This window comes from Petaurus breviceps, unplaced genomic scaffold (genome assembly GCF_028583685.1).
Source record: "Petaurus breviceps papuanus isolate PSGF00001 unplaced genomic scaffold, PetGlider_PUasm1.0 90903, whole genome shotgun sequence".
Taxonomy (NCBI): Eukaryota; Metazoa; Chordata; class Mammalia; order Diprotodontia; family Petauridae; genus Petaurus; species Petaurus breviceps.
Window position 1 is genome coordinate 11,889,502 of NW_027187376.1, and position 144,179 is coordinate 12,033,680.

General features: G+C 37.0%; 2 protein-coding genes and 1 pseudogene across 2 annotated transcripts in view; all 3 read right to left on the reverse strand.

Annotated features, from left to right (window-relative positions):
• Positions 1-16,175: 16,175 nt before the first annotated feature.
• LOC138151583 (heterogeneous nuclear ribonucleoprotein D-like pseudogene) lies at positions 16,176-17,193 on the reverse strand (annotated as a pseudogene).
• An 11,681-nt stretch (positions 17,194-28,874) lies between these two features.
• On the reverse strand, positions 28,875-93,541 carry LOC138151686 (1-phosphatidylinositol 3-phosphate 5-kinase). Its single transcript, XM_069075257.1, has 23 exons — positions 92,746-93,541; positions 68,485-68,585; positions 65,663-65,734; positions 64,143-64,314; positions 57,927-58,105; positions 55,142-55,255; positions 54,067-54,175; positions 53,800-53,954; positions 53,124-53,214; positions 51,612-51,672; positions 50,589-50,726; positions 50,261-50,381; positions 47,835-47,930; positions 46,319-46,402; positions 44,820-44,914; positions 41,738-41,902; positions 40,664-40,723; positions 39,071-39,247; positions 36,287-36,390; positions 35,093-35,221; positions 34,209-34,470; positions 33,925-33,999; positions 28,875-32,937 (listed from the first exon to the last, which is right to left on the reverse strand). The coding sequence occupies exons 3-23, from the start codon at positions 65,722-65,724 to the stop codon at positions 32,822-32,824; spliced, it is 2,565 nt and encodes an 854-aa protein (XP_068931358.1). The 5' UTR covers positions 65,725-65,734; positions 68,485-68,585; positions 92,746-93,541; the 3' UTR covers positions 28,875-32,821.
• Positions 93,542-109,404: 15,863 nt separating this feature from the next.
• LOC138151687 (1-phosphatidylinositol 3-phosphate 5-kinase-like) overlaps positions 109,405-144,179 on the reverse strand; it is a 38,842-nt gene continuing 4,067 nt past the window's right edge. Inside the window, exons 2-12 of the mRNA XM_069075258.1 lie at positions 143,776-143,956; positions 142,420-142,572; positions 139,153-139,271; positions 133,798-133,969; positions 130,213-130,420; positions 126,716-126,805; positions 116,627-116,765; positions 113,705-113,862; positions 111,971-112,082; positions 110,099-110,246; positions 109,405-109,583 (exon numbers count right to left, since the gene is read on the reverse strand). Coding sequence (XP_068931359.1) covers positions 109,405-109,583; positions 110,099-110,246; positions 111,971-112,082; positions 113,705-113,862; positions 116,627-116,765; positions 126,716-126,805; positions 130,213-130,420; positions 133,798-133,969; positions 139,153-139,271; positions 142,420-142,572; positions 143,776-143,947 — 1,650 coding nt within the window. The 5' untranslated portion in view covers positions 143,948-143,956. The remainder of the gene's footprint in view (positions 109,584-110,098; positions 110,247-111,970; positions 112,083-113,704; positions 113,863-116,626; positions 116,766-126,715; positions 126,806-130,212; positions 130,421-133,797; positions 133,970-139,152; positions 139,272-142,419; positions 142,573-143,775; positions 143,957-144,179) is intronic.

The window sequence follows — 144,179 nt, forward strand, 5'->3', positions numbered from 1 at the left end:
TCACAACCAACACCTGGGGCAAGCCCTCATCATATCCTGCCTGAACATGGAGCCTTCTGATTGGTCTTCCTGCCTCAAGTCTCTCCCCACACCAATCCACACTCCACTCAGTTGCCAAAGTGATTGTGCTGAAGTATAAGTTTAATCATGTTACCCATCTATTTAATAAATCCCAGTGGTTCCCTTTCACCTCCCAAATCAAATATAAAATCCTGTTTGGTTTTAAAACCCTCAAATCTAGCACCTTCTTATCTTTCCAGCCAGGGTTTTTATTCTATACTCAGCTCATGTACTCTGCAATTCAGTGACACTGACCTTCTTGCTATCCCTCCCATGCTACTCTAGTTAATGAAGTGCTTTTTTAAAAGAGGGAATAAGTATTTTTATCACAATGCAATAAAATAAAATTGGTGTTTGGATTGGATTTCTTCAGCTAGAGCTGATATTCTTTTGCTGCCTCTCTCCTTTCTCCCATAGGGTTCAGCATGGGGAGCTGCATGCAATCTATTAGCAACACATGCCAAGGAAGAAGAACAGAGCAAGATGTTCATCTGAAAAACAAATTAAATGGTGACCAGACAACACAATGGTCACAATTAAATCAGAAAAATCAATGTTGCTGAAATCATATGGATGGTGTTTCCTTAAAATTTAAATATATAAATGAAAAAGCCCTTGACATAAAGCTTAAATGTTTATTCACATACTTGACACTAAGCAAATGGGAAAAGGTTTCTCTGCCCCTCCACCCCCAGTAGATTTCATTAGACTTGAATGCTGCAGGAAGTATTCTATCCATTTGCTGTGTTTCAAAAGGAAAAGTGTTTAAACCAAATAAAAGAAATTGAAACCCAAACAATATAGAAGGGAGTGGATCTGTGGTTTTATTGATATAAAGAACTCCAGGTGAGGGGTGACTAGGTGGCAAAGTGAATAGAGCACCAGCCCTGGAGTCAGGAGAACCTGAATTCAAATCTGGCCTCAGACACTTAACACAAAAACTAGCCCTGTGACCTTGGGCGAGTCACTTAACCCCAATTGCCCTACCTTCCCCGGCCCCCTCCAAAAAGCAAAAATATCTCCAGGTGAAAAAACTCTCTCTTCCAATGCAGATTAGCACCTTCTTTGCTATATATAATCTTAGAAAATAGCCTAAAACCCAAAAAGGATTAGTGACCTGCCCAGGTAGGCATCAGAAGCAGGACTTGAACTGAGATCTTGATAGCTTCAAGGCCAGCTTTCTATCTACTGTACGATGCTGCCTCTTGGAGTTAAATTACCTCACCAAACAATAACTACTAGGAACTCTCAGGACTTTCTTTAGGGGGTACCTCCTAAAAAGAAGCCCATTTCTTCATCTGGCTCCTCTAGAAGCATTTCCTGTCATGGTGCTGCCATGCCCAATCTTACTTAACTTAATAGTTTGACTTTTGAATACAAACTGATGATGACCTAATGTGCCATCCCTTGCCTCCTATTCTCATGACCTTGGGGAGAAGTAAAGAAAAGAGGAAACTGTATTTAACATGGACTCTCCAAACCATCCAGTTCCAGCTAATACAGATTTTCTAGTCTCAAAGGGAAGAAATGCATTTTAAAATTTCACTTTGTCTAAGGAATGACTATGACTGCAATGACCATATCATTAACTCTCAATATACAGATTTGCTTACAATATCAATCCCTCAAGCTGCCATACTCTCTCTCTCTCCTCCTTTTCTTAGCCAAACCCCTAGGAAAAGCTGTGTTGTTGTAAAGAGTTAGAAGTTAGCTAGCATTTGCATAGCCCTTTAAGGTTAGTAATTCATTTTACATGTTTCGTTTGATCACAACAACCCTGTGAAACTGGCACTATTATTATTCCCATTTGAGGAAACCAAAGCTGGACCAGGTTAAGTGACTTGCTCATTGTGTCAACATTTATTTCCAGAGGTGGATCTAGACACTATTGACCAACTTCTCCTGGCTACTCTCTTCTCTGGGTTTTCAGAACATTACTTTCTCCTGGTTCTCTTGCTACTTGTCTGACCTCTCAATTTCTTTTTCTGGTTCTCTTCACTATGACTTCTGCAAACCTCTATTCTGGCCTTGGAAACCTCAGACCTTGGGACACAAAGTCTTTGTCTTTCACTAACCTTTTAATGACCTCATCATCTGAGTTTAATTATCATATGGATGGTGATGACTCACCCTGCAGAATGGGGGAATGAGAACAATGTGTTTCAATGGCCATGAAAGAGGCTGGAGAGGTTCTGTGAAGCACTTAGAGCTAGGTCAGGTCCTGAAGACACTAAGATCATCTGCTGCATCCAAGGCCATCTTCAGTCATCTTGACTTTTGTCTTGCCACTGGACTTTGATGAATCTGGAAGAGAAAGAGTGAAGCTGACGACTGTCCACCTCACTTAAATCTGGTTCGCACTGGAGTCAAGATGTCACCGGTGCTCTTCAAAATGAAGGATGAGTAACAACAATAATATGCAAGCCAAGTCTCTCCCTTGAGCATCAGTCGCATATCACCAATTGCCTATTGGACATTTCAAAGTTGATATCTCAAAGTCATCCCCAAACTCAAAACGTCCAAAAGATAAATCATTACCTTTCCCCAAAACTCAACCCTATGGTACACTTCTTTAGTTCTGTCAGAGGTACTACCTTTCAGTCTCCCAGGTTCATAATCTTGGCTTCATCGACTCCGCTGTTCACTCCCTCTCACCCAACATGTCCAATGAGTGGCCAACTCTTACCATTTCTACCTCATCATTTCTCTCATCTTACCTCTTCTCTCTCCTCACACAACTAGTTCAAGTGCTCATCACTTCTCACCTAGACTATTACAACAGCCTCCTAATTGGTCTCCCTGCTTCAAGCCTCTACCTGCTTCAGTTCATCCTCCATCCCACTGCCAATGTGCTTTTTCTTAAAAGCTGATCTGACCATGTCACCTCCTACTCAATCAATTCTAGCAACTCCTCTAGGTTATTTTTAAATTTCAATATAAACTCTGTTTAGCTTCCAAAATCCTGCACAACTTGACTCAAAACTACTTTGCCATGTTTATTGTACATTAATCCTTCTCTGGAATTCTTCAACCCAGCCAAAATGATCATTCCTCCGTTTCTCACATTCTATCTCCTAGACTTTTATTGGCTTTCCTCCATGTCTGGACTATATTCCTTCCTCACCTACACCTCACAGAATCTCTCTCTCTTCCTTTTAAGACGTAGTTCAAGCACCACCTTCTATATGAAGTTTTTCCTGATCTCCCAACTGCTAGTGCCCTCCCTTCCAGGCTACTTGTATTTGTTCTGTACAGTCAATGTAAATATAAATGTGTCTGTGTTCTTGTTGCCTCCCCAATTAGAATGTAGTAGAATGTAAGCTCCCTACAAGTAAAGATGGTTTCACTTATATCCATATCCACAGACCTTAGCACAAAATCTGGTAAATATTGAGAAATATTTTAATAAATAAATACTTATGGATTTATTGTGTCTAAAGTCGTCAGATTTACATGGTGTTGACTCCATATGGCCTATTTCAGCAGGTGGAAACAACTGAGCTTAGCATCTAATTAGGAAGAATTGTTAGTTAAAAATAGGAAGATACCAAATGATATTTTCACTTCCCCTGATGGCTATTCCCAGTTGAATTTCCCCACCCTGATGCTACTCTGCTACTTCCCCAAGTGGGAGATTTCCCCAGCCCTAGCAGCCTTGGGCTATCCCAGGGGTTCCATCTATGAAAGCTGGAGCCTTTGTGTCTCAAGGTCTGAGGTCTCCAAGGATGCATTTTGTCAAGCTTTATGCAGGCACTAGAATTTCTGTTCTTGTAAAAAGATAAGGAAAGCCCGTCCCAATGCCTAACATGTGACTTTAGGTCTCCTTTTAAGTGTCCACAGGCCTGGAGCCTTTCTCCTCCTAAATTTGAAATTGTTTTCCTTAAAATGGGATAATGTAGCTAAACTGCCCTGTAAGTTGCAAAGCTCAACTATAAAGATGAGTCTTTTTTATTATAATAAGTCAGGTTTCTACCTTCCATCCTCTCACCTGTCCTTCAATTTGCATAAACTCACTCCTCTGCTGTACTAGATTAAGGGACTCCTCCAGAGGTCCACACAAATGTAGAGAGCAAAGAAATCAGCCACCCTCCTGTCATACTTCAGACATATTTTCATATGCCAGGTTTTTCTCTAGGGTTCACATTTATTTAAACAGGGGGAAAGCAACTATAGAATACCTCTTTTTATATTCAGTCAGAGATAACTTCTTTCCTGTAGCAGATGTTCTACTAAGGCAGCTGTGGCTAGACTTACTACAATTATTCTGCAGAGATTGGGGGTGGGATGGGGCAGGAATGCTAAAGGCTCCAGGGAGCAGATTACTCCAAGAATTCTTGGCTGTCCACTTGTTTTATGATGGTGCCAGCTGCTACTCAACCTAATCCAAACCATAGATTTTGCCCACATTTTTACACATAAATACATATGTGTATTTATATAATTTATATACATATGTGTATTTATATATATTCAACATATTATGTGTGTTTATATACATGAGTGTGTGCATGTATGTGTGGATGTGTGTGTGTGTAATTCAGACAATTTAACACAAGATGTACCATTACAGAGAGAAAACTGTAAAAGTGACATGTAAAGGAGAAAAAGTCACTCAATAAACACCTACCCCGGCAACCTCTGAGGAAAGGAGCAAGCCAGAACTTTTATACCAGCTTTCTAATATAACATGTTACTCTTTCTGTCTTATATTTAATGCGCTTTCTTCAAAGTTTTAGCTGTTTCTCTTGATTAGCAAAGTCCATAATTTTAAAATTATTCACAATGAATAGGCATCCATGACTTCAAGAAATCGTCTCACTATTGTGCTCTGAAGTCAACTTTTCTGCAAATTGATCTGATACAGTTTGGAGAAAAGGGAGCAAGAATCTATTATTATCTACCTACTTAATTGGGAGAGTTCTTCAAAAGTCATACTAAGTGAGCTTTCTGGATTGTTTGCAGCTCAATTAAGGAATGATCTTCTATTTAGTCAAAATTTCATAGGAAAGAGGCCAAGGGAGAGGATAGTTAAAGAAATAGGGGAGAAAAGCAAAGGCAATTGTCTGTTTAGTTGTGGTTTGGGTTTGGGTTTTATTTTTCCCTTTCAGCTTACCAACTGTTCAATCTATTTGGTCATAGTATTCAGTTTAACAGCACCACCTGCTGGAATTAATCTTAACGTCCATTAGTTCCCTTTGTCCTCACTGTATCCCCCATAAAATATGTAGATTGTGTTTGAACTGACAATGACTATTTATTGCAAGATTAATTCATGTCCCCTCAAGAGAAATATCCAACTGTATGTACACAAGCCAGGCTGAAATTAGTTTTCCCATCATTCCCAGGAGAGGAGGTACAGCGGAAAGAACATTGGCTTTCCGGAGGCAGAAGACCTAGTTAGAGACCCAGATTTTGTCACTGCACCTGACTTGTGGTCAGTTTTCTTATCCGTAAAATGAGGGTGATGACCTCTGACATCCCTCACACTCCGAATCCATGGTCCTTTAATCATGTGTTCCATAGGTTATCAGTTTCCATAAATTCTAGCTCGGAAAATACAGTCAGTTTTCTGTTACCTTGTTATAGTCATGGAAGGAATATTTTGGTCACCCAAATATTTTTAGTAATAGAACATTATAATGTGTGTGTGTTGTACCTCATTAAGGCACAATAGTGGTACTATTTCTTGAAGTAACTAATGCCTATTCATTATTATTGTTTTTAAATCAAGGCTTTTGTTAATCAAATGAAACAAGTAAAACTTTGAATAAAATGCATTAAATATAAGACAAAGTATATGTCTATACATGTGCACATACATATACACATGTGTATGTATGTATGTGTGCAATCTATACATGTGTGTATATGTATACAGATATATACACCACATACAGATTACCAATGTTCAAAGAACTACCATGCAATTAAATAGATCTAACACTAGAATTGTTCTCAACATAATGTGTGTGTGCGTATATGTGTGTATTGTGAATGGAAGAATATTTGCATACATATATAATAACATGTATCACATGTATATAATATATGTATGCTACATATATTCTGTATACATTATATGTATTTTGATTTTATGACCCTCAGGTTCTTAAATGCCTCCTGATTCACAGACATCTTCCAATCAGCAAGCATTTATTAACTACCTACTATATACCAGGCACTATGCTATATAATAGGTAGGCACTGGGGATCCAAAGACAAAAATAAAACAATTTCTGCTCTGAAGGCTCTTACAGGATATAGGGGGAAATAGCATGTACCTACACAAATATTACAGAGTGAATGAAAAATCAATATAAGATAATGGTAAGAAGGGGAACCAGTGTAGTTGTAAGGATCAGGAAAGGGCTTGAGCTGAGTCTCAGTGAAGTAAAGGATTCTATCAGAAGTGTAAGGGAGAAGGGAGTGCATTTCAGGCCCTGGGACAGATAATGCATAGATAAGTAGAAGGTATATGCCATGTTATGGGGAGGAACAACAAGAATTCCAATCCTACTGCACTACAGATTGAAGTAAGGGCACAAATGCAAAATGATTCTGAAAAGATAGGGCGGATCCAGGTTGTTAGGAATATCAGAACCAGAAGGCATCCTTGACATCACCTCATCTGACTCTATCATTTTACAGAACAATCTCATGAAAAACACCAAATATCGATGATGGGGGCCAACACAGAGGCCCAGAAGATGACGGGGGCCAGTGCAGAGGCTCGAACACCAGGGTGCACAGAGGACCTGATGAGGCATGATCAACATGGCAGCAAGTTGACCCACCAACTGCAAGGAGCATTGCCAGGCCTATTACTGCAGGGCTGGGACTGGAGGGAAGCTGGCTACAGAACCCACAAAATGACAAAGAGAAGCTAACCTCCCACTGAAGACAGCCTGGCAGGCCAGCAAGAAGTGGCAAGCGCAGCACTCTGGGAGCCAAGCCCAGCCCTGTGAGCCCAAGGTTTTAGCCTCAGGGTGGCCTGACCAGCCTCTGGTGGGAGAGACTTCAGATCCCCACCAGCTGTGGCAGAATTATAAACCCATAGATGCTAAGGACAAAGTGAGAGGTCAGTGCAAAGTGGACTTTGGGACCTGTGAATTCAGGAGTGTGGGCCAGCCTTTGCACCCAAGGAAAGAAGAGGCTGAGGTTCAGAGGCTGTGCAGCCAGCCCCATGTGGCAGCTTCAGCTCCTGGCCTGCAGAGTGCAGGGGGACCAAATTACCAGTCTGAGGGGTAATCACTTTTGCCTTAACCTGCTTGGATCTGGATTGTGATCTAGGGTGGAGGTCCTGGGGTGCGTGACCAGTTTGCCAGAGCATGGGGAGGCTTCAGAGAAGGCACCCAACTAATAGCTTCAGCAGCTGAGAAAACCCCAGAGACTGGGACAAAGCTCCTGTTTATGGTAGCAGAGTTCTACTGTGGCAAAAAGCTCAGAAGTCAAGTAATTGAGTGGCAACGTGAGCAAAGGAGGGAAGCAAGGCAAGTACAGTAATCCAACTTTGAACTCCTTTTTTGGGGACAAAAAGGATCAAAGCATGGAACAGGAGGAAGACAGCAAAGGCACAACTCCTGCACCAGAAGCTTCCAAGAAAAGAATAAGCTGCTTACAGCCCATAGAGGAGCTTAAGAAGGATTTTGAAAATCAAATAAGAGAAGTGGAGGAAAAATTGGAAATAAAAATGAGAATGATGCAAGAAAATTATAAAATGAGAGTCAACAACCTGACTGAAGAAAATAACACCTTAAAAAATAGACTAACTCAAATGGCAAAAGAGGCTCAAAACGTCAATGAGGAGAAGAATGCCTTAAAAAAACGAATTTGCCAGATGGAAAAAGAATCTCAAAAGCTCACTGAAGAGAATCATTCCTTCAGAATTAGACTGCTGCAAATGAAAACTACTGACTTGATGAGAAATCAAGATACTATTAAACAGATCCAAACAGATGAAAAAATAGAAGGTAATGTGAAATATCTTATTGGAAACACCACTGACTTGGAAAATAGATCCATGAGATATAATTTAAAAATTATTAGACTTCCTGTAAGCCATGATCAAAAAACGAACCTAGAAATCATCCTTCAAGAAATTCTCAAGGAAAATTGCCCTGATGTTTTAGAATCAGAGGGCAAAATAGAGGTTGAAAGAATCCACCAATCACCTCCTGAAAAAGATCCCAAAAAGAAAACTCCTAGGAATATTATAGCCAGTCTCCAGAATTCCCAGATCAAGGAGAAAATATTACAAGCAGCCAGGAAGAAACAATTTGAATATTGTGGAAACAAAATCAGGATAACCCAGGATCTGGCAGCTTCTACACTGAGGGATCGAAGGGCTTGGAATATGAATTATTCCAGAGGTCAAAGGAGCTGGGATTGAAACCAAGAATCACCTACCCAGCAAAACTGAGTATCATGTTTCAGGGGGAAAATATGTTCATTCAATGGAAAAGAGGACTTTCAAACATTCTTGATGAAAAAGCCAGAATTGAATAGAAAATTTGACATTCAATTACAAGAAGCAAGAAAAGCATGAGAAGGTAAACATGGAAAAGAAATCATGAGGAACTTATCAAAGCTGAACTACTTATATTCCTACATGAAAAAATGATAATTGTAATTTATGAAACTTTTCTCAGTATGAGAATAGTTGAAGGGAATAGAAATGTGTGTGTGTATGTCTATATAGGAGGGTATATGAGCATATGAATGCATATGTGAGAATGTGTACATATGGGTACAGGTATACATAGACAGAGGGCACAGGACCAATTGAATAGGAAGGGATGATACTTAAAAAGTGAAATTAAGAGATGAGAGAGGAATATAATGAGAGGAGATGGGGAGAGACAGAATGGGGTAAATTATCTCAGATAGAAGAGGCAAGAGAAAATGGTTACAATGGAGGGCAAGATCAGGATGGCAAAAGGGAATGAGTCAACCCTATTCTCAATGAATTTGGCTTAGGGAGGGAATCACATACACAATAAATAGGGTATCTCACCCTACAAGACAGTAGGGGGGAAGGGGATGAGAGGGGGGATGATGGAAGGGAGGGCAGGCTGTGGGGGAGGGAAGTTGGAAGCACCCACTTTTGAAAAGAGACAGGATCAAAGTAGAGAATAGAACAAGTGGGGGGTGGGATGGGATGGACAGTCTTTCACAATATATCCACTATAGAAATGTTTTGCATGGCTATACATGTACACAGCCTATGTTGAATTGCTAGTCTTCCCAGTAAGGATGGGTGACAAGGGAGGTAGGGAAGGAATCTGGAATTCAAAGGTTTAAAATCAAATGTTTAAAATATATATTATTATTATTATTTTACATGTAACTGGGAAATAAGATATACAGGCACTGGGGCATAGAGATCTACCATATCTTACTGGAAAGTTGGAGGAGGCATGGGGAAGACATAGGAGAGAGAAGATTGGGGGAGGTTATATTCTGTGGGATCTCTGTTTTGGGGTGGTGGGGGTAGAGGGAAAATGGGGAGAAATTTGTAACTCAAAATCTTGTGGAAATGAATGATGTAAACTTAAAAAAATTAATTTAATTAAATTTAAAAATAAATAAACTAAATTAACCAGCTAAAAATAAATAAATAAAGGATCCTTGAGTAACTTGAAAAAAAAAACACCAAATATCACTTCGTGCTAGATGTACAAAAGTATCTATTTCACAGTATAACAAAGGTTAAGTTCTCATCAGTCTGGCTTTTTCCTCTCATCACTGATTCTCAAGGCAAAGCAATGTGCTCGAATGACAGCAGCCATTAACTATATTCAGTAGGTTCAAAGGGATCTGTCCCAGTTCCAATCTCCACTTTTCTCTGGTCTAGTCCCATATTTTTGACAGCCTACAGGACATCCCCATTTGCATGTGTCACTATCATCTGAAATAAAACCTGTCAAAAAAAAAGAAGAGTCTATCTTCCCACACAAATCCTCTCCTTTTCTCTATCATGATGCCACTATCTCCCCTCAGAGCCCAGGACCATGACTTTGTGCTCAAATCTGATGCTTCTCTCTCTTTCACTCTTCACTTCCAGTTTGTCAGTAAGTCACGGCTCTTTCTCCTGAATATTTCCTGAATCCACTCTTCATCTCACAGTCCCAATCCAGCCTCTTCACCCCTGTACCAACACATCTTTGCTCTCTCCTTGTCTCCCCCTCCACCCAGTATGACATCTAGCAGCAAGAACTATTATCTTTAAATATCATTTTGAAGTCATACCACCTCAGTGACTCTTAAAATACTTGTGAAATAAAGTTAAAATTTCTACCATTATTTTTTTACCACTTAAAATTTTTACCAGTTATAATCTCTCTTTATAATTGTGCTTATTTTGAGCAAGTCCCTGGCTAGTACTCTGATTTATCCCCCTAAGAAACAAATCAACTCTTCTTTCCCAGTAAAAAAAAAAAAAGTGCTGAGCCTGGCATCAGAAATGTCTTCATTTTAAACCCTGCCTCTAACATCTAGCTGTATGGTCATGGTCAAGTCACTTGGCTTCTCTTTTCTTCTTCAATTTTCTCATCTGTAACCTGTGAATAAAAATACCTGAAGTGTCTGTTTACCTCTCCAGGTTGTTAAGAGGATCAGATGAGCTAAAGTATACAGAACACATGGTAACCTTAAAGAGCTCTATGAACCTCAGGTGTGATTATTTGAAGGGATTTGCCCTTTTGTGTTTCCACATCTTCATAAGTACCTCCTCCCATAGACCTCATCAAGTTTCAGAAGTGACTTCCCGCCCTGAATCCTTGTGGATTAACTCTTCACAGCCATGGGGGCTGGATGTATTTCCGTTTCCTCTCTTATATCAATCAACTTTACTTATAGTCTCTCTCCCACTACACTGTGAGGTCACTGGGCGTGAGGTTGCCATTTTCTCTATAGTGGCTACATTGAATAAATGTCATTAAGTGACTTTAGGATTTCAGTCATTGGCAGGCTCAAGTCTTTTTGCTCAGATGTTGAATAAAATATTAAAAACCCAGTCAGTTCTTTGGTACTAGGCAGTTTATAAGGGCTGAATGTAAGAATGGCTGTGCTGAGACAGGTAATTCAGTTCATTTACCTCTGTTATCCACAGAAAAGACAAAACATGAAAAAAAGACACGTTCATGAAATGTCCCTCCTCTAAGTACATAAAAGCACTTCAGGCACATTTGTAGCTAGTGTTTTATGCAGCATCAAATAGGAAATGATAAAACATGAGGTAGGAAGTTTGTGGGGCTTTTTTTAATTCTCAAAAATAAAACATTCTATTTTCCTGTGATACAATATTCATAACTTGCTAAAAGTGTGACCTTGCCTAAAGCATATTGTTACTGTTGTTCAGTCATTTTCCATTCATGTCTGACTCTTTGTGACGCCATTTGGAGTTTTCTTGGCAAAGATGCTGGAGAGGTTTGCTATTTCCTTCTCCAGCTCATGTTACAGATGAGGAAACATAGATGAACAGGATTAAGAGACTTGCCAACAGGGTCACACAGTTAGTAAGTCTCTGAAGCTGGATTTGAACTCAGGTCTTCCTAACTCATCTCTAAAATGAGCTGGAGAAATAAACAGCAAACCACTCCACTATCTTTGCCTAGAAAACCCCAAATAGGATCACAAAGAGTCAGATACAAGAATAGACAAAAAAAGCACATTAGCTGTCTTGAATGTAAAATGAGAAGTTGGTACTAACTGGTGTTCAAAAGTCCCTTCCCATTTGCACAGTCTTTGATTCTAACCACCCATCACAAATCCAAAGTCTCTATATGTGTCTAGGATGATAGATTTAGAACCAGAACTGAATCCCAGAGAGGGAAGAAACTTGCCCAGGATGACATAAGTAGCAATTGGTAGAGCCAGGATTCTAGATGAGGTTGTCTAAATCCAAATCCAATTCTTTCTACTTTATGTTTATAGTATTTAATATTTCAGGATTTTTTTTTAAAAATCAAAAGAGAAATACTGAAAGTAAGTACTCCATGACAAACTACGTGTACCAGCAGTCAAAGGGATTTCATACTAATTTACCACAATACCATATATATGATCTTCCATTGATATGCCCCTTTCCTTCTGTGCTTTGTGTAATTCTCCCAGCAAATGAACAAACTATTACAATAGCTTGCTGCAAAACTGAGGTTAATCACAATAATAACTCACATTTATATAGTGCTTATACTGGCTTGTTAAATGATTTCATGTATATCTTTTCATTTAATCCTCACAAGTGCTTTTACTATATCCCCAATACTTTGTCAGAACCATAGAATTGGGATGTCTGAAAGAATTGGGAGGACCTTAAGAGATCACCTATATTCTCCCCTCCTCCTTTTATAGATATTAATGGCAAAGTAAAGGATATAACCAGAGAAGTCTAGGGATCTTCCTGTATATAAGAATGAAAAGAATATTTTAAAAAGTAAAGATGAGATTCCCTGCCTTCAGAAAATTTGCATCCCATTTGAAAAGACAAAACCGACCCAGATGAAACTGTTCAAATCCATCATCATCAGTAGACATTTCTCAGACACTGCAAAAGCTCAATGAGCTGGACTCAGAACTGAACAGGGTTGCTTTCAGGACATTGCAAAACACCTTTAATGACCTTGCCAAGCTTATCGCTAAAACAAAAGCCCATCTTTTAACACCAATGTTCTTCCAGAGATGCCAGGTGACTGACTGGAAGTCATAGAACACCGCGGCCTCAGAATTAAAGCTGGAAGCCATAGAACACCGCGGCCTCAGAATTAAGCTGGAAGTCATACCGTGTTTCCCCGATAATAAGACCTATCCCAAAAATAAGCCCTCCCCTTACTGTGTAAGATTCCTCTAAAATAAGCCCTCCCCCGAAAATAAGCCCTATTGAGATTGCTACTGTAGTGGAGGTGATCCCCTGCACTACACGCTACATTACGGTACCCTCTGTATGCACCGTCCCCCCCCCCCCGTGAAACGCACGCTGCGCTCCGGGCTGCATCCAATCAGAGCTGCAGCAGTGAGCGCGTCATCCTGTTCTTCCCCAGTGATTTGCTTGCTGGTGCCATTGAGGGCAGTGCCGCGGAGGAGAGCTGAGGCAGGACAACATAAAAACCCGGTATGTAAGCGGGAGTGAGGGGGCATGACGGAGGATAAAAAGGGCATGATGGAGGAAAAAAGAAGAACTCAGGGGGCATGATGGAGTGAAAAGAAGGACTGATGGTCATAATTTTATTATTCTGTCTGTTTTGACCCCCAGACATGAGTACAAAAAGGAAGAGCTATACTGTTGAGTATAAGAAAGCAATTGTAGAGGAGTCACATGTCATTGCTGTCAATGTTCATTAAAATAAGCCCTCCCCTGAAAATAAGCCCTCTGGTGTTTTTCTGTCCAAAAAATTAATAAGACAGTGTCTTATTATCGGGGAAACACAGTAGAACACCGCAGCCTCAGAATTAAAGCTGAGGGTTAATTAAAGGGTGAGAGAGAAGCTCATGGCAACTCTGAGGATGCTGAGATGCATCACAAAGAAGCACCAAAAGGATGCAAAGAAAAAGCATAAAGGACATCATCAAAGACATGTAGGGTCAAAACACCTCAGTCAATTGTATGGCAAGAGCAAGGGATAACCGTAAAAAGTCTGCATGAGGGGTGGCGAGGTGGCACAGTGAATAGAGCACTGGGACTGGGGTCAGGACGACCTGAGTTCAAATCCAGCCTCAGACACTTAACACTTACTAACCATGTGACCTTGGGCAAGTCACTTAACCCCAATTGCCCTGCGCTCCCCCCCTCCAAAAACAAAAAAACAAAAAAAACACATCTGCATGATAGATTCCTAGTCTCACCATGTCTTGAGATTGCAAGGAAGACCTCTAGTGTGTCAGGCTGTCCCCTGGAGGAGAATGTGGACAGAAATCCCATATGGCCCACACAGACATATGTGAGTTTCAGACTGCATCATTGGATGGGATGACGAAAACGTTTTTAATAGTATTTTATTTTTTCCAAATACATGTAAAGATATTTTTCAACATTTGCTTTTATAATATTTTGTGTTCCAATTTTTTTCTCCCTCCTTTCTCCCCTCCCCAAGATAGCAAGCAATATGATAGAGGCTATGCATGTACAATCATTTTAAACATATTTCCACATTAGTCATGCTGTGAAAGAAAAATCAGGACAAAAGGGAAAAACCACAGGAAAGAAAAAACAAAAAAGTGAGAATAGTATGCTTCGATGTGCGTTGAGTCTCCATAGCTCTTTCTCTGGATGTGGATAGCATTTTCCATCATGAGTCTTTTGGAATTGTCTTAGATCATTGTATTGCTGAGAAGACCTGAATCTATCAAACCTGGGCATCCACACCATGTTGCTGTTACTGTGTACAATGTTCTCCTAGTTCTGCTCACTTCACTCAGCATCAATTCATGTAAGTCTTTCCAGGTGTTTCTGAAATCTGCCTGCTTATCATTTCTTATAGAACAATAGTATTACACTACATTTATATACCACAACTTGTATGGCCATTACCCAATTGATGGGCATCCTCTCAATTTCTGACTTTTTGCCACCACAAAAAGAACTGCTATAAATATTTTTGTACATGTACACCCTTTTCCCTCTTTTATGATCTCTTTGTGATACAGACCTACTAGTGATATTGCTACATCAAAGTGTATGAGCAGTTTTATAGCCCTTTGAGCATTGTTCCAAGTTGCTCTCCAGAATGGTTGGATCAGTCCACAACTCCACTAACAATGAATGCATTAGTGTTCCACTTTTCCCATATCTTCTCCAACAGTTATCATTTTCCTTTTTTGGATGATGAAATTGTTGAAACCAAGATCCACTGAAACATAAACAATAGACCCACTGGAATATAATTGGAAAATTGTGTGGTACTGACAACAAGTACAGTAGAATTAAAAGAAGAAAGATACCAGTGTGGGCTGAGTCAGAGAAAGTTTCATGGAAGCATGAACCAGTAGCAATAGCTCAGGATTTGGAGTCACCTGGGACTTGGATTTGAATCCTCCCTCTTACACTTACTGTGTAACCTTGGGTAAATCAGTTTACATCTTTGGGCCTCAGTTTTCTCATCTCTAAAAAAAAAAAAATGGACCTGGGCCAAGTGACCTGGATGGTTACTTCTGATTATAAATCTATGATCCTATAAAGGGTGAAAATTGATTTAGGCCTTGGGAAAATATGTAGGATTTGTGTAGGCATTCCAACTAGGGATAACAAATAGAAGCTAAGACAGAGGTATGTGGAGAACAGCTAAGTCAGATGGGTGTTAAAGAGATTATAGTAGAAAATGATCTTTGGATAGGTAGGGTAGGCCCATCCGGACTGAAAACCTATGAAAGCCAGGTAGGAGAATCTCTGATGAATTCACTAGGCAATAGGATGCTTCTGAGCAAGATGACTGAGTGACATGACAAAAACAGTGTTTTAGGAACATTAGTCTAGCAGCTTTATGCCATGGGATTTGGAATCAGTCATTAAGCCAACAAGCATATATTAAAAGCCCACTATCTGTCAGGAACAATGCTAGGTGATGGTTATACAAAGACAAAAGGGGTTAAAGTCTCTGCCCTTAAGAAAGCTCCATTATATGAGAAGGAAGAAGTTTAAGGAGCTGTTACACTATACTTCAGTAAGCCCAAAGAGGCATCATTAGTGGCAAGGCTGAAGAAGGGGAAAATGTGATAGACAATGACAAAAAGCAAATGAGAGAACTTCTTTACAAATTGGATAGAGAGAAAGGTAAAAAAAAATTGATTAAACAAACATTTGAGTGCTTCCTAAGCACAAGGCCCTATGCTAGTTAGGTACTGGCAAAGACAGGAGGAATAACGGAATCCCTGATAGAAATGAGAAATTAAGAAGGGGAGTTCAGTGAGAGGTGGGTAGGAAGAGATGATGAGTTTGAGATAGCCAGGTTATCTAGAAACTGTCATCTTGTAGCCTTCTATAGATTTGGAGGCTGGAATATAAAAAAAGTTAGGACTGAAGATGTAGATATGACAACCCTCTGAAAGGGCCCTCAAAGTCTGCCTTACTCCATTCACTAGGTAAATCAATACTTAGCCTATTAACAAAGCCCCCTCAGGTATTTCTTTTCTTTTTTTTTTTTTTTGTTAACAATCACAAGTAATTTATTTTTGAGAATCAATTCACATGAAATTATACAAATAAAATTTGTATAAACACAAATCCACATTTTGTCATAACACAGATGGCAAAGGACAAAAGCAAAAACAAGAAAACTAAATCGGCCGCTATATACAATTGGACACAGTTGTGTCATGTACACTAAAAGTCTTTTACAAAATAGTCATCTCAGATCAATAGAAGACCACTCTCCATTCAATGTCGTCATCCTGCAAGATAGACTGCTGTAGCATCCACACCTGTTTTCTCCATGTCCTCCTTTAATATGGCTGGTAATTGTTTGGGTGATTACCACCCCCTCGGGATGCTTTGTTGACCTCGGCCACGACCCCTAGTCCCACCTCGGCCGCCGGCCGCAGCGCCCCTCCCTCCTTTCTGTTGCTGCTGCTGCTGCCTGTGTACCTCTTTGGGCTGGGCAACTTTGATTTCACACTTCCCAGAACCGATCTGGTGATATCTGTTCTCTAACAATTTCTTTACTGGCTCCTCGTCTGTGTACGTGATAAAACAGAATCCTCTTCTCTCGTTAGTCTTCGTGTCCGTGGGAAGCTCGATGTTCTCGATCTCTCCGAACGCCCCGAAGTACTCCTGGATCTGCTCCTCCGACGTGTCAGGGTCTCAGGCCGCCCACGAACACCTTCTTGGGCGGCTCCTTGCCCTTCAGCGCCTTGGCCCGCTTCGGGTCTATCCACTTGCCGTCCAGCTCGTGCTCCTTGAGCTCCAGCACCTTGTCCACGCTGGCCGCGTCTTTAAAGAGCGCGAAGCCGAAGCCCCTCGATCGGCCCGTGACCGGGGCCGTCTTGATCGTGCAGTCCACCACCTCTCCGACGCGGGACAGGTACTCGGTCCGGTCTTTCTTGCTCGTGTCCCAGCTCAGCCCTCCGATAAACACCTTACCGTCGTCCTGCTGCTTCTTGCTGGCGTTGATCTTGGAGCCCTCGGCGAACTCCTCCATGTTGCTGTACTCACGTCCTCCGTGGCCGCGGGGCTGTCGGCCGGGAGCAGGCGGCGCGTCGGATGGAGCCCGATTTAAAATGGCCGCCCCCTCAGGTATTTCAAGGCAAAACTAGTAAGTTCATTCTTGGTTTTTAAACTGGGCGTGAGTATGGCCGAGCCTTTCTCCAGAAGAAATTTTTCACCCAGAGGAAAGGGAACTCAGCACTACTACAGTGGTGATTCTTTTTTTTTTAAGGTTATATAGGGTGTTCCTAAAGTCTGGACACATAGGAAATCTCCTTAACTTTGCATATTTTTTAAAAATGAAATGAATGAAATTTCCAACATTTTCGTTCATTAGCATAAATTTTAACCATGACAATTTCATATGGAATAAAAGCTTTTGTTAGATATTGGGACTATTTTCCATATTAATGAGATTAATTTAATCTAATTAGTTTAATTAATGATATTTCCTATGTCTCTCCTATGTCTTGCTATGAAATCTCATTTATGCTAATTAAATAAAATGTTGTTGGAAATTTCATTCATTTCATTTCTTGAAAATATGCTTAGTTAATGAGATTTCCTATGTGTCCAGATGTCAGGAACACCCTGTGCATGTACAATCATGTTAAACATATTAACACATTAGTCATGTTGTGAAAGAAGAATCAGAACAAAAGGGGAAAAGAAAGAAAAAACAAAACAAACAAAAAAAAATGAGAATAGTATGCTTCGATCTCCACTCAGACTCTATAGTTCTTTCTCTGGATGTGGTTAGCTTCCATCACTAGTCTTTTGGAGTTGTCTTGGACCATGGCATTGATGAGAAGAGCTAAGTCTATCACAGTTAATTATTGTACAATGTTGCTGTTGCTGTATACAGTGTTCTCCTGATTCTGCTCTACAGTGGTAATTCTTGATGTAAGATTACAAGTTTGGATGGCTTCAGTTTCCTGGGTAGTTCTATTTCCTGGTCTCTCCATGAAATAATTCCATCTTCCCTTTCTCCTTTTTCTTTTTTTCCCTCTACTCTGTCTCATTCAAATAAAAAAATTTGGTTTAACATATAGGCAGATCCTGATTGATGCAAATAATGAATCCTGTGAAGTGGTTTTTATATATGTATATGTACATACACATGTGTGTTGCATATGTGTGTCTCTGTGTGCACACACGTATGTGAATTTCTTGTGAAGTACACAGCAAAATCCAGAATGGTTAAATTCAATAGAAAATTTCTCTATTCCTTTAGTTCATTCATTTCAAGGTAAACATGTTCTTTCCTTTCATTCAGTGACTGAAGAGAAAAAGTCAGTACTCAAGAGTTAGAGCACAGAGCACAGAGCATCTCTAGTCATCCTTTTTTTTTTCAAATGCTTTATTAACTTCTGATTTACATCATTCATTTCTGCCAGATTTTGAGCTACAAATTTTATCCCCGTTTTTCCCCTACCCACCACCACAAAATAGCAGTCCCACAGGATATCCCCTGCTCCAATCTGCTCTCTCCCATATTTTCTCCCATACCCCTTTTGACTTTTCCAGTGGATCTCTATGCCCCAGTGCCTGTATATCTTATTTCCCAATTACATGTAAAATAGTATTAATAATAATAATAATAATATATGTGTGTATGTATATATATATATATTTAAATATTTGATTTTAAAACTTTAAAGATTCATTCCCTTCCTCCCTTGTCACCCACCTTTACTGGGAAGATAAGAAGTTCAGTATAGGTTGTACACATGCAGCTAATGCAAAACATTACCATAGTAGATATATTGTAAAAGACTGACTATGTTTCCCTCCCTCCTATCCCACCTCCTACTTCTTCTGTTCTCTACTTTATCCATCACTTTTCAAAAGTGGATGCTTCCAATTTCCATTCCCCCCAGCCTGCCCTCCCTTCCATCATACCCCCTTTCATCCCCTTTCCCCCTACTCTCCTGGAGGGTGAGATGCCCTATTTAGTGTGTATTTCATTCCATCCCCAAGCCAAATTCAAGGAGAATAAGGTTGACCCATTCCCTTTTGCCTTCCTATTCTTCCCCTCCATTGTAACCATTTACCCTTGCCTCTTCTTTATGAGATAGTTTGCCCCATTCTGTCTCTCCCCATCTCCTCTCATTATATTCTTCTCTCACCTCTTAATTTCACCTTTTAAGTATGATCCCTTCCTATTAAGTTGGTCCTGTGCCCTCTATCTATGTATACCTGTAAACATATGTTTATACATATAACATATATGTTTATACATATGTTTATGTATTTATATGTTTATATATTATATATGTTATAAATATATAAATTTAATATATAAATATATTTATATGTTTATACATATAACATATATATCTATGTATACCTGTAAAAAATACACACATTCACATATGTATTCATATGCCCATATACCCTCCTATATAGACACATATATATATATATTCCCTTCAACTATTTTCATACTGACAAAAGTTTCATCAGTTACAATTATTGTTTTTCCATGTAGGAATGTTAATAGTTCAACTTTGATAAGTTCCTTATGATTTCTTTTCCCTGTTTACCTTCTCATGCTTCTCTTGCTTCTTGTATCTGAATGTCAAATTTTCTATTCAACTCTGGTTTTTTCAGCAAGAACGCTTGAAAGTCCTCTATTCTACTGAATGACCATATTTTCCCCTGAAACATGATACTCAGTTTTGCTGGGTAGGTGAGTCTTGGTTTTGATCCCAGCTCCTTTGACCTCCGGAATATCACATTCTAAGCCCTTTGATCCCTTAGTGTAGAAGCTGCCAGATCCTGGGTTATCCTGATTGTGTTTCCACAATATTCAAATGGTTTCTTCCTGTCTGCTTGTAATATTCTCTCCTTAATCTGGGAATTCCGGAACCTGGTTATAATATTCCTAGAAGTTTTCTTTTGGGGAGCTTTTTCAGGAGGTGAACGGTGGATTCTTTCAAACTCTATTTTGCCCTCTGGTTCTAAAACATCAGGGCAGTCTTCTTTGAGAACTTCCTGGAGGGTGATTTCTAGGTTCTTACTTTGATCATGGCTTTCAGGTAGTCCAATAATTTTTAAATTATCTCTCCTGGATCTATTTTCCAGGTCAGTGGTTTTTCCCATATTTCACATTGCCTTCTATTCTTTCATTTGTTTGGATCTGTTTAACAACATCTTGATTTCTCATAGTCATTAGCTTTCATTTGCTCCAATCTAATTCTAAAGCAATGATTCTCCTCATTGAGCTTTTGAGATTCTTTTTCCATCTGACAAATTTGGCTTTTTAAGGCATTCTTCTCATTGCCTTTTTGAGCCTCTTTTGCCATTTGAGTTAGTCTATTTTTTAAGGTGTTATTTTCCTCAGTCAGGCTGTTGACTCTCATGTTGTAATTTTCTTGCATCATTCTCATTTCTCTTCCCAATTTTTCCTCCACTTCTCTTATCTGCTTCTTGGCCTTCTATGGCCTGTAACCAGCTTGTATTTTCCTTTGAAGCTTTTAGGAAAGGAGTTCTGACTTCACTGTCTTCCTCCTATTCCATGCTTTGCTCCTTTTTGTCCCCAAAATAGGAGTCTAATGTTGGAATCTTCTGTCTGCTTTGTTTCCTTTGCCTGGTCATGTCGCCCCTCAGTCACTTGATCCCTGGGCTTTTTGACACAGTAGGACTCTACCACCAGACGGGAGCTTTCATCCCAAATGCTGCGGTTTTCTCAGCTGCTGGAGGTATTAGATGGGTGCCCTCGCTGAGGCCTCCACACATTCTGGCAAGCTGGACACACACCCCAGGACCTCCACTTGATCCTGGATGGATCAAGCAGGTTAAAGCAAGAGCAATTACCCCTCAGACTGGTCACTTGGTCCCCCTACACTCTGCAGGCCAGGAGCTGAAGCTGCCACTTGGCACTGGCTGGCTGTGCCAAGGTCTCAGTGGCTTCTTGCCCCAGGTGCAAAGGCCATGCACTCCCACTTACTGGGTCCCAAAGTCCAGACTGCACTGATCTCTCACTTTGTCCTTCGCATCTATGTGTTGATAAATCTGAAAATGGCCACAGCTGATGCTGATCTAGAGTTCCTCTGGCTGGGGCTGGTCAGGCTTGCCCTGGGGCTAAAACCTCAGGATTGCAGGCCTGGGCTCAGCTTCCAGAGCACTGTGCTGGCCTATTCCTGCCAGCCTGCCGGGCTGTCCTCAGTGGGAGGTTAGCTTCTCTGCATCATTTTGTGGGTTGTGCTGCTCCAGTTTGTTCAGAATCCCCTTTTTACATTGATTGGGGAAAGTGGAAGCCAGAGCCGCTGGGAGGTTGTGCTTCTACTCCACCATCTTGACTCCGCCCCCCATCTCTAGTCATCCTTAACTTCTCTCCTGTAACTAAACATGCTCCACCCAAGATTTTGGAAATATTTTACTTGTATTCTTACAGAAACTGTAGCTACACTCAATAGGAAAGGACACTTAGTCAATTAAAGCTGTCTGGATGGCTTCTATCACAAACATCCAAATGCTAATTTCTCTGGAGGTAGCAGTAGTCACGAGCACACCACAAAGTCACAATTAAGATTTGGTATCAGAGTCTTGTCTGGAAAAGTTTAAATTAATAGCTGAAATTATGAAGAAATGCACAGTAAACTATTTTAACATTTTTGGTGTCCGTCGACAAGTATTCATGTAAGTGTTCACTATATTCCAGGCATTGTGTTGCGCGCTGGGATACAAAGAAAGGTAAAAATAGGGTCTCTGCCTCCAGAGAGCCCATGTTCTAATGGGTGAGAGAATATGAAAATATCTAGGCACAAATATGTGTCCTGGGAGGCAATCTGGGGGGGGGGGGGGGGTTGGTAAAGGGAGGATGGAACACTGAAGACAGCTTCTTGCAAAAGGGAGGCTTTGAACTGAATCTTGAAGGAAGCCAGGATTGCTAAAAGGCAGAGATGAGGAGAGAGGGATATTACTGCAGGCATAAGTGATAATCAGTGCGAAGGTGAAAAATAAGGATGTGGAAAAGATTTGAAGAATTCCACAGAGATTTCTCTGTTTACACAAGTCAGAATCAACTAGTCATTCGCTTGGGATTCCAAAAATACTTGGCTTTAAACTAATCCCACATTTTTGCTTCATATTGGGTCTATTTCTAAGAGTCCTTGTGTTCTCATTGTGTGAATTTATGACTATCTCTGAAGTTTTCAATTGTTTGGGAAATCTACATATAAAAAAGAAATTAAACAACTCTTAATATATCAGTATTTCTTAAGTAATCAACTAGTTACTGTCCTTAGAATAAGTACTTGATATTCAAGTATCAGGCCCATATATGCTGTCCATATATATATATATATATATATATATATATATATATATATATATATATATATATACATACATATATATATACACATATATATACATATATATATACATATACATATATATATACTGACTCTTCCTTCTACCCACCATATGCAACCAGTCACCAAGTCTTATTCATCTACACAAAACTTTTGGTTCCTCTGTGTCTTTATGAACAAGGCCACCACACCAGTTCAGACTTTAGGTGCCTGTCACTTGAGACTACTTTAATAGTATTCTAATTGGTCTCACTGCTCCTAGTCATTGCCCTCTCTGACTCATCTTCCAAATGGCTGAGTCACAATAAGAACTCAGATCTCTCTGGCTTCAACTCTAGCACTCTATTCTACTACCTAGGAGTTGTCAGTGATATTAAATACAGGCTGGACTAGATGTTCTCAGGTCTCTTCTAACGTTTAGACTCTGTGATTGTGTACATAAAGAAATTATAAAATATTTGCATATATTTCCAAATGTCTGGGTCTCTGAAATAATGGTCACTGTTCTTCCAGAAACCTTGTTTACACTTAATTTACTTAAGAAACTATTTGTGTGATGGGTAAGCTTTCACCAAGGTATCAGTAATTCTGAATTAGTGACATATGAACCATGCACCAAAATGAATCATAGTCAATATTGTTTTCTTTTTTTTCTTTTCTTTTTTTTTAATAAGCAATCGGGGTAAAGTAACTTGCTCAAGGTTATATGGCCAGTTATTTCTGGGTGTGGTGCTAAGTATCTGAGCCTGGATTTGATCCCCAGGTCATCGCGACATTGGAGTCGGTGCTCTTACTCGCTGAGCCACCTGGCCGCCCCTATCAATATTGTTTTCATAGGCTGGTAATAATACACTAAAAGCTTTTCCTTTGAATTATTCACTTCCTTTGTACATTAACCATCTATGTGTTTATATTTAATAGCAAAGATTCAAGTAGTTTATAGGCATATTTGGCCAATAAAAATAGGAAAGGCAATGTCATTGTTGTATATACTGAGGAGATGTTTCCAGACATAAATGGAATTATTGAGTTATAGTCCATGAATAGGTTTTTTAATTGCCTTTGTTTTGCATACTTTTAAATATTTTTTCCATTGCACAGTTGAAAGCAAAGTATAAGCAATTTTGAGAAAGTTAAGCATTGGATTCATGGAGTTATGATATGCATGGTATATGAGTCATAGTAAATCTTAGTTGGTATGTAAGGTAAAGCTGAGGGAGCTGAGGCTTTATCCAGTATTGGAGCATCATAGCATCTGAGAATGAGAAGGGAACATTCAACGTCCTCTAATTCAACACCTCCCACTAATGGGCTTAATGCAGAAATGAAATGGGAACAGCAGGAATCTCGGGAGGCAATAATAGTGCCATGTTAATAAAGGTTCACATTTGCATAGTGCTTTAAATCTTACAAAGTGTTTTCCCTACAGCAAGCCAGTGGGGTAAGTAGTTCAAATTTTAATATCCTACATTTAAAGATGAGGAAAGCAAAAATCTGGCCTCAGACATATACTAGGTGTGTGACACTGGGGAAGTTACTCAATCCCTTCATAGCCTTAGTTTTCTCATCTGTAAAATATGCATAATAATAGCACCTACCTCACAGGGTTGTGAAGATTATGAAATAATACATGCAAAACACTTTGCATGAAGGTTTGACAACCTTCAAGTTCGGTATAAATACTAGTGATGGATGATGATGATGATGATGATGATGATGATGATGATGATGATGATGATGATGATGATGATGATGATGAAATGGTTATTCAATCTCTGAGAAATGCCACTGAAGGCAAACCTACTCCCTCCCACGTGGCCCATTCTATGTTTTAAAATTTCTTACTCTTACTATGAGAAGTTTTGTTTTTGCTCCTGCATCAACCTGAAATCTCACTTTCTGCTTCTTCTGCTGTTTAGTTCTTCTCCATCTTGTTCTCCTCACCATGACCTAGCATGATCTCCATACACACATGCACACATATCAGGTCTTTCTCTCTCTGGGCTTAAAACGTATGGTTCCTTGCACAGTCACTCATGACATGGTCCCCAGTTCAGGCACCACCCCACTTTCCCTAATCAGGACACATGGCTGAACAAAGCATTCCAGTTGGGATTTGAACAGGAGGAAGGGAAGAAGGTAAGGGAATAAGCAATTATACAGCACCTACTATATTCCAAGAGCTTTGCAAATATCTCATTTGATTCTCACAACAATCCAGTTATCACCATTTTACAATGTAGAACTTTGCATCTCTCCCTATTAAATGACATCCTATTTGTCTTCAGCTTGTTGAGACCCTTGAGTCTTGGATCTGTCATCCATTGTTTGGCTTATGCCCTTCAGTTTTATTCACCTATAAATTTGGAAAGCATGCCATGGATAAATCATATAAATAATAGATAACTGTTAAACAGAATAGGGTCAAGGAAAGATTCTAGGGTCAAGGTACTATGTGCTTCCATACACCTAAAACCATAGCTAGCTCATTAATAATGATGATGATGATGATGATGATGATGGTGACAATGACGATGATGATGGCTAATATTTATATAGCCCCTATTGTGTGCTATGCACTTTACAAATATTATCTCATTTGATCCTTATAACAACCCCGGGAGGTAGATGCTGTTATTAGCCTCTTTTTACAGATGAGGAAACTGTTGCAGAGTCAAAGTGACTTGTCAAGGGTCACACAGGTAGTAAATATCTAAAGTCAGTTCTTCATCTATTAAATTAAGGGTTTGAACGAGATGATCTCTAAGGTCCTTTCAACTTGAAAGATATGACCCTCTAAGAGCATTCATAAATGAAACTGGAAAAACATAAGATGTGGAGCCCAAACGTGGGTTAGCCACTGCCAATCATGAAAATAGACCAATATTGGCAAATCTGCTTTACTTCACAATCCTGTTTCCAGATGACATCATGCTGACTGCAAACCTAAAAACACTACAAAGCTGCCTGAATGGAATCCATAGCCACCCACTAGAAATCAGTCACAACCCACACAGAAAAATACAAGGATGAAGAATCAGTATGGACCAAATTACTACTTGCAGTTGGTGGGTCCATTGAGTTAATCCAGCAGCATTGTGTCTTAGACAAGCACTACAAATGTATAATGATCTGGGCACCGAATGAAATAGGAGGAGAAATATTTTGGAGATCATATTTTGGAAGTCATACAAAACTTTCCATGATAACAAACTGTTCCCTCACACCAAAGTCTACCATTTTAATATTCTCTTAACAATATTATATGGTTTTGGGTCATAAATTTATATAACCTTTGAAATATTAATATTGAGGATGACTAGAAAGATTTTTATCAATTTAAGTAGGATGTAAATTTCTATTCCAGAAATAACTTAAAAGATTATTAAAGGTATGCATGATTATAAAAAATGGCATAGTTATGGATTAACAGATGGAAAGCTAGACTACTGCATTAGTATGCACAAAATAGCAAAAGGCCTGGACAAAGACCTCCAATATATAGAGCAGATTATCTATGGAGAGTTTATGACATGATCTGTGCCACTTGAGGATTACCCACATCAGCAAGGCCAGAGATCCACCAAAATACAAAAGTGAGCAGTAGATTTAACAATCATTCTTCAACCTGCCTAACTATAATCTCCACTCAATGATCCTAGTTCTGCCTGGGGCCAAGAAGTATAGCTTCTCTTCCATGTGACAACTTTGGAATCTCGGAAGATCATAATCATTAAGTTGGAAGTGACCTCAAAATTCATTTAGAACAAACTTTCTTGCTCCTAGTTCCTAAGGATGAATCTTTCCCTGACAAGAGTTTATATACAGCCTTTCCTTGAAGATCTTTGGTGTTAGAGAGCACACTACCTCTTCTCAAAGCAGCTTGTCCCATTTTTTTTTTGACAGCTCCAATTTGTAAGACAATCTGTCCTTACAAGGATCAAAGATTTGCCTCCCTGTGACTTGAACCTATTGGCACCAGTTCTAACCTCTAAACGTCAGACAAGACCCTCATCTTGGCATCTTTCTATGGACACACTCCACGTTAACATCCTTCTAAAATATAGTGCCCCAAACTTGACATATAATACTCCATACAAGGGATGACAAAGTACAGTGCAACTATCAATTCTCAGTTGGAAAACCATAGATCTGTTGCGTTTTTAGGCTGCCCTATTATACAACTGACAAATGTTGAACTAGAAGTCTACTAAAATACCTAATTTCTTTTTCGTATGAAATGGTTTCTAGTGATTCTGTATTTGCACAGTTGATATTTTTTTATCCCAAGCGCAACCCTTTTTATTATACTTGAATGGAATTGTAAACTCACTGATGCATTCTTTCCATTGATGCAGATCTGAGTCCCTTTTAACCCTGTTTGATTCCTATTTTCCAAAGAGCATTGATAGAGGGCCATTAAGATAGGTTAGATTATCTTCTAGCTCTAATTCGTTTTACTTTAGATAGGGGTACCACTGCAACACTTAAAGTGTGTATCTCACTCACCTTTTTATGCCCCCTTTTGAATTTTGTTTAATCTGCTCAACTTTGGTTTTATCTAAAGAAATGCTTGGGAGTCACTAATTCTTTTAAAAGTCCATTTTCCCCACCCTATAAGTTTTTGGTCAGCTCAGCAAGATAAGTTATCTTCAGGTGCACAATATTTTCTTTTACATTCTGGCCTCTCTTTATTATGAGTAATCATCCTAGATAAGTCACAAAGAAGTACTTTGCTTCATTATTTCTACTGTTTGCAAGATTTTGTTTCTTTAACCTGGAACATCTGGAACTCATCTACATTTCTGGAAGAAACATAGGTTCTTTCTCTACTGGCATCCAGTAGAGCACCTACTTTGTGTGGTTGTTAGATCAAATGAGGTATCTGTAAATTTGTGTACAATGCATGGCCTATAGGAGGAGACAGATAAAAGTTAGTTATTATTACTTATTGAGCTGCCTTTTGCCATCAATTTCCAATACTTCTTGGTGATTCTCTTTCATGCTTTTCTGAAAAAAACTTAAGAGTTTTTGTCCCGTGTTCTCAAGGAGTCAACTGATGATTCTTTAGACTTCTTCACTGTCTTTGAGCTAGGTTGCACTGGGTTGCTTTGTCTTTGAGTTAGGTTACACTAGGTTGCAGAAATAGCACGTTCTCTTACTTTGCTTACTTACTTACTCTTTTGACTTTGCATTGAGATACTTCCCATTCCATATCTCCCTAGGAAGGGAGATGTTTGTGAGCAATTATCTTCCACCAAGATTACTTATTGTAGAATTCAACTGACTTTTTTGGTTTTCACTTAAATCAATGTAGTGATTTCATTTATTTTCTCCTGGTTCTCTTTATTTAACAATGCATCAATCATATCAAGTAACCCCATGTTTCTTTCTCATGTCTGATCTTTTATTTAATCTAGTGATTACACTAATCACTAATCTGGGTGGTAATTTCTATTTTATTTACTTAGCCTAACCTTGAACAACAAACCTCTCACCAATCAGCTTTCTACATTTCTGTAGTTTTCATATCTTGTATTTGTATGCCATACGTGGTTCTAATTTAATGCTTTTAGAGGCATGGCAGTATCATAACCCATTGGTGCCTTTATAGTGTGAAGGTCTGGGGCACTCTCAGAGGCCTCTTACTTTCCCTGCCACTATTTGCCTCCCTATAACTTGAGCCTATTGGCACCAGTTCTAATCTTTAGTCAGACAAGACCCTAATCTCAGCCTCTTTCTATGGACACAATCCATGTTAACATCCTTCTGAAAATATAGTGTCCCAAACTTGACATATAATACTCCATACATGGGATGACTTGAGCAAAGTACAGTGCAACTATCGATTCTCTGCCCTATAACTTTGGTGGTGCTGGAGGGTGGCAGGCCACTAGTCCCTCTGGACCATGAGCCACATGAGCAGCAGGGTTTGGGCAACATTCCACCCACAAGGTTCCATCTGCTGGCAGCTGAAAATAGGGGGACCTAGAGGTCATGCTGAGGTCACACCAGTACCAACCCTTCCCTGTCCCATTCAGGACAGCTGGTCCTAGTATAGAGCCTGCTAGGCAGAGTAGGCCTTCCCTGGGGCACCCCACCCCTCCAGGGTGTTACAACCAATCTGGGTCAATGGGAAAGTGAGGCTACAGCTGTGCTTGGGGTGAAGGTCAAAGTCTGCAAAAAAAATAACCGGTTCATTTTAAACTCACGGCTGCACCAAAGTGGGGAGTTTCATCTACTGAATCTTAAATCCCTGCATCCTGAAGTAGCAAATATTTGGGGGCTGGGTTATGGAGATGGAACATACAACAACCCAGTCAGGGACCTTTAGGAAATGGCTCAAGAAGCAAACCAAATGAAATAAAATCTTAATTTATTGGAACTCTTATTTATATACAGTACAATTTTCCAAAGTCATGGGAAATATCACTTAAATAGTTAGCATGTCAATCATATAAAACAGCTAGAACCAAGGTAGAATAGAAATATATACAATATAATACATCAAGCGCTTTCAACAGTTAGCTGGATCTCCTTTAATTAAAAGTTGTGATATACAACACAAGTAATTTTCCTAGTTAAAATGAACAATGTCAAAAATTCACCTTACATTTATACAAAACTGATAAAAGCAGTGTTCTGTAAAACATTGCCCATGATTGTAACTGATTTTCCTATAATACAATGCACCCTTCTTAAAAAGAAAAAAAGACACTGCACTAGACAATAATGCCTGATCCACATTAGCTCTGTCAACAACACCTATGGGTATTGTTATAATCCAAACCTGTTTCCCCAGTCAGGATAACTATTTTTTTTTCAGCTCTCTTTTTGGTTCCTTCATCAGGATGTAAAAGCATGCTTCCTTAAGGGTAGACATCCTTTCTTACTAATCAGTTTTGAACAAGTCAAGTTACAAATGGGAGCACAGGGCCAAAAGAGAAGCTTCTGACTGAAAAAACAAAAGCTAGTATAGCTCTGTTACCCATGGTATTAAAAATAAGAAAAAAAAATCCATTCCTGTATCAAGGACATGATTAATAAGCTCTTTTCTGAAATGGTAATAGGTTCGATACATTTATAAGTTGAAAGTACTCAAATGTTCAAAAGTGCCTGAGAAAGCTCTTTTTCTCTTAAATGATAGTACCATTTATTATCTTTACCCTTGGATATTACTTGGCAAACTACTTTTATCAGTCTTTGAGGCCAGTAAAAACTATGCAGTTTGATAAAGTTGTTTAAAAGACTACTGTAAAGTAACATACACAGAGTTTACTTTCATTCATCAATTACACATTCATTTTTTTCATAAAGTTTTTATTCTAAGAATAAAAACATAAAAATTTCTTCCTGGTCCCTAACTTTTAAGTATTAATATTTTCAAGTCAATGGCAGGGAATGAGAGAAAAGAGGTCAGTCACTTTTAGATATTCAATTTCCAGTTACTATATTCGAAAAACCTGTTACAAGTGACAAAAATAACAACAAAAACCCAAAACAACTATGGTTTATTTATTTAAAGCAAAAGGCTTAAAATTTAATTCTGAGGCAAATTTGTTCTGTGACTTAAAGTTACCTTACATTTCCTACTCCCAGCTGTGAAGCTGTTTTAAAGGTAAAGGTCATTCCTTAAAGGCAATTGTGTCTGTTGTTTCAAGATACATCTTGAAAAACAAAACAAAACATGGTCATGTAAGCTTCTACCTAGTTCAACTAGACAGCGGTGCTTTAAAAATGGCACTCAGGGACTTTTCTGTTATGCACAAAAAAGGGAAGGCATTATGTATTCAACCATATTCATATAGTATTACAGCTTCTGCATATGGTATTGAAAAAAGGCCCTTTTTTATTTTGCGGGGGGGGGGAGGGGGAACAAGTTAAAGGATTCTAGTAAAGTCTTCTTTATCAAAGGCAGTCAGAGCATATAACCCTCAGTCTTCTAACAGGAGAAATAAGTAGCAAGTCAAAGGTTTGTTTTGCATTCAAAACCTGTCTTTCCTGAGCATATTAACAGGTTTAAATGTTTGTCAAACTGAAATGTAGAAGTTGAGATGTACATCAACATTCTAAATAAATACTGGTTATCGGAATGTCTTGATTTAGACATTTTTTTCAAAGAAAGTGAGTAAAGAGGAAAATGACTAGACGTGATTATTTGACTGAAGCCTATAAAAAGCCATCTTCTACTCAACATCCTCCAAATTCCTTCATTACCGTTCTCCACATTCTAGAATATGGCTATGTATTTATTTACTAAGGCATTGAAAAAGCAATTCATTCTCAAACTATGTTTAAGAATCAAGAAACCAGGCCCAATTTACTGAACTTACTGTGGGAATCTTGACCTGAACTTACCCTCTCTATCCATTATAAAAAATAAAGAGCACTATTTCTACTGGAATCATACTATATAAATGACAAAAGTAAAGATATTATATTATGATCTTCATGGATTCTGTTACCCACCTTCTAAGAACAGTTTTAGTGTTTCTTTTGTTATATATTTAAGATGAGAATAACAATGCCCACACTTCTCCACCTAGCCGCCCCAACTTCTCATCTCTATACAAATACTTTATTTTTAGTAAAATATGAAAACAAACTCTACTAAACTTTTTTACATCTACAAAAGAGCGATTTTTAAAAAAAAAAGTAGAAACAAAAAACTGTTTATCTTCATGTTACAGCAATTCATAAATCCCTGGAAAGCTTATTTATTGTAGCAAACAAGTTTCTAGGAAGTACTAATAGATTAGTGTTTTAATTTTCCAAAACAAACTTTCAAAATAATTGTAACTTTAGGTGTCCAGATATCTGAACTATATATAACTTGGATATATCCAATTTTTTAATTTTTACTACAGGAAGAATGTATACTGAATAAATACTGAGGAATGTGCTACTTGAAATAATTATAGCTCAACCACTCATAATGTAGGAAAAAATCCAGGGGTAATAATCTGATTTCAAAGGATTATTTTTAAGATATTCCTTAAGACACTCAAATACTTATTTCCTAAGAGAAAATCTAATATCCTTTTAAGTATATTAATCATTAAACAATTAGCAAAAAGGGACCATGAAATGGAATTATATAGACCTGAGAGGTAACACTTTATTCAATACCTCAGAGTTCTAAGAACTAGCCTAACAAGGAAGAAGGTAGAAAATTGGCTTAGGTAAAGGATGCAGATTCACTTTAGGCCACTAAAAATTCTAAAATCCCATAAATTTAACTTGGATTGCTTTATACTGGACGAAATTTGAGTTGATTCACCTTCATAAAGCAAATGCTGGAATGCCTTCTTCACTTGGTGAATCAGATAGTTTTGGGGGTTGGGGGAGAGGGGTTAAGTAAGAACACTCCATTCAAGATTTAGTAAGTTATGAGACTTGCTTAGCTTTGCTAGACTTGACTGACTTTTTTGAACAAGTTGAAGGAAAAGGGGAGATTAAATAGTTAGGACATAGAAACATGGTATAGTTAAAATATATTAAACTGCAAAAAATCTTTATAAAAAGAAAAAAAAAGTGCTGCAAAATGATTTATGGTGATTGCTCTTGTCATCGGTCAGATAAAATGATCATAACATCAGCACTTAGAGAAGCCTGAGGACTGATTCTGTAAACCATCATAAATACTTAAGGAGGGAAAAGTTATAGGGATATACAAGTAACACAGTTCTTCAGGAGAGATAAAAACCACCTTCTGTCAAATCTTTATGCTGTGGTAATACATCATACTGGCCTATTTGACTGGCCATTAATGGAATACTTCATAAAACAAAAACGAGCCCCCACACAACCACTAGGCAAATCTACACCTATTTTAAAATTCTGAGGATAGGTGATATTAGGTTGTATACCAAAAATGCAAAATAAGAACTCACCAAAAATGTTTTCAAAAGATGGGGACAGCATTGTGTTGGTCACCATTCACCTCTTATGGTTCATCATCCCCATCCTCTTATTTACGGGCCCTTAACTGTACATTTCACCTTTAGCCCTTTGATATTTGTTATTCAATTTGATATTTGATATTCAATTCAAATGAGGAAGAGGGGTTGCATCATCCAATGCTTCCTGACAATATGCAGCTAACTCACTTTTATCAGAAAAAAAAAAGTGCAGATTAAGATGCAGATTTTACATTTCAGGTACATTTGGCCTCTACAAGTATTGAAATAAGAGGCCTTTGCATATAGTGGTGAATGTGAAGGACAGGAAATGCCTGGAGCTTCTTTTGGGCCCTTTTCTTCTGTTCCCACTTCTCTCTAGATCGCTTCAAAACATGGGCTTCATCTCAGCAATTGAGACCCAGTCCTGTCCAGTGGTCAGGCACCATTAGGAAATACTTGTCCATTGCTTCACAAAATCTAGTCCTATACAATTCTGGAGAGACTACCGTTGGCATCTTACCTAATTAAAAAGAGAAAGGGGAGAGGAGGGGAAGTTATAAAATTAAACAATTAATTGATAAGCAGGCTATTAGAACATATAATGTTCATTCTTATACATAAGCTGTCCCAATAAACCAGAAAAGCTCAGTTCTCTAAATGGCATTTAGGTATTTCTAATGTGTTAGTACATATTCTGTCATCATGACGTTATTATTTGAGAGAATAATAGTATGGTTTACTTTATCTTGACCTAAAGTAACAAATAAGCTAAGTTGTATTTTATTAGATGGCATAGTAGATAAATCTGAATTTAATTCAGGAAGACCTAAGTTCAAATTCAGGAAGACACTTATAAGCTATATGACTATGGGCCAAGATACACAACTTTTCTTAGCCCAAGTTTCCTCATCTGTAAAATCAGGAAAATAAAAGCACCTGCCTCAAGAATTTGTTATGAGAAACAAACGAAAACATGTATAAGCATTTTTCAAACCTTAAAGGCACTATACAAAAATGCTGTCTATTATTACCATCCCTGCCAGATCATATATAAAATCACTTTAGATTCCTGATATAACTTTACATTTTTTGAAAGACATGCATAGCTAATCCTAAAGCTAAACAGGTATTAGCAGTGCTGTCTGACTTAAACAAGGAATATTCAATGGAATCTTGTCTACAATTAAGAAGTGCTCCCTTGAAGTTTCAAAAAGATGCAATAACAAAAAATGGGCATATATTTAAAAATCCTAGGACTGGGAGAAATGAGGGCTAAACCATTTACTTTTATGAATTTTTAAAGACAGGCATAAGGCCTTAGCATTAAGGAAAAGGAAGGAAAATGAAGAAGTAGATCAGTCAGTCACCAAGGCATTTGCTAAATGCTTAACTATAACTATGTACAGGCACTTTGCTAAGGGTTGGGGAATACAAAGAAAGGCAAACACAGTCCCTGCCCTCAGGAAGTATAGAAAAAGTGATGAAATGAGTACAAAGAAATATTCACCTTGGCCTCCTAAAATTCCTGATGATTTCACTACCATTTCAAGCTTTTTGTCCCATGTAAATGTTCTGATGTAATCTGTCAAAAGAAAAAGATAACAATAAAGTGGAATTTAGAAATGTATTAAATTAAAATTGTGGTTTTTCAGAGTCAACAGTTTTGATGAAAAAATGGAAGACAGAAGAGAAAAAACTTTTGGAGGAAAACTCAACAAGATATCATCAGGGTTCAGAAATAATTTCAATTTGTATTGTCTTAATAAAAGCAAATTTCACGTATTTACTTACCAATGATTCCAACCACCAGCTCATTACTGGTATCATCTCGTCCCACAAGTAAAGAATAGTCTATAATGAGGTGACTGGAAAGAAAATGGGAGTCACTATGGATAGAGGCTCTCAGCACAGCTTTACAATGAGAGCGGATGTACAGAGGATTATCTCGAACCATTTTTAAGAGATTTTCATCAAGTAGAACAACATCACAGCTCTCTTTCCCTGTGTCTGTTTTCACATTTCGGTTCCTAAGAGAGCCCTTCAGATCAAAAACCTGATTAAAAAAAAAAAGAAGAATTCTAGTTCACTAAAACACTCTGATGTTAACATTTAATCATATCTTGTAGCAACTGTCAAGTAATGAATGTCATGAAAAATGTAGGGAGCAGTGCATAGAGAGCCAGACCTGGGTTCAAGTTCTGCCTCTGACTCATATTGGCTGTGTGACCCTGGGCAAGTCAAAGCAGTTGTATATCTATGACAGAAGAGGGGAATTTCCACATCAAGAGTTCTTGTAAGAATGAAATCATAGGTCTAGTCCCACCCATTTCCTAAAAGAGGCCATTTAATAAGCCAGTGAAATATATCTATATATTTAGCACTAAGTAACTATATAGACACCTAAAATATGTGATCAATTTACTGACATGAATTATATTATTAAATTGTAGGAATCTGGCTATAGTAATTGCAGGAATTACTGTAATTTTCTTAGGGGTTCAGCAAGTAAAAAGTTTCTCTATTAAACTGTCATAAAGAGCTATTTAGAGTGAAACTGACCAGCAGTCTTGTTACTAGACCACTTCACATAAAAAGTTTATTATAATTTACAACACTTAGGTATATCTACAGAAAGGTACAAAATAGGCTGTTTTATACAATCCAGAATGCCTTACCTGAGCCATCTTTCTCCCATAGAAGAGATTTTCCATGACCAAGAGATCCAGCTTCTTCTCAGTGTTATTCTGAGAGTTCTTATAACCAATTCGGTAGACCCCAAGAATTTTGGCCAATGCTGTGGGTCTCTAATCAAGACAGAATCATTAAAAGAGAACATTTGAAAACTGTTAAGGCATAAGAGTATACGTACAGTGTTTTAACAGCACCCAAAATATGCTCTACTGTTACTGACAAGTTAGATAGCCCCAAAACTCAAAAACTGCATTATGTGAATTACAGTAATAACAAGAAAACAGAAAACAAGAAAATCTTTCTATACAGCAATTTTACCCAATCTGAATGATTTGATAGATTTTTCAAGGCATGAATGAATGAATGAATGATGGTTTCCAAAAGAAGAAAGATAACAGATAGACAGTCCAAGTGCTTCATTAGTACCTGTATGATGATTAAAATAGTCCTATATAACAAGGCCTCCAGGACATTAAGGATATAAGGGAGAATGTGGAATTACAAAGGATGAGAAAGCATGGCTCAATTTTAATTTGCACTAATAGAGGGAATACCCACATCAATGAGATCTAAGATTCAAATACTTCATAAGAAAGAGCCACTGATGTTTTATATAATTTTTGAGAGTTTAACACATTTTCTTTTCTAAAACACAATGAATAAGTGAAAAGTATTTATTAAGTACTTGTTATATACCAAGCACTCAGGGGATACAAATACAAAAAGCAAAATCATGCCTGTTCTCAAAGGGACATACATTCCAGGAGGTGGATCTAGGCCTAGGAGAGTAGATTGTCGCATCCCATGAGAGCAGGGCAGACGACAAGATAGTGGCCAGGGTGGCCTGAAAGCTGGACTGCCTCATTTGATCCTCATAACCACCCTCTGAAGCCAAGAGCAGAAAAATTATTATCCCCATTTTACAGGTGAGAACTTGAAGCCCAGAGGTAAAGGCACTTTATCTGCTGTCTATTAAGGTTGGAGCCAGGATCTGAACAAAACATTACCAAGGACAAAACTTAAATCTTTCCATTCCAAGTACATGCTATCCAGAGCTATCTCTTCTAGAAATCTGTCCCTTTTAATTCAAGGTTTAAGATGTTGGAGGGTGGGGGAGGTGGTGCCAAGAAAGTATAGAGAAATCTGGTATATATAAAAGAAATCCGTTTTGTTCCTACCTTCTGTTGTACAGCATTAGTAATATAAGTGAAGTAGTGTGGCGCAAAGTCAAGGAAAGACTGGACCTCCAGGCGGGGCATCTGCTTCAAAATGAATCTGTCATCTGAAAAGTTTCAATTTCATATGTTCACAAAATCTCTCCCTCTCACTGGTGTGTGTGTGTGTTTGTGTGTGTGTGTGTGTGTGTGTGTGTGTGTATCAAAAGTCACATATAAGATGATGGCTCTTTGAACCCAGCAATCTACAACCATCTATTTAAGCATGAAGAAGATTGTAACCCCAGAAGTAGGTAGGAGTCCCCACATCGATGAAATCATGGATCCTATGTAACTATATAAGACTGTGTGTAAACGCATATACAATACCTACATTTATTTATAACTTCTCTACATTTCAGAAAATAAACATGTGGTAATCTAATGATTCAGGGTCTTATCTAAAATGGTTTGCTATGATACCTCTGTATAGACAGTGCTTAAATCTTAAAGGTACTCATAGTAAACCATTTAAAAAATGCTGTCTACTTTAATTACTTTAGCTCTTTAATCCTAACAATGTATACATGTTTACATGAATATCCATGTAAAATATTATATTGTTGCAAAAAGATGAAGCAGATATATGTAATTATTCCCTTTCATGTTTTATAACTGTAAGAAATAAAAACAGATACATTTATGTATGTTCTCCCCTAAAACCTTCAAAAGTTTTCCTATTAAGCTTGAAGGCACTATCTTCCCATCACCCAGATGTTATCTGTTTCTCCCCATCCCTTAGCTCCTATAGTCAATCAGATGCAGGTCTCTTCTGTTCTACCTATCCAACATCTCTCATTTCTCTCTCTGGTCCACTCATAAAACCATTACCTTAGTTCAGTTCCTGATCACCATTTCCCTTTCTATTTACAACAGAAACAGCCTAAGTGGTATTACTAGCACCTGTATATTCTCTCTACAAGTAATCCTTCACACATTTGCCAAAATAATCTAAGACCCAGTAGAAAATCCTACTCAAAAACCTTCAGTGACTCCCTCCCACCTTTGGATAAAATACACTTCTCCTTCTAGCATTCAGGGACACAAACTTGCTTCCAACTACCTTTGCTGATTTATTTCATATTGCTCCCCTTCTTGCAGTCTACATTCTAGACAAACTGAACTGCCTAGATGTTCCCCAAACTCAACATTCCATTGATCATCTCCATACATTTACACAAGCTATTCTCCATGCCTGAAATGCATTTCCTCCTCATGTCCACTTCTCAGACTCAGTATCTTCCTTCCAGGCTCAGCTCTGATGCTCCTCCCTTCTCTGCAGATACCCTGGTCCTTCTCCATCTGTTAGTGTTCTCTCTTCCCTCAAACCACCTTATCCTTGCTTATCTTTCTAGATGTCGTATCCCCCAGTAAAATTTAAGTTCCATGAAGGAAGTTTGCTTCCTTTTTGTCTTTGTATCCCCAGGGCTGGTAGATGCTTAATTGCCATAGAATTGAATATAAACAAACAAAAAATATACACACACAAAAGGAGAGTCCTATGTATAGACAGCTATATGTTTATACAGAGAGATACATCTAAACCTAGCTATACCCTATAGCTATGACAGATATTTCATGGCTACACATAGAACACAACTTTTAACAAAATACTAAATGATTCATTTGCTTTTACTCAATGGTTATTATCACAAACAATTATATGCCTAGAAAAAATATTAAAATGATATATTAAAACCTGCATTTAGCTAAGAGGTTATGTCTTAATGGATAAAAGGCTGATCTTGGAGTTGGGCAGACCTGATTTGGAGGCCTTCCCCTTGCCAGGTACAGGCTACGTAACCCTAAGCAAATCATTTAACTTCTCAGTGCCGTGGGCAACTCTCCAAACTAAAGTTACAGAGAAAGTGATAGAGAAAGTTCTTCACATGTACTGATAAAATCACATGTGGGGGAATTTTTTGGACCTAAAACCACACCTATATTCCCTTTAGATAGATGATAATTTATCCTTTTTCTTTTCTTTAAAGAAATATAGCCTGCTCTGGCAACCAATTATAGAAACTAATGACCTACAACATCATCACAATAGTAATTCTTACAAATATAAATTAGTCTTCCCAGAGTCCTTTTCAAGTCCTTTTCAAATCACCTAGCTTTCAGGTAAAGATAAAGAAAATTTAGTATGCCATCTGCCTAACTTTCATAAAATTAAAAATTTAGCTGTTTTCTCATCTCCAAGTTAAATATGCTTAATTTCTTTTAGCTTTTCTTCATTAATCTACTCCACAGTTCTCTTCTGAAATTTTCTCTGAGTTATTCATTTAATTTTAATTTGTGGAACCCAGAATCAAACATTTGTATTTAACTAGTGTTTATTCAAACCATTACATCCAAAAAAATGCATACTCCTTGTTATATCATATATATCTTCAAGCACAAAAAGAAAAACAAAAAGTTTCTTTCTAAAAAGTAAAACTATCATATCATATACCTCAAAACTAGTGTGATACCTAAGTCACAAGATCAAAGGATTTAGAGAGAGAAACAACTCTGACAATACTATAATCTAACATCCTTATTTTATAGATGAGAAAACTGAGGCCTCGTAGGAATAAGTGAATTGTCCAAGATCACACAGGCAGGGTAGAAATTAGCAGTCAGGATTCAAACTCAGATCCTACAACTCCAAAACCTAATTTCCACTAAATCAAAGAATTCTCCTAGTCATACACCTTTAAAAAAAAAAAAAGATAAATGATATCTCTTAGTAAATGGCTAACTTACCTTCAGTCACATAAAATGCAGCTCCCGATTTTCCACCCCTGGCTTGCCAGGGTAAAGAGTGAGAAAGGGAACGGATAAAATCCTCTTCACTGCTCCCTAAGATTACTTCACGCATCTTATGAAATTCTCCAGCATAATAGAGCCGGCAATAGAATTTGGCATTAGCATCAGAAAACTCTATGAACAAACACAAAGGAGGAAAGAAAACTTTATACTAAGAAATAAGATACTTGCCTTCAAAAACCACGACCAATTCATTCCTTCCATAGCCCTATGCAAAATAACATTTTCCGTATAAGATCATTCTTCTAGAGCATTATCATACTTCTGTCAAGGAAATGTTCAGAAAAGATAAACACTTTATGAACTGCAAGTCACATACCTTCAGATAAATTAAAAACAAAGTACAGTCAAGAACCAATTCCCCTTTTTTATAGTGGTTTTTGGTTCTTGCTTTAAACTCATACATGTTTTATAATTTAAAATTATAAATTCTTATCACTCTATATGAAATTATCCAGACTCCTGTAATGGAAATGGGAATTTGAAGATCTTCCCTGCCCCTTAATAGACCTGGGGGGGGCTGGGGGAATTTGAAGACCTCCCCTGCTTTGAAAGTAAACTCTGCCTCCTAATAGGCTGAATGTAGTCACATGGAGCCTGTGATGGGAGGAGTTTGCTAAAGGAAAGCAGAGCCCACAGGAAGCTGGGAATCAGAGACAGAAAGACAGTGGGAGAGAGAGGTGCTCAGGCAAAGAGACAGAGAGGTTTGTGAGTAAATACTGATCTTGCATTGGTTTGTGTGAAGGGTAAAGGATGCTATGGCTCTCAGTATTATGGCTTCTGAATATCTCTGGTACTATGATGGAATGGGCTTACTGGTTTTGGGATTCGGTTTTCTGGTGTCTACATAAATGTTTCAGTTCTGTCCTCTAGATGGAGTTTGGTATATTTTACAATCAAATGTCATGTGATATTTATAGTCATGGTCTTTATCATGATCATGAACGCTGTAAATTTTGAACTGATTTTTTTTTTTTTGGAGGGCAATTGGGGTTAAGTAACTTGCCCAAGGTCACACGGCTAGTTTTTTTTTAATGTGTGTGTGTTTAAGTGTCTGAGGTTGGACTCCAGGGCCGGCTCTCTACTCACTGCACCACCTAGCCACCCCCCAAATGAATTTTAGCAGTGTGTATTTTTTTCTTTTTTTTTTTAGAGGGCAATTGGGGTTAAGTTTTTGTGTGTGTGTGTTAAGTGTCTGAGTCCAGATTTGAACTCAGGTCCTCCTGACTCCAAGGCCAGTGCTCTATTCACTGCACCACGCAGACACCCCAGCACTGATTTAAGGCAAAAAAGACTCTAGATTTCATTTACTGATATGAAATCTAGATACAAATCACACTATATAGATGATGTTCATACTTAAATATAAGTTTCATGACAGCTTACACAGACTTAGATACCTATTTTTATCACCATAGGGTAAAACAACCAATCGATATTATTTGTTTTGAAGCCAGAAGTCTTAGAAGAGACAATTTGTACAACTACAATCCCTTCCCTCAAAACTACCCTAAATGATTCTATACTTACGAAGTTCCACATGAGGATTTGCGAGTTGTTTTTTTTGGGTCTCTCCTCCATCTATTTCATCTAAAAAAATTATTTCAGGAACAGATAAAGTAATTTCCATACTAGATGCCAATTATTTTTCAAAATTAATCAATACCACAACATAATATGGTTCTCATCCTTAGAACTTACTCTCCTTAGCTTGTTTAAATTATCTAAGTTCAATTTAATTTTTAGTTAAAATGCAAATTCTACTCAACTTGAAGTAAACTGGAGGTCAATCTTTCCCTTAAGAATGCCCTGCAAAATATATCTTAGGAAAATGAAATAATTTTTAAAATTCTTTTCTCCTCCCATATATGAAATGCTCTCATGACTCACCTCCCCACATTTTGGAATCTGTAACTCCCTCCAGGGCTTAGCTTATGACACCTCGAACAGCAAATCTTTCCTGATACCATGCTATAACTCTTCTCCCCAGCCTCCAATGAAATAATTATATCTGTAACTGTGCATCTTTTCATGCAGTCCTTCCCCACAGTAAAACATTGAATCCTTGGGGTAGGGACTGTCCTATTTCTGTCTTTACATCTCCCACCCCTACTACAATGCCTGGCACACAGTAGGCACTTAATTAATAAATGCTTACTGATTCTTCTAAAAAAATAAATGCTTACTGAATTAAATTGATTACAAACATGGTTAATCATTTATAAACAGCTACTTAATAAAAAATGTTATTTTTTTATTTTCTACATTTCAAAATTTACTTTTCAAAACACAGACCAATGCTCAAAGGATAACATTTATGACTTTATATGCCATAAGCAACCCATAACAAAAAAAATCAAAATAATAAAAATATCCTAAAATCCTAAAGCAAAAGAAGTATGAGAGGGAAAGTATGAATCTCACTGCATAAACAACATTACTTCAAAGATTCTTGCAAAGCTCAGCTTTCTAGGTATATTATAAATTCAAAGTCTTACCATAAGAGTAAGCACATACTGCCCCCATCCTACAAGTAACATAAAATAACTAAACTGAAAAACATTTAAGTTTAGAATAAATTACACTTTACTACTGTGAACACACCTTGAGGTTCTATTCCTTGGTTCTCTGTCCCTTCTTTGCCCATCTGCCCAACCTGGTAGTAAGCACTATCTGCACCACGTAAAGTCTCCTTCTTTTGGGAAGACAAATCAGGGCTCTTCCCTCCTGTGCCACGGAAGAAAGACAACACTCCAGAAGCCTTTTTGGCTAAAAAAAAAAAAAATAAGTGAATATTATTTTCCAAATAGTTTTATCAACTGTACTTCAATTTCAAATGTTTGAATTAATTTCCTGGATGACAAGAAGCATTATACAAAAGAAGAAAGCCAAAGAAGGAGAGTTTTTTTGAAACTCTCCACTTCATGTTTTATGGTTTCTCGTGATACACCCCACTGCCTTGCTCAGTCAGTTGTCTCCCAGGTAAGCTCTTCTCATTGGTTAGAACAGACTTGCATGCCAAAGGATTTCAGGCAGCCCACAAAAAATGTAAAGGAAAACATACCCTACATTTTTTGCAAGCTACCCAAAATCCTTTGGTGGGCTGCCTTTAAGTTTTATAGGCCTGGGTTAGCTGCATGGAAGAAGAAAAGCTACTCTAGGCCACAAGATTCATAATTTGTACTCAACAGCAATTCCTGAGGAACAAGACAGGGACTGTCAGTGAAAACAACACTTACTTTACATCAGCCAGTCAGCATATTAAACTTAAAGCCAGAATTGTAATAATACAGTAGACAAAACAAGTATGTTTGCTTTTAAAAAATGCTAAGGGAATTTACAGTTAATTAATCTTAGTAATATCTGTGGTCTTTTACATAACCTTTTCTTTCTGAAGGGTGATAAAAATCAAGTTTTGCTTCTGCTATATGTGTTTAGGGCTAGAAATGGGGCATGAATACATATGGGTCACATTTTTCCTCTAGTATTGACTATTGCTGGTTTTGAGCTTCATGATGTGCTTGCTATTAATAATGTATGTTGTCATTTCATTTGTTCTTTATAAAATCCACAGGAATTGCATACTTTATGAAGAGCTTATGGTTGTACAAGAATAAAGGCAATTATCTGCTAAAAGTATGACAACAAAATAGTTCACACAAGTGAAAAGAGGTAGTTTAAGGAGATTAAGGCAGTACTGTATTACTAAGCTTCGAAACCACTTTTCAAAAAAGTAAGTAGGCATAAAACTAACAAATCTGAGAAATCAGTACAGTTCATATAAATCAATAAAAGCCTTTACTTAGCACCTGCTATGAGCTAGACACTGTACTGGAAATACAAAAACAACAAAATTAAGTAGTCCCTGTTCTCAGGAACGTCCATGCCCCAGGGATGCAATGTATGCACATGGAAGTTTATGTGGAATAAATATATAATAAATACAACCATTGGAGAGAAAGAGCACTAGCAGTTGGGGAAGATAAGGAAGGACTTCATGTAGTAGGCAGTACTTGAACTGAGTCTTGAAGGAATGCTAGGCACAGACAGAAGACAGAACCATATGGGAGAAAAACCAAGAAGGTCAGTTTGGCAAGACCAAGGAAAAATCCAAGGATGAGAACAAGTAGACAGAAGAATGATGGTGCAGTTATACTATCAGGAAGGGAAGTTTGGAAAAGGAAGGTATGGGGATGTGCAGAGTTCTGTTTTGGACAGAATGAACTTAAGATATTCATGGGGCACCCAAAGTGAGGTGTCCAACAGGTAGCTGGTGACAAGTGACTAGAGCTTAGGAGGCCAAGGAAGATACATAGATCTGCCAGTCATCTGCATAAATAATGTACCCATGGGAGCTGACATGGTCAATAAATAAGTGTAAAGGGAAAAGAGGGACCAGGGCACAGAGATGGGGTACAATAAAAATTTAATAGGCATGACACAGATGAGAAGCCAGACAAAGGAGACTGAGAAGGCATAATTAGATGAGTAGAAGGAGAAATAGGAAAGAGTAGTGTCACAGAAACATAGAGAAGTGAGAATAGCCAGGATAGGTTGCCATGAAATGCAGCAGAAAGGTAAATAATTAAGAATGAGCAAAAAAGTCTCAGATTTGGAGGTCATCAATAACTGTGGATAAAATAGTTCCCAGTTAAGTGATGAGACTGAAGAAGTCAGATTGCAAAGGCTTGAGAAGGGAATGAAAGGTAAGGAGGTGGAAGCAAAAAATGTATAGTTAGCTTTTTTCTAGGTTAAGAAAAGGTTAAGCCACCTGGCCGTGTAACCTTGAGCAAGTTACTTAACCCCGATTGCTTAAAAAAAAAAAAAAGGTTAAGCAACTTGGACAACTGCTTGAGGGGATGGTAGGGCTACTGAAGGCTATGAAAGCTGAGGAAACTTGCACATTTGGAGGTAGCAGGAATGATGGGGAGGGGGGTCTGAAGTGACACTCTGCTGGAGAACATGTAAAGGGATAGGATACAGGACATATGAAGAAATGCTGGCTTTGGCTAGGAGGACGGCCTCATTATCAGAAACTGGAGTAAAGGAAAGAGCAGATGACTGATATCAAGGGGTTTTATGATAGTTAGGGAGAAGAGGAAGCTCACAGAAAATGGCCTCTATTTTCTCAGGTTCATGATAGTCTAGTTCCTTTAGTAGAGACTATAAATTGAAATCTCCATATTAGTAAAGGAGTATCCTTCTGAATAGCATCTGGCCAAGCATAGGTCCTTGGAGTTGTTACTCAATTGACTACTTGCATTAATAGGACCAAAGATTTAGAGCTGGAAGAGATATGTGTCTAATTCAACTCCTTCATGTTACAAAAAACACCTTAGGTGCAAAGAGAGGTTAAGTGTTTGTCCAAGGTCACAAGGAAGCAAGCAGGAGGGCCAGAGTTCAAATCCAGGTATTCTGACATTAATCTAGTATCTTTCTGCTTTCCTAGACTACAATGTATAACAGTCATACAATGTAAAACAAGACAATGGCAAAGCATGCAAAAAAGAGGCTATGTAAAAATTTCAAAGCTAAAAACCCAAAGAAGTAAATGCTTCTGAGGGTCATTTCTTAATTGACTGGTTTTCCTTTTTCATCAGTACTTATATACATATCTTACTGCAGTTGGACTAACAAAGTAAGCCAACTATTAGTGCTAACAAACACTGCAGCTGTACAGTCTTACGTGGCTGGGGTTCAGCTTCTGCTGCTCGACTTGGTCCCCCTGCAATCTCGGGTAATCTGACAGGGCTGCTACTCTTGGGTCTGCTGTCCAAAGTGCTGAAATGTCAGGTAGAAATAAATTTTACAAATTGATTTATACATTTAATTCATACGTTATAGAAACATTAAAAATATTTTAAAAAAAAAGACCTTTTTATTGACAAAAAGTGAAAATAAGATGAAATTAAATAGTAAGCAGTTTGCTACTGGGGAAGCTCTTTTGATTTTTATCTCTGAATCAGGAACTTTTTTCTTGGTTAAGGTTTTAGTTTTAACCATGAAAACCCTACTTAGACACTTCATTCTGGCATGACAGTGGTCCAGGATTGCTAAAAGAATGCCACTATATCAAAAGTTCTGGCATGTTCTACCAAGCTAGCAACAGCATGAAAACTGACTGCATTTGATGTCCAAGGACCAGTCAAGGTAAATTTGGACAATGATATCTCCATAAGGTAGGCCACCAAGTGATAAATTACTGTGGACACACAACCACCATTTTGTAAGGCAGGCAGGTCTTGGACAAACTTGAGGACGAGGTGAAATGTTGAAGAGAACATGTTCTGGCCTCTAATGAAGTAGGGATTTTTCAGGGTTGAGAAGGAAACAAGCAATCATTAAATTTTTTTTTAATTACACTACTGAAGATGCAAAACCTAGAATTCAGTTAAAATTTTTACCTCAAACAGTTTCAGTGACTGGTTTATTTTCCTCATATTCTTCCTAAATGAACTGAGCTCATTCAGTGACTCCTGAGTTAATAAAAAACAAAACCTTTCACCTCAGCTAGCTAAACCGTGTAAGTAAGCCTAATTAGCAAAATCAATGATTAGGTAGGTTTAACCTCAGATGACTTAAAGAAGAAATTCTAAGCTTATAGGGAAAGAAATTAGGCTTGCCTTTTAGTAACACTATCATAGAAATCATTGATTTCCTACTTTAAAATATAATGCTAATATTAAGTAAAATGAAATATTTCATTTCTCAAGTTGTCAAATCAATTTCAATGACATTGACAATATCAAGTCTCTGAGTGTTTCAGAAGATAAAAACAGGACCAAAGAATCAAGTTCCGAAAAGGTTCCTCAAACTTTCAGAAAATATATTTTCTTTTTTTTGTTTAATTTTGCAAAATAAGGCTATAGCATAATAACTGATTTAACAAGTGCCTTACTTTTGAATGAAAAAAAAAAGAAGAGCACCAAAATGCTACAGAATTTGAATAACTGTATAGTTACTGATCAAATCCCACTACACCACACTCCAAAAAACTGCTCAGGATCATTTGTTAGACTAGAATTGTCTCATCAAATAATGCTCAAAATAAGTGAGCCATCTTCTATAACTTAGAAATTTTTGTCATATAACTGTTTTGCTATAAAAACAAAAAATATTTATTTTTAGAAAAAAATTTTACAAGAGAATTCCAATTTATAAAATACTCTATGGAATTTCACAAACCTGCTTGCTTGTAGCACTTCTTCAGTAGTATTCCGCAGAGACACTTTGGATAATTCATCTAAGGCATTTTTGTACTCCTTACAACTAAAAGTAGAAAGAAGTTGAAAAATATTTAGAATCACAGAACAGAGAATGTTAGAGCTAGAAAGTCCCTAGGAGATCATCTAATGCAATCTCTTCATTAATTTCACAGCTTGGCTCTCCACTTTAAGCAAACTTTCAAGTTTTCAGGAAACCATAATAATAAAGAAAACCCACTATTGTTAAAGAAATGCTGGTAATTAATCAAAAATTCATCTATGTTGCCTAAGGAAATCTAAACTTGAGGAAAAGGTAAGCCTTCGTATAACTGTCCATAACTCCCTCTACTTGATGATTACAAATGTTCAGTCATTAACTTTCAAGTAAAGCAGATATTTTTATATTCATACAGAAAGCAACATATTTAAGGTGTAATTAATTAATTAAAAAGTTGTTTTAAAGTAATATCTAAACTACAAAATCTGTTCCTTTGCAAGTCCAATGAACATATTATTTGCTCAGCTATTTTTTTTTTTAGATTTCTCATCTATTAATGTTTTATGGCTCATCAGTGCTTGTGAGAAGCAACATCAACTTCCTAAGAAGCAAAAAGGCAGATGTCTGCCCATTGAAACAGAATTTAAATAAAAAAGACAATTTTAGATTTAGTCATAGCAATAAATATTAACAATTGGAAAATAAACATTCAGATCTCATTTTAGACATAACATACAAATGAAAAACAAAAGAAGTATCAAATGCACTGAAAATACTAATCTTTTTTAAAAAGCAGAAAAATAGCATAGGCTACTTACAGCCCATGGGACATATCATGGAACAAAATATATTCTCTAGGCCAGAACACTCAACTTGCTAAGTGAAACTGCTAGGTAAGCACAGAGTGGGAAAAACTGATAAATAGTTCATTGTACAGCATATTTTATCTCTAAGACAAATTGAAATGTCTCATTATCAGAGGGCATCTATGGAATAAGGTAATAAGAAAATGGGAAAATACAAAGTACAAGAGGGAGGGGACTCTTTAATTAGCTTAGTCATTATATTAGGCTTGCCTTTTAGCAACACTATCCTAGAAATCATTGATTTCCTACTTTAAAATATAATGCTAATATTAAGTAAAATGAAAATTATTTTGAACTCCATATCTAAAAGATAAATAGCAATGGTCATATTACCTTTAAAAAGATATTTCGATTACGTGAATACATCCTAAAAAAGATTAACTTTACTTATAATTAATGATTTTGCTTCTAGACTTACAAAAGTAGAGGTTCCTAACTTTTTTGGTACATGGACCCCTTCTAAAAATATTTTTAAATGAATAAAATAGAATACATAGAACTATAAATAGATCCAATTATATTGAAATATATAGTCATCAAAATATTTTTAAAAATAAGTTTGCAGATTTCAAAAACTACTACTTTAAACATAAGTAGATGATCTCAAAGATAATATCCAAAAACTCAAATACCTGAGAGCAAAAGCAATAATGGAGCTGGGTTCCTTCTCACAGACTGCAATGGGTACACGTTCATGTTCATACATTAAATAGTGTTTATCTGGGTCACTAAGAAAAAAATGTGGCAAAAATCATGGAGGAACAATAATAAAGACAGTTTTGCATGAACAACAAAGAAATATTCAGCCACATAACCAGGACAATCGTAATTTTATTTTAAAACAACAAAAATACGACTTGTTAAGAGAAACTTTTAAGTAACCATAACGTATAATTAACTATAATACTGCTAACTACAAATGCAAACTTTCCAGATACAGCAAATTTGAGCCATTGTAATAATTCTAACTTTTCTAAATGACAAGACAGACATGGGTCTCCAATCAAAAGGTCCTAAAACAAGGGGCGGCTGGGTGGCTCAGCGAGTAAGAGCACCAGCTCCAGTGTAGGGATGACCTGGGGATCGAATCCGGGCTCAGATACTTAGCACCACACCCAGAAATAACTGGCTGTGTTACCTTGAGCAAGTTACTTAACCCCAATTGCTTATTTAAAAAAAAAAGGTTCTAAAACAGTCATCTCACCAACAAAACTATAATCTTTGCCACATGCCTTCAGCTGTGTTTTTATCAATGAGGATGGGCAAAAAATATATTCCCAAAACAATTTGTTTTGAGGTCAACTTGAAAGAAGGCTTACATCAAAAAGTTAAGATATAATATGCCCAAGACAATGCAACATATTTACTATGAAAAAAAGCTAGAAAGCGCAGTACACAGAAAGTACCCAGAAACTGAAGGATGAGATGATTCAATTTAAGTCAAAAGTTGTGTTACCCAACAAAGAAAAAGGAAATAGAAAACTGCAAAACATCCTGCAAAAATGTCACTGAATTCTCTAGAAGGAAAAAAAATTCTTTTAATATATAATGTAGAAAAACAACATTAATAGTATCTCTTTTTAGTCATATAACTATATATATATATCTATATCTATATAGATATATATATAGATATATCTATATATATATGGTACTGAGACCAATGTTGGATTCCCATACAGGTCAACTGGTTTCACACAGACAAAACTTTGTTAGACTATCAATATTCAACTCCTAATTTAGGTCCAAAATTGTACAAAGAGGGAGATTAGGTACATGGAAAACAAGCACCCCTATAAAGAACACTAAATCTTTCAAGTAATGGTATCAGTAGCCTCATATTCATATATGAAATACAAAACTTAAGTACATATGAAAACACCTAGGTAGTCAACATGTTAAGCATGTATCTTCAATGAAGGCCTTAGAGTCAGGAGACTTGGGTTCAAGTTCAGTCTTTGATACCTACTGACTGTGTGACCCAGACAATCACTTAACCTCTTACTGCCCAAGGTAACTCTCTGAGACTCTTGGCTGCTGAACAGTTGCAGGGAGTTTTTTCACCAGGAAGAATTCCTATACCAATGAAATCATAAGTCAGGACCAACCCTGTGTTGCCCCCAACTTCAAAAACTGTACTAAGATATAAAAATATAGATACCTCATAATTTGCCACTATTTTTTGCAGTTCTTTAAAGACAATTACTCAAAGTGAAACTACATATCTTAGTTCCTTAAGGGAATAAGAATTATATTTTCTTCTTTGGTATCACTAGGACCTAGGACAATACCTGGCACCTAGCAGATACTTAGTGCTTGTTGATGACTGATTGGTTAGTTATGTGGAAGGAGTTAAATACTCCTACTTTCTGCAACTAGGTGATAATTCACCACCAAAGTTTAAATTTCAGTTATGTACAAATATTTCATCATAAAATTCTATACCTGTAAAAACACATACATTCAATTCTCAAACACACTAAATCTTAGAGAAATTATACATGTATTCACATAGTAATATGGTATTTTGGGTAAAAAAGGTAGCAAATATCAAAACCTCTTATCTTTTTTCAGTTCTTTTTTTCAGGTCCTGAAAAGAGTTTTCAAGTTTTTCAGGACCAATAATTCAAAATAATAAGTAGTCTATAAAATGCACCAACCCAATTAGCCAATTCCTATGTAATATATAAATAATGAAACTATCTCATGGAAGCAAGTGCTCTTATCATGAACTAATAAAATCAATCAGATCGGGGCAGCTAGGTGGCGCAGTGAATAGAGTACCAGCCCTGGAGTCAGGAAGACCTGAGTTCAAATGCGGCCTCAGACACTTAATACAAAAACTAGCCACATAACCTTGGGCAAGTCACTTAACCCCAACTGCCCTCCAAAAAGCAAAAAAAAAAAAAACCCTCAGATCTATGTCAATTTATATTAAAGGCAGGACATAAGAGTACTACTACTGATAAAAGAAATAGGGATATTTTAAATTAAAACAAATAATACAATAATCAAACAAACCCTTAATACAATGAACTTGCATTAGACTAATACTCACAAAGGAAAAGGGATAGGATTATAGCTATTTCCTGGAAGCAAATTTGCAAATATAGCCTTCATTGTTGATTTTTCTTTCACTTGGCTGTCTGTAGATCCCAATAAATGTCCATCAAATACATCTAGAACAAAGAAGAGTACTCCATGTATGTCTAATATTCTATAAGTACAGTACAAAATGTATAGTCTCAATCTTGGATTTCTTCCTATAGTATTTATCTTCTGTTGTACATATCAATAACATTGAATGGTATAGTTTTAAATAATTATTCCATTATTTGGGAAAGCAAAAGGTATATGGTATACCATGCAGAATTATTTAACTCTACCTTCTGAGCTACTAGTTGTATCTGCTTCAGAAGGCCCTCCTATCAGCTGGTCAGACAGGACTTCAGGAGGAGTAGGCAACTGGAGATGCGTGGAGTTGGTGGAACTCTGACTTGATAAGGTTGTTAAGAATCGATCCTCTGAAGAAAAGTGAAAACAAAAAAAAAGAAATAAAAAACCTGAAAACAAATTTTGACAAACTTCTTAAACATCTGAATTTTCGTTATAGTGTTAGGGTTCCAGATCTGTGACAAATCTACTTTTATCTGATGTTTTTAAATGGAAAACAAGTTTATTTGTATCTGAAGTGCTTTTTAAAAGAAAAATGAAAAAGCATCACTTAGATAACCTGATTTTACAGATAATCTGTGCTTCAGTTTTTAATTGACTCACCTAAGATCTCAAAGTTCATTTGTTACAGAGCTTCAAACATAACCTTAATTCCTAATCTTTCTTAAATGTTATGCTACTCTGCTTTCCACAATGAAACTTCTTAGTATAGTAATGTATAAAACAAGAATATTCTTTTAAAAATGTATCATAAATGATTATTTTCTACCAAAAATAACCTCAAGGAAACTTTTATGAAAATCTTACTTAATTTATAACTAAGATGTGCTGTTCTAAATCCAGACATTTTTTTTGGAAAAAGATTTCTAAATAATTTTTTTCCTACAAATTTGACTAGAAGGTCACCAAGTTACTGAATGAAACAGCTTCAGAGACTTAAGTAAAGATTTGGGGGAGAAAAAACATTTATAGGGAAAAAAACCAAACATGAGGGGTTTACTGTGAAATATGAGAATTTGCTCTCTAACTAGAAGTCAAATTTCAGTTTATTGCCCTTATTCCTTGCTGATATAGCTTTAATTTATCTGCAGCTAATTTATGATTCTTTATAGCTAATAGTATAATGAATGCTCAGAAATAAAGCACAACACTTGTTCCAAGAGAAAGAAAAGAATTACAATGACCATTTTAAAAGCCCTCAAGGTAACATAAGACCTTTCAGCTTTTAGACAAACCTTTTTCTCCATTCTGAAGTCCAGGAGAAACATTGCGTGGAGATGCATCCATTGCACTTATCTGTAGAGAAGCAGAATAATTGTTCTTAAGAGAAGCATCCGATATCCACCACACATGGGTTTGTTTGCTCCAATTACCATTCTACTATCTAGCAGTAATTTGTAATATATTCATCTCATCCCACATTAACTCCAAAATCTACAAACAACCGCAATGGCTACAGAGATTTTCCATTCCATAAGGACCACATCCAGGGATGTTATCAACACTGTTAATTTTTACAAATCATTTGTTGAGATTATGTATTAAGACTATATGAACAATTCTCAATGAACTTTCAAATTAAATTCTTATGGTTGTGCTAAAGGTTATGTTTCTGTCTCAATTATATATTAAATTGACCCAAAAGCATTAACTCTAAAAACAGTAAACTTATCCAGTATCATTCTGCTAAGTCATTAATGACTTTCAGGCATTCTAAATAACACTGTATGAACCACAGTCATTTCTACTTAGTCCTTTACTATTCTACTGTCATCTACACAATAATACAGTAAGCACTATAGTCTAAAGCTTAAAGAAATAAAAATGAAGAACCAGCCTAAATGAAACCCAAGAGCACTCTGATCCAACTCTCTATGAAAATATTCCCACCAAATATCCTCCACTTGGTACTATAGTAAGTACTCCACAAAAAAACTTATGACATATCTAAAGGCTGCACCTTTTTATATACATGTCAAAAAAAGATTCCTGTCAATCAGAATAGTAGAAATCCATGCAGAGTAATAGAATAAAACAGGAAGAACTGGGTGTGCATTTTGTCTGCAGTACTTCCTTTGTAACGACAATCAAGTCACTGAACTTGACTAAGCTTAGTCAGCTTCCTCATCTCTGAAACAAAGAATGAGAATACCCGACAACAAGGTGGCTGTGAGGATAAAAATTAAATGCTGTATGCACAACTCTTTGCAGACCTTTTACCATCTCATATTCTCCTCAGAACAACCTGTAAGGTAGTTACAATTATTATCTCTAATTTTCAGATAAGGAAACTGGGTCTGAGAAAGGTTCAGTGGCTTGCCCCAGGCTCCACAGCAGTGTCTGAGGTGGGATACTATGAATGTTATTAACAAGTTAATGTGCATTCACTGGCACACTCAGGGCCCTTTGAGAACAACTGCTCATTCAACAATGCTCATAGAACAAATCATAAAACATCAATCTTTGCAAAATAAAATAAAATCCTATTATAGCAGGTCTTATTAAAGAACAGATTTGTTATTAATGTGGTCTGGCTCATATTTCTTGAAATGGACTGACTCCATATACTTCAAAATAGGTCTAACTTACTATGGGGCAAGTTATCTTTCAATATCAATATTTTTAAAATATTCCTTAATACTTAGGAAATACTTAAGTATATTTATCTTAAGTACATATATTATTATTGTAATATATACTTAACATATATGTGTCAAAGACCAAATATGCAAAGCCAAATTCATTACCTTACTATCTTCTCCTTGTCTCATTCTTCCAGGGCTTGGAGGAACTGAGGGGCGTTTTCTCCCTTTTTCCTGTTGGAAAAGATCCTGTAATCTACAACAAAAGATAAAAAGCAAGGTAGTCCTATTTGTTGACAGTACACTTAATCTACAACTATTTGTTGACATCTTTGAAATGCATATTAAATATGATTAGCTGAGGCATAATAAAGCCTAAAAGTTTTATCTATATGAATTTCTCTCACTTCTGAATACCCTGGCAGTTCAGAGCCTTGTCTATTAAAAACTCCAATTGGATAATGAAACAAACATTCCGAGGGAAATTCCTATTTTTAAAAATGTAAATATCATATTGCTGAAATTTTAATACATAAAATGAAGTTTAAATAATATCTTAAAACTTAATGCCATAAAAATAAAATATATACTAATACATATAAAATAGTTATTTTCAGTTTTTAAAAATTTATTTGGCATTTTGCAACATCAATGATGACATACAACAAAAAATTTTGAAGCTTTAGAGCTAAGTACAACATATTACAATGAATGAAGACAGTTAACCAATATTTTTTTTTTAATTAAGCAATGTCATAGTACAAGAAAATTTGAGAATAAAGCAAAAATAACACAGCAAGTAAATACTAGGTAAAAATGTTGTTGTTGTTGCTATTGTTACCTGTTATTCCAGGCTTGTAGCATTTCACAAAGGCTTTGTTTCTTGGCAATTAGAGACTCAAAAACTGACTGCAATTGCTGAGGGGTTTCTATTGAGGAGCTCATCAGCCTTGCTTGCATTTTCTCAATCCAGTTCTTGAACTCACCTTCCTCCATCTACAAAAAGGGTAAATATTTTGAATATCTTAAGAGTCTTTCCAAACAAAAACATCAAAATTATTATTATAAGTTAATAGTTGGTTTACTTGGTCTTCTTAAAACCAGTTACCTCTTTTTGTGCAAAGATGTCTTCCATCTTTTCCTCTCTTGTTTTGCTAAATGTGTCAGTTTTCAAAGAGGCAAGCCGTTCATCAACAGCAAGATATACCTGTGACACTCTAACAAAGAGGAAAAAAGTATTTCACCATGACTTAAATTTAACTTTATATCCCCACAGAAACAGCAAAAAATAATTTTTAATGAATTAAATCTAGTATTTAAATTTAACTTAAAAGAAAGTAATGTTTGGATTAAAATTTTATAGTTCAGCTATAAAAGAAAAATGACATTTTACTTATTTTACTGGTATTTTATTATTTTATGATGATGTATACATCATTTGATAGTTTCAAAAACTAAAAGAAAAATTTATAAATGCCATCAAGTTCTACCTAACTATGAAAAAAATTCAAAATAATTTCAGAACCTTTCTCTAATCAGCCTCTTTCCCTAATTATAAAGATACTTACTTGCAATAAAAGTCAAAGAAGTTAAAATAAATAACCATATTTAGCTTTCTGAAGCAGCTAAATCACTATCAGGACAGAATGATGCAAATTCTTTGCCTTCTTTATCTACTGACTTCGAACAGCTTTGAGAAGCAGCAAAGTGTAGTGGAGCTGAGAGCTGCCCCAAGAGACCGGGAGAGGGGGATTGTAGTCCCACCTCCTCACAGACTGAATCTGTGACCTCTGGAAAGTCAAGTAACATCACCATGTCCTAAGACTATAATTTGCAAACAAGGTGATGACCTCAATTGGTAGAGCAAGTTTTCTCATCTAGGAGTTCCAGAAATTACAAGTCCAGTCTTATATCCTAATTCCTACTTTTGTGATTACAATAATTTAAAAGCTCCAAATGCTCCCACTTTCTGTACAAAAAGATAGAAAATCTGAAGAAACATTTTTTCCACTAAAAAAAAGAACTACACTTGATCCATTTTTTGACTGCTGTGAACAACAAACTTTAACCTCATTCTCTAATATCCACATCAAGAACAGCAATATTCTCTCTAATCTAGGTTTCCAGAGCAAATGGTAAGAAAACAGAAAACACTAACAAAAAGGGCCTGGTAAAAAACTTACTTTTGAAAGAAGTCCTTAAGATCCTGAAGAATGGACAGTTTAAGTGGGGCCTGGCGTTTGATGTATATTTTCGGAAATGGAACACACACTTCAAGAAGCCGAATGGGAGAATAACTGAAAGAAAAAATGACTAACAAATCATATATTAAATTAACTTCCCACACTTGTTACCACTGTTCTGGATGCTGTGACATTTTTTGTGCACTTTGAGTAGAGTGGTATCTTCAACTAAATTCTATGAGACATGATAGAAAGTAACTTTGTAAGGATGACAATAAGAATCTTGCAGACAACTTTCGGCTTTTACAAAAACAAAATCCTAAAATATCTTTCTAAAGCACAAGACAACACCCTCATATACTCTGTGTCTTAGCATGCAGTAAGAACTTAATAACTGTGAAATTGAGCCAAGGTTCCTCTTATCTTTTACAAAAAAAAACTTTTATTGAAAAGTAGCAGCATCATATAACAGGTATGGAAATAGATGTAGAGTAAGGAAGACCTGCATTCAATTCTCACCTGAGATTTAAAGGCTATTTAACCCGTAGTCTACTCTCTATGACTCTTATGTTTCAAAGCAGGTGCCAATCTGTGTTGGTAGTGGTCATTTCCTCTACCAGTGAAATCAAAGATGAGATCCAAAAGCTTCTATGGAAATACTCTCTTTGAACGAGCAAATGGGTTCATAGAAGTTGACCAAACCTTTCATGGACTCCTATCCCTCTCTGGGCAACCCCTTCCTACTTTCTAATTTCTTCATTCTCTGCCGCATCTACTTTCATTCTTCATTTATGGGAGCTCCCAAGAAAAAAATGCACTTTTCCCCCCTCTAGACCTGAGTGTTCTGGCTCTAAATGTATCCATTCTTTCTCTTCTATCAAAACCACCAGTGTCCTGATCTTAGCCATTATGGCAAGAAAATCATTTCACAACTGAATTTATATACTTAGCTGTTCACTGCTTTCCAAACTCCAAACCTGGATTACTCTATTAACCTTCTCTGCTTCTGCGTACATGCTGCTAAAAACCATCGCTGAAGCACATCACACAACCATGCTAACTAAGTCTACTACAAATTTGTTATCCAATCTCAACTAGGTCCTTGATGCTGCATGCCAATCTTTTCTTTGGTTGATTCTGTTTTCAAGCCACCTTCACCACAGCCATAACATTCCCAATGAATAGCGGACCTGGCCATTCATCACAAGCTCCCTCTTCTCAATTTCCTATTTCACATAATTTTATCATTACCTACTCTCTCCTTTGTTCCAGTCTTAGGGGATAAAAGTGACCCTTATCAATGCCAATCCCTCTACTTGTAGACACTTCATTTCTGTACCTCTCAATTCAACCAGCAGTTTGCTTGTTTCCATTATCTCCTCTTCAAATCTGCAACCTTGCCTTAACCTCCAGCTCTTTTTGGGCTGCCTACAAACAGCTAGACCACACAACCCTTAAAAAAAAATCCTTCAATTGACCCTACTATGATCCTATATTTCACCTTCCATTCCATTCCTGGAACATTCTCATAGACCAACCCTAGAAAAAGCTATCTACCCTCACTGCCTCCAATTTTTCATCTTCCACTCGCTTCCTTATCCCTTGCAGCCTTGCTCTATCCTCCTCACTTGAATAAATCTGCTCTCTTAAAGATCACCAATGACCTTTCTCATCCTTCTTGACTTCACTAACATTATATATGAGTGTCCAACTCCGTCCTACCCCCTCCCCCTTTTCTGGATACTTTCTTCTGAGTTTTCAAGATACTGATCTACTGTGATTTTCTTCCTACCTGGAAAAAAAATCAGCCTGCTTAAAGGATCATCTTACCCATGGCCCACTTCCTTAGAGAGAAGTGTGCCCCAAGTTCTCTTCTGGGACCTTTTCTCTTCTCTTTATACCCTCAGTGAATTCATCAGCTCTCTTGGATTCAATTTTCATTGATGTACCAATGACTCTCAAATCTACATTTCCAGCCTTTATCTTTCTCCTGAATTCATCTTGCACTTTCAAATGCCTGCTAGACATCTATACCTGGATGAGCCCTAGACACCTCAAACTCAACAAGTCCAATACCAAATTCATCATCTTGCCATCTAAATCCACTCTGCTTCCTAATTTTCCATTTCTTTTGAGGGCCACACATGGCTTCCAGTCAAAACTATCCTCCCATCTTCACTCTTGTCCATCTCCTACGTCTAAATAATGTATCAAGGTTGTCAATTCTCTCTTCTCAAAACCTCTTGTATCCATCTGCTTCCTTTTCTCTATTCATACCTTCATCCCCTAGTTCAGGCCCTCATCACCTCTCACCTGGACTATTGTGATAGGCTTGTCCCTGGTCTCTCTGCCCCATTTCTCAATTTTTCTATCCAACTTCTGCACAGTGATATCCCCAAAAGCAGAGGCTTGACCATGTCACTCAGCTGCTCAAGAAGCTTCAGCAGATATGGAATCAAATACAAACTCCTGTTTGAAACTTAAAACACTCTAGAATCTGATTCCAGACACTCTATCCAAGTTAAGGATATGTTACTCCCCTTTCCTCACTCTACATTCCAGTCAAACTGGGTACTCACTGTTCCCCATACTCAGCTGCTCCACATACCTGGAAAATACACTTGGAGTAAAAAGGCCTTTGAAAAATATGTAAGAGATATGGAGCCAACTTTTCTCATATTAGAATACATTATGGTTCCTTCCCAATACAACAGAAATGCAACATAAAAAATCAAGAATTTAAAGTAAAATATGACCTTAGAAACTATAGTTTCCTAAATCTTACCTGAAGGAAGCCACCATTTGGTTATAGGAGAAATATTGATGATAATCATGATGGATAGAGTGACCACATGGTTCAACATTGGCTCTCCGAGTATACTGATGTCCATAAAATCTAAGCTCAAGGTATTTTGCAAATGACATTGACCATGAATCACTGGAAAGAGCAACAACCGGTGTTACCTGAAATTTAGAAGATGCTCAGATAGAGGAATTAGTTGGAATTTTAAAACAAAGCACATACAACCTTTTGTACATAAGGATCTGACAGATTTACTTATACACATACTCCACTCAATCGATGAATGATACCTGCTTCAATATCTGACAAAATATTATTAAATATTTAGCAGACAATAAATGACCTAATATACAACCATAAAAGATTATAACTGAGAGTCAGTGGAAATTAAGTTTTTCACATACAACTTCTTGTATCTCAAGGAAATAAAAGAATATCTCCATGGCAGGGGGAAGGAGACAAAGGGGGTTTTATAAATTACCACTTTCTTTTGTGTCCATTATAACTACCAGTTTTTAGTGCTAACTCAACATTTTTAAATTTTTTTTAAAAACTACATTTGCTATAGAGCACCAGCCCCAGGGTAAGGAGGACCTGAGTTCAAATCTGGTCTCAGACACTTAATACTTGCTAGCTGTGTGACTTTGGGCAAGTCACTTAACCCCAATTGCCCTGCTTTCCCCCCTCAAAAAAAAAAGACAAAAAAATGTTATTTGCCATGCAATGTTCAAAATATAAACAAATGGGAGAAAATATAAAAGGATGGTAACGTTGTAGAACTTTTCCTGTTCTAATCAACTACAGAAATGTTTTAAAGCTAGATTAAAAGTCAAAGCAAGATAAGACATTGACGTGCTCTAATTTCACATTACTAATATTTTTGTTTTAACAGATAGCAGAAACAGAGTGGGAGAATTATGTGATCATATCTAGGCTTTAAGAATTTCACTCTGACAACTGTGTGGAAGAGAGTTTGGAAAGAAGAAAAACTTGAGGCAAGGAGGCCAATTAAGGACTATTGCAATAATTCAGTTAAGTGCCAAAGAGAGACTAAATTGGGATAGTGGTTGTTTGAATAAAGAGGAGGCAGACAAAGGAGAAGCTGCACAACTATAATCAACAAGATATGGCAACTGATTAGATATGTGGAGTGAAGGCAAGTAAGGAGTTAAAGATGACGCCAAGGTTTTAAACCTACATGACTGGAAGGATTGTGACACCCTCAAAAGAAGAATTAAAAAGAAGAATGAATTCTGGAGACAAGACATTATGTTCCACTTTAGACTCATTCATTATTTCATCTGAGAGCACAACCTTTCTCCCAGTCATTCAGATTTGAAACCACAGAGTCATTCCCTGATTCTTTCATTTTCCTGACTTACCCCATCCAATCAGAGGTGACCAGTATCATTCTTTCTACTTCTGCAACATCTCTTACTACTTCTGCAACACCTCTCACATTTGGCTCCTGTCCATTCAAAACTGCTACAATCCTAGTTCACGGATCATCACCCACTGTCCTAAATTATTTTAAGTGCCTCCCATGCTGGTTTCATTTCCATGCCTCCTGCTTCTCCCCTTCCCAACTCATCTTTCATGTAACTGCCTAAATGATCCTGATAAGCAGAGATCTAACTATCACTCCTCTACTCAAATCTTCAGTGGTTCTTTAATACACATGGATAGGGCCAGCTAGGTAGTGCAGTGAATAGAGCAAGGGCCCTGGAGTCAGGAAGACCTGAGTTCAAATGCAGCCTCAGACACTTGAAACACTTATAGCTGTGTAACCTTGGGCAAGTCACTTAACCCCATTTGCCCTGCCTTCCCCCCTCCAAAAAGACAAAGGAAAAAATATATCTGGATAAAATACAAATCCCTTAGCCTAGGAGTTAAGGTCCACCAAAACCTTACTTTGTATTACCTTCTGCCATGAACTCTCTGTTTTAGCCAAAGTGAACTACTAGTTGTTCCCCAAACTCTATATTCCATCTTTTGCTTTCCTGCTTTGCCTAGAATGTATTCCCAATATTCACCTTTGTCTTATCCTTATCCTTCAAGATTCAGTTGGGGTGGGGGCAGAGTCAAGATGGCAGAGTAGAAACAGGACTTCCACAAGGCTCTAGCTCCCATATCTTCCAATTCATGTAAAAGGTGACTCTGAACAAACTTTGGAGCTACAGAACCCACAAAATGACACAGAGAAGCCAACCTCCCATTGAGAAAAGCCCGGAGGGCCAGCACAGAGTTCAGGGAGCCAATTCCAGCCACACAGGAGCCAGATGTTTTAGCCCCAGGGAGGGCCTGACCAGCCACCGGATGGAGGGACTTCAGATCATCAGCAGCTGTGGCAGTTTCTGGAATGATCAAGCCATAGATGCTAAGGACAAAGTGAGAGGTCAGTGCAGTGTGGACTTTGGGATACAGTAATTAGGAGTGCAGTCGGCCTTTGCCCCCAAGGCGAGAAGCCGCTGAGGCGCCCAGTGCAAACGCTGCCTCGTGGCAGCTTCAGCTCCTGGCCTGCAGATTGTAGGGGGACAAAGCAACCAGTCTGAGGGGTAATCACTCTTGCTTAAACCTGCTTGAATCTGGATTGCGGTCTAGAGTGGAGGTCCTGGGGTGTGTGATCAGCTTGCCAGAGTATGTAGAGGCTTCAGAGAGGGCACCCAACTAATACCTTTGGTAGTTGAGAAAACCCCAGCATTTGGTACGAAGCTCCCCTGTCTGGTGGCAGAGTCCTACTGTGGCAAAAAGCCCAAAAGTCAAGTAATTGAGTGGCAACATGAGCAGGCAAAGGAAGCAAACCAAGCAGAGAACTCCAACTTTACTCTCCTATTTTGGGGACAAAAAGGATCAAAGCATGGAACAGGAGGAAAACAGTGAAGCCAGAACTCCTGCACCAAAAGCTTCCAAAAAAAAATATGAGCTGGTTACAGGCCATAGAGGCAATTAAGAAGGATTTTGAAAACCAAATAAGAGAAGTGGAGGAAAAATTGGGGCGAGAAAAGAGATTGATGCAAGAAAATTATGAAATGAGAGTCAACAACTTGATTGAAGAAAATGACAACTTAAAAAATAGACTAACTCAAATGGCAAAAGAGGCTCAAAAAGCCAATGAGGAGAAGAATGCCTTAAAAAGCCACATTTGCTAGATGTAAAAAGAATCTCAAAAGCTCAGGGGGCAGCCAGGTAGCACAGCGAGTAAGAGCACTGGCTCCAGTGTTGAGAAGACCTGGAGATCGAATCCAGGCTCAGACACTTAGCACCCACCCAGAAACACCTGGCCGTGTAACCTTGAGCAAGTTACTTAACCCCAATTGCTTAGGGGCAGCCAGGTGGCTCAGCGAGTAAGACCACCAGCTCCAGTGTCGGGATGACCTGGATCAAATTCGGGCTCAGATACTCAGCACCACACCCAGAAATAACTGGCCGTGTAACCTTGAGCAAGTTACTTAACCCCGATTGCTTAAAAAAAAAAAGAATCTCAAAAGCTCACTGAAGGAAATCATACCTTCAGAATTAGATAGGAGCAAATGGAAGCTAGTGACTTTATGAGAAATCAAGATACTATTAAACAGATCCAAACAAATGAAAAAATAGAAGGCAATGTGAAATATCTCATTGGGAAAACCACTGACCTGGAAAATAGATCCAGGAGAGACAATTTAAAAATAATTAGACTACCTGAAAACCATGATCAAAAAAAGAACCTATAAATCATCCTTCAAGAAACTCTCAAGGAAAACTGCCCTGATGTTTTAGAACCAGAGGGCAAAACAGAGGTTAAAAGAATCCACCTCCCAAAAAAGATCCCCAGAAGAAAACTCCTAGGAATATTATAGCCAGGTTCAGGAATTCCCAGATCAAGGAGAAAATATTACAAGCAGCCATGAAGAAACAGTTTCAATATTGTGGAAACACAATCAGGATAACCCAGGATCTGGCAGCTTCTACACTGAGGGTTCGAAGGACTTGGAATATGATATTCCAGAGGTCAAAGGAGCTGGGATTAAAATCAAGAATCACCTACACAGCAAAACTGACTATCATGTTTCAGGGGAAAATATGGTCATTCAGTGCAACAGAAGACTTTCAAGCATTCTTGATGAAAAAACCAGAGTTGAATAGAAAATCTGACATTCAGATACAAGAAGCAAGAGAAGCATGAGAAGGTAAACAGGGAAAAGAAATCATAAGGAATTTATCGAAGTTGAACTATTTACATTGTTACATGGAAAAACAATAATTGTAATTTATGAAACTTTTCTCAGTGTGAGAATAATTGAAGGGAATAGAAATGTATGTATATAAGTCTATATAGGAGGGTATATGGGCATATGAATACATATGTGAATGTGTGTATATATGTGTACAGGTATACATAGATAGAGGGCACAGGACCAGTTTAATGGGAAGGGATGATACTTAAAAAGTGAAATTAAGAGGTGAGAGAGGAATATAACGAGAGGAGATGGGGAGAAATAGAATGGGGCAAACTATCTTATACAGAAGAAGTAAGGGAAAATGCTTACAATGGAGGGGAAGAACAGGAAGACAAAAGTGAATGGGTCAACCTTACTCTCATTGAATTGGGCTTAGGGAGGGAATGACATACACGCTAAACAGGGTAACTCACCCTACAGGAGAGTAGAGGGGAAGAGAATGAGAAGGGGGATGATGAAAGGGAGGGCAGGCTGGGGGGGAAGGAAGTTGGAAGCACCCACTTTTGAAAAGGGATAGGATCAAAGTAGAGAACAGAATAAGTGGGAGGTGGGATAGGAGGGAGGAAAATATAGTCAGTCTTCTACAATATATCTACTATGGAAATGTCTTGCATAGCTACACATGTACAACCTATATTGAATTGCTTAACTTCCCAGTAAGGGTGGGTGACAAGGGAGAAAGGGAATGAATCTGGAATTCAAAGTTTTAAAATCAAATGTTTAAAAATATAAATATATACTATTATCGATATTATTTTACATATAACTGGGAAATAATATATACAGGCATTGGAGCATAGAGATCCATCATACCCTACTAGAAAGCTGGAAGGGGTATGGGAGAAGATATGAGAGAGAGCAGATTGAAGGAGGAGATATCAAGTGGGATTGCTATTTTGAGGTGGTGGCTAGGAGAAAAATGGGGAGAAAATTTGTAACTCAAAAATCTTGCAGAAATGAATAATGTAAACTAGAAGTTAATAAAGCATTTGATTAAACACACACACAAAGATTCAGTTTGGGTGCCACCCTTCTTTGAAAACCTTCTTTGATTCTCCAATTTACTGGTCTTCTCCTCTCTACTGATGAAACCTGGTTGACCAGTATGGCCCCCCTCCCCCATTTCAGCCTCTGGCTAGCATGGCACTGTTAGGTTACTTTTCCTGCTTCCTTGATCTGCATTACTCCCTCCACATTAGGTACTTTGGCAAATAAAATATTCTCACTTTACTAGTCCTATAGATAACAGAGCATTATCCCACTGGTATCATGCGGGCTCTTTTGTTTCAAATGACAAATAAGGCTGAGCCCCAGCAGCTCAGGGTCTTTAAATGGAATAATTATTACATAGCCCACCACCATGTGCTTCCCACAGTGAGCAGGGAAGCCACACAATGTCCTCCTCTCCTGATCAGTAGCAATACAAGTCTGGTGATCTATGTCAGAACTCTTTATCTAAATCCCCCAGCACTACAATCACCAGAGTACTCTGATTTCTCCCTTTGATCCTTTCATTCCCTCTTATATTATACTTTCCTCTGTGTGTGCTAGATGCTTACAATAAACTGCTAGAGGACAAGGATGGTTAAATTTTGTCTCTGCATCTCTAAGAACTATTAGCACATAGCCTTGCCCCTAAGATATACCTCAGAAATATTTGGTGTTAATTTAATTCTACCATACAAGGCACTAAACAAGTATTATTTTAACTAATTATTGTTTAGGGCTACTGAAATATTCAGTTAGCTGATCAATTCTAAAAGTACAATATTCAAAATATGCATATATATATGTATGTATATATACATATAAACAAATATATAACACGAGTAAAGATGAGTAGAAAATAAAACAAAATTAACAAGACATAAATGATTATGCCTAAGTATTACGTACTATGGGCTTAAAAACAATAACAAAAAATGAGACAAAACAAACAAGTAAATGAATTTTAAGAAACATTAATATACTACATTACCTGTTTGCAGATTCTACACCAGGAATAGGTAAGAATTGTGTGTTGATATCCAGGCACTGGAGAATCCAATTCTTTCAGTATGATCTGGACACAACCTTGCCCATGCACAAATCGACGAATATGATGTACCATAGGAGTATCACAAAACATGCTGGGACAATGGTAAGAAGGCCTATGCAAAGAAGGGAAAAAAATTCTTTTCATAGATAAAATCGAAAACCTAGCCAGAATGCATAAAACAAATATTAGTCAAGAAAGCTTAACAACTACAGGTGGTTTTACTATAAACCAAAACACTAAACAAATTTAATGCACTAAATATGACATTTAAATGGAACAATGAAGGAATTTAGGAAAGTAACTCATTCAGGTTTCTAAAAGTAAGTATAGAAAACTAAGGAAAAAATAAATTCCCCTATAGATTATCACCAAGACTTTATATATCTTAGAAAAACACAGTCAATCCAGGACAAAGTAACCAATGTCTTTTAAATTCATTCATTCAAGATATTCTGGAATCAGAGAAGTGGTTTTCCACACCTTCAGTCAAAGAGGTGATATCATGTAATAATACATTCCCAAATTTTTCAAGTTTGAGAGAGGATCTCCTCTTAGCAAAAGCACTGCATGAAGGACTCTTATAACAGTTATTTTACTACTGGTATCCACTGATAGAAAAAAAGTATGATGACAAAAAGTTACTAAAATTCAGTAATGCTTCAAAACAAATCTGTATTTTTTAAATCATAACAAGTATCTATACATATGAAAAATAGTAATACACAGGAGACATGTAAACCTATAAGGTATGCTTCATGTAACCTATAAGGTATGCTTTCTATTGAGTTACAATAAATACTTTGTTGAAGCTAAAGATCAAAAAGACAATCCTTGAGATACATTATAGACTTGTAAACACCTTACAGTAACTCTGCCTCATCCAAACTCTTCCCCCATTCCTTCCTTGTCCACAGGTTTGGACTACTTAGGAAATTAATTAAAAAAAAAAAAACACTGGAGTTGGAAGACATGGGTTTTATTCCCACTTCTATCCATCACTAGTTCTGTAACAATATCTTCTTTATATCCTCACCTAGAAAAGTGAGGATATTCACACTACCTGCCTTGTAGAGATGTTTAAAGCTGTAACAAAGCTTGCTGCTATTATTGTCAAAGAAACAGATTTGGGAAAGATCTGAAGAGATCATCTAGCTTAGCTTCCTACCTTCAGAATCTGTTATCCCACCATTTTACTCATTAATAAAACAAGCAATTTCCAGATAAATCTTGGAAATGGTATGGTAAACAGATAACAGACACAGAATCAATGAAAGAACTACTTTGTAGAACAAGATAACTTCTGTATACTGTGATTTAATATGCACAAAATCAAGACAGAAAAGTCCTGACAAGGATGACATTCAGAACTCTATTTCCTAAATCACAAATCTATTTTTCTTCCCCAATGTACTTCAGAATATGAAGAAAAGAGTAGATATAATGGGAAAAATATCTCTTACCTGAAACAATACCTCTCTAAAAATATTCCTAAAGTGAGGTCATTCTTCCCATAAAACTCCATGGTCACAATCCTAAAGGAGGAAATGTTAGAAATACCTATTACGTCAAAAGCAAATTAGAGGAACTAGTGCTGCCCAGAAATTTCACAAGTATTTGTGAATTTCTAAGTATTCTCATTGAGAGTAAAGGGTATCCCAAATGTTTCAGTGCAGTTTTAAGTTAATAAGTTAGTAAAGCCGAAAACTGCAGGAAGACTTTTGGGATACCCTGTGTTTACAATACAGCATTAACAGAAGAAATTCCATAAAAGGCTTAATTCCTCATCTGGAAAAACCAGCTCAAACTAGATAAATCTGTGGCATCTGACTCCACTTCTGGTGCCACAACCAAAAGTTTCTTCTAAAGTTATCTAATAAAAAGAAATAAAACATAATATCAGTTATCAGCAGTAGAGTAAAACTGATTGAGTTGACTTAAGATATTTTTTTGCCAGCTGTGAATGTAAAAGGTTGAATCATAAGGAGATTAAGTATTCTCACATGTAATGGAATTCTTGATTACTGCTTTGGATTTGGAATGGAAAGCCCAGGATTTAGAATCCTGGCTCTTCTTTCAATCAGTGTGACCCTACACAAGTCTCTTTAACAGTCAGTAGTCAGTAACCATGTATTACTACTATGTGCCAGGCCCTGAGCTAAGCAATGAATTACAAAAAAATGGCAAAAGACAGTTCCTGTCCTCAAGGAGCTCACAGCCTAATGGATTTGATTTCTCTGGGCCTCAGTTTCCTCATCTGTAAGATGAGAGGGTTCCACTAAATAATTTCTGAGATTCCTTCCATTTCTAAATTAATAATCTATGATCTCTTGGCTCTGAGCATTTTCTTTGCCTTTTCCCCATACCTAGAATACTCTCCCTCCTTTGTCCTGACTTCCCCAGCTTCCTTTAAGTCCCAACTAAAATCACACCTTCTACAGGAAGCCTTCCCTAACCCTTTTTAATTTAGGAGCTTTTCATATTTAAATTTCTCTTTATCTTATACATAGCTTGCTTTGGATATATATTTGTCTATATGATATTTCCCCCATTGGATTGTAAGCTCCTTGAGTGCAGTAGCTGTCTTTTGCCTCTTTTTGTATCATCACTACTTAGCAGAGTACTTAGCACATAGTAGGCACATAATAACCATGTACTGAACTGAATCAAAGATTATCTAACTGGTTCCCTTACTGCAAACAGCTTTTCATAATCATACTAAAGCTGGTGCAGGAACCCAGACAGTTCAAGAGTGTGGGTTAGGAGACCTAGTATTCCTTGCCAAAGTCCCAAATCCTGGGGAGGAAGATATGCCCTTGGAATCCCCAGATGAAACCTAGAATGCATTTTCTCATAGGAAACAATATCATAAGTGATAACAAAGTTCTACAGGGCAAGAATCTTAGATTATCAATATTACAAGGAACCTCAGATTTCCTTTTACAAGATCCTGGTAGACTGGAAAGAATCAGAAAACCTAGGATTAAGGCCTAATTTTCTCTGATACTTACAGACTGTGTGTTGTAGTGGCTCAGTCAACTATGAACAAGTCATTTAATTTCACGGAGCTGTAGTTTCCTCAATTACCAAATGAAAATTGGACAAAAAAGTTTCTGAAGACCCTTACAGTTTTAAATATATGATCCTCTGATCCTAAGCTCTAATTACTGGGAAGGGATTATTTCCCATTCTCATATTTAGCCTCCCTACAACATCCAATCCTTGCTGCCTAAGGTTTTCTACCCATTGTTCTAAAAAGACAGCTAGGTGGTATAATGAATAGTGCTAGAACCTGGAATCAGAAAGACCTGAGTTCAAATCCAGCCTCAGACACACTGCTTGGGTGACCCTGGGCAAGCCATTTACCCTGTCTCTGTTTTTTTATCTGTAAGGGGGAAACAGTAATACCACCTGCTTCCCAGGGTTGCTGAGAGGATCAATGAGATAATATTTGTAAAGTGCTTTGCAAGCTTTACTGAACTTATAAAGTTAAATGGCATTATTATCCTTATTATTGTTGCTGTTGTTGAGCCAAGCAAAATAAAAATAATTCCTTTATGACTACTCTCCATATGCTTGAAAACATTGATTAAGTTCTTCTTAAAGGCTTCTTTTCTGCAGGATAAATACCCCAAGTTTCTTCAACTGCTCCTTATACAGCATGGTTTTAGATCTTTTCACGATCCTGGTCTTATCTCCTTAGGCTAGTAACTACAAGGTGAACTATTAAGACAACAGTTTAGCTACAGAATTTTGAGGACCATCATAGAGACCATCTTCATTAATAATATTAATTCTATAAGAAATGGTATTTTGAATGCTAAACTACCTACTCACACAAAAAGATTATTGAAACCTAATCTATTTGTAACATTAGGTATGCCTGTACTACTTTTTTCATCAGAACTGAAAATTTTTCAAACAACTCTCAAATCTATACCACACAACATGAGAAAATGTTATTCTTCTCATACTTCCCAAACTGCCAAGACTGGGTTAGGATACCCAGAGTTCTTTGCCAGTGTATGTTTGTTTTTATACTTCTTAAATATTTAACTTCACTAAAACAAAAAATGTTTTTTTACTTACAAAGCCAGTTCCAATTTCTTCAATATGGCATAAATTAATTCTTACAACTAAAAACAATGTCTAATCTAAGACTGACAACCAATTTGGAAAAACAGCATATTCATTGTAACTAGCATAAAATAATAATTTAATAAATGCTATTCACTCACTCAAAATTAAAGAATGCATACAATAGCACAGAAACAAAATGTCTTACCAGGGACTAACACATGCACTGGGAGCATTGCTGGATTGGGCAGAGGAACTACTAAAAAGCACACAAAGCCTCTGATGGTTGCTAGCACTCAGACAGTCCACCTGAAAAAATGAAGTCACAACTTAGTAACTAATAATTATTTAAAAGAAAAAATACCCATTAATGTGAGATGTACTAAAGTCCTATTTCAATAATGCACTGTCGTAGAGGTGACACTGTATTGTCAAAGGCCATACCAGTAGAGCATAAGCATAAATTCTAAAAGATCTTCCCATCCAACTGGAAAACCTCCCAAGTATAGACTAATGATACAATGTATGCCTATCGTCCAATGATCAGCCTAAGTCCAGAAAGGTTCATCGCCAGATTGGTCATAAGTTGATGAATTGTTCAACATCACAGCCTCTCCAGAAGATCAAGTATGACTGGTTAAGGAGGAAGTGTAATTGGTTTCAGTGTGAAAAGATGTTGCTTTGAAATGTATTTATATATATATATATATATATATATATATATATGTACCTATTTTGGTATTTGTTTTTGCCCAGACCTATGTCTTATATTATATAGCCATGCAAAAATTGACATGAACTATAGCATATTCCTTTGTGACATAAAATGCAATCATTATACTTTGGTTGATTCTTGTATTTCATTCCCCAAATTCTCAATATCATCTCACTCATAAACAAAATGGTTATATATTAATTTATTCTTCATCCAACATTTATTAAGCACCTAATGGGTGTAGGCACTACACATATTAATATGTGATACAATGATATTTGACATGAGCCCTCCTCTCCAAGTTTACAATCTAATAGGACACAGAGACATACACACAGAAATAACTAGGAGACAAAGGAAAAAAAAGAAAAATTTAAAAGAAAACCCAAAGTTCCATGATATATATGAGGAAAGAAAGATCACTTTTATTTACCTGGGAGGGTCAGAGAAGGCTCCACATAGGAGAAGCCAAAAGAGGGAATTGCAGGGAAAAATTGCATCACAAATAAATGGCAGTTATGAGAAGGAATTCATTCTAGACATGGAGTAGCATAAGTACCTGTGGTGAGGGCCACATAAGCATCTACATGAAAAACTGACAAGTTAGTAACCAAAGACATGTCCCATGTATCTTCCCATAATTCTTTGCCCCAGACTTGTTTGCCATGAATTTCCCAATTTTGATTTTTCCACATGGGCATCCACATAGCTAACCCATTAGCTACCACCCATGAATCACTAAATATATGGCACTGTTCTCTTTGTTCTGTTTTAATGACTTGATGTACTGCCATAAATTCAGCATACTGACTACTTCCACCTGCCCTAGTACTTTCCAAAATCCACCTAGTATATGGGTTATAGATTACTGCTTTCCAGTGTCTTTTATGGTCGAAATATTTTGCTTCCCCATCAGTAAACCATGCATGCTTCTTCTGTTCTTCAGTTAATCTATCATATCCATCATTCCATTTTACCAAGGACTGCAACAACTGTTGCTCTGGTTCAGGGCATGTATCACTTCCCTCAGTATCTTTGCCTGTTTTAGATCTATTTTGAATATACCATTCCCATTTAATTATGCTAACCTCTTGTGCATATATAATTCTGTGAGAAGCTGGGGTACTCATTACCTAGGTCATAACTGGGATTCCAGGCCTTCATATCACTTCATGGCCCACAATCAATTGTTCAGTCTCTACCAAAGCCCAATATGCAGCTAACAACTGCTTTTCAGTATCTTTTTTTTTTTTTTTGCTTTTTGGAGGACAATTGGGATTAAGTGATAACAACTGCTTTTCAAAAGGGGTACTTTTTCAAAAGGGAACTCCAGATGAAGAAAGTTTCCTGAACTCAAATCATAATGGCACATTTTAGCTTTGTTGTTTCTGCCTTAAACTCCAGTTTACATAATCATCCTGTACGGTCACTTGTGATTCCACCAGGCCATTTTCCATGGGCCATACATTTAGGGGCAATTGTATAGCAGCCTTAGCTTCTCCAACAGCTTAACCCTGCTCAAGTCCCCAATCAAATTCATATTTCTTCCTAGTAACTTTACATAAGTGTTTCAAAAATCTGTCCCAGATGCAAAATGTGATATCTCTAATATTCAAATAATCCTACAAAGCGTCTGAGCCTCTTTCTTATTGGTAGTAATAAGAAAATCCTGAATCTTTTGTTGGGCTTGCAGAATAATCTCTTGCAGTCCCTTATTATACTGTATACCCCAAAATTTTACATTTTGAACTGGTGCTTGAATTTTTGCAGGGTTAATTTCCCATGCTTTGCTTTTCATATGCTCAATTAAAAGTGTCAAACTCATCTCCATTTCTTTAACATGTTTCCTCCTGCATCATAATATCATCTATGCAATGGGTAAGCTGTCCACCAGGTAGCTCTAATTCATCCAAATGTTCAGCTACAATCCTATGACAAATGGTGGGACTGTGTAGATATCCTTGTAGCAAGTGGGTAAAAGTATATTGTCTGCCCCTGTGAAATGAAAGCAAACTGGTCCCACTGTTTAGTATCTATCAGGAGAGAAAAGAAAGCATTGGCAAAAAATCAGTAACTGTATACCAAGTCCCATCATATTTCTGGATCATTTCTATTAAGGTGACAGTAACTGGAACAGCAGCATACAAGAGAGGAGTCACCTTATTCATCTGTCTATAATCCACTATCATTCTCCATGTACCATCTGATTTTCATACTGGACAGACAGGATTATTCCATTGAGAGGTTGTAGGAATTAACACTCCTGCCTCAACATATTCCTTCATAGTATTGGTAATTTCATCTTGTCCACATGGTACACAATACTTCTTTAAAATAATTACTTCAGAAAGGTCAGGTAAAGTGATTGGGTCCATTTTTATTTTTCCCACTAAAACTGTATTAATTCCTATCTTCTTTACTACAAATTGGTATCTTCCTTCAGGTAAATTCAGGGTCATATACCTTTCAATATACCTATTCCAATGATGTATTCAGGAATGGGTACAATGACCATGGTATATTCTTTCTTAGGTAATTGTCCAATTTTCATCATTAGTTTGATTTGTCTGGTTGATATTTCAGCCTCTCCCAGTCCTGTGATGAGACAAGGAGTTCCACATTTGAATTTGTCCGGATTCCCATGTAAGGATTAATGCCCTGGTTACAGTATTTGATCTATTTTTCCAATATAGTCAAATTAATATGTAGTCTGTAATCCTGTCTGTGTATTTCTTTAATCTGACCTGGGACTTGGTCAATTTCCTATTCTCCCTGAGGATGACAAACTTGGATATGAGCATTCAAGAGGATCTGTACACAGGGGCAGTTCTTACTTCTCTATTCCATATAATATTAAGTCGCTTTTCTCAGTACATTTTATATAGTTCATTAGTTGGAACAGCATCAATTCTTCCAAAATGTATCCCCGCTCTTATCAGAGCAGTAAACAATTCTTTTCTTGTCAGTCTATTCTGACTTTGAATCCACTGGCTATCTGTACTTCTCTCTCAAGTAAATATATCTTTTCTCCATTCTCCCAAGTCACTTAGCTGTGAAATCTTATCCAGGAACTCTGAAAGAGGATTCCCTATTTCACCAAGTAGTACAGTCAGAATTAGATGATTATAAGCAGAATAAGCCATCTTAATTATAATTTTTTTTTTTTTTGCTTTTTGGAGGGGGAAAGGCAGGGCAGTTGGTTAAGTGACTTCCCCAAGGTCACACGGCTAGTGTTACGTATTTGAACTCAGGTCCTCCTGACTCCAGGGCCAGTGCTGTATTCACTGCAGCCACCTAGCTGCCCCCCCCCACACACACACACACAATGATATTTCTATGAGAAATTGCTAAGGGGATATCTTGATATGCATTTGCATCTCCGACTCTGATAAGTTTTCATTACCTGCTCCTTTAACTTTCTCATACAGTCTCTAAGTGAGTGCCAGGATCTCTCTCCACTAGGCCACAGAGAATCAGTGGGATACATTTTATTGCATCCTTCAGCAGCTAAAGCTAACAGATTGGTCGTACTGTTACCTCCTACCATTAAATAATCTCTAAAAGCTTGATTCTGACAGATACCTATAAATTTCAAGCAATCCACGCTATCTACCCATACTCCTCTGGCCCCTTCATCACTGAGTCTCACCATCCAAGACACTAACAATTCTCCCATCCTCTGAGTAAATTTGCTTAATATATCAGTAACCTGCTGAGTAAAATCCTCAATTAACTTCCTGAACTTTCTTTGGTCTCCTTGATTCTCCTGCTTTCTTCTTAGTATGGGGCAAGCTTCTGCCCTTGTAAAAGTTCCTCATGGAATATTGTATCATCCACCCACACACTCTCCTGACAGTGGTCATCTGGCAACTAGGCTCAGTCTGCATTAGGGAGGAACGCAGTTCTCTTGCTCATATTTTTCTTCTTTTTCTGAGCCAAACCCACAACAGCAACCTTCTATCACCTGAGACCCTCCAGCTTGCTCTTCTAAAGGAGAGCCCAAACTCTGTAACAGTCAACTTTTCATTCAAAACAGCTAATTTTTTCACCATTTGAATTTTCTCTTTTAACAGCTTGTATCTGCTCTTACATATAATAAGGTAACCTGTTAATAAAACCCAGCCTCTTCTACATACTCCTTCCACTTCCCTCTCTGGTTTTATTGGTATTCTTTGGGAAAATGTTTCTAAATCTCTAGGTTCTCCCTTCTGTAACCTCGGTTCCCAGTTTTCACGGAGCCCTGCACCAGGAATAAGGTAAATCCTCCCATCCTGGGATAGCCATTTCTTCTCCTAAATCCCTTCTGCCTCCAAATAGAGATCTGACACTTTGCGATACCATCCTCACAACCAAATATAGCACCAACCACAATATTCACAGCACCAACAGAGACTGTAAATATGCCAGCATAGTGCTCAATCACAAAATATAACAGACTCTCCATATATAAGACAGAAGCAAAATGTTTATTTAGACCCCAGAAAGCCAAATTCATCATAGTAGCAAAGAAGTTAATAAGCCGTAAGACCACAGAGAGCCACACCATCCTTTAGCCTTTCCACAAACATTTACTCACAAGCCTAACTGTCTGCTTGGGTGCATCCCCTCCTCCCTCAGTCTCTAACTGCTCTGACTCCCAAGTTCCTGTAGGCTCTGCTCCACCCTTCAGCAAACTCCTCCTACCACAGTCTCCCAGCGATTACATTCAGCTTATTAGGGGGCAGGTAAGATCTTCAAATTCCCATTACCATCATAGTACCCTAAAAGGTTCTGAAAAGTAGAGTGACATAAATTAATTCAGCAACTAGGTAAAGTACCGATTAGAATAGGAAGAGAATGAAGCTTTAGAAAGGATTGTTTCTTTGTTTTTGTTTGGGGTAAGGTGTTTTGTTTTTTAAAGATCAAGCAAATGATCTTGGTTTCATCTGGTAAAGATGAAAAGTAGGATATTCTAGGTTCATTTCAGGAGCCCATACAATATAATAAAAGCATGAAAACTGCAGAGGAGGGGGCAGAGTCAAGATAGAGGAGTAGAAACAGGGCTTCCCCTAGCCTCCAACTCCCACCATCTCCAATTCATGTAAGAGGTGACTCTGAACAAACATTGGAGCTACAGAACCCACAAAATGACACAGAGAAGTTAACCTCCCACTGAGGACAGTTCGGCAGGCCGGCAAGGAGGAGCCAGTGCAGCACTCCGGGAGCCGAACCCAACCCCATGGGAGCCGGAGGTTTTAGCACAGGGCAGGCCCAACCAGCCGCTGGCTGGAGGGACTTCAGATCACCAGCAGCTGTGGCAGTTTCCAGAATTATCAACCCATAGGTGCTAAGGACAAAGCGAGAGGTCAGTTCAGTATGGACTTTGAGATCCAGTAGTTGGGAGTGGGATCAGCCTTAATCCTCTGGAGGGAGAAGCCACTAAGGCACTGGTGGCCGTGCAGCCACTGCCATGTGGCAGCTTTAGCTCCTGGCCTGCAGATTGTAGGGGAACCAAGTTACCAGTCTGAGAAGTAATCGCTCTTGCTTTAACCTGCTTGGATCTGGATTGCTGTCTAGGGTAGAGGTTCTGGGGTGTGTGACTAGCTTGCCACAGTGTGTGGAGGCTTCAGAGAGGGCACCCAACTAATACCTTTGGTAGCTGAGAAAACCCCAGGGTTTGGGAAGAAGCTCCCCTGTCTGGTGGCAGAGTCCTACTGTGGCAAAAAGTCCAGGGGTCAAGTGATTGAGTGGCAACATGAGTAAATGAGGGAAGCAAAGCAAACAGAGGAATCCAACATTAGACTCATAATTTGGGGACAAAAAAACATCAAAGCATGGAACAGGAGGAAGACAATGTAATAGTAATGTAATTTAAAGATTCCCCTGTATTAGCTTGGTTTTTGGTTTGATTGTGTTAAAACCCAGAGCTTGTTAATCCCACTGGTGGGATGGACTTGTTGACGTGAAAAGATAGGGCTGAACTGGGAGGAGCTGGTGACGGAAATTTAGAGAGACACAAGACAAGAGAGAGGCAGAAGAACTTTTTGGAAGCAGCACCTCTGGAGGCAGAGAGAGACTGAGAGGATTGCTGAGGGCCACTTTGAATTGCCCAGGACTTTTGAGAGCTGCCACCCAGAGCTGTCAAGGACTGAGGAGACATGGCTGTTATGCTGGTACTTTGTCTGTTTTGATGTTGTTTTGCCAGATTTGTCCACTGGTGAAGGACAGTGCAGTTGTTGCAGAAGTTTTGGAACCTTGCTGTTGGTTCAGAAGCCCTGAAGAAGGATTTTCTTGTTGTATGTTTACAGAAATCCTGGAAGAGGGTTTTGCTAATGTTTTCAGGGATCCTAGGACTATTCTGCAGACAGAGAATGAATTAATGAAGAGACTGGCAATGTATCTTGTGGCCTTGCTAAGCTTTGTCTCCCCAGGAATGAAGATTGCTGAGAACTTGCCTCATGTCAAGATAAATAAAAGACCTCCATTTGGGTATTAAGTGCTGTGCTTCGACTTGTTGTAACTCTGGGGTAGATTCCATTGTGATCCAAGGGTGGGGAACTTTTGACCTTTTTGTGTTCTATGATTGAACAAATGAATGTACTTTACTTATGATTGGAAACTAATCTCCATTTGAGAAGAGGGGCTTTGTGATAGGACTAAATGAAGGTACAGGCTAGGGGTGGAGTAGTATTTAGAACAGGGACTTTCTAATTGATTAAATGAATGTAATGTCCTGGGGGGGGGGGTAGTACTAGTACTTGATTAAATCAGGTAGTGCTTGGAGATTATTGAATCACACTTAGTAAATGCTGTATTTTGAATGATGTCATATTTTGATCTTCTCTGTTCTTAATTTTTCACTGAATAAAATGGAGAGCACCTGTGCTGGTATTTTGAACCTTGGGAAGTTGCCTTTGCTTGGCATTGCATTACAGACAGTGAAGTGAGAACTCCTGCACCAAAAGCTTCCAAGAAAAATATGAGCTGGTTACAGGCCATAGAGGAGATTAAGAAGGATTTTGAAAACCAAATAAGAGAAGTGGAGGAAAAATTGGGAAGAGAAATGAGAATGATGCAAGAAAATTATGAAATGAGAGTCAACAACCTGACTGAAGAAAATAACACCTTAAAAAACAGACTAACTCAAATGGCAAAAGAGGCTCAAAAAGCCAATGAGAAGAATGCCTCAAAAAGCCAAATCTGCCAGATTGAAAAAGAATCTCAAAAGCTCACTGAAGCTAATTATTACTTCAGAGTTAGATTGAAGCAAATGGAAGCTAGTGACTTTATGAGAAATCAAGATACTACTAAACAGATTCAAACAAATGAAAAAATAGAAGGCAATGTGAAATATCTCATTGGGAAAACCACTGACCTGGAAAATAGATCCAGGAGAGATCATTTTAAAATTATTGGACTACCTGAAAGCCATGATCAAAAAAATAACCTAGAAATTATCCTCCAAGAAATTCTCAAGGAAAACTGCCCTGATGTTTTAGAACCAGTGAGCAAAATAGAGGTTGAAAGAATCCACTGATCACCTCCTGAAAAAGATCCCAAAAAGAAAACTCCTAGGAATATTATAGCTAGGTTCTGGAATTCCCAGATCAAGGAGAAAATATTACAAGCAGCCAGGAAGAAACAATTTTAATATTGTGAAAACACAATCAGGATAACACAGGATCTGGAAGCTTCTGCACTGAGGGATCAAAGGGCTTGGAATATGATATTCTGGAGGTCAAAGGAGCTGGGATTAAAACCAAGAATCACCTACACAGCAAAACTGAATATCATGTTTCAGGGGAAAATATGGTCATTCAGTAGAACAGAGGACTTTCAAGCATTCTTGATGAAAAAACCATAATTGAATACAAAATTTGATATTCAAATACAAGAAGCAAGAGATTTAGAAACATGGAAACATTTCCTATATGGAAAAAAGATAATTGTAACTTATGAAACTTTTTTCAGTATTAGAATAATTGAAGGGAATAGAAATGTGTGTATATATATACATATAAATATATATGTGTGTGTATGTCTATATAGGAGGGTATATGAGCGTATGAATACATACGTGAATGTGTATATATATGCATACAAGTATACATACATAGAGGGCACAGGACCAGTTTAATGGGAAGGGATGATACTTAAAAGGTGAAATTAAGAGGTGAGAAAGGAATATAATGACAGGAGATGGGGAGAGACAGATTGGGGTAAACTATCCCATATAGAAGAGGTAAGGGAAAATGCTTAAAATGGAGGGGAAGAATAGGAAGGCAAAAGGGAATAGGTCAACCTTTCTCATTGAATTTGACTTAGGAAGGGAATGACATACACACTAAACAAGGTATGTCACCCTACAGGAGAATAGGGGGGAAGGGGATGATGGAAGGGAGGGCAGGCTGAGGGAGAGGGAAGTTGGAAGCACTCACTTTTGAAAAGGTCCAGGATCAAAGTAGAGAATAGAACAAGTGGGAGGTAGGATAGGAGGGAGGGAAATATAGTCAGTCTTTTACAATATAGCTACTATGGAAATGTTTTGCATAGCTACACATATACAACCTATATTGAATTTGCTTATCTTCCCAGTAAAGGTGGATGATAAGGGAGGAAGGGAATGAATCTGGAATTCAAAGTTTTAAAATCAAATGTTTAAAATATATTTATATATACATATATATACTATTATCAATAATATTTTACATGCAACTAGGAAATAAGATATACAGGCACTGGGGCATAGAGATCCACTGTGCCCTACTGGAAAATTGGAGGGGGTAGGGGAGAAGATACGGGAGAGAGCAGATTGGAGGAGGGGATATCCAGTGGGATCACTATTTTGGTGTGTTGGGTAGGGGAAAAACTGGGAGAAAATTTGTAACTCAAAATCTTGCAGAAATGAATGATGTAAACTAGAAATTAATAAAGCATTTAATAAAAAAAACTGCAGAGGACAGGACATGACTGCCAGACAGAGAGCACTTTAGAAAGGTTAGAGTATTTGGTTAGAATACAAAATATACAGACAGGTATAATACAAGAAGGCTGCAAAGACAGACTGACGCCTAACTGTGGAGGGCCTTAAACGAAAGAATCAAGAATTTACATTTTATTCAGTAGGCAAAAAGGAGACATTATGGGCTTTTGAGTACAGGATTAACATCATCTGAGAAGTGTGTTTAGGAAGATTATTCAAACAGAAGTGTAAAGGACGGCTGGAAAAGATTGGAGGGTATCATTTAACAGGGTATGGCAATACAATAGGTAAGAACAAATTAATGTCTGAACATGAGTATTTGTGGTAGAAATGAAGAGGAAGAAGTGATGAAAGCTAAAGGTACTGCCCATGTAAAAGCAATGGGACTTCACAAGTGATTGTATATATAATATTATATGAAAATCGAGAGGAAAAAAGAAGTGAGGAGAAGGTTCAGGTTTCTAAAGAAGATAATTCAGTTTTCAACATGTTAAACTGGAAGGTGTTAGCAGGCCCTCTAGGCAGCAATATCTAGCCAGAGAGATGGAAATATGGGACTGGAGTTTTATGGAGAGGCATACATTTGGTGCTCATTCACAAAGAGATGACAGCTTATTCTGTTATGTCTATCAACACTTCCTTTTGGAAAAAAAAAAGAACTTATCTAAAAATTTGAAGCTAAATTTATAAGACAATGCATCTTAATAGGATATCTGACATCTATACTGCCATACCTAGGACACTGACTCAACCAGAGTATATAGGCAGAGAAGTCTGAAGAGTGAATTAAACAATTCCCCATTGATGGATGTCATCATCAGTTATCTCTGAAAGACCATGGAGAATGGGAGATGCCAGAGGACTGGAGAAAGGCAAATGTCTTGATTTTCCAAATAAAGAGTGCAGTCTGCAAACTTCAGTGAGGTTGACTTCAATTCCTGGGCCACAAACCAGCAAAGGATGGTTTGTGAACTTCTATCTAAAAAACTACAAGGGCAGCTAGGTGGCACAGTGGATAAGAGTGCCAGGCCTGGAGTCAAGAAGATTCATCTGCCTGAGTTCAAATCTGTTATCAGGCACTTAATAGGAATGTAACCCTGGGCAAATCACTTAACCTGTTTGCCTTAGTTTTATCTGTAAAAGGAGCTGGAGAAGGAAATGGCAAACCTCTCCACCTTTGCCAAGAAAACTCTAAATGCAATCACAAAAAGTCAGACATGACTGAAACAACTGAACACCAAATCTAGAAAAGCAATAATTACAAAAATATAATATGGCTTTATTGAAAATAGGTCTTGTCAGACCTCCTTTATAATGAGCATATTTGGTTTGACAAGGTTACAAGACTACATAAAAATAGCTAGCTATTGGTGAGAGGCTCTTCCAGTGTCTATCCTCTACCCTCTCCAGTCAGAGGGAGAGAGGGACCCCAGAGTCATGAGTTACTGGGTAAGGTGTTGAGTTTCAGAGTTGATGTGATCTTGCAGGAAGATGAATTTCTAGGGGGAAAAAATTTTAACAGCCAGAATAGCAGCTAGGTGGCAAATGATGAGCCCTAGGTCTACTCCTTAAATGGAGATTCTGAGAGGATTTGGGATTGGTTGAATCATTAGACCCAAAGATTATATACTAATTGGATAATGTCAATTTAGAGGAAGTATACTACCCCCTAGGTCACATTCCTAGGAAATATACTTGGCCCTGAGCTTTTCAACATCTCTTCAATCCTTATGAAATTTTCAAATTGCATGAAACTGGGAAGTTTAGCTAGAATGTGGGAACAACAGAATAAGGAACCAAAAAAGATCTTGAAAAATTAGGAAACTTGTGGCTTACCTTGAGAATACTATCTAAAATCAGTGTCTCCACTTCCTTTCTTATCATTCTCTTCTTAACTCTTTGAAGTCCGATTTCTGACCTCATCAGATGATTGAAAGGGCTCTTGCCAAAGTTACTAATGATGTCTAAGGGCCTTTCTTAATCCCTATCCTCCTTGACTTCTCTCTTTCCTCCAAAGTTATCAAACTGCTTCTCTTTTCTACTTCTCCAATCTGTAAGACTCTAGCTGGATCTTTATGTAGGTGCACACTAATCACTAGGAGTATCCCCCAAGGCTTTGTCCTGGGGCTTTTTCTCTACTCCCGAACTCATAAATGCTCAAGGATTATATTACCATCTCTATGCAGATGATTCTCAGATCACTTATCCAGCCCTAACCTCTTTCCAGATCTTCAGTCCCCTATCATCAAATGCCTATCAGACATTTCAAACTGAAAGTTCAGGAGAAATTCCAAACTCAAGTTCAAAACAGAACTCATTATCTTTCCCCCAGAAGCTTCTCCTTTTTGAACATTACAGCCAAAGTAACCATAAACAAAACTCTTCACTCAAATTTGAAATTAGGGGTCATCTCTGACTTCTCACTCATACTAAACCCATATATCCTATCTATTCACAAGTCCTTTACCTCCCCTCCACCTCCTCCTTTGTGATAGTTAATATTCTGGTACAGACCCTCACTTTAGATCACCTCACCTCATGCCAAAACTGCTGAAATAATCTGCTGGTCTCCCTGCCCCAAATCTCACCAACCTAGCTATCAAAGTGATCTTCCTAAAACACAACTGTGACCACATCATTCCTGCCAAAATATCAATCAACTCCAGTGACTCCCTATTGCCTCTAGTATCAAAAAGAAAATCCTCTATTTAGCTTTTAAAGCCCTTCACAACCTGACCTATTGTATATATTCTTTCACAATGTTCTTACACATATACTCCCTCCCCCTCCACATACACTGCAATCCAGACACTGTCTCCTAGTTCATTTTTACTGCATTTTTTACTGGTTGTCCCCCATATCTAGAGTACTATCTCTCTTCATCTCTGCCTCTTGGATTCCCTGGCTTTCTTCAAATGTCAGCTAAAATCCCACATTCTGCAAGAAGCCTTTCCTGGTTTTCTTTAATGTGAATGTGTCTGTCCTTTGAGATTATCTCTAATTTATACTGTAAAAATCTTGCTTACTTACACATTGAGTTCCTTGAGGGTAAGAACTGCTTTTGCCTTTCTTTGTTTCTCCAGTCCTTAGCACAATGCCTGGCATATAGTGTGTGCTTAATAAATGCCTACTGACTTCTATCCAAATATTTTAAGGTATAAGTATGATATAGAAAGATTAAACTTGTTCTTAGTCACAAAGGTCTATAAAGCAAAAAACCCAGCAGTCATACACAAAAGTTAGACAGGGAATTTAAGGAAATTAAAGAAAAAGTTCACTAACCACTTAAAAACTAACCAAAAGTGGAATGAGTTGCCTCAGGAGGTATAAGTTCCTCTATATATTAAGTCCTCAAATAAAGACTATATGATCACTTACTGGGGTTGTTTTAAGTAAGGATTCCTGGGAATGTGCAGGTTAAGACTAGGTGGCTTCCATAATCCCTTCCAAATTTAAAATACTGTGATTTCCTAGAAATTTTACCATGTCTACCTCAAAGGTTAGCAAAGATGGCAAAAGACTTATAATAGTCACCACTGGTAGGTGGGTACACTAATACATATACCCAAAAAGAGTAAATGAAAAAAATATACATACACATATATACATATACATAAACACACATACACATACATATACACAAACACACACACACTCCAAAATATTTATGGAGACATTTTCTATGGTAGCAAAGAACTGCAAATAAGGTAGATGCCCATGGACTGAGGAATGGCAAAGCAAACTGTGGTACACAATATAATGAAATATTATTCTACTATAATAAATGATGATAGGACTCTCACCTAAGATGGCTGCCTGAACAGGGGGCCTAGTTCCTACATACCTAATCCAGTAAAAATCTAAAATAACACTAGACCAAAGAGTAACCAACCCCAGAACTTAAAAAAAATCAAAACACAGATAAAAGGAAAAGGAACCTCTAAAAAAGTCATTGCCAATGTAGACAAGACGGAAGCCTCTCAGCATCACCACAAATTGGTCAAAGACATCTTTAGCCTTTAGGACTCTATATTAAATGGGAGCAAGAGCAGAAGGATTCCAGGACAAAGTCCCAGGGTAAAGGGAAACTAAACTTTGACCTTACAATAACTATGAGCAAGAACAACCAGTTCAAGCACTACAGTGCTCAGACACAGACATAACAAGTTCAAGGAACTCCAAAGTGGGCATTGAAGATCCAGCACTCTGAAACTAAAAGATCTGATGGATAAGGAGGTTAGCATGGAAACCCTAGGTAACCCAAGGAGATTAACCCAAGCAGGGTCAACCACCATACCCAGAAGGCACAAAGTTCCAATTCAAGAAAATTCATTGTAGATCTAGAGATCTCCTTATCCTTCCTCCCCCAAAAAGTGGGTCTTTTGAACTCAAAAGAAAAAACACATTTTCACATGAATAACCAGAAGAAACAAAGTAAGAGGTTAAAGAAAAAGAACAAAAAAAAAAGAAACAAAAGCTCAGGAGGATAAAAATCTCATGAGAAAGTGACAAACCTTACCCAAATAACAGAATCTCTAAAAACCAGAAGACGTTAAACAGAAATCATTTACTCCATAAAACAGTAAGAAATATTAGAACAAGATCAAAAGACTGGGGGAGGCAAGGATATGGAAGTTACTGATATCACAAAGAACTGATGTGGAAAACAGGCCAGAGGGACAATTAAAGAAGCAAATTTCCTGAAACCCATGATTAAAAAAAGAAAAGCCTGAATACTGTATTTATAGAAATAAATGAAAACTGTCCAGATCAACAGATTTGAAAAAAACAGGGCACAATGAAGTTAAGAAAGACTCCACCAATCACTTCTCAAAAACTCCAAAAGGGAAAAGTTTCGAGATTGTGAAAGCTAAAATCCCAAGCTTCCACATTTAAAAAAAATAATACTGCATGCGGCTAAAAAGATATTCAAGTACCAAGGAACAGTAAGGATCACATAATATCTGATGAGAAGAAACACTGCAATATAACACTCTAAAATTCAAAAGGCTTACAGGAGGCAGTCTAAGTTCAAATCCAAGCTTAGACATTTACTAACCAAGTAACCTGAAACAAGTCACTTTAACCTCTTTTTGTCTTAATCCCCTGGAGAAGGAAATGGCAGACTACTCCAGTATCTTTGAGGAGAAAATCTCATGGAGAGTGGGGTTCAGGTCAGGAAGAGCTGGATCCAACTGAACAACAACAACAGGCTTACAACCAAGAATAACTTAACTCAGCAAGTTGAATGGGACTGGATGGGGACAAAAAGACTAATGTTGACAGCAACAAAAAGAAACCTAAAAAGGCAAATTTAGTGGAGCAACTGAAATGAGCTGTATGGTGATATAATACATTAGCAAAAGTATTAGTATTATTAGTATTCTATCAAGAAACAAGTGTCCCTTCAGAAACTTAATGTCTTCAAAGGATGTTGAGGAATTGCAAAACAAATCATTAAAGAAAGAAAACTTAAATATTTGGAGGAATAGTCAGTGTTTATGAATGAGCCATGTTCATATAATGAAAATGACAATGCTACTGAAGCTAATTTAAAATGTTCATGCTCCACAATTCAAAAGAGCAACAGGTTACTTTAAAGAACTGGATAAAATAATAAAATTCATTTGGAGGAGCAAAAAAATTAAATTATTAAAAAAATATATTTTAAAGGCAGAAATGGAGAAGAAACTGAACTTCCAAACCTCAACCTATGTTATAAAGTAGCAATCATCAAAAGTACTTGGTATTAGCTAAAAAAATAGAAAAGTAGATTCATGGAGGAGGCTAGACAAAGAAGAAGGGGAAATAATGAAACTCAATAACTAAATGTTTGATAAACCTGAAAACAAATTATTTAGAAAAAAATTCCCTAGATGATAAGAACTACTAAGAAAACTGAAAAGCCATCTGGCAGCAATTAGGCTTAGATCAACATTTTTACATATATTGCATAATAAGTTCAAAATAGATAATATGAATATTAAAATCATACCACAAAAAATTAGAAAAGAAACATCTTTTATCTTTCATAGCTATGGGTAGGAGATGAATTCTTAACAAATGAGAGAGGCAATTGTAAAAGATAAAATAATTTTGATTCTAAGAAGTTAAAAGCATTTTGTACAAACAAAATTAAATATCTATTATAAAAGATATAGTCAAATGAGAAATATATTTGCATCATATTTCTCAGATAAAGTTTTGACATACAAAATAGATATAGACAAGAAACAGAAATATTTAAGGACAAAAAGTGATTCCCCACTAAAGAAATGGTCAAAGGATATATAAACAAATGGTTCTCAAAGGAAGAACTGCAAACTATTACCCAATGAAAGAATGCTGAGAGGAGGGCGGAGTCAAGATGGCAGAGCAGAAACAGGACTTCCGTGAGGCTATGGCTTCCACCTCCTCCAATTCATGTAAAAAATGACTCTGGACAAACTTTGGAGCTGGAGAACCCACAAAACGACACAGAAAAGCTAACCATACACTAAGGACAGCCCAGTGGGCCAGCATGAGGTGGACAGCACAGTGCTCTGGAAGCCCAGCCCAGCCTCAAGTGAGCCCAAGGTTTTAGCCCCAGGGCAGCCACCACCAGCCACTGGCTGGAGGGACTTCAGATCACCAGCAGCTGTGGTAGTTTCCAGAATTATCAACCCATAGATGCTAAGGACAAAGTGAGAGGTCAGTGCAGTGTGGACTTTGGGACCTGAGAACTCGGGAGTGAAGTCAGCCTTTGCCCCTGTGGCAAGAAAAGACTGAGGTGCAGGGGCTGTGCAGCTGCCATCACATGGCTGCTTCAGAGCTCCTGGCCTACAGACTGTAGGGGGACTAAGCAACCACTCTAAGGGGTAATCACTCTTACTTTAACCTGCTTGGATCTGGACTGCAGTCTAGGGTAGAGGTCCTGGGGTGTGTGTCCAGCTTGCCAGAATGTGTGGAGACCTCAGAGAGGGCACCCATCTAATACCAACAGCAGCTGAGAAAACCCCAGCATTTGGGACAAAAGCTCCCCTGTCTGGTGGCAGAGTCCTACTGTGGCAAAAAGCCCAGGGGTCAAGTGACTGAGGGGCGACATGATCAGGCAAAGGAAACAAAACAGACAGGAGATTCCAACATTAGACTCCTATTTTGGGGACAAAAAGGAGCAAAGCATGGAACAGGAGGAAGACAGTGAAGTCAGAACTCCTGCACCAAAAACTTCAAAGAAAAATACAAGCTGGTTACAGGGCACAGAGGACCTTAAGAAGCAGATAAGAGAAGTGGAGGAAAAATTGGGAAAAGAAATGAGAAGGATGGAAGAAAATTATGAAATGAGAGTCAACAGCCTGACTGAGGAAAATAACACCTTAAAAAACAGACTAACTCAAATGGCAAAAGAGGCTCAAAAGGGCAATGAGGAGAAAAATGCCTTAAAAAGCTGAATTTGCCAAATGGAAAAACAATCTCAAAAGCTCACTGAGGAGAACCATTGCTTCAGAATTAGATTGGAGCAAATGGAAGCTAATGACTTTATGAGAAATCAAGATGCTGTTAAACAGATCCAAACAAATGAAAGAATAGAAGGCAATGTGAAATATCTCATGGGAAAAACCACTGACCTGGAAAACAGATCCAGGAGAGAATTTAAAAATTATTGGACTACCTGAAAGCCATGATCAAAGTAAGAACCTAGAAATCATCCTCCAGGAAGTTCTCAAAGAAAATTACCCTGATGTTTTTAGAACCAGAGGGCAAAATAGAGGTTGAAGGAATCCACCGATCTTCTCCTGAAAAAGATCCCAAAAAGAAAACTCCTAGGAATATTATAGCCAGGTTCCAGAATTCCCAGATTAAGGAGAGAATATTACAAGTAGCCATGAAGAAACAATTTCAATATTGTGGAAACACAATCAGGATAACCCAGGATCTGGCAGCTTCTACACTGAGGGATCGAAGGGCTTGGAATATGATATTCCAGAGGTCAAAGGAGCTGGGATTAAAACCAAGAGTCACCTACCCAGAAAAACTGAGTATCATGTTTCAGGGGAAAATATGGTCATTCAGTGGAATAGAGGACTTTCAAGCATTCTTGCTGAAAAAACCAGAGTTGAATAGAAAATTTAACATTCAGATACAAGAAGCAAGAGAAGCATGAGAAGGTAAACAGGGAAAAGAAATCATAAGGAACTTATCAAAGTTGAACTACTAACATTCCTACAGGGAAAAACAATAATTGTAACTTATGAAACTTTTCTCATTAGTTGAAGGGAATAGAAATATATATGTGTCTATATATGAGGGTATATGGGCATATGAATACATATGTGAATGTGTGTATATATGTTTACAGGTATACATAGATAGAGGGCACAGGACCAATTTAACAGGAAGGCATGATACTTAAAAGGTGAAATTAAGAGGTGAGAGAGGAATATAATGAGAGGAGATGGGGAGAGACAGAATGGGGTAAACTATCTCATATAGAAGAGGCAAGGGAAAATGGTTACAATGGAGGGGAAGAACAGGAAGGCAAAAGGGAATGGGTCAACCTTATTCCCATTGAATTTGGCTTGAGGAGGGAATGAAATACACACTAAACAGGGTATCTCACACTCCAGGAGAGTAGGGGGGGAAGGGGATGAAAGGGGGGATAATGGAAGGTAGGGCAGGCTTGGGGGGAGGGAAGCTGAAAGCACCCACTTTTGAAAAGGGAAGCGATCAAAGTAGAGAATAGAACAAGTGGGAGGTGGGATAGGAGGGAGGGAAATATAGTCAGTCTTTTACAATATATCTACTATGTTATTGTTTTGTATTAGCCACACATGTACAACCTATACTGAACTGCTTATATTCCCAGTAAGGGTGGGTGACAAGGGAGGAAGGGACTGAATCTGGAATTCAAAGTTTTAAAATCAAATATTCCATACTATTTTACATGTAATTGGGAAATAAGATATACAGGCACTGGGGCATAGAGATCCACTGGAAAAGTCAAAAGGGGTATGGGAGAAAATATGGGAGAGAGCAGATTGGAGGAGGGGATATCCTGTGGGACCGCTATTTTGGGGCAGTGGGTAGGGGAAAATCTGGGAGAAAATTTGTAACTCAAAATCTGGTGGAAATGAATGATGTAAATCAGAAGTTAATAAAGCATTTGAAATGAAAAAAAAAAAGAAAAGAACACCTTAAAAAATAGACTAACTCAGGGGTGGCCAGGTAGCACAGTGAGTAAGAGCACCAGCCCCAGAGTAGGGATGACCTGGGATCGAATCCGGTCTCAGACACTTAGCACCCACCCAGAAACACCTGGCTGTGTAACCTTGAGCAAGTTACTTAACCCCAATTGCTTTAAAAAAAAAAATAGACTAACCTTATTGTCAATGAATTTGGCTTAAGGAGGGAATGACAAACACACTAAATAGGGTATCTCACCCTACAAGAGAGTAGGGGGAAAGGGAATGAGTGGGGGGTGGGGCAGGATGGGATGGAAGGAAATATAGTCAGCAGCCTTTCACAATATATCTACTATGGAAATGTTTTTTATAGCTACACATGTACAACCTATATTGAATTGCTTATCTTCCCAGTAAGGGTCAGTGACGAGGGATGTAGGGAATGAATCTGGAATTCAAAGGTTTAAAATCAAATGTTTAAATTTATATATATATATATATATATAATTATTATTATTATTTTACATGTAACTGGGAAATAAGATATACAGGCACTGTGGCAAAGAGATCCACCATGCCCTACTGGAAAATCAGAGGGGGTATGGGGAAGATATAAGAGAGCAGATTGGGGGAGGGGATATTCAGTGGGATCACTCTTTTAGAGTGGTGGGTAGGGGAAAAATGGGGAGAAAATTTGTAACTCAAAATCTTGTGGAAAAGAATGCTGTAAACTAAAAAACAAATAAACTACCAAAAAAAAAGAAAGAATGCTGAAACTAACAGCCCATACCTCCAAAAATGAGAAACCAGACATAATCAGTGCTAAAAGGGGTAGAGGAAGAGATATAGTTTTGATGACACTATGAACTGGTAAAACCATTTTGGAAAGTTAGTTGGAATTATGCAAGTAAAGTGACTAAAATGTCCATAAACTTTAAAATAACAAGAGAGGAAAACAGAAGAGAATCCTGGGTAGTATGAATTGAAACGAACTGAAAAAATTCAGGAAAGCAAGTTATACGAGGAAAACAACCTTTCAAAAAAAAATACTTGGAACTCTGATATATGCAAAGACTAACCAAGTCTCTAAAGGAGCTATAAAATTACCCACATGCTGACAGAGACATAATGGATTCAAAGTGCATAGGAATAACATATATTTTGGTCATGGTCCTTTTGTTCATTTTGTTTGAATATGCTTATTAGTTAGAAGAAGCTTTTTTTTCTTCTCAGTTTCTAATTAGGTTATGGCTAGAGATTAGGCAAGAGGAGAGATTACCAAAAGTGATACTATAATAAAAATGGGCTATTAAAACTTTTTTTTAATGCTGTGAAAGAAAAGAGCAGAAAGACATTCAGGTGGAAGCACAAATAAGCAGGACAATTTTGAAAGCAACAAATGGAACCAGGATAACAATTTATATAACAACATAGTAAAGAAAAACAGCTTTTAACTATTTAAGAATGTCAACCAATACTAGGATCAATGACAAGGGAACTAATGATGCATACCATCTACTGCTTGACAGAGATGATAGACTGAATGAAGAGTGAGACATATTTTGGGGCATAGACACTGCAGGAATATATTTTGCTTGATTATGCATATTTGTGACAAAGCTTTTTTCTTTTCCTTTTTTTTCTTTAAGGAGGAAAGGGTTGGGTGAGAAAATAAATGCTTGTTAACTGAAAAAATAAAATACACATTTTTTTTAAGTTTAAAGAATATAAAATGTGAGATTTGTTATATACCGTTTTTAAGTTAAGATGTGTGAAATGGAGATTCACAATTACACATATACAACTTCTTTATGTTCTGCATTTTAATAAATTGCTCCTCTGGATGCTATTTAAGTTTAGAAAATCAAAAATAAATAAATAAATAAAAGGAACCATGAACATAATGAATACACAGAAGTATGGCAAAAACATTTTAACTATGAAGAGTGAAATAAGCAGAATCAGGAAAACAATCTAACTCCAAAACCATAAAAGAAAGCAAAAAAATTCAGTGTTTCAAAATTATACTAACCAAAATTAAGTCCCAAAGAGATATGAGAGACTGTCTGCCCCTTCCTACCCCCCTTTCTTTGCAGAGGCAGGAGAATCATTGGTATGGAAATATATATAACACCAGATGAGTCTGATAAACTGGTTTGTTTTGCTGAACATTTTTTCCCCTTTCTTTTTTAAAAATTCTTTATTATAAATAAATAACTCTCTAAGAGAGAGTAGAGGGGATACAATGGGAAGCAAGTGACAAAGATATAAATATTTTTTAAAAAGGAAAGGCTTTCTTAATACTTAAAAGTAAGATTATATTGAAATAGCATTTATTTCACCATTTACCTGATCATAATCCTTCAAAGGCTTCTTATTTCCTACTGTACCAAATCTAAATTGCCTGATGTTCCAGGTCCCCTATAACCTGAACCCATCATACCTATCAATCAACAAGCATTTATTATGCACCCACTATGTGCCAGGCACTGGGCTAGTTGCTAGAGACAGAAATATAAAGAATGATACAATCTCTAAACTCAAGGAGTTTATATTCTCAAACAATTTTCCTCTACTATGATAACCTCTCTCTAATATAGCAAAATTAATTTCTCCATTAGTCCACACACATACCGTATTCATTTCTGCTACACCTTTTCTCCTCATTCCTACCTTCATCTGTAATGTCCTATCTTCTTCCTCCTACTAAATAAATCTAACCCTTCAAGGCTCCACTCTAGTCTTAATTCCTCCATGAAAACTTCCCTAGGAACTCTAGCTTTCAACAGTTCTCTACCTTCTCTGAACTTCTATAGTATTAACAGACCTGTACTACGTAAGACACAGGTCACTTAAGGTCCACCAAAAGACTTTGCTGGCCTGCAAAAAATGCAGAGCTACTGCTGCACACTCTCCTGTTTGTCACATGACCCATGGCTACCAGCCACCATCAGTCTGTCTCTAGTTTAACCTATCTGCAGCCCTGAAGAAATTTAGTCTATTTTCATTTTGGCCCCTACCTACTGCCAAGTTGTGCAGGTCAGGTCTTTACCATACAATTTACCCATTAATTAATTATATACTCCCTTGTATATACTGCCCTATGTTTGCTTACTTCCCCATATAATCAGCTATATGTACTTGGACAAGTCATTTAACCTTAATGAGTCACACTTGCCTTACCTTTAAAATGGGGATAATAATACTTAAGGTACCTACCTCACAGATAGTTGCAAACCTTAAAAACATTATTCACTATAAAGATAAGGTTTTATTGTGTTGTGCTATTTTGTTTTGTTGGGGTTAGGAGGGCAGTTAATCCTGACCTTTTCGAACAGACTGGAGATAAATAAACCAGCAAATGCCCCACTTAGAAAACAATTATCTCTAACTTAAAGCCTCAGAGAATTGCTGGGGAAATAAATGATTTGCCTATGGTCACAAATCTAATAAAATACAGGGAAGTGAGTGAATTGTATGGTAAAAGTTAAAAAAAACTATGAAAAGGCTCAGTCAAGAACTAAATTTCCTAGCAAGCAAAAAGACCTAAATCTAGGTCTTCCTGACTCTAAGGGCTGCCTCTAGCAAGTATACTATAATGTCCTTGTGTATATAAAATATAAACGCTTTGGGACCAACAAAATCAATGCAGCTAGAAAGTAACAAGTTGTCATGCAGGAAAAACATCTTTTCACCAAAGTCTTTTATAAAAGCTTGATATCCAAAATATTCGGAGAACTGACACAAATATGACTAAAAATTATTTTGCAACGGGCAAGAGAACAAAGGATTAGAATAGTTTTTAAGAGAAGAAATGCAACCTACCAATAAACACATAAAAATGTTCTAGTTACTGATAAGAAAAGGGAAAACAGGGGCAGGTACGTGGTGCAGTGAATAGAGAGCACTGGCTCTGGAATCAGGAGGACCTGAGTTCAAATCCAGCCTCAGACACTTAACACTTACTAGCTGTGTGACCTTAGGCAAGTAACTTAACCCCAATTACCCTGCCTTCCCCCCTCCAAAAATGTAAAAAAAAAAAAAAGAGTGAAAATGAAAACACCTCAGGCTTTTTACCTGACAGAGCAATTTAGCAAAGGTGACAAAAAATAGAAATAGTCCTTGCTGGAGGACCTATAAAAAGTCAGTCACTAGTGAAGCTATGAATCAGTTCAAGAACTCTGGAATTTTATGATAAAAATTACTAAACTATTCATATACACTTTGAGAATCAGCAATCCTAGACAAGGGCATATATTAGAAAGCAGAATACCATATAAAGAAAAACGTTCATGGCATTTTTTGAAGCACAAAAAAACAGAAACAAAACGAGTACCCATCATTTGGATACTAGTAGAATAAATTTTGGAACTAAAATCTAATGGAACATTGTTGCAGTATAAAGTTTGGTTAACTTGAGGAAGTCTCAGAGTCATGCTTAGACTTCTACTAACTGATGCAGTAAAGAGAACCAGGAGAATAAAATATCTATCATATAAATGAAAACAATCCTAAAGGGTCATAAAATCCACTCTAAATGTAATGAACAATCTTGGTTCTGGAAGAAAGATTTGATTCAGTTTAATTCAACAACCATCTACTGAATGTAGACAACTAGGGTGGTCCAGTGATTACAGTGCTGAACCAGGAGTCAGGAAGACCTAAATTCAAATCCTGCCTCACAGACTTAGCTGTGTGACAGTCACTTAACCTGTCTGGTCTGTTTTCTCATCTGTCAAATGGGCATAATGTTCACACCTACTTTGCAAGGCTGTTGGGAGGATTAGTAAAGCACTATAGAAATGTTAGCTATAATTATCATGATGATGATAATGATAATGGGAAAGGGAAAGGAATAAGCATTTATTAAACACCTACTATGTGCCAGGCACTGTGTTAGGCTATTAAAATCAGTTTATATTATGTTAATATAATCTTTAATATACTGTACACTGTACAAAGCACTAGGGATAAAATGGCAAACACAAAAGTCTCTTCTCCCCTGAAGGTGCTTAAAAGTCTACTGGACATTAAAAAAAAATCTTTTGGGGCGGCTAGGTGGTGCAGTAAGTAAAGCGCCAACTCCGGAGTCAGGAGGATCCAAGTTCAGTTACAGCCACAGACACTTAACACCCACACACACAAAAAAAACAAAACTAGCTGTGTAACCTTGGGCAAGTTACTTAACCTCAATTGCCCTCAAAAAAAAATCTTTCCTTAGTAGAGAGGTAGTAGTGTAGAGGTGTGAAAAAACTGCATATACAGTTAGACACTGGTTTTGCCTTTTTTATTGTTTAAAGGTAGAGATCTACAGAGGGATGGGAAAGATAAAGGAAAGTGACTAGTATAAAACACAAAAATAACAATAAAACATTAACATAAATTTTTTCAAAGTTTTAAAGCTACACAAAACTGTACTACAAACCTCTGGACACTATTAAATGTTTTGATTCACTGAATATGTATTTTCTTAGTACCTATTACAGTCAAGTCCATCTCATATTTCCAAAGAGATCTTATTTGGAGTATGATATAGTGGACAGAAAACTGGGCTCAAAAATTTGCTAAGTTTGAATATTGCCAGAAACTAACTGTGTAATCTGAAGCAGGTCACTTGGCTGGTTTTCTTACCTGAAAATGAGGGTACTGGGCTTTGAGGTATCACCCAGCTCTAATAATCTTCACAGTTAATAATAATGTTAGCCAACATTTACATAGCTAGGAGCAGCCAGGTGGTGTAGATAGTGTCAGACCTGGAGTGAGGAAAATTCATGTTCCTGAGTTCAAATCTGACATCACACATGTACTAGCTATGTGACTCTTGGCAAGTCACTTAACCCTGCTTGCCTCAGTTTCCTCATCTGTAAAATGAGCTGGAGAAGGAAATGGCAAATCACTCCAGTTCCTCTGCCAAGAAAACCCCAAATGGGGCTGCAAAGAGTTGGACGCAACTGAAAATGATTGAACAACAATAACATAGCACATGTTACATGCCAGGCACTGTGCTAAGCACCTTACAAGTGTTACCTCATTTGAGCTTCAAAACAACCCTGAGAGGTACGTGCTATTATTATCTCCATTTCACAGATGAGGAAACTGAAGCAAACAGATTAAATAACTTGTCTGGCATCACAATGCCAGTAAGTGTTTGAGGCCACATTTGAACCCAGGTCTTCCTGACTCCAGGCCCCACTCTCTAACTATTCTGAAGTTTATTATAAACTAACCAAATTTATCCCAAAAACATCTTATAAATTTTCCTGTGTGGCTTGTCAAATTATTAATGCTACTTTATTACTTGATTTGTTCTTATTACTTAAATAATCAGCATTGGAGTTGACATGCTTAAGTCAAATAAGATTAAAATTAAGAAGGAAAGTATTTCATGAATTTATACCCTCTGAAATGTTTGCTTAAAAAAAAAAAAAAAGACTTAAAATGTCACGACAAGTTCTCACCTACCTTTGTGGACCATACTGCATCACTCTGACTCGGGATTCTATCTTCATCTCCCTCAGTTTTGCTTCCAGATCGTCCACCAGAATTATCTGATACATCCTTTGACTGAACAAAAGGGTCTGTATTTTTCTGCTGTATCCTTCCTCCTCTGGCCCGGTAATCTGCCAGCATTCTACCCAAGCTCTGACTCTCACCCAAATGCTCTGTAATTCTGGTGCTCACTAGCTCATGGGATGGTAATACTTGGAGAGGCTTTGCCTGAACACTTCCATTCATGCCTTGAAGTCCAGAAAGATCTCTTAGAAGTTGTTTCTTCCTTCTGCTCTCTATCTCCTTTAATTCTTTATTGAGAAGAGGAGACAAATAAACCTGCTCTGGGAAATAGTCCCGTGTAGGACACTTCATGCCTTTTTCAGTTAGGAGGAAGGGTTCCCGGAATGTGATTACTGGAGAGATACAGAGGATAACATCTTTCAATTCTTGTTTGAAAGCTAAAGAATGAGTCTTGAGCCTATCTTCAGAAGACGTCACTTCTTCTGCAACATAAAATCCTGTGTCATCCTGGAGGGGGTCTCTGAAGACTCTCATCTGACTTTTGGGCTCCTCTATCTTATCTCTCTGCGGCAAGGCCTCCGATTCATTATCAAAAGCATCATCTTGCTCTTCGATATGAATAGGCAACAATGACTCTGGCACTGATGGAAAGAAAGTGGGTATCACTGAAGGTCCAGGTGTAGTGAAATGCTCCTGATGTCTCAAAGAGGCACTGCTGTCCTGTGGAACACTGTCATTTTCCTGGTAAGTTTTCTCAAACAAAGTCCTTGATTCCAACTGGTTACTACCATCATCAGAAGATAAAGACTCAGATATTATAGGCAATTTGTCAGGAAGAAAGTCAGCCTCCCTAGGAAGGGGGCTCCCGCTGAACTGGTCCTGCTGACTACCATCATTTCTCTGCTCTTCAATTAGAGAATGAAATGAACTATTTTTTGTTAATGTTGGTGGCATGGCAAATTCATCCATAAGGAAAGAGATTTCCAGTTGAGAATGGTAAGCCACACAGATCATGAATATAAGGATCTCCTTCACTCGTGCTAGCTCATAATCAGAGCCTCCTCTCAATTTGATGGTACAGCCCAGATGCTGTGGACATCCTTCAAAAAACATTAACGTTTTTGTTTGCTCTGTAAGTCACAAAAAAGTTGGGAAAGGTTAGGTATAGGACACATTTATGATACTATTCAGAAGGACAGGACAAATTAAAAAACAAATATCCCTAAATGAGAAAAAGCTTTTAAAATAACTATAAATACAATAGCCTATATTTACTAATTTTTATGTAAATCAATAGTTTGTACCACTTTAACTTTATTACAATGATTATTTCCCTTATCTTCTAAATCCTTAGTGAAATATGCTAACATGTTACTCACCATTAGGGAGCTGAAAAATCTGCATGTAAAATTTATGACAAGTTCCTAAGTGTGGCTTTGTGAGCAACTGATCCATTGACATCACTAGGTCACCTTGGGTCATCCGACTTATTCGATCTAAAACTTGCTAGAAAACAAAAATTATCTTACCACAAATGAAGATGAAGATACTACACCCCTATTAAAGATGATTCAGGAAAGTAACAAAAAATTAAGTCAGTAGTACTTTAGTATCAAAGGGCAATCTTCATTATAACTATATAATAACTGCTCATTATAGCTGAATAACTATGTAAGTAGGGCTTTTTGGTCTTTTTCTTTAAAATCAAACACTAATATATTCAATAAAACACTAAAATACTTTATATCATGATCAAGAGCGTCATTAGGCAGCTGATTTGTGCAAGTGCTACACACAAAGGAAATTAGACAGAATTTTTCCCCAGATGATTAATCTACCTCATCTATTTTAAATCGCTTAAGATGGTATTTTCTATTGATTCTGTAATTCCAAACATGGTAACTCATATAGTTAGTCATCTGTATACAGAGAATGTTTGTTAAATGCCCATTACCTCTAAGACCTCAAGTGACTAAGGTGAATGTTTTAAGATTACAAATATTTACTCTTTATTTTCTTATGTCTGAGCTTTCTACTATTTGGGGAAACAGATAAAGGAGGGGAGGGGAAATAAAATATATGTATCTTTTACATAACCATTTTTTCTATGCTGTGGCCTGTTTATCCTCCAAATTTTCTCACTATTCCCACTTCTAATCCACATAAGCGACAAAGGGATTAACAGGAAGGTAACTGAGAAATTCTCTATCACCAAATAAACAAACAATAATCATTTTTCAACCATGTCTACATTTTTATGAAATACTACTACTCACCGGTTTTACGTTAATAACTAAAGTAATACCATGTTCCAGCAACATATCCTGGGCAATTCGAGATACGGTTTTTTCAACTAAGACCAAAGTAGGTCGGACATCGACTATCCGCTGAACATAATTCTTCAAGAATTCTCTTTCCTAATTAAAATAATAAAACAAAAATATGCCAATTATAATGCAAAGTGTAATTGTTAAAATTAGAACTAGCAATAAAATGTGATCATTGATGTTAATCTCAACAAAGTAAAGTGGTTTCATCCATCAGTATCTCCTCTAATACTTTAGACTAAATTTAAATATCTGCCTCTGCCTCCAATTCAATTTAATATCATAAATGTGGTAGTAAGTTCTAAAGGATTTCCAAAGTAAAATATCTCTTTCAAGGCCTGTATCAAACAACAAATATTCATTAAGTATATATGAAGTGCCAAGCAATGAGGACACAAATAAAAAGAATGCAACAAGTACTTCTCAAAAAGAGGTTACATACTCATTTGGCAAGAAGGGCAATCATTCTTTGGAAAAATATGCTTAATTTATAGATGCACCCCCTTTTAACTATTTTTTTTTCAAGTACTACACTTCCCAAATATCATCTAGCAGCAATTATTAACTTCTACCAATGGGGAAGCTGACAAATACAAAACCACATAGTAATTTTTAAAAACTACTAGGGAAAAGAATTTGGGAATCAGGAATTCCACTTCTTCAGACACAAGTTGCTTGGCTGTGTTCATTTTAGAACAGCTTAGGAAAACTAGTTACTACAAAAGTAATTTGTGATAAACTATATTAAATAAAACTTGGCAACAAACTATCATCTTTGCCTCACATGACAGTTATAATTAAAACAACAAAAATAAGAGAATTAGTAAATACCTAACACAATAAAATGACAGGGCAGATTGCTGGTGCAATGGATAAAATACCAGGCCTTGAGTCAGGAAGACTTATCTTCCTGAGTTCAAATATGTGGCATCAGGAACTTACTAGCTGTGTGACTCTGGACAAGTCCCTCAATTCTGTTTGCCTCAGTCTCTTCATCTATAAAATGAGCTGGAGAAGGAAATGTCAAACCACTCCAGTATCTTTCCCAAGAAAACCCCAAATGGGGTCATGAAGAGTTGGACACGACTGAAACAATTCAACAACAAAAACAAAAATAAAACAACTGCAGTCCTACACATACTTCTGTTAACAAATTCTAACCTGAAGCACAATTGGGTCAATGCAAGTAAATTTGGTTTCCTCTCTGTAGAGATACTCGATGGAACACTTCAATAAAAGTATTTTGGGACTTTTAATAGAAGAATTCATCTAGGAAGAAAAAAGAGCAGAAAATTAATCATTTAAAGTATTTAGAAACTTGAATGGATAACAATTTTTATCCCTTCTACCTTGACTACGTAGTCCCTCTACAAAACGTTATTCCCTTACTATAAATCTTTGCTAATCATTAAATTCTCTTGACTTATACAGGTCATGACACTAAGCAATATTCTCATGGTAGTTTCATTTTACCTTAGGAATCCTTCTCCCATCATCTAACTCTTTTTATATAACCAGTAGTTTCATTCCATCAAAATTTGAAAAAAAATATTAGCCTACAAAAAATTGCTGAAGAAAGTATTTTGTACTCTAAAATATTTTACTATTCCTAGACTTTAAAGAAATATTCTCACATTTTTTTTTTCAATTTTCAGTCTTAAAAAAACATTTCAGTTAAATGTCACCTTACTAAAAGTTAAGAAAAAAATTAAAATATTTTGAAAACACTTCTAGCATTATGAGTTCTAAGCATTTATTACATTAACAAATATAGGAGGGGCGGCCAGGTGGCACATTGAGTAAGAGCACTGGCCCCAGAGTCGGGATGACCTGGGATCGGATCCGGGCTCAGATACTTAGCACCACACCCAGAAATAACTGGTCGTGTAACCTTGAGCAAGTTACTTAACCTCAATTGCTTTTAAAAAAAATATATATATAGGGAGAAATGAAGGAACCTTTCGGTGCTACCCTGAAGCAAAGCTTCAAATAACATAATTTTGGATTAATGAAAAACTACTGTTCAAATTCAAAGAACAACTAGCAAAATTCATCAGTTAGCAATTAGATGGCTTTATCCTTCTGTGGGGGATATGAATTTGTTAGTCTTAGACCATAAATGGAAAGAATAATTGAGTTTGCATTTTTGTCCTTAAATACACAACTTATGAAATCTGGACATAAATAAATAATAATAATAAGTCAAATACACAAACTCAATTCAGTAGTCAATTATGATTTTAATAAAGCATAATATTTTTCTTAAAGAAACAATAAGCCTTAACAAAGACAGAAGTAAACACTGGGCCAGATTTTCTGAATTTGCTAATTATTCTTCCTACTAGCATTGGATTTTGTTCATCATTAGCAATTACATAGAGATATAATTTTTTCCTTTATCAAGGAAATACCAGCTGGCAAATACCTGAAAAAAACAACTTGGTCAATATTAAAAATCAGTAAAAATTATTTCCTATAGTTTCTGCTAGAGTTACAATACCTTTTTATGTGCAATATTCTTGGTACACACAAAGCCATTGACAACCACAGAATCAAACTTCTTTCCACCTGGAATCTAATAGTAAAAACTGTCATTTTGTAAAAAAGCAAAATATTTTCTATTTCAGTCAGATATAAAAGATCATGTTATATGGATTACTTTTTTTATACTTTAAATTTTACTATGTGGAAAAAAAAGAAAAATATCTCCCATAATGCAATTCTTTTATTAAGTGATTAATGGCATTATTAGAATAACTGCCTTTTATATTGCTACTTCTAGTAACTAAAGAATTGGGGACACTTTGGGACTCAGGAACCAATCAAGTAAAACAAACTTTAATTTTTTTTTAAGGTTTAGGCTAAATATTCTGGAACAAAACTACATTTAATACGATCTATACAAATAGCAATCATGTCACAACTTTCTATCACAGTAATGAAAGGACATTTTAGAAGAGGTATAAGTATGATTTCTGAAGATCCCCCAATGTATCTCACCCTTTCCTTTCAGTTCCTCTTTCATTTCTGATCCCTGGGCACCATAATATCCCCAGGGGCCAGAACAAAAGCAACATAAAGTCCCATTTCCCCTTGCCTCTATCATTCTTTTGATACTGTCCTTATACCCCCAATTCTTACAATGTCCTCCCAATTGTGAAAAAACATAGTCAATAAAGCTCACCTTTTTGATGTGGACAAACTGACGGATATCCATGTCATCATCCCTATTTTTGACATCAGGTCGAACAGTCTGAACCACCTGGCAGACCACTGGCACAATGATATCTCTCCAGGATGGTGATAGTGAGTCATTGTGAAGCAGTTGTTGGAGTAGTGCCATCATGTGGTTATGATTAGCTGAACTATAAAAATATTAATGGGGGGGAAAGAAGGAAATGATTAATGGTAATTTCTAGTTCATTCTTCTTCTATAAGGTAATATTTAAGATGCAACAAATAATGTAGAAAGAACACAGTATAAACCTATTATATAAGCTACTCTTAAGTTAGTTGATTCTTTTTAAGTATATCAAGTTCTTCCTTATGTTCCTTGTCCATAAATGGAAGTATAATGCAAACTTCAAAAAGAAGACTTCCTTCAACTAGCTGGTGGAATATTTTACCATAGGAAATAAATAGCTAACTGTAGTTATGTAATTTTGTGCTATTCTGTTTAAAGAATTTTATCCGCAAATTTTACCTAGTAGCCTTCATTTAAGAACAGAGACTCTGCATAACAACTCATTAAAGAAAATGAAAATAAAAATAGCTTACAGACTTACAGTAATCTCTCCATGGCTTGTTTCTCCCCATTTTCTTCCCTTAGGAGCTCCAGGTTGCTATGATGCCAACCTAAGGGTGTAAAAAACAGTTCCTTGGATTTCTCCTCTACCCGTCGGTTGAATAAGGACTCTAGAGAAGACAAAATAATAATGTATTGCTTCATAATCACATCTCTGTTCATAAATTCACATTTTTAGAAAATGTTTAATGTATAAACATGAATATTAGGTAATAATAATCAAATATAGAAACAACATCAGAAACAAGCTTTGATAAGTGTCACCACATAGCAGCTCAAGTCACATTCCTGAAATGCTATTTCTGAAAAGATGATAAAATTGTCGATCATGGCCCATGTGACTCTAACAGTAATCTTATTTATCTAAGAAAGCTGAAAAAGAGGAATCCCCCAACATGATAAATTATGAGGTTTGGGAAAAAACAGAAATCTAAATGCTGATAGAGCTCCATGAGGCAATGGTGCAGGCAATAGTGTGGGTGATGAACTTTAAAGAGTAAAAAACTGTGGCATAAAATATTTTAAAGTCAAATAACAAATCTAAAATGTCTCTTCAGAAGCCAGTACTTCTAAAAAAGTTCTTTTTCAATAATCTGCAACATGTTTGGTAGGTTTAACACAAGGCAAAGGAAAAAAATGCGAATTCAAGTAGGATAAATTGGTATTAATAAGCCAAGTTTTTCTTTTCTTTTCTTTTTAAATTTAAAGCATACTTAATCTCTCCCTTATAACAAAACTTTGTTAAAAAGACAGAGAATTACCAAATAATATTAAAAATGTAATGAAACTTAGTATCATTTTTGGCATATAGGGAAAGAGACTACTTAGAGGTGAAGTTTCCAAACTACATCCCACCAAAAAAAAAAAAAACCACCCTTCCAAAAACATACAAACACATACAAAATCCACCCATCTAATATAATAAATATATTATATCTCTAAGATCTGGGGTATGGAAGGTCTTTCTACATCTTGATAATTTAGACTTCCAAAAAACTAAAAATATACAACTACTATTCTTGGTGCTAGCATGTCCTACCCCTCTCTTGGCTGAAATCCTCAAGGCTAGAGAAAGGAAATCTTTGACCTCTTGTATAAGACTCCTGCCCCCAGAGTCTTACACCAGAGAAAAAAGCATATTATCATGTTCATTTCTCTCAATTCATGAAGCCTGAAGTTATAACACGGTTAGGGTGGGGTTAGGAAGTGGCTGCTTTGGATCCTCACATCCACATAGCCTCATTAAGTCATACTCAGGCAAACATTTGTCCTGTCCTACTTTCCTCTCGTGACAATATCAAACTGGGTCAAATATGTCTATTGGTTCCATAGTGGCCAATTCTAGGGGGGGAGAGGGGAGAATATTTAATATTAAATTCATGAAAAAGAAAACCTTCATACAAACCTCAGAGTGAGCAAAATAAAATTTCTCTAGTAAAAGCTTTAAAAAAAAAAAAACTTATTCAAATCAGACTAATCCTCCTTACCCCAAAACAAGTCAAAACATTACCTAGTGCAGGTTCTTGAAGCACTTAAAATCACTATATATACTTGCAAGTAGCTTCCTCTACTTCTCATATATAAATTTACCTTTAATGAAGGCGTCGCTTATTGAGATTTGTTGTCCTCCATTGTCAGAAATCAAATATTCTGAATAGCAGGAAAAAAGCAAAGAAGGAAGGCAAAGTGAGAGATGACTAACATGCTGGTACAATTATACACAACACACCCACGCCATATATAGAAGGCATTAGTCATAGAATGTAAGTTCCTTTAGGGAGGAACTATTTCACTTTTTTTTTTTTACTTTGAGACTGAAATATACAGCAGGCACCTAAGAGTAAATGCTTGCAAATTTACTGAAAGTTCTAATCATTAAAGTTCTTCCCTGTCTGTACCAAAACTTCCTACTCTATGAACTTCCAGACATGTGTTCCTAGCTCACTACAATATAGTCTTTCTTATTCCAGGATTAAATATATTGAAGTCTTAATTCTAAAGTGCAGTTTTAGACTCTTGTCCATTACCCTCTTCTGGAAATGCTCTAATTCAAAGGTGTCAAACTCAAAGAGGAGCGACGGTCACTAAGTCTTACATGAGGATGCCTGTGAGCCAAATGCTAACTTATGAAACCACGTTACTAATGTCTTCTGTGTTATGTTTTATTTTAGTTTGTATTAAATATTTTAGCCTAATACTCAGGAGTACTGCCAGCCCTTGAATCCTGACTGACACCTCTGCTCTACTTAACAAAAATCCATGTTAAAATATGCCACCTGGAACTAACCCATAATATACAGGAGCAGAAAATCTTAAGAATCACAAAATCAAATAATTTCAGAATTGGGAAGGTCCTCAAAGGTCATCTAGATCAACCTTTAACAAAACAGAAATTAACTCTACAATATCTCCAAGTCACCTTATATTGTTCATTTAAAGACCAGAGCCACAGACATATGCAGTTAGGTGACACAGTGGACAAAGTGTCAGGAATCGGAGTCAGTAAGACCTAAATTCAAATCCAGTCTGAAATATTTACTCATTTGTAACCATGGGCAAATCACAACCTCAGTTTGCCTCAGTTTTCTCATCTGTAAAATGGAGATAATAATAATGTTGATGTCCCAGGGTTGTGAAAGTCAAATAGATAAAAACTGCAAAGCACTTAGCACAGTGCCTGGCACACAGTAAGTGCTATATAAATGTTAGTTATTATATAGTAGTTATTTATCCTTTACCTCCCACGGCAGCCCATTATACTTTTTGTCCAACAGTTTTTCTTATATCAGCTTATTACTCTCCTTTCTACTGTCATCTCTGTTCCTTGCTCTACACTCTGGGTCATGTAGAATGAATCTAATTCCTCTTCCACATGACAGACAGTCCTTCAAGTATTTCAAGAAAAATATTTCATCTCTGCCCACGTCCTCGATTCTAGTGTACTAGCCAACCCTTCCCCATTTTTGTCATCTGCAAATTTTATAAGCAAGTTTCCTATGTCTTTATCCAACTCATTGATGAAAACATTAAACTACATGGCTCAAAATAAGTCTACATAGAGCATGATACTAGAGACTCCCTTTAAAAGATCATAAACTTTCTCCCAGTCACCTCATGGATGTAGTTATGACTCAATTAACCTGAACTCATCCAGGGCATGAGGTCTGAAAAGCCCCTCATTAGAGCAGCTGTCTCTTCACTCTTGGCCTCTTCCAACCCCTACTGCCAAGTTACAGTCAATCTTCTTAGGAGAGAAGAAAAGCAAATATTGAGCAACTCTGTTCTTTCACTCTCAACCCTTGTCTTCCAGTCAGCCCCAAGTAGTGCTCTTCTCTAACTGGTGCTTCAGCACTCCTGACCTTATTAATAACAGCTCTCATTCAGAAAGTGCTTTACAGTGTGCCAATGTGAGGTGAGGTTTAGAGAGAGTAAGTGCCTGGTGTGGGGAAGTACAGAAAGTCCTTCAGGTAAAATGTAATGTAGATCCTTCCTGATTCCAAGAATACAGCCTTCTGGCATGGTCCTACACTTTTATATCCATCCAATGTGACCTATCCTTGCTTCCATATTTCTAATATATCTTTTTAGGGACACTAAGATGATATAGTAGATAGGGTATGAGGTTTGGGAGTCAGAAAGAACTGAATTCCAATCTTGCCAGACCCTTACTAGCTTGTGATCTTGGACAATCACTTAATATCTCAGCATCAGTTTTCTCATCTGTAAAACTGAAATTATAATAGCACATACTTCACAGGATCATTATAAAAATCAAAGTAATACATGTAAAGCTCTCTAAAAATATTGAAGCACAACATATATGTTAGCTATTGCCATAATTACTCTTTTTTTTTAATCTAAGTTGGTGAATTCCCCATGCATCCATATGGAACTCTTTGGCCAACTTACTTTTTCCTTCCCCTTTTTAATTATTTTTCTTCATGTTTTCAGAATCTCATTCTTGAGAGCTTCAAATACTACTGATTTTTTTCCTCTGCACTCTTTGAAAGTCGCTCTTCCAAAGTCTATGGAATATGTCATACTATTCTCAACTTTGCTCTCCTCTACAACAAACACTAAGATGAAGGAGTCATTTCTCTCTAAGAGTCTTATCGTTTTCCACACCAACAACTCGTCTCTCCCTGTTGGTAAGAAACAGTTTCCGGAATAAAATTTCCCCTTGTTGGTTCCTCTACTTTTTGGAAGAGGAATCATCATTCACTAAAAATATTAATACATTATTTATTAGATCTCCTGCTTTTGGTAGACAGCACTCCCAAAGATATCTAGATAACTCCATTTGTGATCTTCCACCAAGTTCCCCTATCTGTTCTGTTCTCGTAATTCATCTTCAGAGAGAGCCTAAATTTTCTCAGTTCCTTCCTTTCTTCTAAGTAACATTCTTCTACCCTCCAATTTCCTGAAACAAGTAAGTATTCACTTCTACCTCATTAAATCCTTTACTGCCATTCTTTTTATACTGATCTCTGTCATCCATTATTTTTCAAAGACTATTTCAATCTCCCTAATGCCTTGTTCTAAAATAGAAAGTAAAGAGAAACAGAGAATGCCTCCTCATAATCCTAGGTTCAGATGTTCTATTTTTAGAAAAATGAGATTCCAGGAGACATCTGGACACTCTAACCCTCTTTATCAGTACAATATCCTGACTATGTGGAAATATGACAATAAAGGGGAGCAGAGCCAAGAGGGCAAAGTAAAAGCAGGAATTTGCTTAAGCTCCCACTCCAACCACTTCCAATGCCTGTAAAATATGACTCTAAACAAATTTTAGAGCTAAAGAACCCACAAGGCAACAGAGAGAAACAAATCACCCGCTGAAGGCAGCCTGGCAAGCCAACAGGAAGGGTCTATCACACCAAACTGGGAGCTGAGCTAAGTGCAGCCCTGCGTGAGCCACAGCTGTGCGGGCCCAGATCCAGGGCAGCCCCGACCAGTGGCACAGACCTGCAGGAGCAGACTTCAGGAGAGTCAATCACCAGCAACTGTGGCGGTTCCAGACTTCTCAACCCATAAACACCAAAGAGAAAGTAAAAGGTCAGTGGGGAACCCTGTTGATCTAGGGTGAGAATAGAGTACAGTCCAACCCCTGTTGCCTAGACAAGAGGTGGGCAACTGCCGGGTGGCTGCAGCTACTGCCACGTAGTACTGCCTCTGGAGCTCCTGACCTGCAGATCTTAGGGAGACCAAGTAACCATTCAGAGGATAATCGCTCTTGCTTTGACCTATTTGGATCTGGTTCATGGTCTTGGGTGGTGGTCCTGGTGTGTGTGACAGTGTGCCAGAACTTGTGGTGGCTGTAGAGAGGGCACCCTCCTCATAGCACTGACAACATCTGGGAAAACTCAAGCAATTTGTAACACAACTCTCTCCACTCTAGAAGCAGAGTTCTATTGTGGCAAAGAGCTCAAAAGTCAAGTAACTGGCTAGCAAGATGAGCAACATCTTGTTTTTTGGGAACAAAAAGGATCAAAACATGGAACCAGAAGAAGTCAATGAAGTCAAAACTCCTACATCAAAAGCTTCCAAGAAAAATACAAACTGGTCACAGGCCAGAGGAGCTCAAGAAGGATTTTGAAAATCAAGTAAGAGAAGTAGAGGAAAAATTGGGAAGAGAAATTAGAATGATGCAAGAAAATCACAAAAAGCGAGTCAACAGACTGCTAAAGGAGACCCCCCCCAAAAAAAAATACTGAAGAAAATAGTACCTTAAAAAATAGACTAACTCAGGAGGCTGGGTGGCACAGTGAATACAGCACCGGCCCTGCAGTCAGTTCAAATCCAGCCTCAGACACTTAACACTAACTAAACATCTGACCTTGGACAAGTCACCTAACCCCAAATACCCTGACTTCCCCCCTCAAAAAAAGAAAAAAAAATAGACTAACTCAAATGGCAAAAAAGACCCAAAATGCCAATGAGGAGAAGAATGCCTGTTAAAAAGCCAAACTGCCCAGATAGAAAAGGAATTTCAAAAACTCACAGAAGAGAATAATTCCTTCAAAATTAGACCGGAACAAATGGAAGCTAATGACTTTATGAGAAATCAAGACACTATAAAACAAATCCAAACAAATGAAAAAATAGAAGGCAATGTAAAATATCCCACTGGAAAAACCACTGACCTGGAAAACAGATCCTGAAGAGATCATTTAAAAATTACTGGACTAACTAAAAGCCATAATCAAAAAGATAGCCTAGAAATCATCCTTCAAGAAATTTTCAAGGAAAATTGCCCTGATATTCTAGAACCAGAGGGCAAAACAGAAACTGAAAGAATTCACTGATCGTCTCTTGAAAAAGATCCCCAAAAGAAAAGTCCTATGAATATCATTGCCAAATTCCAGAGTTCCCAAGTCAAGGAGAAAATACTGCAAGCAGTAGGGAAGAAACAATTTGAGTATTGTTAGGAACACAGTCAGGATAACACAAGATCTAGCAGCTTCTACATTAAGGCATTGAAGGGCTTGGAATATGATATTCTAGAGGTCAAAGGAGCTAGGATTAAAACCAAGAATCACCTACCCAACAAAACTGAGTATAATGCTTCAGGGGAAAATACAGTCATTCAATAAAATAGAGGATTTTCAAGTATTCTGGAGGAAAAAACCAGAGCTGAACAGAAAATTTGATTTTCAAATACAAGAAGCAAGGGAAGCATTAGAAGGTAAATAGGAAAAAGAAATCATAAGGATCTTATTAAAGTTGAACTATTCACATTCCTACACAGAAAAACAATAATTATAACTCATGAGACTTTTCTCAGTATGAGGATAATTGAAGGGACTATAAATATGTATGTATGTATGTATGTATGTATATATGTATACATGCGTATGTATGTATAGGAGGGTGTCAAGCTTATTCTCATTGAATTTGGCTTAAGGAGGGAATAACATATACACTCAATTGGGTATCTTACCCTACAGGAAAAGTAGCAGGGAAGGGGATAAGAGGCGGGATGAGAGAAGGGAAGGCAGATTGGGGGAGAGAGTAGTTAGAAGCAAAGACTTTTGAAAAGGGATAGGGTCAAAGGAGAAAACAGAGTAAGTTGGGGGCAGGATAGGAAGGAGGGAAATATAGTTCGTCTTTCACAATATAACTACCATGGAAACGTTTTGTATAACTACACATGCACAATCTATATTGAATTGCTTATCTTCCCATTGGGGGTAGGTGAGGAAAGAATAAGGGAAAGAATCTGGAAATCAAAGTTTTAAAAACAAATATTTTAAAAAGTTGCTTTTTACATGCAACTGGGACATAAGATACACAGGCACTAGGGAATCGTAGTTGCTCTATCATCTTGCCCTACTAGAAAGTTGGGGGCGTGGGGTGGGGGGGGGTTTTGGGAGAGGATATAAGAGAGCAGATGGGAGGAAAGGGTATTCAGTAGACTCGCTATCTTAGGGTGGGGGAAGAGGAAAGACGGGGAGAAAATGTGTAACTCAAAATCTTGTGGAAATTAATGCTGAAAACTAAAAATAAATAAACAGACTAATTTTAAAAAATTTTTTTAAAAAGAAATATGACAATAAATATGAAGTAACATGCACATCTTCAGTCATGTCAGGGTGTCTGCAACACAAGCCCCTATACTCAAATGATATCACTTTCATTTTTCTATGTTGTTGCTGTTCAGTCATTTCAGTCATGTCCAATTCTTTATTACCCCATTTAAGATTTTCTAGGCAAAGATACTGGAGTGATTTGCCATTTCCTTCTCCAGCACATTTTACAGATGATGAACTGAGGCAAACAGGGTTAAGTGACTTGCCCAGGGTCACAATGCTAGTAAGTTTCTGAGGCCAAATATGAATTCATGAAGATGAGTTTTCCTGACTCCAGATGTGGCATTTTTTCCACTGTACCACCCAGCTGTATGAAATTTTTTTTATACTCACCTAAATTCTTTCCACCGCAGTTTAACTGATACCATACACATATATATCTTCCAAATATGCAGTACTACTTACCTCCTCCTATTACATACTTTTCTCATAAGCAATGCATATGCTTTCATTCTTTTATTTCATATCTCACACTGGTGATATCCCCAAATTATTTGTTTTAAAATTATTATTTTCTTCAAGTTTTTTTGTGTAGATGTATAAAACTCTAGAGGTTATCAAATGTTTTTCATTGTAATTAGGGAATGACAACAAGATGGAAGACTAATTTATAAACAAAAAAAGAGAACTGAAATTAACTCCAGTAGGGTTAAAAATGAAGATTGAAAAAGACTATCTGCATTATCTTAAACTGATATTTAATGTACTGACTCATAAAAGCCCAATTATTTTATTATTTTCAACAGAATGGCACTATCCCATTACACTTTAAATTAGTGTTTAATTAAGAAAGCATTAAGCCTTTAACATGCAAGTGGTGTTATGCTAAGTGCTATTTATTAACCTATTAGCTATATATTAGCATTTCATCCTTTTACTAAATATCTTCATTTAAAATATGATTACTCTCATACTTGGACTGGTAAAAGAAAATATTTTTTCAAAAAACTAATAGTATTAAAGAATTAATTTTTTGTTTTTCTAATTTGGGAAGAATTTTTTTTTTTTTTGCTTTTTGGAGGGCAATTGGGGTTAAGTGACTTGCCCAAGGTCACACGGCTAGTTTTTGTGTTAAGTGTCTGATCCGAACCCAGGTCCTCCTGACTCCAGGACCAGTGCTCTATTCACTGTGCCACCTAGTTGCCCCTTATGGGAAGAAATTTTCTTACAAATAAATGGCAATACAGAGAAGTATGAAAAGATTTATGTAAACTGATGCAGAGTGAAGTAAAAGCAAAACCAGAAAAGCAATATACACAATGACTATAATAATGTAAATAGAAAAAAAAAATAACCAAAAGAATGTTGTGAAATTATAAAGACTAAGCTTGGCCCAAAGAAAAGACATAACAAAACACCTCCCCCTACTCCTTTAAGGGGATGGGAGTCTATGGATGTGGAACATCTGATGGGCTTGATGAACTATTTTGTTTTCCTGAACTTTTTTTTCCCCACTTTTTATTCTTTATCATAAGAGATAGCTCTCTGATAGGGTATAGGAATATAGAAGGAATTGTAGGTAATATTAAACAAAAGATATCAATAAAAACCTAATTTTTTAGAACCACAGAAATAATAAACATCTTAAATTATAATGGGAGGTTTGTTGTTTTTTAAGAAAACTAATTTGAAGAATTTTACTGGACTTGTCAGGCACTATTTGCGAGTTATTTGCAAAAGCTAGTAAGTCTGAAAAAACTCTAAATATTTTTAATGGAGAAACAAGGAAAGAACAGAGCAGAACATCCACATTAGAACTGCAAAGAAAAACCACCTTGGAAGTTGCACATTATGCTGAAATAAGAACTATAGGACAAATCTCCTTTGAAAAGCCATAGGCTTAAAACTGGACATGGGAGAGGGGAGGCAGGGGGCCAGGGGGAGGGGGGAAAAGCAGGAGGAATTAACTTAAAAAAAGGAAAAGAAAAGAGAGGGTGGAAAAAGACCCACACCAAATACCCTCAGCCATAAGGGGAGGAGGGCACAGGAGGAAATACTGAAACGAAATCTCATGGCCAAAGTCTCCATCCTGTGTTCTGATGTCAGATGGTGACTACCTCCTACCTTTTTGGTCAGCAGGGTGAGGGGGCACATGTGGGTACTTGGAGGGCTTCTTGATATGGAAGTTCACGTTGTCCAGCTCCATGTTCAGGCTGATAGAAGCGGCTGAGTCACTGTCCATTGTGGACTGGAAGCTGCTGACTGATGTGCGCTTGCTAGGACTGGCAGAATCTTTTAGTGTTGGGGAAGGGGAAAGAAATATAGGGAGGAGAGGGGAGTAAAAAAATCGGTATCATCAGGGCATTGGGGAAAGGAGACAAATTGTTTTTAATATACAAGCCCAATGTGCAATACCAAAATGGATACAGTATTTTCATGTATTTTTGAGCAAACTTAGAAACAGTATTTCATCAGAATTTTGAATAAGCTAATTATAAAATCAGTTTAAAAACAAAGAGGAATATTGGAAGTTCTGCAGAAAAAAGCCAAGCCTGGTATCAAAGCAAGGAGATGAGCAGGTTGATATTACTAAGTTATTATTAGCACAAAGTTATGTTTAAGTTGCTGGAAACTAGAGACTAAGGAAAACAGAATATTCCCTGGTAACCTGTAAAGACAATAATTCAAGAAAATACTGTATCAACAGCAAGGGCTACACCAGATGTTTCTATTTCATTTGATCCATAAAGCCTAGAATTTTTCCAGTTCAACAAACCAGCAACAAAACCTCAAAAGTAGAAACTCACTGGCTAAGTTCTCTTCCCCTTCTTCAGCAATCTGCTCTGTGTCACTGTCATCAAACTTGATATCTTTAAACCAGGACGGCTCAGAGTGTCCCTCAACAGAGTTTACTGAGTCACTGTCTGGAGAAGGTGTCTCGGAAAATTCTGTGCTCTGAAAAGATCAAAATCCAAACAATTTACCCTCAATGTCCACAACTGTAAAACAAAGATGTCTTACTTTCTGCTGTATCCTAGTCAAAATTTTAGATTGAAGTTGAACAAATTTCATTTTCTTGGTCTTTCAGAATGACAAATCTATAATCCTACTGTAAAAACCTTTCATTCCTTGTCTAACATAAATTACACCAAAATCTCTATTAGCTGAAATATTTTAAAGAGAGCTTTGTGGCCAATTCAATTTTTCTGATAAACATTCAGAACAGAGTTTTGTTTTAATACTTGTTGAAAATCTTTGTAAAATGGATTAGTCTATTTCCTGCATACACAATATGATAAACATATTTCCATATTTTAAAGATCTCTGACTTCACTGAGCATAAACCCGTGACACCAATCATAACCCCTTCACAACTTAACAGTTAATTTTCAAGAGCTGCAGTAGTCAAAAAATTCAACTTCTTGCAACCAACCTAGTGAACACCTTCCGTGAATTTAACCAGAATGATTCTCTGACAAAAGACATAGAGTCCATCACCAAAATATGTCTTGCCAACTTGTTAGGAATTGCCAAAATTTGTGCTCTGCTGGTATCAGGAAACCAGGGTCACCTTTACTCCATGATAAGGTTTTGAATGAAGGAAGTTAGTGGTGAAATTAATGAATTAAAGGGGTGGCTAGGTGGCACAGTGAGCAGAGCGCTGGCCCTGGCATCAGGAGGACCTGAGTTCAGATTCAGCCTCAGACACTTAACAGAAAAACAAAACAAAACAAAGAAAACCTAGCCTTGTGACCTTGGGCAAGTTACTTAACCCCAATTGCCCTCCAAAAAGCAAAAAAAACAAACAAACAAAATTAATGAATTAGTGGAAGATAAACACTACAGTTCATTGTTAATTCAGTCCTTAGGGGTCATAGGGATAGAAGGGGCCTTTCAGAGGTGATCTATTCTACTCCTTCATTTTACACATGATAACACTGAGGTCTAGCAAAGTTATGTGAAAGTCATCCAAGGTCACACAAAAAAAAGGCATCACAGATGCCTGAGCTCAGGTCCTCTCATATTTAATACCAATTATGATTATACAGAAGGTAGTTTAGAGGATTGCTCTGAATCTGTAAACTTTAAGGTGTAACATTTCACTCATATCCTTTTATTTATTTTCTTTTTTCTTCCCAAAATCAGATGTTCCCTGCTTCATTCCAATTAATTAAGGTACTGCTATAAATGTATCTTATTTTTATATATCTCTAATAATAAATGCAGAATTTCACGGACATATGCAAGGAATCTTCATTTCTCTTAATGAAAAATAAAATCCCACTGCTGTAGTTAGAACATTCATGAACTTTTTTCTACTATTTCAATGCTTACTACTACATTTAAGGAGTTAAAAATAAAAAATCTATGTCAACAACATAGTAGAAAACAGCAGTTGTCTCTCTCATGAATTAATGTTTCATTTTCTTCCAGCCAAAGTTGAAATGAAATTAAGTGAAAATAGTAAGAAAAGGTTATTTTTGGAATCCAACGATTTCTTTCCTATTTTTATAGGGAAAGAGAGTCTTTTGGAGCTCAAGAACAATATTCTTATAGCAAGCATTTTGGTGTGTTAACTTATCTAATAGTCATGTTGAAATGTAAAAAGAAAACATCTCAAAAGACCCAAGCTCTAAATTTTAAACCATAGGACCCTTCCACAATGATTATTCATTTACCTGTAGTGGTCTATATAAGGCATATTCATCCCTGAAGATCTGCTCGTGGTGACTGACACAGTCTAGCCAACGTCCATCAACCATTGCTTGTCCAATTGCTATGGCTTGAGCTCTGATTAAAGATAGTCAAAAATAAGTGCTTTTAAAAAATAAAGCTAAAATTACCATGAGAAACAAGATTAGGATATACAATCTTATTTTTTAAAGGCTAAAGCAGACTTGGAAATTAAAAATAATATCTAGGTTAAGTGACAAATAACAGGAGATATAGCTCCTTGGAGCTAAATGTAAAGGCTAGACGAGCTCCTTGTATCACTATGGGGGCCTGACCGGAATAATTTTTTATAATGAGTAATAACTGTATTCCCTGTCTCATACCAGACACTTTAGACTAAAATAAAAGCTACCATGCTCTCTACACAATCTCACTGGAAAGACAATATTAAACACTATATATATAAACTTACCTATAAAATATGTGAGAAACAAGATTGCAATTTAAAAGCAAAATATAAGTAAGCTAAAGATAATAGTAATAAATTAGTTATTAAATGAAGAGCAGTATAGAATTAATCTGTCCTAAATTTAGGTTTGTGTGAGAAGGCTTCCTAGGTCAGTTTTGCGTTCCTGAAGGAGGAAAAGAAACAGAGAGGTGGGAGACACAGGGAGGAAAACAGAGAGAGAGGATAATACAGACTGTATGTCATCTGTATTGCAGAAGAAATATTAAGTCACATATGAAGGACAGTAAGTCAAAGAGTAATATGCCTATTTTGGCTAACTAGTCAGCTTGAATTTTTTAGGGATTCATTATGTGGTTTGTGGATCATAGGTGAATTTGACTGTCCTTCTTACTTCTAGCTACCTATCAGTTAAACATTTCACTGTTTATCATCACTGTTACCATTGATTGAAAGAGAAGGAAGAGGAAACATAACTCACTATCAAAAAATATTTACCAAAAGTCTAACTGTGGTACAATGCAAGGCAGTACACAGCCATACCTATCCATAAACTAGGTTCCTACTCCCAGTCAACTTTGCTCCTTGTCTATGTATCTGATAAAAGACTAAGAAGGAAGAGAAAACAGAAACAGTGGCTTAAGATAAGATTTGGGGTTATTTGCAGAATTTATTTCTTTAGCTAGCCTGTCATCCATTACCTAACAATCAAAAATAACAAATGTTTTAGGTTTATATATAAAATACTGAAGACTTCATGTTTAAAAAAATATATGCTAAAGTAACATTCTCACTAAAGAAAATGTCCTAAAAATAACCAAAAAGAGTCTCTCAAAGTAAAAGTTTTATGAGCTCAAGTTCTCTCAGAAACCTAACATCACCTTTGTAATCACCCAGTAGTAATCTGGAATGGTAACTTCTTCTGGGGTTTTATAATCAAGAAAGGATTCATTGTGAAGGCATCAGAGTGACATGGCTTCTCAAAAACTTCTGCCTTTAAATTTTCCCAACAATCTTTTAAAGTATAAAGTTATTTTTATGTTTATTTTCTTTCTCCATTATCAATACAAATTTCAGAATACCCTAATCCATGTCATATTTTCCAGTCCTCTTCTGGTAGTACTGAAAACATGGAAGCCAAAAATCAGTCACTTAAACTGCGTTTTATTCTGCTCCCGTCTCCAAATATACATTTTACCCTACTTAAAAGACAGTACAAACCAAAAACATCTGTGATGTGAACAAATAAAATTACTTCCAAAGGTCTGAATACCTTGTGGTTACATGTCCATTTCGAATTAACCAATTGACCAATTCCTTTCCTACAATGCAGTTGGGGTGAGTCCTCAGCCAATAGCGGTGATCCTGAAACTCCATTCCAGTACTATGATGGCAGATTTTCTTCCACAAGTCCTTTAACTGAACAGAATCCTGAAAAAACATTTGCAACTGCTTAGTGTATTGCTAAGTACCAGTTCATTAACTGCCAACCAATTTACTTGTGAAAAGGGGATGTACAAATCTTCAAACCATTTTCTAGACTCATAAAAGCAAATTTCAAGTTGGAATGAACAGCAATAACTAAAGATTTAATACTAAAAAGAGAAACAAGTTAAGTACTCTCTTTCTTGGACCAATGAACTAACCAGCTTTTACTGAGTGCCTACTATATACCAGATTTATGATGACTGTAAATTTTTTACACTTACAATTAAAACAACCCACCAAATCAATATCCTTTTCTTAGTAGTCATTCTCCTTGATTTCTCTGAAGTACTTCACAATGCTTGTTAGTAACTCCTTCTCTCCTCTCCTGGATCCTATCACACATTATCCTAAATCTTTTAATATTGCAACAGCTTCTTTTTCTCCTTTGCTTATATCTTTCTCCAACCAAAAACTATAAGCATTAACTGAAAGTTTGTTACTCATCCTCTATATACATTTTCTCATATTTCATCTATTAGCAGGCTTCCATCATCTCTGGATGAGTGAGATTCAGACTTGACCTGTCTTCCGTAGACATTTCCACTTTGTACATTTGCTACCACCCAAAACTCAGCATATCTAAAAGAGAAAGCATCTCTCTTCTAGTCCTCAAACTCTGTTCCTCCTCCATTCCAATTTCCTAGTTTTGTTACTAAACACCATCATTCATCAAGTCACCCAGATTCCAAAATTTGAATTACCTTGGGATACAAGAAGTAAATGAGCAAAAGAAACTGACCAATTCCCAGATCCTATCAATTTCTCCTCTGATGCACTTGAAGGCAATTGGAATAAGCTGCCAAGCAGTCTTTTCACCTCTGACACACTGTTCCCATTCTATCTTTCTACAATATCACTTTAATTAGGTGAAATATAAAGCAAAACACTTATCCACACTGGGACTCAGTTTCCTCATCTTGAAACAAGAACTAGACCTCTAAAATTTCTATCAGCTTCAAAATTCTTTAATTTTATACCACTTTACAAAACATTAAATAGTCAAAATGTTCATAAAGTCATAGAATTTCAAAGTTGGAAAGAGCCAAATCATCTAGTTTAACCAAGTATTTGCTGAATGAAATCTAGTACAACACCTTCATTTTACAGATGAGAAACTGAAGCCCAGAATTCTCAGTTACTTAGTGGCAAAACCTTAACTAGAACCTAGATCTCTTGACCATGGGTCATAATCCACTTCTACTACAAAACACGCTATCTCTCATCAAACTCCTTATGTTGAATTTAATGTCTCAATCTATCTTACCAACCTCATATTATTCTATTACTCCAAAAATCAAACCCTCAACCCCAGTAGGGTTGGACTATTATTCATGGACTTTCAATCCTTATTTCTTCAATAACTGAAGAATCTATGATTGTGCTGGGTACTCCTTCCAGGGTGTGGATCACAATCTTTCTATGATTTAGTAGATGGTATCTTCAAGTTATTGAAGTCAAAAACTTCATACCTTGTGTGACCAACCTAGTGAGAAGTCTGTCAGAATTTAGTTAGTTTCATCTAGTCCTCAAACAAGAGATGAGGAACATCACAAGACCCATAGTTCCTCCAATATAACTGCCATACTTTTTGTCTGAGTTTTCTCTTGTTGTAATTTGCCCCACCCCACCCTTAAAGAAAACCCCTCCCCTACTCTTCCATCCAAATCTCTCTGCTATTTACAGGCCTGATATAAGTTCTAGATCCTCAGTAACGAACGTCCTCCCTACCCTAACTAACTCCCACTCCTAATGATCTATGCCCTCTGAATTCTTCTAGCATTGACTCTAAATCATGTATTTGGCACTTACCATCTAATGTTTTATACATATGAACAATAACTAACAATGCAAGTTTCATTTCCCTAAATAGAATCCATGAAGATCATAACCACTTCACAGTTTTTTTTGCATCAACTTCCCAGGCTCCACTCCAAACTTCAAATCTTACATGTAACAAGCACTCAAAAAATTTTGTTAATTTCTGTAATATTCTATAATAATCTGTAATATTCATCCACTGAAGTCCTATTCTAATCATAATGGTATTAAAGTAGCTGGATTTTCCAAAGCTATAACAGTGGAACACAAGTTCTGACTCCAAAAACTGAATGCTGATTTGGGGGAATGAGTTCAGTTGAAATAAGAAAGGCTTTTCAGCATAAGACTTTATCCTTGTCCACAGAATAAAAAAAAAAAAATTTTAGCCCCAGCAACTGACAAGAATGAAGTGACTAAGGCAAAGAGGGCCTGTGACCTGGGTCAGAAAAGAAAAGAACCAAACTGAAAAAAATTTTCAAAATAAAAATAAATCAGATTCTTAAGGTAATCAATACACAGAATTTTCCAATACAAAATTATTAAATGCATTACTACTTAAAGCAACATTTCCACATACTGAACAGTTATGTTAAGTTTACTCCAATAACTAAAATTCAAGATAATTTCTATGTAACCTATGAACCTATACTGTTGTCAGTTAAACAAGGCTATATACTTCTAAGAAAGGAAACAAGAATAGAACTGAGCAAAAAAATGAATACTGAAATACACAAACTTCCTTATTATAGGCCAAGGAAAAGCATAAACTAATGATTATTTTTCTTTGTTTTTCATTTCCATTAACCCATGTTCTTTAGCACTTGTAAGAATAAAGTACAAAAGACAATAATTAAAGTCATTAACAGGTAAAGAATAACTGAGTTGCTACCAGAAGAATTTTGCGCTCATCCTCACTGGCCTCTGTTTTCACATATGTTCGATTAGCCTGGGGACTGACAGATGTCTCATAGGAGGGAACCATTGGAGAACCAGACCGATCCAATGACAGGTTAGTAATACTGGCTGATCTGAAAACAAAAGAAATAAAGATGAAGTCTCAACACACAGATGTCATTCACCAATGAACTTGTGTAAATTTAATAAAGGCGGAGGTGAAGCTGTGAATTGATACAATCATTCTAGAAGGTAACTTAGAATTAAGCCCCAAAACGTGATCAATACATCTATATCCTTTGATCCTATTTCTAGGCTTCAAGGAAGTCGAATACAAAGATAAAGAAAGGTAAGTGTGTATGTGTGTATATACACATGCATGCCAGGTGTACTATATACACACATACATATATATGTATGTATGTACACCTCAGCACTTTTTGTGGTAGCTAAGAACTAAAACAAAGTTAAGTTTCCATCAAATGAGGAATAGTTAAAACAACAGTGACAGATGAATGTAATGGATTACATTACTGAACTCTAAGAAATGATGATTATGAAGAACGCAAAGAAGCACAGAAGATTTACATGAACTAATGCAGTGAAATAAGTAGAACCAAGAAAACAAGATACAAAGCTTCTACAAGGTATACATTAAATACAAAAAAAACCTAAATGTTGCACAATTATAATGACCAAGCATGCAACTGGAGAAGAGAGGAAAATGTGAACGTCCTTTCCTTCACTGAAGAGGTGGGAACCTATAATACTGTCTGTCATATGCTTGGGTTATTTTAATGAACAACATTTTAAATTTATTTCTTTTTTATTCTTTGTTAGATGAGATGGCTCTTCGGTAGAAAAGGAAGCGATCTATCTGAAAATGGACAGCTGATTCTGGGATGGTATGTCTCAGATGTGTGTCTCCATTTAGATGATGGTACCAAGTTTTGAGGAGCTCAGGCTTAGTACACTAGAATTCTTGTCACTAAATAGCTATATCAGGTGACCTAAAAATACCTGAAAATCTGTTTAATTAGGAAATTGGTCAGGTTCACATTTAAAGGTGACCAAAGATGGATACATGTCTAAGTGTCCTTAGATCAATGTGTTATCAACCACAAGGTAGAAGTAAAATAAAAATAAAGCCTAGATAAAAGGATAAGAATGCAGACAGTAAGCTGAGCCTGTGCTATAATTTAAACAAATTAATATTAAGAGAGAAAAGAGACAGACAAAATTAGAAGGGGGGGGAAGTAAGAGCCATCAGAAACAATACTGTTAATCTGAAACATAGGTTCCCAAACTTAATTGGCCTAATGCCCCCTTCCCAAAAAAAAAAAAAATTCTCAGTGTCCCCACCTTGGAAATCTATATTCCTTAACCTTTTAATGTTTTTTGTTTTTCATTTGCATCATTTCTAAAAATTTTTATTTTTTGAATATTGTGCCATGTAACAGTATAGGATCGTATTGTAAACAAGTCATTATAAGCACATATTCCTGTGGATGCATGCTGGACTTCCTGACAATGTACAACAAGTTCACCTGCAAACACTCGCTGTTCAGCAGACGACCACTAATGGGTTATAACTTGCATTTTGTGTATTTATTTGGAAAATAATGTAATCACTATGACTCTGTTACATAACAGATGAAACATGTACAAACAGTTTTTCAAAATTTTCTTATCTTTTCTTTCCTTAAGCTTCCACAGCCCTTTTAGGAGGATAAAGTCACTCCTCTGAATCATTCCAGCACACCCCTGGGGGCAGTATCTCCCACTTTGTACACTTATGAAAAATATCCATGTTTGAAATACTTTTTTACCATTCCTTTTTCAGATAAAGAGAAGTCATTTAAAAAAAAATTATTGTTTTCTATTTATGCAATGAAATTGTCATAAACTTCAATAAAAATAGAATATTCAAAGAAAAATTACCAATAAAAATAATTTTAATTAAATAAACACTTTTAAACTTCCCCATTAAGGATACTATTAAAAGTAGAAACAAAGGAGCTTTTCAGACAAGTTTTTATAGATCTAAATTAGACAATAATCTTGTTTAAAATGAAAAAGCCACACTTAGACCTCACTTTGAAAATGAGATTTTGAAGTCTGGTAAATGAGTAAGTTCAAAGAACCAGAAGAGACCTTAGAATTCACCTACTTGATTTGATATCCTAGAAAGCAAGTGTCTTTCTAAATGATTTATAGGTAGTTTAGTCCCAAGTGGGATGTTTTCTTAAAGCAGTACTTGTCCTGTCATCCTCGTTAACTATCTGATTAAAAAAAAATCAGTACATCTCAGAAAAAAGTCAGAGGAAGAACATGCTTAGATACTATCTTCATGGTTCACTTACTGAGAGACATAAGAATTTCCATCTCTTTTGCATACATCCTCACTAATTTAGCACTCCCTTGGTGTAATGGAATACAATCTTTCAACCCAAGATGTGTGAGCCAGCTGTCTTTTAGCACTTTATAAGTATTATAGAACATTTTAAATACACTACTCAAAATTCATTAAGAGAAAATTGTATGGGTATCCCAAAAATCTTGGTGCAAGACTTCAGGGACACCCTGTATTAACATTTAAATTCCCTGCCCCTTGCTTTTTCACTCAGTAAATATGTCTATATATTCTTAATATTACAGATCACAAGAGGAATTTATCACACTTTTTTCAGGCAACTTAACCATTCATCACAAGATTAAATCCTACTACCCAAATAACACAAAAAAAATCTTTTAAAACCAATGTTCCAAAGGGCAGCTAAGTGGCACAGTCAGTAAAGCGCTGGCCCCAGAGTCAGGAGGACCCAAGTTCGGTTCCGGCCTCAGACACTTAACACCCACACAAAAAAAACTAGCCGTGTAATCTTGGGCAAGTTACTTAACCCCAATTACCCTCCAAAAAAAAAAAAGGCGCAAAAATACAAAGTTCCAAGCAATGGCTCCCTGATTTGAAGTAAAATTCCAATACAAAAAGGCCACTTTTTTCTGTTGCTATGATTAGACTTATGTTACCTACTCAGCTCACCTTTATTCTGAAAAAGATCCTTTTGTACTGTTTTAGACACTTTCCCATGTACTTTAAGAAGAAAAAAAAAGTTCAGGATGCAGTCATGTCATCGCTCTCCCTCAGCCCTCCATGAATTCAAACATAGGAAAATAACATTATTAGAACTACTATAACTTCTATTTTGAAAAAATATAGTCCTACACTATGCAAAACATTTTACAATGCCCTATAACAACCCAAAGGTAAACACAGCTTTCATTATTTCATAGATAAGGTCACTGGGATAAAATGTTTAAGAAAATTTTTTATTTAACTTATTAATGACACATAAAGGATAAAAAGTTACTTCATGGTTTCTAGTCTCTCACTTTCCCCACCTAAATTATTCCACATGTAATTTTTCTTTTTCAAAATCTGAGTTTTCTATTATTACCATTTAGTTATCTTCCCCCATATTCATACACTGTCCACTTGGCAGAATTCTGTCACCTTAATGGTAGAATGTTTTAACTCTTTAAAGAACCTTCTATTTAAATCATGATCTCACAAAGATCAACAACAAAAATATAGCTCTTACCATTTCAACCTTTCAGATAATCTAAATTTTATTAAACACTTGTTTCTCTTTGTCACAGTTTCAATTTGTAAGGTTGGTTGAAATGACTGTGATACAGACAAAAAAACAAAGATATTTTTTAAATTAAAAAAGTGTATCAAAACAAGTTTTGTGGCAAATTCTCCTAAAAGTCACCTTCTTAAAGATAACTCATTTGACCTATGAACCCCTGAAACCGGCTACACAAAAATCTATGAAGTCCTCCTACCAACCAACCCATATACTTGGATTCTTGTTTCAGTATGTCCATAAAATCTACTGTGTCTGATCAAGCATATCAAAGAGGGGAGTGGTATATGTGGGATACATATAGATACCATATATATATGATAACATATATATGTATCAAAACTTACCTCAACCTTCAAATCTCACCTTTCCTTCCTCTCTGGCCACTTCTTCCACAAATTATTCCCCTCCAAGGCAATCACATCAGAAAAATCTATGGAGGAAAGATCTGCCCAGGGCCCTCCCCTCTCTGGATTAGGGACAGACTCTCCAGGAAAATCACTTCAAGGAAGCCTGAGCTCCTGAAGCAAAATTCACAACTTCCTGTCTAACAGCCACGTCTTCCTTAATACTCTCCCAACTAAGTTTAGAGAAAACAATATCTATACCCAAATCTGTTACCCTTAAACTAGTCTAGCCCTCCATTGTCTGTCATCTCCAGGTGCTCTTCAGCTATTTCCCACCCTTAATCCCATTCCTAAAATCTGACCTCAGTTCCTCAAGATCCTCCCTAGATTCCTCCTCTAGACCCTCCCCAAACCCCTCCTCTAGACCATCCCTAGAACCTTCCCACAGTCTTTCCATATATAAGATCCATCTTGCCTCCATGAAGGGGCTTAATCTTGTGCAAATTTGTCTCAGATTGTTCTGGCCTGCTTGTCAACACACAGTCACAAATACTCAGGCTCCTTAAGTCTACGATTATGGCAAATCTTTAATAAACTCTGTTTTACTTTGGTTGAGAGAAGGCTTGAGTCAAATTCATCGGGTAGGACTCAGCATGTAAATATTTTAGGGTCTTGAGCACCCCTAAACCCCAAGAGTTCCATGGCTGGGTCTCCAATCAATCCACCAAATGGCAAACCAACTCAAAGTTATGCTCCACAGAATCTTGGCATACAACAACCCTGGTTAACTAAAGCCTCCCCAGTTCCACTCTTGTCATGGCCCACAATACAGCAATCCAAACAAACTGGCATCTCCCTATTTCCCACAAACAATGCTCCTTCTCCCATCTCTGTGCTTTTGCACTAGCAATACCATGTGCCAGAAATGCCCTCACTCCACACCTCCAATTCAGTCCCTCTCCTTCCTTTAAGCATTAAACATAAGCAGCATCTTCACAATCCTTTCCTGATTTCCCAAATCACTAGTGCTTTCCTTCCCAAACTATTGTATTTATATACTTTGTATATATTTGGATTAATTACCTTTATAGTAATGCATATATTTGATCTCCTCCCCATCATAATGTGAGCTCTTAGGATGGGATTGTTTCATTCTTTGTAATTATATCCCCAGCACCTGGCATACCAAAAGTGCTTAATAAATACTTGTTGACTAATTAATTGCTCTTTTGGTAAGCTACCTCTCCTTGGCTGGCTACTTTAGGTATACCCTATTCATACCTAATCTTGAAAGCTTTCTTTTTAGGATTTCTTAGCTCCTTATTTCTTTTAACCTTTATACGTATTACTATCCTATTCCTTATGGAATAAAAGCCTACCAAGCAAGGTAAACGATTCTACATGAAATGCTGACAAAATTAATGCAATATTTCCAAAGTTTTTAATGGTTACCTGTCTTTTCCCATAGGGGTGCAGGATTCAATTGGCCTTGGTGCTCCTAACTCCTTGGTACTCTCAATTCCTCCAGTCATGAGTGATGAGTCACAAATCAAGAGACAGGAATCTTCCCCACCTCTCCTTCCCTCCTTTCTATCTAGCTTCCTTTTGTGTATGGTCTTCCCCATTAAACAGTAAGTTCCTTGAAGGCAGAGACTATTTTTCTAGCCCAGGACATAAAAGGTGATTAATAAATGGCTCTGTCACTAATAGTCTTGGGATCTTAAGCATTTATCCTTATTATTATTAGTATTATTTTCCTCTTCAGAATACTGGAACGATTTACTTTTTGTCCAGCAGTTTTCATTTGAGTTCTTGAAATGTAGCTCTGAAAAAATATTTTTAAAAAGCCCACTGTGTTTCAAATAGTGCTACCTGAGTCCACCTTTAAAGCCAATTCACACCAGCTCTGATCAATAGGAGCCCCAAACCTTAGTGGCTCATTCTTGAAAATTTGACAGCTTCAAATGAATGTGAATAGCAATTGTTTTCTGTTAAGGACAGCAACTCCAAAGGTCTTCCCCTCCCAGACAGATAGTTTAGTGATGGCAAACTGGGCCATCTTTTGTCTCAGTTCTTACCTAGCCCTTAGTAGTTGAATAACAATGCTTTCCACGGGTCCTCAAACATATTTGGTCAAATACCCCCTTTTCAAAAAAAAATTTACTCAGTGCCCCCTCCCCCCAATCTACCTTCTTTAACCCTTTTTAATGGTGTTTTTTAAATTTGCATCATTTCAAAAATATATACATTTTCTTAATGATGCATCTTAAATTAAATCATTTTTGTAGATTTGTGGGGGTTTTCCAGAATTTAAATTCTGATGATGTAATTTGTACCATGTAACAGTATAGTATAGGATATTATAACAGTATAGTACTGTATTGTAAACAAGTTATTACATACACATATTTCTTGCTGTAATGAGAATGGGAATTTGAAGATCTTCCCTGACCCTTAATAGACCTAGGGGGCAATTTGAAGACTTCCCCTATTTTGAAAGTAAACTCTGCCCCCTAATAGGCTGAATGTAATCACATGGAGCCTGTGATGGAGGGAATTTGCTGAAGGGTACAGCAGAGCCTACAAGAAGCTTCTTTGCTGTGAAGATAAACTCTACCCCCCTATAGGCTGAATATAGATACATGGAGCCTGTGGTGGGAAGAGTTTTGCTGAAGGGAAGCAGAGCCCACAGGAAGCCAGTTCAGAGCTAGCCAGAGGCTGGGGGAGAGAGAGAATGTTCATTAAGGAAATAAGAGAGGTTTGTGAGTAAATGTTGATCTCGTATTGGTTTATGGGAAGGCTAAAGGATGCTGTGGCTCTCAGCATTATTATGGCTTCTGAATATCTTTGGTACTATGATGGAATCAGCTTACTGGTTTGGGGATTCAGTTTTCTGGTGTCTAAATAAATGTTTCATTTCTGTTCTCTACCTGCAGAATCTGGTATGTTTTGTGATCAAACGTCATGCAATACTTACAGTCAGTCTTTATCGTGATCATGGATGCTGTAAATATTGCATTGGCACTATACCTGCCTAAGCATGCCAGACTTTCAGACAATGTGCTACACGCTTGCCTGCCAACACTTGCTCGTTAAGACCTGTCAGGACAGACTTGACTACTAATAGGTTATAACTTGCATTCTGCATGTTTATTTGGAAAATGATGTAATCACTATGACTTTTACTCTATTATACAACAGATGAAACATGTACTAACAGTTTCCCAAATTTTTCTTATATTCTCTTCTTTACTTATGCCTCTACCACCCCCTTATTCTTATTCAACATCCCCAAATCACACCCAAGGCTACTAGGTCCCCTGGATTGTTCCAGAGTCCCCCAGGGAGCAGTCTCCCATTCTGGAAACCTATGCCTAAGACAAACTTAGACCCAGAAGGACCTTAATTTAGAAAGGCCAAGGTCACCCCCTTCATCCTGGGTCATAACCAGTCCTAGTAACTTTTATCCTGCCACTGGACTTTGATGACTCCAAAGGAGAAAGTGAGGCTGACAAATTAGCAAAGCTCTGAATCACTTAAATCCAATTCACTTTCAAATCTAGAAATCCTCATGTCATTGGTCCTCTTTGAGAATGAAGGAATAAATGTTTAACTGACTTGATGGATCATGCACATTAAATTTTAAAGTATCCCTCATTTTTTGTTTGTTTGTTTGTTTGGAACGGCTATTTTTAAAAGTTTAGCTCTTTGAATCTCTAAGCCCCCATAAGAGTCATTTCACAGTCTAAGAAGCACTAAAAACCTTTTCCAATGTAAACCCAGGGCTGCTTGACACACTGGAAATCAGGCTTACCATAACAAGTTACTTTCTTGGTAGACCTCATGACTATCAATTAGAAGAGCGGCCACTTTTCCGAAACTGGCTCTTCACTTCCTCTTTTATAAATAGCTGTGACCTTTAAAGAGTTTTCAACTCCTGGTATACACAGATGGCATCTTAAATCTTCTGAGAAGTGATATGTGTGTGGGTGTGGGTGTGTACACACACACACAAAGAAAGAGAGACACTACTCTTCAGGATATATATACATATATTTATAGATTACTCTTCAGGAGATACACACACATATCTATCTCCTGAGAGTAGTCAATTAACAGTGAGTCCTGCCTTCACAGAGTTTACAATCTAACGCACTGGAGAGGGACATAACATGTACACACATAGAAAGAACTTTCAAATGATTAAGTGCATAGGAGATGTAAGAGAGACATGAAAGACTCAAGAATGGAAAAATCACTCTTAGCTGGAGATATTCATGAAAAGCTCAAATATCCTCTTGGGAAAAAAGCATTTCCAGAAGCAGAATAGTACTATGAAAGAAAGGCCAAAATGTCTATGCAGAGCCATGATGCAGTGGATAGGGCCTCATCTGTTCAGTTGTTTCATAGCGTCCAACTTATAGTGTCCATTTATGACCCTAATTGGGATCTTCTTGGCAAAGATACTGGAGTACTTTGCCATTCCTTCTTCAGTTCATCTTACAGATAAGAAACAGAGGCAAACAAGGTTAAGTGACTTGCCCAGGGTCACATATCAGCTAGTAAGTGTCTGAAGCCAAATTTGAACTCAAGACAATGAGTCTTCCTGACTCCAGGCCCTCTTATCCACTTCGCCACCTAGCTACCCCCCTGGACTAAATCATTTAACTGGTCTGTACCTCAGTTTCTTCTTCTCTAAAATGAGGGTTTTGGCCTTGATAGCCTCTAAAATCCTTCCTGTGATCCTAGAGTCTCTAAGGGAGATTTTCTCAGACTGGTTATCTATCGGAACATTATCTAAAAAGAAAACATGTTTTAGATATTAACAAATGTACCAGACACTAATGTTGCTAGGAAATTTGTAAGAGGATTACATTTACTTTTCTCTCCTTATATGTGTCCAACCATAACTTCTTATTACAATGATAATACAGATTAAGTAATGAATATTTAATCCAAATCTAATAATATTACACACTGATATCTTCACCTACAAAAGTAGTCGCCATGTGCAGAAAAACAAAGTCATATATGATTGGATTAGCAGGCAAAAGTTTTCAATGATAGTTAATATTATTAAAAGGCAGTAGCTCACAATATCATATGAAAATAAAACTAAATTTAAGCCTTTATTTATAGTTGGTTTCTAAAATATAAGCAAAAAAAATGCTGAGATGACTCTGATTATCCTCAAGGAAGATCTAATAATGTTAAGTCTGGCACCCTGCCTCACACTTCACACAAAACCAACAACTACACAACGCAATATACACAGTGGATGCATAAACCTTGAATTCAATCTCTAAAAATTGTTTTTGAAAAGTTATCACATGGTGCAATAGAAAGCAAGTGTCAAGTAACTTAGGTTGTCATCTCAGCTCTGCCACTAATCAGTGAGACAGTGAAGAGGCCTTAAACCTCCCTATGCTGAGGTTTTTACATCTATGAAATGAAAAGACTGTCATTCCAAAGGTTCCTTCTAGTTCTAAGATTCTGATTCTAATTAATTGGGAGGAGCATAATCTAAACTTTATCAAATAACCTATCCAGAATTTCTCACAGGAAGAAATTTAGTTTGGCTACACTTTGAAAAAAATAGTTCTGTGAACTGTGCATTTATCAGATCATTTTTATAAATTTGGAGCAAGAACCCACTTGCTATTTGCAAATGACTGCTAGGAAAAAAATAATTTTCCAGGTAAAATGAGTTTGGTACAGTAAACATGACACTAAACTTGGAGTCTGGAGTCCTGAGTTTGGATTTTACTGAAGATACTTATTATTAAGAACAGTGTGGGCAAGTTACTAACATCTCAGAGATTCAGCTTCCCCATCTATAAAAAGGAGATAATTTTACTTGCTACCTAACAAGGTTGTTGTGAGGGAAATATTTCATAAATCTTAACATGTTATATAAATATAAGTTTTTATCATTAATATTACCAGGAAGCTGAAGCAATGGCTTCCAAAGAACTGGGGGGGGGGGGGAGGGAAAAGTATACCATTACTGAATCAGAACCTTGTTCCCTTAGATTCCAGGTTATATATAAACAGTATAATCAGCAGAGATTCCATTTGCTATTTTACCTATTTCGAGCAGGAGATTTTCCAGCATCTTCTTGAACAGACCCAAGTCTTGTTGAGAGAGTAGTACTTGAGGAGTCTGGATGAATCAAACTAAAAAGAAAATAATTTTTAAAAATCCTGTATCACAAACAGTGAAATTAATGAACCAGTTGCAAAAAAAAATTTTTTTAAACCATTCTTGAATTATATAGCTGAGATATAAAATAGTATCCACAGTCCAAAAGTGTCTGAAGTGTCAAAAGAGCTGCTTTTTAAAATACTGAATATGGAAATTAAACATCACAAATAAAGAATGGCAAATTATTCATAAAGTATAACTCTAATGAATGTGGTTTTCACGTGAGAGGCTTAATCTAGTTTTAATTTATAATCACACTATAAATAAAACAATGAAGACAATTACTAAAGTGCTTTACTAAAGGAAGTAATGAAGAACATAAAAAAAAAAATTACCCTGGGCAAGTCATTTCACCCCAATTACCTGTCCCCAAAAAATTTAATTTACAATGCTTTCCATAATCATTTTTCAGTGGACAGATAACAGAGCACCCACTTTTTCTGATTTGCAGGTCATGCATGCAAAGCAAGGAACTACTGGGATGAAATTTATTCCTTCCCAAAAGGAAAGAATATAGCTCTCTGAAATAATGTAATGAACCTAATTATATTACCATTTTTCAATCACTTTGGTTCATTTACCAAAATTACAGTAAAATATAATTTTAATGGTAGGGGTAGAGACCCAAGCTATCCTTGTAAATAGGGAAATAAGCAGTTATTATTAAGCATAATTTTATTGGAAAAATTATGTTTGGAGAGTGAAAAAGAATCAACATGTCAGTGTTTTTGTTTTTGCTTAAATCAGAATGCACAAAAACTCAATTTTAATGATCACAAATAAAGTTTGCAAGCAGCATACAAATTTTCCTTTTCCAATGAATTTCATTTCATGAGGTACTAGGTCAGGCCCTCATTACCTACCTTGACTTCTAATGTGGCCTCTTAACTGCTTCCTAAATCATAATTCTGATCATTTACTCCAAACTCAAAAAACTTTAATAGTCCCCTATGACCTACTGAGTAATTTCCCAATTCCTTTAACAAATATTCAAGTCCCTCCACAATCTGGCCTTCCATTATGCACTTATGTTCCAACCAAAATGGACTAGCTGCTTTTCCCATTCCCAAAACTGGCATTTCATTTAAACTAGTGTTACATGAAATGGGAATTTACTGTACTATTTCTAGTTTAAAAGAATTAACATATCTTTACAGATTAATAATTCTCAACACTAAGAGCAGACCTATAATTAAACTAAATTTCATCCATTAGCCAGTAATCATATATTTGCAAGACTTTGAGAGAGCTGCATACCTTGCTGAGTCAAGACATCTTTGAATAAATTAGCTTTTGAAAACAGTTCAGTCTCTCAGGAACTTTCCTCTGGAGCAAAGGCAAGATTCTAGTTGCTCTACTTCTCAGCCCTGCAGGTGGGCTATAGCTATCATAATAACAATTGGGTAGAGGATGAAGTTGGAGAAGAGGTTCAGCATCTTTTCCAGAAGGGAATTCCTTCATGGCAACTGAACATGAGAAAGAGCTAGCTAACGTGATCTCCTCTTCTCCACCTCCCTACCTCAGTAGAGGGTTTCCTGTGGGATGCGGTGTAAGAAAGAAGCTGGCTTACAAAGCAAGTTAGGAGATGGTGGAGATAAAGAGAACAGTATGGATGAAATGGCATATCAGATACAAACCAACAGGTACTAGTTTTCATAGCTATGTTAACCTGCTTGTTAAAAAAAATGTATTAAACATAGACACTTGACAGCCAGCTGGAATGGGGCATTTTGCAGAAAGCATTCACAAAGGTGACAAAAGAATGAGCTAATGTGACAATACTAAAATCTAATTGATTTTTCACATCACCGATTTCAGACTACAATGCAAAAGCTCAAAAGAGCTGAGAATATTTTCATATTATATTATTAACTTGAAAAAATATTGTTTACAAACTAATTTATAAGCCCTTTCTTGGAAGAGGACGATGTTCCTCCCCGTTATTCCTACCTGCCAATCCTCACCCTAATTGTATGCTCTTTTCTCTTCACAGCAATCTTTTAACAAGAAAACATTCTATATCTAGTTAAATGGGTTAGAATTGATTTAGGAATGGGTTTGATTCCCTATACCCACATAGGGCATACCGTTATAGAGACATGTTTCAAATATATACTCCCTAGGCAAGCAAAAGATAGGCAAGGCCTTCATGTCTGAGGGGAAATTACTTAATGAAGAGTCAAATTCCTCCTATAATTTTTACAAGTCTTAAGATTTCATTTTATGCATCTCAAGATTATTTATCATTAGGGCGGCTAGGTGACACAGTGAACAGAGCACCAGCCCTGGAGTCAGGAGGACCTGGGTTCGGATCCAGCCTCAGACACTTAACACAAAAACTAGCCATGTGACCTTGGGCAAGTCACTTAACCCCAACTGCCCTCCAAAAAAGAATATTTATCATTCCCGTTACATTCTGAAAATTAAATGCTCTATTCATCAAATATTTTCAGCATTCTATTTTATGAAATCATAATCTGATTTCAATTTACCCTTCCAAACAAAGAAAAAAATCTTCTTTTAGAAATGATTACACTTTCTCTAAACATATTAACAAGTTAGATACTTGTTATTTGTGCAGTATAAGGTAACAGGCAAACATATTTATCTGAAAGTCAAGAGTCAAAATATGAACTCTTTGAGCATGGATGGTTACTACTTATCAGAGGTTTGATATTCAACTGAGAAAAAGTAGTTTAAGAAAACATTAACCAGAAATTGCTGAACATAGGATTCTTAATTAGAGCAGTTACAGAAATTTTCAGGAAAGAGATTCATCAATGTCCTTTTCTACAAGGGTTCATATAAACAGGAGAATTTATTTTTTTTGGAAGGGAAAAGAGGGGTTGATTACTGAGATTTCAGGGAAAAGAAAATGGTTGGTAATTTTTTAAAAAATCAATGCATTCACTCACATGATAAGTAAAACACAGTATCATTCATGAATTATGTTTATTAGTCTCTTTTAAGTAAATCAAGGCAAAAAGAAGTAAAAATGATTTGAGAAAATACTTCAAAGGAAATTTATCTTCTAAGCCAAGGATTCTTAACTTGGCATCCACAAACAAATTTCAAGGGATCCATGAACTTGGATGGGACAAAAGTTTTATCTTTATCTCAATGTATTTGTTTCCTTTGTAATCTTATGTATTTTGGTTTCAGCATGCAAAAACCTTATTATGAGAAGGGGTCTTACAGGTTTCACCAGACTGCCAAAAGGGACATGACACAAAAATAAGAAGCCCTGGTCTTACAAAAACAGCCATATATCTTTATATTGTAAATTTATATTTATATCACAAAATACTAAGATTTTAAACCACCTTCCCCCACCACCACCACCAAACACATACACTGATAAAAATAAGATTTTCAGTACCTTTGCCAAGCTAAATCCTCCTCTAGAAATATGTTGCGGCTGGCTTTTCTACTACCAACAGGTGTTCGTGGTTCAATAGGATCGAGTATAGACACAGAGGAGGCAGAATCTGAGAGAGCATTCAAATCCTCCCCAATGGAATTGCTATCTGTGGAATGAGCATAACTTAGAGCTATTTTTCGACAGTAAGTGCAAGCTCGAAGATCCCCTAAAGAAAAAATGAAAAGGATGTGATTAGACATGGGGCCTAAAAGAATACTTCATATTCTTAGGTTAAGAGCTGATGTCATGAGTTCTATCAATTAGGAAATTGAAAGTCTCAATGAGTTAATATATGAATAAACAGACGAAAAATGAATGTTTCGATTCATTTAAAAATCGAAAACTTTTAAGTATTCGATTAGTTTATTATTTTACAAATTTTAAGAATCAATATTCAGGTATATAAACCATCTATCTCAATACTTAATCAGGTGCCAAAAAAACATAGTTCAAAGAATGCTAAAGTTTCAAAAGAAGGAAAAGGCCACATCGAAAAGGATATGTGAAGAGGGAAAAAGCAAGCTTTTAGGAAGGTAAGCAAAGCAATAAAAAGATTTGGCCCTAGGCTACAAGGAGAGGGGTAAAAATATGTTATGTTATTAGGCCCTGAAAAGAGGCTTCTCCTCAGGGACATCATAAATGAAAAGTGCTAGAACACAAATGGAACTTCAGTCAGAACATAGAAACATTTCTTGTGATAAAGTCACTGACTCATCAGAAAACTAACTATAATTAAAGGCAAAATGTCCAGTTCCTAATTCAGCAAACCCAGAGGAATCTGCTGGTGCCAGCTAGCTCTCTAGTGCATCTGTACTACAAAACAGCACATGAAAGCTGACAAAAGAGAAAGCAGAACAGAGGACAGAATAGCTGGTTTCCATCTCTTATCAATCCTCCACATAACAGTCAAAGCAATATTCCTCAAGTACAAATCTAATCATATTCCTCTGCTCCATGAGCCCCAGTGACTCTCTTGCCTCCAGGACGGAACCCTCTTAAGCATCCAGTCTACCTTTCCCAGCTTCCTGAATTCTTGGATGTTCCTTAAATACGGGCATTCATTCCATCATCCATTTCCATGTTTGGTGCAGAATGTTCTCTCTTCTCATCTCTGCCTCTTAAAATCCCTACTTTCCTTCAAAGCTCAGCTCAAGTACTACTTTCTAGATGACAGTAGTTCTGATTTCCCCAGCAATTAGTCCCTCTCCCCAGAAATGACCTTGTATTTGCTTTCTACATACTCAGATGTGTACAAGCTGCTTCCTCCATTTTTGTCTCTGTATCCTTAGCCCCTAGCATAGAGTAGGTGTGCTTAATAAATGCTTTTTGATTGTCCAAATGTGAACCAAAAGGGAAAGATTTTTTTGTTTTATAGTGGATACTAACACCTCATGCATCAGGTGCAATTATCTACAAGACCAAACTTAGCAGGACAGATGCTATTTTCCTCATGTGACAAGTCTGCAAAGCCTATTTGCCAAGCACACCTGCCTTAGCTCCTTTGCTTCAGCTGCCTTTACTCTTACTGCTATTCCCGTTCCAACCCTCTCAGTTCAGTGTTCACATGGTCTGTGTTTTAAAGATGCTTCCATAACACACTGAGGTGAAATTGCACAGAGCACAGGTCAGTACCAAACCCCTGAAACACCAGAATTCAAAGTTCACCCCTGATACTAACTTGCTGTGTGACTTTGGGAAAGTCACTTAACCTCTATGTATTGCAAGTACCTCCCTCAAATTTAACTACTAAATCACAGACAGGCTGCAATCTGTCTCAATGGAGTGAGTCCCTATACTGGTGATTCCCCATGCTAATGCAATCACAAATTCTTTGTGAAGTCACACATATTCTGAGGAAATGTATTACATACCTCGAACAAACAAAATGTTTTTCCAAAATTACCAATAGAATGTAAGCTCTTCTCCCCCAAAAAGATAGGTTGGTTCCCTAACAGAATATTAAGTTTCTTGAGGGCAACTTATGGTCTTTTAGTTAGAAATTTTTTATTATAAAATGTGATTTTAACTATAGACAAGGAGACCATCAATTCTGGTGTCGGATGAACTTAGTGGCAGGATTTCCTGACATTTCATTAAGCAGAAATATTCAAAAATAAGATTTGTAAATTTCCATTCTTCTATCAGATATACTATAAGGAGATCAAAATAAAATCAATTCTCATACCAACTGAAGTCATCACACAAATTTAAATATTTTGAGAATAGTTTTTCAGCTAAACTGTTATCAATCCATATTTTGTTCTCAATCATAATTATAATGAAGGTGGCTAATGGCCATATCTTCATAATTTAAGTCAAGATTCAAAAGCTATAAAATAAAATAACATAACATAAGCAATCTCAAAATTTAGACAGTGACAAAAGAAAAATTATTCTTTGATTTATGTTAAAATGAGAAAAAAGAAACATGAATGGGCACATCTTTCCTTCAAATATTTCTGAGCACTGAATAGGATGCACTAAAAATAATAAATACAAACACAGTTTAAGAACCCCATAGACAATGATTAAAACGCACCTTCATTGAAAGTAATATAACATTAGGAGTAAGATTCACTATTTGCTATGTAATGGTTTTATCTTCTTTAAGGAAATAAGACTTGAAAGTTTAGAATATTAATATGTAAACTTGTTCAAAGCAATTTATCACTCAATAAAGTCACTTTGATCCTTAATCTTTAATACATTAAACTTGTACAAACCTATTCTAGCACCTAATAAATTTACCTAAGAATATCAGGAAAAAAATTTTTTAAAAAACAGCCCATACTAATAGTCTTATCTCAAATTTGCTGTTGTTGAGACATTTCAGTCATGTCCAACTCTTCATGACCTCACTAGCAAAGATACTGGAGTGGTTTGCCATTTCCTTCTTCAGCTCATTTTACAGGTGAGGAAACTGGGGTAAACAGGGTTAAGTGACTTACCCAGGGTCACATGGCTATTAAATGTCTAAGATGAGTCTTCCAGACTTCAAGTCCCACATTCAATTCACTGTGCCACCTAGCTGCCCTTATCTCAAAAAGGTTATTTCTATAAAGCAACTAAATTGAGGGTCAAATGACTCACCTGTTAGTAACAAGCTGAAATAATTTAGGGTTCTTTGAATCACTTCTATTCAAAAGTTTTCAGTAAATCACTTGGTATATAGTAAGCTATGTACCCAAGAGATTTCTCATAATTTATTTTTATGCATAAACTCAAATTCAAGGTTTCTGTGTATTGTAAATCTCATTTTTTTCAGTATATCATAAAAATCATACAGGTTTACTTATACCACTCCAATGACATTTACTACATGCTGCCTTATATTGTATCATATATATAGTTACGTTACTAGCTTGCCTATTAAATGTTTGATTCTTTAGTGGGAAGACCAGTCTTTGTATCTCCCATACTACATAACCACTCCTTTATACAATATATATTCAAATACTTGTTGAATAAACTAATGCTGGGTTATATATTGCCTAAAAGTATTACTTATATTAATGATTACAATTGTTATTAGTACAGACTTACCTGTATAGCCCATAAATTTTCCAGGGATTTCCTGATTACAGCATCGGCTACAGAAGATCTGACCACAGAGCCGGCAATGGTGTCTACGCCTAAAGGTGGTGAACTTCTCACTACAGTCATAACATTCTTTACATTGGCTATCTGGCATCCAGTACTGCTTCAGGTCACTATCCTGTAATATAAAAAGTGATATGTTTGGTTTGTCTTTTGGTTTGATTTTTTAATCATAGAAAATAAATTTTCAAGGCTCAAGGAAGGAAGCAATTAAGAAAAAGCAACAGCATATATTTACCATCCTAGAAATGTCACAAATCTCCCTCCTCAAAAATTTACATTGGGATCCAAGTACACATAGTAGAGTTCTATTACTAGCCTTGCCATTACTTTAAGAAGCACAACAGCACATGTGAGGCTGTGATCTAAGGTTGCTTTCCCTGGAACTGCATTTGTCAGAAATCAAGGTTGGTTCTTGATCTAGTATCTTAATCTGCTCCATTCCATGCAGATTACTACATCTGAAAAATTAGGAGTGGGTTTCCATATACACTATTACTACTATTTTTAAACACCTGTATCCAAATTCAGTATTTGACATACAGGGAATATACACAAAGAAACCTCTAGTGTAAAAAAATTCAGCACTGTTTAAAGCTTCTGATTAACATTCTAGAAAGACTCACTGCATAAAACAGTCAAAGTGTTTTTCTTATGAAGAAAACACACAATTATTGATGCTAACATACTGCCAATTTGTTTTTACTCCTACCACTGAAGTATGAATGTTCTAGATATTAATGGATAGTTTGTAAAACACTAAGACACAAGTTCTGTAATCTCTGCTATTTTCTATCTTTACAATAAATCACCAGAATACTGTTAATACTTGGCCCATTTAACTCAATTCCCTTAAATTGGTATCTAGGCAAGTGTCCATGGCAACTAAGAGCATTGTCAAAACACAGCTAGGAAAGAAGGGTATGTGGCATTAATGCCACCAGCAGTCATTACCATGTTTCTCAACCAACTTTTTCAAAACGCTATCACTGGGGTCCATGAACTTTTTTTTAATACTTGAATAACTGAATTTCAATACTTTGTAATCCCACATATTTTATTTTAGCCATTTAAAGAGGTTCACAGGCTTTATAAGACAGATAAAGGGTCCAGGATACACAAAAAGTGAAGAACTTCTAAAGCCACATGCTACCTCTATGGTATGGGGCAAGTGATTTAATTAAAAGGGCCTCAGTTTTTTTTAACCCCTGTGTAAAACCAGGGGTTTGAGTAAGAGAACTTCGGAGGGCCTAAGGTTCTGAGGCAATCACAGATCCTTCACCATGAAATTTGCTGTAGCTGTTCAGTTGTTTCAGTGGTGTCCAACTCTTCTTGGCAAAGATACTAGAATGGTTTGCCACTTCCTTCTCCAGAGCATTTTACAGATGAGAAATTAAGGAAACAGGATTAAGTGACTTGCCCAGAGTCACAGAGCGTCTGTGACCAGTGTCTGAGACCAGATTTAAATTCAGGATGATGAATCTTCCTGATTCCATTTCTAGTGTTATATCCACTTCTCCACCTACCTACTTTTTGCCCTACATAGTCAAAAACTGAGCTATAATCTCTCTAGAAGACTCCAGAGCTAGGACCACCCACCTAACCCCCCACTCTGACTACAGCTCATGATCCCACTTGACAACTCTAAAGTCATAATCCCTCTAGACCGTTCTAGAGTTATGATCTCTCCCTCTCTATGACTTCAGAGCTGTGAATTGGATGTCTCTCTCTGTCTCTGTGTCTCTCTCTTTCTCTCTCTCAATGTGATCTCTCTGATCTCTCTAGAGCTGTGACCATAAACTCTCTAGACTCTGTAGAGATCTCTCACCTATACAGGTGATTGTGTAATCTCTCCAGACCCCTCTGAAGTTGTAATCCTATAGTCCTATAAACAGCTGAAGAGTAGGCATTGAGATAGATGCAGAAGAAATATGAAAGAGAAATCTCTGATACTGAAGATCTTATAATTCATCTGGGAAAGGGGCAGCTAGGTGGCACAGTGAATAAAGCACCGGCCCTTGAGTCAGGAGGACCTGAGTTCAAATCCAGTCTCAGACACTTAACACAAAAACTAGCTGTGTGACCTTGGGCAAGTCACTTAATCCCAACTGCCCTACCTTCCCCCTCCAAAAAAAAAGCAAAAAATAATAATAATAATCATCTGGGAAAGTCAGGAGTAGCACCCAAGAAACAAAAGTGAAAAATAAAAGACAACACATTGTAAAAATCATAAACATTTGGATAATGTTTCAAACTCTGTAAAGCACTTTATATAGATTGCCTCATTTGAGTCTCCTAACAACCCTGTGAGGTAGGTATTAGAGATATTATCTCCTTTCTACAGATGATATTATCTCCTTTCTACAGATGAGCAAAGTAAGATTCAAGAAAGTTAAGTGACTTGCTCAAGGTCACATAGCTAATCAAGCATGAGAGGCAGAATCTGAAGTCAGGTCTTCCAGAATCCAAGTCTACAGTACTAACCAGCAGACCACACTATTTCTCCAAAAGTACAAATCCCATGGCACAAACTGTAAATTGAGAGCTGAAAACAAAGGAAAATCAACAAAGGTTTGAGTAGGCAAGGTCAGTTTCATGAAGAGAGGGGCAGAAGCTGAGCCTTAAAACATGCGCCAGGTTTAGATAAATAGAGAAGACAGGCCATTCTGGTCACAAGAAAAATTAGTAAAAACCCACAAGATGCTCCATTAGATGAGAAGAAAATGGATGAAACAGAAAACTGAGTAAGCACGTCCAGGTTCACTGCCCTCGTGTCTTCACTGACTCCAAGGATTTCCAGTTGTTGTTTTTTTTTTTCCCATTACCCTTAGTTCCTATCTGTCTTCTTAGGCTAGCATTCACTTCTTATCCTGCTTCCTTCTCACTGGACCCAAGAAGCTTTGAGTTCAAATCCTGCCTCAGACCTTTCCTAAATGGATGACTCTGGACAAGTCAGCCTCACTTTCCTCACCTGTAAAACAGCACCTACCTCCCAGGGTTATTATGAAGATCAAATGAGACAACATATGCAAAGTTTTGCAAATGAGAATTTTTACTATTACACCTCACCTCCAACTCCATTTACTTATGTTCCCCACTCAGTGTGGGATTCCTGGGAGCAGAACTACTCATTCACAGATCAGACAATGAACAAACAAAGCACCTGGGCCTACCGCATGCTTGTTTCTAGCCACCACTAGTCCCATTCTAGCTATATCGCCCAGGCTGTAGCTTCCAAGGTTGGAATTTGGCCTGGAGCAAGATGAAAACCCAAGAAATAAGGGGCACAAGACCCTCAGAGCCCACTGAATTAGCTCTGAAATCAGTGTGAGGCCAGAACCTAAACATCTGAGGTGCACAGAGACTTCAGGATCAAAATTAAGAAACAGAAGTAGAGAAAAGCACTAAGAGAGATGGGGAGAAAGAAAAAGAAAAATCCTGCTTTGGATATTAGAAAAATTTGAGTCCATGCCTCCCACAACAACAAAACTACAGATTCTTGACATTGATGAATGAGTAAAAGAACTATCCATGTACTCATTCTGTTAAAAAAAAAAAAAAAAACAATCATACAGAAGCACCTGGCCGTGTAACCTTGAGCAAGTTACTTAACCCCAATTGCTTAGGGGCAGCCAGGTGGCTCAGCAAGTAAGAGCACCAGCTCCAGTGTCAGGATGACTTGGGGATCAAATCTGGGCTCAGATACTCAGCACCACACCCAGAAATAACTGGCCGCGTAACCTTGAGCAAGTTACTTAACCCCGATTGCTTAAAAAAAAAAAACAATCGTAGTTGATATATGTACGAGAAGCACTAGCATCACACCTATGTACATTATGGCAAAAGAAAGTCCTTGAAGAGGCCCATAAATCACCTTCAGAATCTCCAAAAAATTTCCATCCATTGTCTCATCCTCCTTACTAAACCTGTCATTTTTTTTCCTAAAACAAGCATTAAAGATATGTTAAAAACTATTTATTCACATATAAAACTATTAACCACATTTTCACATTTTTCAGTTCCATTTATTTACAGTATTCTAACACCCTGGAAAATCATTTGTTTTTAAAGTGTTTTGATAGGTTCTATGTTTAAATATATTTTACATTTTTTTAAATGTACTTCAAATTATTTTATACTTTGGGTGGGTTTGAAAGAAAGAAGAACTTAGCTGACTTATTTCAGTTACATTATGAATTTTAAAGACTTTTGTTGACTAACCTGGAAATGTAATTATCATTTATTATCTTGTTGCTATGGAAAAATGCATTGTAATTCCAAGACAATTAACTTTTAAAGTTTTGGAATACAATTCACTTTTAGGTTTGATAGACTACTTGAAGGGGGGAAGGGAGAGGAATGAGGAAAGGAAAAGAGTTGAATAGGAAAAGAAATCATTTAAGGAAACACAGAATGTACATTTGTATTTGTATCCCCAGTACCTAGTATAGTGCTAGACACATAGTAGGGACTTAATAAACACTTGTTGATTTATTGTTGTTCATCATTTGTTTTCAAAGAGGACCAATGACATCGCTGTGCTGTCCTGACTTGAACATGAATTGAATTTGAGTGGGGGAGAGCTGCACAAAGTCATCAGTCCCACTCACTCTTCAGAACAATCAAAGTCCAGTAGCAGGACAAAAGTCAGGACTACTGACAGCCCCGACATCTTTGTTGTCTTATTGAGCTCTAAGTACTCCACAGCTCCTACTTCAGTGCCCTTCATGGTCCCTGGAACAAATTATTCTCATCTACCCATTCTGCCAAGGGAAGTCTTCAAATTCTTGGGATAGACATCCCCCTAACTCACCCACAGGTCTGAAGCCTGCTGGTTGTCCTCAATCTGGTTCAGCCCATATTCTGAAGCAGTTTTACCAAGGTGTGGCCACTGAACTTGTTTCTTAATTTACTAATAGAAAAAATATGTATCTCATTTTTTCTGGTTCAAGAATAAGCCCATATTATTTGCACTCCCAGAATGAAATTGTTAATTCACATACAGAACAGTACCAATTTCATATTTAATAAGAAAAACAGAGGATGCAGGATTTCAAAGTCTCTGCCTGCTACTGCTTTAAGCTATGAAGAACATTCAGATAAGGAAAAACACATACCATTTCTCTCCCTTGGACATTCCTGCCTGTACAAGAGCTCGTTCAGGATATTGGTAGTAGAGGGAACAAACCATTAATGGCTGAAACAAGCATTATCATGAACTCTTCTTCCAGAAGATATTTATAGCATGTTTTTAGTGCTCATGGCACTGCTTATTAACACTCACAAGCTTCTAGGCAATACCTGGCTTTTCCCCTCCATGATTTCCTTGAGACGCTTTAATACTGTGCTGAGACTTCGGAGCTGGACAGCTGTTCGAGGATCATGGCCTCCTACGACAGCTTCTGCTTTCCTTCTGGTGTCTGGGAAGGGTTGAAAAGATTATATTAACTTGGAAACAATTAAGACCCTTTTTATCAATCCAATGAAAAACCCCCAGCAGACCAATGACGGAGCATGATAGCTACCCCTTGACAGTGGGGAGATAATCACCAAACACAAAATGAGACATACATTTTTGGACATGGAAAATTTGTGGTTTGTTTTGCTTGACTCTACTTGTTAAGAAGGACTATGTTTTTTTCCCTTTTTGCTGGAGATGGGAAGAGGAAGAACTGGAGAGAGAAGAAAAAAAAACTACTAGAAAGGAAGCCTGTGTTGCCAAAAAAGAAGAAATAATACAGTCATTGAAGAATCTCTAGAAGGAAACAGATTAAAGTTTGGAGGAAAACCCAGACAAACAGGACAGCTCTGCAAGTAACAAAATGAATTTATTACAAACTTTTTAAAAAAGAAATCTGCACTTAATGGATTAAATTTTGTTATACATATAATAGTTTTCTGTTCTTTATATAGAAACATTTTTTGGTGTTTATTAAATTCAGAACTTAAAATAACATTAAAACACTTAGATTCTTTAGCATATGTATGCACACAAGGTACTTGGTTTTCAGTAGATGCTCATGTTAGTGCTAACCATGTGCCTTTATTTTAAAAGATAAGCTTTTATTTTTTTTTAAATAGGTTTGGACTAGATTTTATATGGGCTGAAAGTAGCAAAATTCTAAGTGAAAATATATAGAACAATTTTTAATTTAAAAATTATCTCTGATACTAACAGCAATTTATAAATTATAAATTATGCCCTCATGCCAAAAGAAATAAAAAATGATGAACCCAAGAAAGAGATTAGGAAGAAAAAATGGTGAGAGTAACAAAGTGTTAAAATGTTTCAAATTCCACTACCAAAATTACAGGGCCATTTAGCATTACTTATAAACAAGCATTCTCAAAAGGAGGAAAATGTTAGATTAAAAGGCAAACAAGAACTGTTACTTTACAGACTTGTAAAGGCGGAATGACATGATCAAAGTCTCATTCCAGCCTGAACCTGTTACCTCTTGGGCTGCTATAAGTCAAAAATCAAGAAGTCCTTCATGAGCAAATTGATCACCCATTCCTACCAAAAGGATCTGACATCAAGAATCAGCCACAAAACCTTCCATAACCCACCGATACTCCTCTAAAAACCAAAATTCCAAAAGGTTCCTAGAATTTAAGATATGTCCCCAGAACAGCTCTGATCTAGTTTAAATGTCCTCAGAAAGTCTCTGATCCTTGCCTGTCCTGATCCATACTCCCTAGTCTGCCCCGTCCATTGCACAGCATTTAAAATAGAATCAGAATACAAAAGAACCCTAATGCACAGATTGGGCCAGTTTTAAGGTCACTAACTTGAGGAAAAAATGAAGATTAAGATATGTAAAACGTGCATGAAAGGTTGTAATTCCTCACTAGACAGCTCCCCTGCAGTAACCCACTACTCTATATGTGCATCATGCACAGCAGAAGTTCCTCTTGTCACAAGCACCCCCAAATTCCCTGGGCTACTCCATTTCCATTCCATACCATTTCTGTACCATGTTGCCTCCACTTCAGCCTCCTCATCAACTCCCTCCCACCAGAACCACTGGGACTCTCCCCCTGGGTCCTGATAGATGAGCTTTCACCTTTTCTTACCTAAAACTAAACTTCCTCATCATCTGCTGGACATTTTCAAACCTTGCTGCCAAATGCATACTCCCTCACCCACTTTCCTGCTCCCCATTATATACTATCTTTCTCTTATTAGAACATAAGCTCCTTGAGAGCAGGGACTTTCCTGCTTGCTTATATTTACTTAGTACAGTGCCTGACACATAGTAAGTGCTTAACATTTTCTCATCATTTAGTTCTGAGATAGTGTTTGTCATATGCCTGAAAGTTTGGGGCAAAGATGGGAAAATAAAGGTATACATTGTGATCAAAGTAGCAAAAGGGATATATAAACATGAGCATGGGGAAAAGCTTATGCAATCTCTTTAAAGAATTAGACTTTATAAATAATTTTTCCTACACCTCAGCTACACTGCCTTATGAAGAATGACAAAAATCCCAGGTACAATTTCTTCTGAGTCACAGGATGACTATAGCAAGATAGCAGTCTGATTTGTGATTTAACAAGTAAGAGAGAGATATAAAAAGAAGCTATTGGGATCACAGTGGATTCTGTCATACACAAGCTTCCATCCTGAAGTCAATTTGCATTTGGCCCCTGAGAATCACATGTAAGGGGACCATTCCCAGTAAGATGACATAAATCTCACCCCCCTTCCCACTCCCCTGAGGAAAAGGCACAAAAAGGAATGTGTGAGAGCAAAAGAAGAACATGACCTGTCCATGTTCCTAACTAAAAAGAGAAAGAGGGGAGAACCAAGGTCTCTAGGCCCCCTTCCTTTATTAGTTTCTTATCTCCAGCACTGATCCAAATCCTTGACAGGGAAGAAGAATCAAGTAAGGATGCAGGGGGGCGGCTAGGTGGCTCAGTGAATAGAGCACCTGCCCTAGAGTCAGGAGGACCTGAGTTCAAATCTGGCCTCAGACACTTGAGATACTAGCCGTGTAACCTTGGGCAAGTCACTTAACCACAATTGCCCTGCCCTCTCCCCTCCAAAAAGCAAAAAAAAAAAAAAGATGCATAAAGAGTGACAGTAAGGGCACCAAGACCATGTGAGACAAGCAGAAACTGAATCTGTTCTGCTTCTGTGAAAGAAGCAGGACTGAGGAAGGGATAACATAAGAGAAAGGCCTCTAAAGGGAAAGCAGCCCATGTCAGAAATGCCACCAAAGCATCATGTGTGAGGTTAAAACCAGTCTGATTTCTTCTGAAGATGCTACAAACTATGAACCACTAAAACTCAAGCAAGTGCCTCAAAAGTCAATCAGGAGCTCTCTACTTAACACAAACTGAAGTGTAATAAACACCAAGAAAGGTTTTCTTTAAAACGCTAAACAAAGTTCTTTCATTAATGACCTTATGAACTTCATTCATTTTAAACAGCCTCTAATCACTCAAAATCAAGACTTTATAAAGGAGAAAGATAAGTCAAAAAACAATCTGGGAAAACGATTAAAAGAATAACATTTTATCATCACAAAAAGGCAGCTCAAGGAAAAACAACTTTCTTTTACCTAATACAGAAGATGATCGATGATGTAGATCCTCATTAAGCTGCTTTTTATAGGCTACAGGGGATCTCACAGATTGTGTCCTCGAAGAGTGTTGAGGACTAGCCCAACTTCCACTCAGAGATTGCTGATCTCCCTGTCCACCTTCTGGTCTCTCTGTAGAAGACAAGCTGTCATCATTTGAAAAATCTAACATATGGTACTGAAGACATAAAGGGAGCTTAAAAAGAAAGAGGAATGAGATTAATTAAATCACCTTTGCCTCTATTTTTTAAATTTTAAACTTTTTTTAAACTGTATTAACATACGCAAATGTTAACCTTACTGTTACAGACAATTTTTTACATTCTGTAACATGTCTACAAAACTAAATGAACTGAACTCATAAACCCTTAAAACACTGACCATCACTCAGACTGACTTAACAACGTATTTAAAAAAAAAAAAAAGACAGCTAGGTGGTGAAGTGAATGGAGCACCAATTCTGGATTCAGGAGGACCTGAGTTCAAATCTGGCCTTAAACATTTAACACTTACTAGCCATGTGACCTTGGGCAAGTCATTTAACCCCAATTTCTCAGCTTTCCCCCCTCAAAAAAAAAGAAACAAAATATTTCACATGGCACAGTCACATGTAAAGCAAAACATTAACTGAGTTCTTTTCTAATTTTCCCTTAGACAGGAAAACCTTGCTCATGTAAACAAAGATTTTAAAAATTGTCACGCTGGTAATCTATCACAGTTGAACCTCAATCTAAAAGATTTAGTCAGCAATATACTTGGTAACTTCCTGGGTATTAAAAAAAAAAAACCTTTCCTTTAATTGCTACCTGTGGACACATCTTCATTCCTTTACTATAATTAGAATCTTGCGACTATTTCTCAAGAAGAGAGAAAAGGGGGAGGGGAGAAAAGAGGAGAGAAGGAGAGGAAGAGAGGGAGAAGAACAGAGACAGGGAAAGGAAAGGGAGAAGAGAAAGCATACAAGCAAATGCCTGTCCTATAAACTTAAAAACTAAGAGAAGCTACCTCTGAGGTGAGAAAAAGGCATTTAGGATAAAAAAGAAAACATCAAGTACTGATGCTTTTTTTTTCTATGAGGGACTTCCTTTTAGTACTCAGTTTTCAATTCAGAACTTCATATATCCAAGGACATTTAGATTCTACTGCTGGAGATTTAATTGATGATACCACCTTTTCCTTACTAAGCAGTTTTTCCTTATTGGCAGTAGAAGGGTTAAAACTGCTGCCTTGCTGATATTTCAATAGGACATGTAAAAGCAATGTTGAAGAATGGAACTTCAGATTTCCTTTATCAGAGATGGGGGATTCCTTGACCTTCAAAATCTAAAGTTTTACCTTTACTAAATCGAAAAAGATTTACAAAAGAGCTATAAGCTGATTTAAAAGGAGGTTCATCCTGATCTGGAGTCAAAGGTTTGAAGTGTGTGAGATGAGAGGGACTAGTAGGAGATCGAGGCAGATCATTAGAAGAGTCCAATGTTGGCGACGTCTTGTCATCTGTGGCCATTTCATGTGTCTGGGAAAACAAAGACAAAAAGAAAACTTTAAGATATCTTGGAAGCCCAAGAGTCAGCAACAAATGGCTAGCCTCAGGAAAGTTCACACATATCAAAATAGATTTCTAGTCCATAAAAAGAGGATCTTAACTAAACTGTACTCATACAACCAGCCTTAGATTGAAATGATGGTTCATGTAGCCTTTAAAATCACAAAAACATTCCTTCCAGAGCAAGTACCAA

Bases quoted from the DNA above. Each gene is read 5' to 3' on its own strand.
- LOC138151686 (XM_069075257.1), bottom strand. From the start codon at position 65,724: ATGGAGTTTTATGGGAAGAATGACCTCACTTTAGGAATATTTTTAGAG. The intron at 51,673-53,123 runs GTAATGAATTTG...GCTTCTCTACAG, and splicing joins GACAAGGAGAAGATAGTAAG to ATAAGTGCAATGGATGCATC. The intron at 46,403-47,834 runs GTATTTGAGTTT...TTCTACTTTTAG, and splicing joins ATTATTGCTTTTGCTCTCAG to TTGTAAGGAGTACAAAAATG.